General features: G+C 39.1%; 1 protein-coding gene and 1 long non-coding RNA gene across 9 annotated transcripts; both read right to left on the bottom strand.

The window, feature by feature from the left end:
* Positions 1 to 24,831: 24,831 nt before the first annotated feature.
* Usp15 (ubiquitin specific peptidase 15) lies at positions 24,832 to 124,473 on the bottom strand. Of its 8 annotated transcripts, XM_028869579.2 has the most exons (22): positions 124,281 to 124,473; positions 106,185 to 106,312; positions 96,454 to 96,584; positions 90,746 to 90,872; positions 87,191 to 87,336; positions 82,468 to 82,529; positions 71,034 to 71,120; positions 63,868 to 64,012; positions 43,895 to 44,068; positions 40,874 to 41,032; positions 40,572 to 40,796; positions 37,543 to 37,626; positions 37,358 to 37,452; positions 37,065 to 37,256; positions 35,059 to 35,174; positions 34,651 to 34,923; positions 34,187 to 34,257; positions 33,753 to 33,868; positions 33,173 to 33,322; positions 32,314 to 32,417; positions 30,043 to 30,131; positions 24,832 to 26,789 (listed from the first exon to the last, which is right to left on the bottom strand). In XM_028869579.2, exons 1-22 carry the CDS (start codon positions 124,367 to 124,369, stop codon positions 26,601 to 26,603), a joined length of 2,952 nt encoding a protein of 983 aa, XP_028725412.1. In that variant the 5' UTR covers positions 124,370 to 124,473; the 3' UTR covers positions 24,832 to 26,600. The 8 variants fall into 8 exon arrangements, 7 of the variants coding, with proteins under 7 accessions (XP_028725412.1, XP_028725413.1, XP_037052621.1 ...); XM_028869580.2 differs by lacking the exon at positions 71,034 to 71,120; XM_037196726.1 differs by lacking the exons at positions 71,034 to 71,120; positions 82,468 to 82,529; positions 90,746 to 90,872; ... (1 more) ...; positions 106,185 to 106,312; positions 124,281 to 124,473 and having other exon boundaries at positions 87,191 to 87,303.
* On the bottom strand, positions 100,077 to 102,585 carry LOC114693285. The gene is made up of 2 exons (XR_003734526.1): positions 101,101 to 102,585; positions 100,077 to 100,683 (listed from the first exon to the last, which is right to left on the bottom strand). It is a non-coding gene; the product is annotated as an uncharacterized LOC114693285 (long non-coding RNA).
* Positions 124,474 to 130,385: the final 5,912 nt, after the last annotated feature.

Raw genomic sequence — 130,385 nt, 5'->3', positions numbered from 1 at the left:
CTTACAGAGCATCGATTGGGGGGTCTTTTTATTTTTATTTATTTATTTTTTTTGTTTTTGTTTTTCGAGACTGGGTTTCTCTCTGTAGCTTGACACCTTTCCTGAATCTCACTCTGTAGACTAGGCTGGCCTCGAACTCACAGAGATCTGCCTGCCTCTGCCTCCCGAGCGCTGAGATTAAAGGCGCGTGCCACCACCGCCCGGCCGATTGGGGGGGTCATTTAACAAGCACATGGTCCTATATTTGAGAGGGCTTCCTTTCTTCCATAGGCCAAGGTCCATTAATCTACACCAGTGGGTCTCCACCTGTGGGTCATGACCCCTGGGGGGTCATGGGGGTCACATATCAGATATCCTACATATCAAGTATTTACAACTTATAATAGTAGCAAAATTACAGTTATGAGGTAGCAATAAAATAATTTTATGGTTGGGGGTCAGCACATCATGAAGAACCGTATTAAAGGGTTGAAGCGTTAGGAAGGTTGAGAACCACTGACCTAGACTCTAGAGCCTGCTAACTAGAGTTAGTGTATGTCCTAAATATTTTACCTCTTGTGAGATACTTGAGTTTTCTGTGAAGATGTGTATTGTCCTGAAACTTTCAGAAACAAAACTTGAATAGTTCTTTTATCAAATTCTAATTTTATGAGACTGCGAATAGGGTCATCTCTATAGCAAAGTAAACTCCCATTCTTTGAAGTTAGGGACCTTAACTCTTTGGCTAATACGTTTCCAAACACATGAGGAATTTCATTGAATTTTCTGGCTATACTATCCAAACATATTGAGCTTTTTTATTATTATTATTATAGTGTCGCCTTCAGTACATTCAAAGGCAAACAAATATCGTGAGTCAGGACATAGCATGGCAAAGTAAGCTTCTTTGAAGTCAAGGATAATAAATGAAGAAACTTCCCCTGAAGCCCATCTTGCAAATGTGTAGGGACTGAGGAGGGAGATGGCTCGGTGGTTCAGAGCACTGACTGATGTTCCAGAAGACCCGGGTTCGATTCCCAGGTTGTCTGGAGTCTGATCGTGCCAGGATGAAAAATAAATTAAAAAAAAAAAAAGAAAGAAAGAAAGAACAAATTTGTAGAGATTTGGGGCTACAGACACCTGGGAATAGTAAGTCTTGAAAATTCCTTGCAATGTGGGTTCTCGATGTAATGACGTGAACATCTGAACATAAAAACCCTGATTGTCTGCCTTCTCTTTTGCCAAAGACAAATATAACCGCAGAATTGTATTCTAATAATTTAAAGTCCATACAAGGCAAGTTTTGCACATCTTCTAGTCTCTGTTGGTGCCAAGCTACATTTCAGGAAAAATTAGCTTTCTCTATTTTTTTTTAATATTTAAAGATTTACATACTGTATTTTATCTGTGTGAGTGTTTTCCCTACATGTACGTATGTGCATCATGTCGGAAGAGAGCATCAGATCCCCTGGAATTGGAGTTGTGGATGGCTATGTGCCACCATGTGGGTGCTGGGAAGTGAACCCAGGTTCTATGGAAGAGCAGCAAGTGTTCTTAACTACTGAGCCATCTCTCCAGCCAGCTTTCTCGTCCTAAGACCCCCTGTCTGAAAGTGGCCCCAGTTAGGTAAGATGCCGCCCAAAAGTGAGTTCTCGGGAGTAAGTGTCTGATTGCCCATACTTATGCATTGTTGTCAGTTTTATATCTAAAAGAGTAATTAAAAGAAAGGAAGACTATGAAACCAGGCAGGCTAGCACACACCTTTCACCTTCCAGCAGCCAGGGAGCAGAGAGAGGCAGATGTCTATGAGTTTGAGGCCAGCCTGGTGTACACAGTGAACTTCAGGACAGCCAAGGCTACATAATGAGATGTGTCTCAAAAATAAAACAAAAAGGAGAAAGAAGGAATAAAAGAAAGAAAGCAAAACTCTAGGGTGCTAAATATGTTTTGACAAAAAATATAATGTGTTTGTGTGTGGGAGGTGTGTGCGTGGTGTGTGTGTATGTGCGTGCGTGCGCATGCTCACATGTGTGGGTAAATATGTGGCCCCATGAGCATGTGAATGGAGACCATATGAGGATGTTTGGTGACCTGCTCTGTCTCTCTCTCCACCTAATTCCCTTGAGTCAGGACCTCTCACGGAACCCAAAACTTGCCATTTTGGCTAGGCTGTCTGGCCAACTGGCTCCTGGAATCTTCTGGTCTCCCTCTCCCTGTAACCTGGGGTTACAGGCACAGCAGCCATGCCTGGCTTTTTAAGAGCAGATGCTTGGATTCAACCTCAGGTCCTCATTCTTGCTCAGAAAGCATTTTTGGCCCTTGAGGCATCTCTCCAGACCCCTCTGTATGTAATTTTGAGTCCCCAATTCTGAACTAGACTTAAGTGTCTGTGTGTGTGTGTGTGTGTGTGTGTGTGTGTGTGTGTGTGTGTGTATCACCAGACTCCACATTGCTGACTTCCTTCTTCCTGGGCACTCCCTGCCTGTATGACCTCATCCTGGTATTGGGTGGTTCCTTTTGCTCAGGTGGACAGATCCCTCCAGGCCCCAGAGCTCTGAGCACACAGACCGTGCACCAGTTCTTAACAAGGACAGTTCCTAATGACGCAGTGGCACATTCACAACAATTAGCCTCTCATGAAATGGGAATCCATGGAATCGGAACTCACCTCCTTCAGCGTTAGGTGTTCCTGGGCTCAAGGTGGAAACCAGGAGCACCACCTCTGAAGGAAATTGCCCTGTGGGTGCTGTGGATTTCTTGTTACTGTCATAAACAGGAATCATTACAGAGAACAAATATTATTCTCAGGAAATATTTGGTCCCATGACCAAAGAGAGGGAACACTTCTTTTATTATTTTCATTTCAGGAACATGCATACACAAAAACATATGCCTTAAAGGGCATGCTGATGCCGGGTGGTGGTGGTGCACACCTTTATTCCCAGCACTTGGGAGGCAGAGGCAGGCAGATCTCTGTGAGTTTGAGACCAGTGTGGTCTAGAGAGCGAGTTCCAGGACAGGCTCCAAAGCTACACAGAAAAACCCTGTCTCGAAAAAAACAGAAAAAAAAAAAAAAAAGCATACTGCTGATCCAAGAGAGAGTGAATAGTTTTGTCTCTGAAATGGAGGTCTGTCTACCATTAGAGTGCATCTGTAAGAAATATCAAAGCTGCCAGGCAGCGGTGGCCTTTAATCCCAGCACTCGGGAGGCAGAGCCAGGCGGATCTCTGTGAGTTCGAGGCCAGCCTGCCTAGTCTACAGAGTGAGATTCAGGACAGGCACCAAAAGTACACAGAGAAACCCTGTCTCAAAAAAAAAAAAAAAAAAAAAAAAAAAAAAAAGGAAAGAAAGAAGAAAAGAAAAGAAAAATACTAAAGCAACAAAGGAAATTTTCAGAGGTCCCCTTCCTCCAGACACTGTTTAATTACAAAATCCAAAAGTGGTGACAAAAGTCAGAATCTAAGCAAGGGTGAAGTTGGAGGCGGTCACTTTGCAAAAACAGTTTCTAGAAAAGGCGTGGCTAGCTTCTTTGTACATGAGACTGGGTGATTCACAAAAGGCAATCATTAGAAGGAACAAGGAGACTCAACAGGAAAGGTTTAGTATCCAGAGAAAGAAGACAGGAGAATTTATTTGCCTGGCAAAGAGTTGATCTTATCAATATATTGCCCTGGAGTCTATTCACCTCAGCAGAGTCTTGGGCAGTTAACTTGCAAGTAAGGAAGCCACTTAGGACATGATTTGATCAGGGCATACGATGGTGTCTTCTTAGACAAGCCATGTTTATTTAACCTGACCCAGACACAGGGTAGGGCAATGTCCTACTTAGGTTTCTATTGCAGTGATAAAAGACCATGACTAAAAGTAACTTGGGGAGGAAAGGATTTATGTCAGCTTACAGTCCTAGTCTGTTATGAGGGGAAGGCAGGGCAGGATCTCAAGACAGGAACCTGGAGGCAGGAGTTGATACAGAGGCCATGGAGGGGTGCTGCTTACTGGCTTGCTCACCATGGCTTGCTCAGCCTGCTTTCTTATAGGACGCAGGATCTCGTGTGTGTAGAGATGGCCAACTCACAGTGAGCTGAGCCCTCCCCACATCAAGCACTAATGAAGAAAATGTCCCACAGACTTGTCTCCAGGTCATCTGATGGAGGCATTTTCTCAGTTGGTGTTCCTCAGCCCAGGTAACTAAAACCGATGAGCACAAGACACTTGTGGGATGAGGAGTTCCCATTTTTATCCCCGACCACTGTGCATGTAATCACGTGGTGCTTCTCGTGGACAGCAAACAAAGGACCAATAAACCAGAACAAAGAGGCAAAGATATGAAGGCAGCATGCAAGTGGTACGTTTAGAGATGAGGTGTGGCAGTTCAGGAAATTGACCAGCAGTGCCTCCGTATCCCCACAGAGGTCACTTCTCCGTACAGGCCACCAAAGAGGGGTCACACTTACAGTAGACACAGTTCACAGTCACCAGCTCTGCAGCCTGGGAGTTCCTTTCAGAGATCTCTCTCTACACAGGTGAAGATGGTGTTCTTTTTGTTTGTTGGTTTTGCTTTTGAGCTGAAGACCAAACCCAAGGCTCTGCACTTGCTAGGCAAGCATCCCACCACCGAGCTAGGCTCCTACTCCGGGTATATTTCCTGATGAGTTCCGTGCAAGGCCCTGAGGAGAGGTGTGCATAACGTCATGAGGCATTATCAGCAAAAGCAGCCAGCTGAAGCAGCACACACATCCATTCACAAATAGATTTTTCAGGAAAATGTGACATAAATAGATACAAAGGAATATTATTATAGTCTTATAGAGAAGGAATTCTATCATGTGCTATATGTAACATGGCTGAAACTCAAAGACATGATGCTAATGCAGTGAGCCAGTATAAATGAAGCAAATATTACATGAGTGCACTTATGCGAGGTATAACTGAAGTGTTCACATTTATATAAACAGTGTAATGGTAACGGCCACAGAACAGAATGGGGTAGTGGGGGGAATTGGGAGTTACTGTCCAATGGGCATAGTGTTGCTGGAGGGCTTCTTTCCAGGTTCCCCAAGCCCCACAGTCCCACAATCCACTTATAAAATAATCACTCAGGGCTGGAGCGTTTAGGGTAGGGGGTGGGTATGCCAGCCAGGACGTCTCCATAACAGGTGAGAAGCTGGCAGACGACAGTGACCGCTTTGATACGTTAAATAGGCGCCTCAGAGAGCCATTTGTCCAGGTTCGGGGTTCCAGACCTAAACAGTTATCAGTAGTCAGTGAGATGTTGAACAGGTTTTGCTTTAACCACGTGACTCGAGTTTTTAAATTTATTAGACTTTTTTTTTTTTAAACAATAAAAATGATACTCAAGATTAGGAAGAAACAAAAAAGGAAAAACAGGAAATCGAATGTTCTCTCTATACCAGATCTTTTTATTTTAAGTAAACCTTTAAAAAAAATTTAAAAGAGGGCCTGGAGAGATGGCTCAGCAGTTAAGAGCACTGGCTGCTCTTCCAGAGGTCCTGAGTTCAATTCCCAGCAACCACATGGTGGCTCACAACCACCTGTAATGAGATCTGACGCCCTCTTCTGGCCTGTAGGCAAACATGCAGCCAGAACACTGTATACATAATACATACATAATACATACATACATACATACATACATACATACGTACGTACATAAATAAATAAATAAATATTTTTTAAAAATTTAAAAGAAAGCTTAAAATACACACATGGAAGCTGTGACATGCGACGAGTACTAGATAAAATATATACTCTGTGTAGAAAGTCGAAGTGAACTTTACGTAAAACAAATATCACGAGAAAGGAGAAATATTCGTTCCCTGAAAAAAAAAAAACATACAAGTTGTTTTGTCTGTCTGTCGTCTGTCTTTCTGTCTGTCTCTTGCTCTCTCCTTTCTTTTAAGACAGGGTGGTCTGGAATTTGCTATGCAGACCAGGCTAGCCTTGGACCCTGCTGTCCCCAGAGTACCAGCACACCGGATAAGACAACTTCTACACAAAGCTCGGAGCCGGGCTTCGCTTGGGCAATGCACGGCCTTGCTGGACAGTGGCGGAAGGCAGAGGGCAGCAGCTTGGAGAACAGGGTGACGTCCTTGGATCAGTCCTTCACTGTCACGCTGGACACTTCCTTATTTTGTCCACCGTCCCCAAGAGGTGGACTTTCCTGACTAGCCCAGGCCACCCTCAGCCTACTTTCTGCAAAGGCCTTAAGTAGAAGCCAGGATGTCCAGCCGGTGTTCGCTACCTTCCTTGAGAGGATGTTTCTCTCTTTCCCTATCCCCAGGTGAGACTATTTGATGAATATAAAACAACAACAAATGAACAAACAACTTTTTAGCTCCCTTTTTGGTTTCTTACAGATCTGAGGCAAGGCGGAGGACCTTCATGGGTGTTTCAGTTTCCCAGCTCTACGGGACAATACCAATAGTCTTTTTTTGTTTTTTTCTTCTATGCACCAGTAGCACAGTTTAAAAATGTGAAGATCCTACAGTAATCAAGTTAGGAGTCATTTCCTCTCTGCACTCTTTTTTTTTTTTTAAACATAACTCTTTATTGACTGGCAATTTCACATCATGCATCCCAATACTGTTCACCCCCCAGTCCCTCCATACCTGCCCCACATCCGTGCAGCATGCCCCTCAAAGTAATTAAAAACCAAACAAACAAAAAACCACCCCCACCCCTCCATTCCTCTGTGCACTCTAGAAAGCAGCAGTGTTAACGGTGAAGATTTTTATAACTGGGCATTACTGCCCCCTACTGGTTAGAGCTGAAGACAGCCAGATAATCATATAAAACAACATTTAAACTTTCTCAACTTAAAAAACAAAACAAGCCGGGCGGTGGTGGCACTCGGGAGGCAGAGGCAGGCAGATCTCTGTGAGTTCGAGGCCAGCCTGGTCTAAAAAAAAGACCCCTGTGTCCTCTGGTAGCCCCACTGGTCAATTTCCATTGCATTTTTTTTCAGGAGGCAGTTGAGCGGAGGAGAAGGGAGAGAGAACAAACAGGATACCTTGATTTTCTGCCCTCTCCTCTCCTCTGCTCCTCCCTTGGAGTAGATTCCTTAAGTGTCGATTCATTTCATTATATGGGAAAAATAGAAGGACGGGACTTTTACATTTGAAATAGAATCAGCCTAAGATAGTGTCCTGTACTCAGGAGGCATCCAGGAAATGGTTGTTAAGCCACCGGAAGGCAGGCAGAGACAGCTGTGAGGGGTCAGGAGGAAGCAGAAAAGAGAAGCTGAAGTTCCCACTTCTACTTGGGAGACGAGGTGCCAGGCACAGTCAACAGGCATCCAAGTCCATACAAGCTGACGTCGTCTGAAGGACTTGACAGATTGTACTGGCTGGTTTTGTGTGCCAACTTGACACAAGCTGGAGTCATCAGAGAGGAAGGAGCCTCAGCTGAGGAAATGCCTCCCTGAGATCCAGCTGTAAGGCATTTTCTCAATTAGTGATCAATGGGGGAGGGCCCAGCCTCCCCATGGTGGGTGGTGCCACCCCTGGGTTGTTGGTCCTGGGTTCTATAAGAAAGCAGACTGAACAAGCCATGAGGAGCAAGCCAGTAAGCAGCACCCCTCCATGGCTCTGCATCAGCTCCTGCCTCCAGTGTTCCTACCCTGCTTGAGTTCCTATCCTGACTTCCTTCAGTGATGAACAGTGATGTGGAAGTGTAAGCCAAATAAACCCTTTCCTCCACAACTTGATCAACTTTTTGATCATGGTGTTTCGCTGCAGCAATAGAAACCCCAAGATACATTAAAAAAATTTTTTTAACCTTAATTTTTATTTTATGGGTATGGGTGTTTGGCCAGCACATCTGTGTACCACTTGCGCGCTATTCTCATAGAAGCCAGAAGAGGGCACCAGATCCCCTGGGACTGGAGTCACCGAGGATTGTGAGCTGCGATGTGGGTGCTGGGACTTAGCACCAAGGTCCTCTAGAAGAGCACCCAGTGCTCTTAGGGACTGAGTCATGTCTCTAGTCCCTCATTACAGACATCCCTACGTGGTCCTACGCTAATACTACAAGGTTACACGCCTTTCTACATGTGGAGATTTGAGCTAGAAGAGATTCAATTAAGTTCCCCCAATGTTAAAACCTAAGTGGTGGGGGGCTGGTAGTTGGACCCAGAGAGTTCGGCTCCACAGCTGGAGCACGATATCTCTCCCCAAGCTGTAAAGGCTGAGAGAGGGGGAGTGGAGACGGGATAAACGGTAGCGGAAGCATTGTACAAGTCTTTCCACGGAAGTGGCCTGCTCGTGGGAACATTAATATGTCAGAGATGATGTCACTACTCAGAGACCCAACTTCACCCACTTGCTTCCCACACTCAGACAAAGGAACCCTGGGGGAGGTAAAGTACACAGGGCCGTTATACAGAGACAAAGGCTCTTACAGCTTAACAACCCGTTCTCTTTCCATCCAACTGCTTGTTGTGCTATAGAACATTCAAAAAACAAAACAAAACAAAACAAAACAAAAAAAAAAAAAAAAAAAAAAAACACGCTATTCGGGGATCTTCAGGGCATACGCCTTGTGACTCTGCCGTGGTGCTCATTCCAGTGTGAAAGCACGGATACAACCTTTCCTTTGTTTCCCCTTTAATATAAACGTTTCCCCAACCTCCAGATATACTGAAGAAAAGACGTCGCTAAAAAGCAGTGCTGTGGAAAGCATAGTAACCTTTGTTTAAACTCAGAAGTCACAGATCGTCTCGGAGGATTCTAAGGATCAGACTCAGCCAGCATTAGAGATGCCTTCGAATACTTTTTTTTTTTTCTTTTATTGAAAATAGATTTTTTTTCTCACATAATATATCCTGATTTTGATTCCTCCTTATTCTACCCCCTCCTAGTCCCTCCTCCCCTCCCCCAACATTCAGATCCACCCCTTTCCTGTCTCTCATTAGAAAACAAACAGGCTTCTAGGGGGTAATAATATAATATAATATAATATAATATAATATAATATAATATAATATAATATAATATAATATAATATAATATATAATAAAGCTAAAACAAAAACTAACACATCAGAATTGAGCAAAACAAACTGAAGGAAAAGAGCCCAAGAGACCCACTTGTCCTTATACACAGGAACACTGTAGTGGGGTGCTGGAGAGATGGCTCAGAGGTTAAGAGCAGTGGCTGCTCTTCCAGAGGTCCTGAGTTCAATTCCCAGCAACCACATGGTGGCTCACAACCGTCTGTAATGAGATCTGGTGCCCTCTTCTGGCCTGCAGTCATACATGCTGCATACATAATAAATCTTTTTAAAAAGCACTCAACAGTGAGTGACTTTAAAAAAAAACAAACAAACAACAGCAACAAAAAACACTGTAGCAGATGCCATAACACAGACACAAAAGACCCTGAAGAACAGTGTGTTTCCCTGGGAGACTCCCTTAGGGAAACCGGCTCTTCATTACAAGTGGTTACGTTTCTCTGACCATAGCTGAGCAAGGCACTGCTCTATGAGTATAACAGAGTGTCATTAGGAGTCATTTTATTGCTACTCTTTTGTTTGTTTAGAAGAGTAGTATTTGGGGGATCACGGAGAAAGAGTAGCAATAACAATGACAGGCATTCACATGGGGCCAGGGGAGGGGCTTGTTCACATCAGCTATGGGCAGAACTCAAGCCTGTGACACTGGGAAGAATGTTTTGGGGGAGACTGCTTCATGGAGGGTGATAATTAGCCTGGAGGCACCCAGGCTGGAAACTGTTCTGAACCTGCCAACAAATCATAAAAAGATCTGAAACAATCAGTTTCCAAGTAATTTAACCTCATGCCCAGAACAAAGCTCCAAGACACTTATAGAAATAGAGAAAAATATCCATCACTCATCAGGCTAAAATTCACAAGTCTGGCATCCAATAAGGATTGAATATATAATCACATATACACACAGTTGCAGAAAACAAGATCCAAGGTGGGAGAATGGCCACACTGTCAAAACTGATTTTGAACTGATATAGGCATCACGATTAGCAGGAAAAAATATATTAAAATAATAAAACCAAATCCTAAATATCCCAATATGAGAGACGCTGAGGATATGAGAGACACCTGAGGGCAAGAAAACTATAAAACACAAGATTTGAAAATGTAGTCTATGAGATTAGCACTAGATTAGAAGGCAGAAGGAGAATTTGGGAGCTTTAGCATAGTATTATAGAAATTGCTCAAAAAGAGCCTTTGGGAACATGAAAACATCCCAAGTGAACTGGGAGCGTCTGGGGATGTGTGTAAATGGATTCTTGCACAGAGAAAAGAAGGACGTGGATAAAATGAAAGAAATAAAAGCTGGACGTTTTCTAAACTCAATGAAGTTAATGATAAACCTACAGGTGAAGAGTGGAAACACCACAGAAAACACATGTAACTAAGGCCACACCAGAGTAGAACGTGCTCCATTTTTCAAAGCCAACATGATACAATGTTACTCTCTTTACTGTTTCCAGGCATTGCAAGTCAAACACCTTTGTGTATGTAGAACCTTTAGTACAATGTGTATTAGGGGTAATGAAAGAATACATGTTTGCATTATACCTAGTTTTTGGTGGACAATTTTGAGAAACATTTGAGTACTTCACCACGAAGTATAGTGCTTCCTGTAGGTTTTCCAAAATACCCTTTGTTTGGGCGGGAGCTCCACCTCAGGCCCTGGCACTCTGGCATCCTATACCCAAAGACTCTGGAATGTTCTGGTGGAAGATCCACCTCAACTCCCCTCCCCCATCTCTTTCCCCAAACCCACCCCTTCAAAGCCCGCCAAACACAGCTCCTCCCCCAGAGATGCTAAGGACCACTCCCATAGGGTATAAAAGCTGCATCCTAGAAAACAGACAGGTGGTTTTCTGGTCTCTTGTCCCTGTCTCCTCTCTGGGGGGCTTGAGAACTGCCAGGAACGCTTTACCCATTAAACGGAGGCTTTTCTAATTCTGTCTGATTTGGTCTGATTTGGATTGCTGCATCAGCAGAGAGGCTTATTGGCGTGCAAAAAACAAAAAAAAAAAAAAAAACAAAAAAACAAAAAAAAAAACTTATCACCCTTTATCGGATGTAGGAAAATAGTGCTGCTCTTGGTTCATTGAGTGCTTTATCACTAAAAGACTGATGTTGAACATATTCTTCCTACTGTGTGTAAAGTCTTTTGTAAATAAGTAAATGTAAAAAACTGGTTAAAAAAAGGAGTTATCCTAGAATTTTGAACTACCACTTTATTTTCCAGGAATAAAACTTAGCTTACCTTTTGCCCAGATATGTATTCACAGTTCCTGTACTTTTCACTTTTCTATGGCTATGAATTTCCCAAATGAAGATTCTTGGGGGCATTTGCCTTAGCATTTCTGTACCTTAGATGGACAATGGACAAATTCTGATTTTTTTAAATATGAAAATATTTTGAATTCTTTTAATTTTGAAGTTAGCTTCTTGCGTATAGAATCCTGTTTTTCTTTCTATCTAACCACCTAGGTTTTAGAACCCCAAAGGCTGTGCCATTCATTTGCTGTGCCATTCATTTTCTGGTGACCTTCCTCATTTCTAATGAGATGTCAGCAGTCACCTGGCTTCCTTGTAATGACCCCCCCCCCCATCTGTTTTTCAGCCTTCTTTTTTATGGTGCAGATTTTAATTATTATGTCTGTGTTTTTCTTTCTGTTTGTTTTACTTAGGGTCGGTTGGCTTTCTCTATCAGTTGATTGATTTTTTTTTTTTTTTAAAGAAATCAAATTAGGGCCTACTGGGGCAGTGGTGATGCATGCCTTTAATCCCAGCACTTGGGAGACAGAGGCAGGAGGATCTCCATGAGTTTGAGGCCAGCCTGGGCTACAGAGTGAGTTCCAGGATGGCCAGGGCCACACAGAGAAATCCTGTCTGGAAAAACAAAATAAAACAAAAGGATTAGGAAAAACTTCACCTATATTTCCTTAAATATATTTTGGTGTTGCTTTCTCTGTGTTTGGTTCTGTCTCAAGGTCATATCCATTCAGAAAAAAATATATAGTTGGTATGGTCACACCTCCCTACAATTCAGGCACCCAGGCTTGACAGATGTGTACTGAGTTTGAATCCATCCTGGGCTGCACAGAAAGTTCAAGAGCCATGACAACTAATGAGGATCCCTTATTGCTAAAAGCAAAACAAAGGTTTTATCTCCCAAACTATGGAAACAAAACCACTGTTGTTGAATATTATTTTTAAGGTGTGTTACTTTTGTTTATGTTGGATTTGTTTGATTCTGTGAAGCTGTGTTCCTGTGCCTGTCTAAAACACCCGATGGTCTAATTAAGAACTGAATGGCCAATAGCGAGGCAGGAGAAAGGATAGGCAGGGCTGACAGGTAGAGAGAATATATAGGAAGGAGAAGTTTGGGAAAAAGGAAGTAGCTAGAGAAGGAGAAAGATGCAAGGGGCCAGCCACCCAGCTACACAACCAGCAATGGAGTAAGAAAGAAAAGTGTACAAAAACAGAGAAAAGTAAAAGCCCAGAGGCTAAAGACAGATGGGTTAATTTAAAGCTAAGAAAAGAAGGCAAGAAACAAGCCAAGCTAAAGCCTGTCATTCATTATTAAGAATAAGTCTTCAAGTGTGATTTATTTTGGGAGCTGGGTGGCAGCCCCTCTCCCCCAAAGAGCAAAATCAAACAACAACATTTTAGCACCCAACGTGGGGCTGGAATTTTCATAGTGCCTGAGAAAGCGGTAAAAAAAGAGTTTTTTTTCTTGAGCTGCTAGCACATTAAGTAGGAACAAAAAAACTAGGTAAAAACACCTGCCACAGTGCAAGCACTGCGTTCTAGAACTCTAGGGCGGTTGAATGCTGTTCTCAGTCATGAACCTCTGACCGGGCTGTGAGTTTTAGGCCTGGCTTCCACAACCCGAGAAGCATGCAGAGCTAGCCAAGGGCTGTGCACAGAGGATCCAGGTGCAGCTTAGCAGTTTGAGGTTTGCTTGTGTGGTCAAAAAAGACTAGAGATACGTAGTAAAAGAGATCCAGATGGAAAAACCTCTAAATAGGTTCCAGTGTGTTTAATAATGTGTGTAGGCTTAGGAAAAGAAAAAGGGTATAGTCATAGAAAAAAAATTGAGTAGTTTAAAAATAAAGTCTTTAAAGAGAGAAGTAAAGTAATATAGAAAAGAATAAGCCACATAGATATGGGAAATAAACAGGAAGTCTGGATCCTGTATGTTTTGTGTTGATTTTGAATTTTTTGATTGTTGAGAAGACATGAGGTTGTGAACTAGACTGCTAAATTGAACCAATCTAGATACTTTAGAAATGCCTTACTTTAAAAAAGAAGTCAACAAATACATTTGTCAAATGGAAATAAAAAACACTTTGGAGTTTTGTTACCACAGGAGATGAGAGGATGTGAATTCCTTCAGGGTTAATATGGATCATGTTTGATCAGGCAAGAGCTCGATTCTTGACAGGTGATATCTATCAACAAAGATTACATCTGGTCTTCCTAGGAATTGGCCATTATCTCAAAATTTTCTCAGGGATCCCTAGAGATGCCTTTGCCCACAGCAGTTTAGAGAAAACTATGCCCATATTCCCAAGAATTGGGGGTGGGGGGTGTAGGTGGTCTTTGGTTATTTGATGGGTTATGGATGTTTGTTATCATTTAGGGAAATATAGTATATCGATACAAATTTAAAGTTATTTTTGTTATACTGTATATATGTTTCTACTTTTGTTTAAGGTATTGTATCTATGTAGTTCATTTAAAAATGTAAGGTAAAGTTCTAGTTTTTGAAAGTTATTATTATAAACTATATAGGATATTCAAGAAATAGGTCAGTAGTTAGTCATTTATAACAATCAAATTTATGGATATATTATGTATGTTTTCTAGGTTAAATAGATATATTTTAGACAGATGGTCTTCAAATACTTCAAAGACCTATAGAATATGGCATTTAAAATGTTTTGTTAACTTAATGACAATGAGACACATCTGCTCTTGTAATACCAATGTACTTCAGAGATGATGGGCATCGAAGAAACTTCTTAAGGAGTTTGCTTTCAATGTGACAAGGCTAGCCACTGGGCAAAGAAACTGTTCTTGCCTGGACTGGCTGAAAGTATGTTGTATAAACTGGATGTACAGGACTCACAGGAAAGTGACTGCTGAACTTTGCCAAAACAAGGTAGGATGGTCCTTCAGGGTTCCTGCTTCACAGGAACTGTCAGACATTCTGCAGGACACAAAGAAATGTGACTGACAAGCTTTGCCAATATAGGTGGGACTGTCTTTCAAAATTCCTACTTCATTGAAAAGTCTGCCAGATGCTATGGGCCTGTAGGCTGAAGATGGATGCCCCTATGATGCAGAAGGAACTTTGGGTGACTGTTCAGTCAGTCAGATGTCTCTATCATTGCTAAAGTTTTGGAAGTTGTTTTCAATGCACTTTTTATTTACTCAAATAATATTATCCTCCTGGGACCTTTGATAGAGTTGATGACTAGATATAGTTGCAATTTTCCTTAGATATGATAGAAAGTAATTTATGTATAAAATTTTGGATTTACTAAGATAGGATAGATTATGGAGTATTTTCTTTAAATGTACCAGACACAAATGAATTGGAATTCAGTACATTGTGAATGTAATCTTTATTTGATAATTGTTCTTATTGTATACAGTCTTACTATGTTAAAGTTAAAAATTTTCAATTTTTGTTTAGGAAAAAAAGGGGAGAAATGTTGGGGAATATTATTTTAAGGTGTGTTACTTTTGTTTACATTGCATTTGTTTAAATCTGTAAAGCTGTGTTACTTTGCCTGTCTAAAACATCTGATGGTCTAATAAAGAACTGAATGGCCATTAGCAAGGCAGGAGAAAAGATAGGCAGGGCTGGCAGGCAGAAAGAATTAATAGAAGGAGAAATCTGGGAGACAGAGATCTAGGAGCAAGAGAAGGAAGAGGACATCAGGGCCAGCCACCCAGCTACACAACAGGCCATGGAGTAAGAAACAAAGAAGGGAATTCAGGAAGAAAAGGAAAAGCCCAGAGGCAAAATGTAGACATGATAAGTTAAGAAAATCTGGCTAGAAACAAGCCAAGCTAAGGCCGGGCATTTATAATTAATAATAAGCCTCTGTGTGTGATTTATTTGGGAGCTGGGTGGCAGGCTCCTCAAAAGAGTAAAAATAACCAACAACCACTGTTATGTTTGGTTTTGAGTATATTATTTTTTGTGTGTACATGTGTGCGTGTACAGGCAGAGACCAAAGGTTGATGTTTGGTGTCTTCCTTAATTGCTCTCCACTTTAGAGACAAGGCCTCGACCTGGAGAATACTGGGTTGACCAGATGGCCAGCAAGTCCCAGGGCTCCTTTCTGCTTTCCTATTGAATTCAGTCCTCTTTCCTGTGTGGCAAACATCTTAACATATGAGCCATTTCCCCACTCCTTTGGATATTTGATTTTTAAGATACTCTTTTTCTTGCTATTGATCCCACCAACACATTTCTTTTGACTCCAGCTATTATATTTTTAGCTTTGCTATTTTAATTCATATCCTTCCTGAATTCTGTTTTACTCATCTTTCCCTTTAGATTATTTTAATGTATTTTTTTAAAATTTGAAAGTCTTTGTTAGATGTTAGCATTTTTTTGTTTCCTACTGACTATACATTATGATTTCTAGTCTATAATTCTACTAGCTGCAGTTCTTTTTATAACGTTTTTAGTTAAAATAGAATTATATCACTTTCCCTCCTCCCTTTCCCCCTTTAGTCCCTCTCAACTACCTTCCCCTGAACCCCTCTCATGCTCCCTCAAGTTGATAGCTTTGATAATTGTCACAAAATTATATTTGTGTATTTATATATATTTATATTGTTGCTGAGTCTTTTTTGGCTAATGCAGGACAGATCACTGCTCTGTACTGGACAATCAATAAGGCGGCTCATCCCTGGGGGGAGGCTAATCTTCCTACTCCCAGCAGTCATTCGTTGCCTGGAGTCCTTTGTCCAGGGTGGAATGCCAAAATTTTTTCCCCTTCCCCATCAACATGTCCATTGATACTGACATTGTTCCAGTCAGTTTATGCAGTCATTTCTAGGTGAGACTGTTTCACAGCAGAATTCTTGGTACTATGGCTTTTACACTCTTTTTTTTTCCTTGTCAATGATTTTCTCTGAGCCATAGATGCAAGAGCTGATGTAGATGTATCCATTGGTGCTGGGCTTCCCATGATCTATGCCCTCTTGAGTGTGTCCACTTGTGACTGTCTCTTCTGTGATGGCCTTCATTTGTTGTGGAGAGACTTCTTTGATGAGGGTTGGTAGCTATACTTATCCAGGAAAGGTGGCTCACAAACAACACTAATTTTATTTTTAATGTGTGGGCATGTTTTGCTTGCATGTATGACTGTGAACCACTTGTGTGCCTGGTGCATGAGTTAGTAATAAGGCATTGGATCCTAGTTGGAGTTCTAGACCACTGTGAGCAACCATGAGGGGCTTGGGAATCATTCCTGGGTCCTCTGGAATAGCAAGTGCTTTTTTTTTTTTTTTTTTTTTTTTTTTAAAGATTATAATTGAATTACATTTCTCCTTCCCATTTCCTCCCCCCAAACCTTAACATATACCTCCCCCCACTCTCCTTCAAATTCATGACTTCTTTTTCACTGTTATTGAATGCATATAGGTATATATTCCTAAATATAACCCGTTTAGTCCATATGATATTTGTATGTTTTCAGGACTGACCATTGGCACTGGACAACCAACTATTATGTTTTTCCCTGGAGAAGACCACATCCCCTTCTCTCAGCTTCCCTCAGTTGCCTATACTTCTTTGTGTAGGGCCGAGTCCTCATGAGCTTTTCTCCATCCACTTTGGCATGTCCGTTGGTGTCAGCTCATGTTTAGGCATCAGGAAGTTTGCTGTGAGATCGTCTCCTAGTAATAACAGAGGCAAGTGCTTTCTTAACATTCAACTTTCTCTTCAAACATTCTTTCCCCAAATAACACTAAATTCTATTCAATAGGGAGGTTAGTTACTAACTAGTTCCTCGATCTTTATTAAATAGACTGCTTTTCTTCTTAAGGTATAGGTATAGGCCCAATTTATGGTTTCTACTCTTAATGCTCAGTCATTTAGAAGTTTTGATGGAAAAGCCTGAGTTGTTTGTAAAGTTCCTGTTTGGTCAGACTTGAACTCCAAACTGTCTCCTTTGTACTGAACTGCTTCTGAAAATATTGAAGCTTAGCAATTAATATTTTCCCTGTAGTTTCTGCTCTGTGTAGAGTTTAGGAGTAAGCTAAGAACTTGGAGTTTGAAGGTAGACTTCGTGGCTCTGTACAATGGCACTATCATTTTCAAATTTCCTCCCTTGGTAATTGGCTACTTGGGCTCCCTAGACTATGAGACTCCTTATCATGAACCGGCACCTTCCACATAAACCCTCTGAACATGGAGTTTATTCTGATTGCCACTAAACATCTCAGTGCCTTCAGTTATTTCTTTTTTATATGTAGACACTTTGTCACAGTGATTTTGATAACAGGTTTTCGAGTGAGTTTTTCTTTAGTTTTACTTTTTTTGAGACAGGGTTTCATGCAGCTGAAGTTGGTCTGGAACTCATTCTACAGTCAAGGATCACGAACTCCTGATCCTTCTGCCTCCACCCCAAAGTGCTGGGATTACAGGCATGTATCACCTTCCTTGACAAATTTACTTTAAAAATAAATAACAATTTTTTAAAGACAAGGTTTCACTGAGTCATTCCAGCTGGCCTGAAACTTTGCTGTGTAGACCAGGCTGACATTAAACAGAGATCTGCTTGCATCTGCCTCCCAAGTGCCCAGATTAAAAGTAAAGGCTAGCATCATTGTATACCATATCTTTGTTCTTTTAAATTAGTGAATAAAAAACAATGGGCCACCACATCATTACTGTTACATGTATGGTACATATCTTCCCTCGAAAGACAGCTGAGGATGGAAACTGAAAAAGTGTAAGAGATTATGCATCGCTTGGAAAAGTGGCAAGAAAAATTAACTGTAGAGATATGAATTGACCAAAACATGTTTATTACATTTATTGGTATTACAAATGGCATCATACATTGTAATGCAGAATCTGTTTATACACTGTACATTCATCTATATTGTGAACGGTGCCACTGCAATGATAGTGTCAGAGACCAAGGATGCGGCAGAGGGTGAGCGCTCGCCTAATGTGTGAGGCCCTGGGTGAGAGCCATAGCACCGGAAAAGGTCCCGAACCCATGAATTTCATCAAGAGCTATGTGCTGGAGTTAAAAATCCCATTTTTTTTGTTGCCTTTCAAGTTCAAACTTCACGAGACAAAGCTTGTGGTTTTTGGGATAAAAGGGCATAATCTTGGCTCCAAGGACTGTTAATCTTTGACATTAGTCACAAAGAGAGTGTGGTCAAGGTTAATGTGACATACCTCTCCATTCTCATCCCAATTTCAAGATGCCACTTTGTAATTTGGGGGGGGGGGAGTGGACAGGACTTTGTTAAAGGAGGATTCTCCATTTTCTAAAAAACAAAGGTTTTTTTTCTCCAAGTATGCCAGCTCTTCTGGACATTGGCTCCAGGAACAGGTCATGAGTCTAACACTATGTGAAACACTCACATGAATAGAATAATAACTTGTGAAAAATCCAGAATTTGCAAAGAGAAGTATTAGAGTATCTGAACTGCAAATTATAAAGGACTTTCAATACAACTCGACAGACATTTCTCTGTCCACCTCGTGGGTACTAGGGATGGAATTCGGGTCATCAGGCTTCAGGCCAGGGCCTTTACTCATTAGCCATCTCACCAGTCCTGGATGACAATCTCCTTGTGTCATCTAAAAGTTTTCTAAGATCCTGTCTAGATGACTGACACAAACAAACCACAAACCAGAGAACAGAACCAAGTAATTGCCTCTCGCTCCTCTTTAGGCAACTATACTAGGCAGAGAAAATGTCTGGGGTATCCCTTCCTCAGATTAAAAGGCTATTCTTGTCTCTTTACAACCAGGGGTGTCTATTAGTCCTAGGGAAAGAGGGCCTCTACATAATTGGAAATTCGGGTTGCTCTCTGATAGGAGCAGACCATAGCAGCAATGTCTTCTTTATTGGAACAAAGAATTCCTTACAGTAAAAGTTCCCAGACAACCCATGAAACAAGAACCATTTAATAAGAGCCACTTACTACATGCTCTATTTTGAGTCCAACATACCCCTTCCTGAAAAATATACAAGCTTACACAGATAGCATTTGAGTACCAAAGCTGCAAATCCATAAAAATATAAACAAAATCCTAAACATTATTGTGTGAAAAGATTACAGATAGACACAGGGCTTCTGACTTTAGAAAAGCTAATTCAAGTGAAAATCAACATACATTTTTTTCCCATAAATGTACTGAATTTAAAATGTTACTGCATCTAGCATTTAAGCCCCCTCCCCCATACTGGGGACAGGGTATTCCTAATCATATACTATTTTTAGTGTATACTTAAAAGGGTATCTAGTTTAAACTTAAAACATATGCTCAGTAGTATAAGAAATATAAAAATCACAAGGACAATGATGCTTGAGAAACTGTGTGCTGGAGACCTAAGCAAGTACTCTACTGAGCTATATCCCCAGCCTGCATTTTCTATTTCCAAGGCAGGTCCTTACCAAAGTGCTCAGTCTGGCCTTGAACTCAGTCTGTAGTTCAGAAGACCCTTAAGTGTATGATCCTTCTGCCCCTGCCTTCTGAGATGGGAGGACAGGTCTGCCTCGAGAAAATGTCTCCTTTTAACAGTTGTGTACAGAAACACTATACCCTATATCACTATATTCTATCAGGTGTAGTGGGGAAGACAGACTCATGATTCATAGCCGGAGTGGCAACTGAGTCAACAGATGAAACACAGTTTGGGGTAGATGTGTCTTGAGGAAGAAGTATGAAAGTTCACCTGGTAGCAGATAAAACAAACCATGCCAACAGAACGCATGGGAAAGCCCTAGATGATAAAATGGTAGAATGCATCAGAGGGAAGGTAAGAAATTGGATGAGGGCAATTTTTATCTTTTTCCTCAAGCACCATTATAGCAGATGACATGGTTCAAGCAATAATTATCCTGTGTCTTCACTGTTTCCTTAGTAATAACACCCTTTGCACTCTTCATAAAGTTGAAGACCATCTAAATCTTGTGATCATTCTTAAGGAACTTCATTCATGCTGGGAGAGATGACTTAAGTGCATGGAGAATGTGGATTCCACACTAGTCCTCAACGACGGAACTGTACATCCTAAGAAAAATCATCAGTTGGCTAAGCGAACATTTTTCATAGGTAGAATTACTGTCTCCTAATTAACTTCTCAGTCTAAGTATTCTTTGATGGAGATTCTGACCTTGACCTACTTTATAAATCAAGAGAGAGGTGAGAGGTGCACAGAAGTGATAGGTCCAGAACTCCAGTGGTCTCCTGTGTCTAAACCACACTTACATGTCACGGGGTTTAATGACTAAGTTTATATATACTAGACTGGTTTACAGAGCACCTCAAAATTCTGATAAAGGTTATTTTGGTTGCTTCTGGGTATGTTCTTGGAAGAGATAAACACTAAAATGTTTGTTCTTAGAGTAATTGTCTTCCCCCTGTTGAGTCTTACCCCAACTGAGGGCCAGAATGGAACAAAGATGTTAACACTTTGCTAACTCCTGCTTGACTGCCCTGAGCTGGCTCCCTGGACTTCCCTGGTCTGGATTCAAATGGAAATGACTCTTCTTGATTTCAAGCTTGCCGGCTTTTAGGCATTTCTGGTTGTCAGGCCTTTGGAAGGTGACTGGAACTACCACCATTCTTGGGTCTAGCTTGACGATTGTGGATTTTAGAAAATCCCAGTTTCCTTCACACTAGCCAATTCCTTATTACTTTCTACATGCACATCCTATCGGTTTTGCTTCTCTGGAGACTCCTAACACAGGGGCTAAAAGAGATGAACCGAGATTGCACTGAAGCAGGGGTTGGGCTGAACCATACAATCCTAGTGAGCAGACCTCTCCAAAAATGGAGCTGCTTCTATTAAGAGCTGCCGTTGAGTAATGGTTATGCTACAATGGTTAGGGTTATGATGAAGTCTTAATGACAACGCGAGGACCTTATAAAAAGGGACACCAGTCTGTTTCCTAGTCTCTTGGCCACATGAATCGGATGAGGAACTTGCCATCACCAAGAAAATTTTAGAATACATGCATTTAAGTTTGTTGTGCTGTTCCCTGATTTACTTTTTTTTTTTTTTTTTTTTTGGTTTTTCGAGACAGAGTTTCTCTGTGTAGCTTTGCGCCTTTCCTGGGACTCACTTGGTAGCCCAGGCTGGCCTCGAACTCACAGAGATCCGCCTGGCTCTGCCTCCCGAGTGCTGGGATTAAAGGCGTGCGCCACCACCGCCCGGCTCCCCTGATTTACTTTTTAGTGTACATGGTCCTGACTGTGGCTAGCAACAAATCTGAATGAAGGTCATAGCAGTTGAAACTCACATTTTCCACCAAATTATATAGATGGAGTTATAAATTCCTGATGGGGGGGGGGAATTCAGCAAAATAAACACCAAACATAGGTATGCTCCCCCCTCCCAGAACAGTCAACCGCCAAAACAAAGTAAACATTTAAAATATCTGATTTTGTGCATATTAAAAAATGCACTCTTGGGACTGGCGAGATGGCTCAGCAGTTAACAGAGCACCTTCCACTTCCTGCTCTTTCCAAAGACCAGCTCATCAGTTCCCAGCACTCACGTTAGGCAGATCACAAGCACTTATAACTCCAGTTCCAGGGCACCAAACGCCCTCTTCTGGCCTCCATGGGCATCCTCACATGTGGCATACACTCACACACACACACACATGCAGATAGAAAATTATTTAAAAATGCAGTCTTATTTTTACAGTGTTATATTATTTCTATCATTTCCAAAGAGACAGTTGTATATTTTTAGCACCTTTGCAGAACTACATTAACAATAATTTGGGCAAGAACTTCAACAACAAACCAATACTAAGACCCATCTGACTGACTTTCCTCTCTACCAAAATATTATAACTCAATTTTATAATAATTCCCACAATACGGGGTCTTTCCCTTCAGCTCCTCTGGCTAGCTGCAGGTGCCCTAAAGCAGAGATGGGAATTACCATGATAAGATATAAGTGTATTTTTCAATGTTTATGATTATCAAAAATTAATCTTTGGACTATGTTTATTAGCCATTTCTTTAAAGACAAAAAGCTGAATATATCCAGTTTTATATGAACATGTCATCTAAACTATCCAGCAATTTCTGTAACTTATAGTAAATATGAATTAAATACACAAAGCATATACATACTGAATTAAAATGTCTCAAATCTAGAATGCTTAAGAAAAATATTTTTCTCATTAAAAAAAATTTGGGTATGAAACAATATATAACACTCATCTGTAACTGTAACACCATGGGTGTAAATATACTCATTTATTCTCTATCAAGCAGCACTTAAAACAACTATCTGAAAGCATCAGCATATTTTTAAGAAAAGCTACTTCAATCTTTAGACAAGTCAAATTATTCAGTAATAAAAAAAATCAATTTTGTTATAAAGTAAAAAATACGAAGACTGCCTTGTTCTTTGGCTTCAGAACTCCGTTTTCATTTGACCACTTTTCTGACCTTTCGGAGGACCTTAATGGGACACAGTATCTCCTCACACTACCACCTTAGCTAAGCTGGCAAGAGGATGTCCTCTTCATCTACAACTGTGTGCCAGAACAGGCAGGCAGGCAGGCAGGCGTGCAACAGCAGCCTGTAGGGCTCTGAAAAGAAGTAACACTGACTCAAAGCTAGCTGTGCACGGTGCCGACCCCATGAGTGACAATGGAGACTCCCGTCTGTGTCCTTCGGTAGGTGCACCCTGAAGAACATTCCCTCACTGTCTCTTACAGTCCCCTGGCTTCCTTCTCATCACACACCCTCACCTCACTTCAGCTCATAAAGAAGAGCACTGCCCTTGTGCAACACCTCGTTTGGTATGAGCTGATTTTCTTTATGCTGAAATCGACGTTTTGTATGGTTTTTAATACCTGGTTGTCTGGAAAGCAAGGGGAAACACAGAACTACCAAAATCAGATTTTTAGCAAAAGCAAGAATGACTTAAAGTGCCAGGCTGCAGCTTTTTCATAGAGATCGTTGAGTATGGATCCAGGGGCCAGTGAGAGGGCTCAGTGGGTAAAGGTACTTTCTGTGAAACCCTGATGACAAGAGACAGGTCTCTGAAGGGAGGATCGCGCGGCCGCCCCTCCCCCAACTCAGAAACCCCAGGAAGGTGAGAAGGCTCAGCAGGTAAAGGCACTTCCATCCATCTCGGGGGACCACTGGTAGGAGAAGAGAACACAGTCCTGCCCAAGCTGCCCTTCGCTCTCCTCCCACGTGCCATGACATGCGCACAAGCACTCTCCTTCCCAAACAGGATGAGGTGTAATAAGAGAATGACAGGGGAGACTTGACCAAATTCAGGGTTGAATTTGGGGCAATGGTTTAAGTTACATACCACATAATATTTAACATTTAATTAAAATAGTGAATAATGTAAATACGTTGGTAATGTTCATTTTGGAATGAAAAGTTAAGTATACCACCTTCTAACTAGAGGAGAAGACGACATTTTTTGGAAGCAAAACTAGCTAACACCACTTTCCATGCAGACAAAAGATCAGTAACTAGTACCACACTGTTCACAAAACTTCCCGATGGAAGACCAGATGGCCTCATCCAAGTTCCGTGGTGAGAAAGGCACTGTAACACAGTGAGGCGCGCGCGCATCTGAGGGCGTCTGAAAGCTGACTTACCACATAGTAACCGTGGCGACTCTGCAACACACACATGGGAGGTGAGGATGGTGACTGTCCCTACCACACAGCTCTTGTGGGATGAAATGTGATAATGCACACAAACACACTAATATCGTGACTGCTTTAGAATAAGCCCCTCGATAAACATTGGCTATTATTGTCATCGTTATTGTATAGGTGAAGAAACAGACTAAAAAGATTAAGCTCAAAGATTACTAACAGGCAAAGTTAGAAGTAGAATTTTCATCTAAATATATTCCTATTACCCTGTATTACCTATATGGATATCTCCTTTTAATTCTTTTTATGCTATGAAGTTTTTGTGGATGAAGCTATCATTTGAAAGATTCAATGGCATAGACGGCACTCTTGATTTAAAATTTTTCTTTTCAGTAGGAAAGAAATTGAGGCAAGCATTAACAGGATGTGGTCTTAGTCAGGGCATGGTGGTGCTCCTCTGTAATCCTAGCACTTGAGAGGCCCAGGCAGGAAGATCAAAGACTTGGAGCCTGGCATGGGATACAGGGTGAGATGAAGGCCAGCCTGAGACCCACTTGAAAAATAAACAAATGCATTACCAAGTCAATGAAGCAGATAAACAAAAGGAACCAGACTCTTCGGAGAATCAGGGTGGAGACTAATCTACGTTTACAAGAAGTTAACACTGACCTTAAAAACTTACAAAAAAAGAGAAAGGAAGGAAGGAAGGAAGGAAGGAAGGAAGGAAGGAAGGAAGGATAAACCAAGGGCAGAACAAACGAAGCTCGGAAGGCAGGCAGAAGGCAGTGCCGTTGGCTTCAGGAGTATGTACGGTACAACCCAGACCAAAGCTACCCAAGGCTAAAGCATCCTCCACAGGACTTGACTCACTCTGTACCTTGTGCTAACCATAACGTACTGTAAAGTCATTATGCAGAAAACGGAATTGACTTGAACGGTTCCAGAGTTAAGAAATAAAAGACTAAATAAGGCCTTCAATAGCTTTATTGAAATCTGTATAAATAAACATGCACATTTCAAATGTAAACTCAAGTGAACCCAAGTGCTGACAAAATATTAACCTCTGTCATGCAGGAGGTTAGTTTACATAAAAAAAAAAAAGGAAAAAAAGAAAAAAAAAAAAGGAAGAAAAGAAACAAAACAAAACAGCCAAAGCAGCTTTTAAAAGACCAGGATGAAAAACCAGCTTTAATATCAAGATATAAAGCAAAGCCATGATCAACATACCTTACTTATCCTGGTCAAATGCAATTTTTTCCTTTTTCTTTTAAAATGCTAACATAAATAAATAATTTACCAAAATGTGCACTCACAGAGTGAACTTTTATTTACAATACACAATTTATATCTATTGTATTTGATTAGTTCAAGTGAAGAACATTATACTTTTTGCTTTAATAACAGTGGGACACAAAGCGATTTCTCAGGTAGTCATATGTGAAATGTGCCCCAGCATTTCGTTTCCTATTAAAGGCAGTATTGTATGCCAATCAATGATACATTCCTTCAACTGGATCATAGGGAAAGAAAGCAGCCAATGAAAATGTCTCAAATGTTCACACGTGTATTTGGCATCCTGGATCCTTGAATGTGAGAAACTGAAATGAAACCCAAGGTTCGTACGCTTCCTATGCTGCACAGGTCTGACTGGGAACATGCAAATACCACCTCTCTTGGACAAGTTACCTTCTGAGAAAAGCTGTAAGGCTATGGTGAATTCCGCCGTCAGGAACACACAGAGAAAGTTAACAGACCTACCTCTATAGCCGAGTTATCAATGAGTTAAAGGCTAGTACATGAACAAAAATCCTCTCACCTAAGTCTGATGCAATTGTTACTACAGATACAGAATATTATTCAGCCTGTCCTTACATTACAGTAATTGGGAGAGCTAAAAAGTTGCTACATTACCAAAAATGGGGTAAAGAACCATGGACAGCAAAAAATTTGAATTTTGGACCAACAGTGGATTAAAGATAAACATTTTAAACCAAAACAAATTTGAAATTTTAAAGAACAGATTCCAATTGTAGTGAAAAATACTTACATGTAGATGAAAAATGACTTTTGATGGAGTATGGAATCTAGAACCTGTTCCCATGGTGAGTGAGGTAAATGTCATGTTTTGCATTTTAATGATACAACAAAAGGAAATTTTTCCAAGGTTATTTCTCATGGTATGATGGAATTTTTTTCTGTGAACAGGCCCACATTGATCCCCAGGGACAGATTTGAAGACTGGCGTTCCAAGGACGCACTGCAGCGTCTGCACCACACGGATGCTGCGGGGCGTGCCGGAGCAGTGGACAGCAGCCTGACATACACGAACTAGATTTCCCAAGAGCTGAGCGCAGCCACAGCTTTCCTGCAGTGTTATTAGAGCAAAATCAATGACCAACATCCACAAGTTTACATCTGTTACCAATTAGTCACATCCAAAAAAATTAAAGAAAACATAATTCGTCAAAACAGCAGCAAACTTAAAAGGGATTTATTTGTGATTTCCTATATATATTTAGCTTGTAAATACAAGACTGTAAATGTATTAAGAGACAATTTCTGTTAAAGTTTTCATTGTGTTTCACTTCAAGTACTGCACAAGTTAAAATCTGATAAAGGATTTACATTCGGTTATCTGAAACTCCTCATCTCAGACTTGGGTTTTAATGTGGTGGAGAATCCACTGCCATGGCCACCACCAGCAGGAAGGTCTCTCTATGGCTCCTGGGCTCGCGTTAGTTAGTGTGCATACAGTTTTCATTCTCTAGGTCATTGTCATTGTCATTGCTGTCGTCTTCGTCGTCACTTTCCAGGGGGACGCCCGTGGCGGCTGAAGCACCTTTCGTCTCTCGGTCCAGAGGGAAGAAGCCCGTCCCACGGAAAGTGTCCTGTCTCTGGTAGAAGAGGACGTACGCTGCTTTGGACTGCCAAACAAGCACAGATGTCAGCACCCAGAGACCATACTCGACACAGCACGCACAGGGGGTTAGCTAATAACCAATGGTAGTGACAAAAAATCAACAGAAAAACTACATATGACCACATGGAAGCTTATACAATTGGATAAATATAGTTGTTTCTATATTTAAAAAGAAGTATTTTCATTCTGTATAATTTGGACCAAGAGTTATATATAGCCCAAACACAAATTCCCTTCCTATAATATAAAATACAATTCTGGTTTCCTTTCTTTGAACTTTAAGGTGAATGTGTTTGTATCCAACACTGAGTGTCTCAGCTCAGGCTCGACCTCCAGTGCAACGTCCTCTACTACACCAACAACGTTTCCCTGATGATTAAAAAGGTTTTCCCAGGACCTATTGGGAGAACACTCATTGTTTTAAAAAGACATGACAGCACAAGAGGAAGATTGAGGAATAGAAAGGGGAAGAGTGGACGGAGGAGGGACAAGAAGAGGGGGGGGGGGAGGCCGACTGAAGCACAGCACGCACACATGACAACATCATCAAGAAACCCAGTCTTGGTACAATTAACACGTGCTGGTGAAAATCCCTCCCCACCCTGTTTTGAGACACAATTTACTTGTTTAGCCCTGGCTGTCCTGGAATTAGCTCTGTACACCAGGCTAGCCTTGAACTCTGCTTCCCAAGTACTAGGACTAAAGGTGTGCAGCCACTACTCCCAGCTTGAAAAAAATTTTTTTAAAAAGAATATTTTTCCATCAATTATAACAGTAGATTTTAAAATTTATTTTTAAATATTTTAGTTTGTATTAGGTTTAGTCTGCATGTATGTCTAAGCAACACTTAGAAGCTCAATGCCTGGAGAGCCAGAAGAGGGCACTGGATCCCCTGGAACTGGAGTTACAGACTTGTGAGCTACCATTTGTGTGCTCTGGGAATCGAACCCAGGGTTCACTGGAAGAGTAGCCAGTGCTCTTAACCACTGAGTCATATTTGTGGCTCTTGTATCATTAAAAAAAAAAAAAAAAAGATAGCCCAGGCTGCCAAAAATGAACATATGAGTCTATAGGAAATGAAAGCATTTCTGCAGAACAAAGGAAACTATCAGCCAAATAAACCGACAGCCTACAGAATGAGAGAAAAATCTTTGCTAGCTCTGTCTCAGACAGGCTTGAAATCCAGATAAATATATAAAGAACTACAAAAATTAAACACCCCCAAATCAAAAATGCCAATCAATAAATGGGCCAATCAAAAAAAAAACAGTTCTTAAAAGAAGAAACTCAAATAGCCAATAAACAGCTTTAAAAATATGAACCATGTTTAGCCACAAGAAAAGGCAAATTCAGAGTATCCATCCATTGTGGGAGCCCGTTCTTGGGTTCCTTGTGGCTTTACCCAGCAGGTCCGAATAGAGGATGATCAGGACCATGGGCCTGAGTACAGGTGTCTGAGATGGTCTGCACTTGGCTGTGCTGGGGGAGGAGGTCTTTTGCTCCACCCCTTGGCATCTCTATAAAAACCCTGGGCCAGAGACAGTCGGGGCCGTTGGAAGAGGTTCCAGGCCCTCTCGAGGCTATCCTTTATTTTCTATCTGTTTATCTCCGCAAGATTCTCTGCTATAAATCCTTCTATCTAATATTTCCTGCTGATTGCACTCAAGAAAACTCTGGGAAGCTGTGGGGGTGGTGGGTAAACACCCCACAATCCATCTATCTCAACCAGTCAGCATCAAGAAACTGCTGGTGTGCTGTTGAGGATGTAGGGAAAGTGGACCTTTATTAACTGCTGGGGCAGCATAAACCAGCACGGCCCTTTACGGAAATCAGTATGGGTTCTCAAAAAATTAAAACGAGAACTATCATATGACCCATCTACACCACTGCTGGGAACGTCTCAAGGGACCACAGATCCGATCAGAGATACTTGCACATCCAGATTGACTGCTGCGGTATTCACAGCAACAGGGAACCAGAAACAGCCTGTATGTTCATTAACAGATGACTGGATCGTGAAAATGAGGTATATACACACAATGGGATTTTATTCAGCAGTCAAGAATGAATACATTTTCAGGAAAATAAATGATTTAGAAAATATTATAATAAGTGTGATAACTTAGACTCAAAAAGATAAAAATCATGTTTTCTCAGAAGCAGACCCAAACTTTTTAATGTTTTATGTATGTACGTATGTATTTAATATCTTATGTATGCATGTATTTGTTCGTATGTATGTGTGTGAGTGTGAGAGTGGGTGGAGACAATGAAACCATGTAACAAACCATGTGAAAGGAACACGAAGCTCTGAGGAAAAGGGATGGGCCAAAAAACACATACGACGCGGAAGTGGAAAGGAGGCTATGGGGGTTGAGGGGACAAGGGAAATCATGGGGAGGAAAAGAAATCAACAAAAATTTGCTTGAAACTATCATAATGAAACCTAATATTCTGTGAGCTAACGACACAACGAAAGGTAGTCCAGGCTGACCTGGAACGTGCACCACAGCACAGGACGGTCTGGAACCCGTGATCTACCTGCCTGGATCTCTGAAATGCAAAGATCACAGACATGTGCCACCATACCAGACAGCTCTCTCTGGCTCAAAAAACATTTAAGTTTTGTCTGCATCAAAAACTGCTACCAAGAGAACTTCTACCCTCCTCTGTACACACCTCTCCCTCTCCACTGGGCCCACAGAGTGTGGCCACCTCCTCAACAGTCCTCAGCTCTGTCACCCCATCTGTCCACGGCATTCTAATGGAACCACTTTCCATGGGGCCGACAGCATCTCAGTCAACGGCGGCCTTTTCTAGTAACACTGGCCCATCTCTCAGGAGCATTAACACCTCAGAGTCTTCTCTCCAGTGATTTTGGTCTTCGGTGACACTGCTTCTCCTTAGGTCTACTCTCTTCAGGTTCCCTTCCTAAATTGTTTAAGACACACGTTCTACCTGAGCAATCTTCTATATACTGAAATCGGAATGCCTGCCTTTAGCTACAGCAACTGCTGGAGTGTAGAATAGTGTTCCAAGGGCTCTTTTTCTTTTCTATTTTTGAGACAGGTTTCTCTGTGTAGCCCTGACTGTCCCGGAACTGCCTCTGTAGACCAGGCTGGTCTCAAAAGGCATGCACCACCATGCCTGACCCTGCAACATGAGCTCATGTCCTGCTCCACGTTTTCCCTTCTGTTAAGTTTTTGTTACTCCCTAGGAGGCTGACCCATGACCTCAAACACTGAAGACATACTTACCACAATTTGTTCTTCGGATGCAGTGGAGACACTGCTGTCATCAAAATAGTACCATTTTCCATCATCTTTATTTTTTGCAAAAGCAGTATCTAGTGAAAAAATAGAATTACTCCTATGACTGGAATATCTTTGGCTTTGGGTGGATTCCTCAAAACTCTATGATCACCTACATAAAAATATCTGCTAAATGACACGAGTATCATCTGTATCAGGCCTAGTATACATTTACTTGATTTGACAAAGGCTTTTAGAATAATTTCTAGCAATTTAAATGCCTCAGAAACATTTTTTCTAAGCTGAAACTTGTGACTTTTTTCAGATGGGAAAATAACTTTTTTTTTAATTCACACACACACAAAAAAACCAACCTAATGATAATTACCATTTATATAGTGATTATGTGACAAGACACAGTGCTATGCATTGTATCCACATTAAGATATTATCATTATTCTTCTCATTGTAAAGCTATAAAACTAACGCTTCTAAAAGAATCATTTGTTAAGGGGGTGCTGCTGTTATGTAGCAGAGTTAGGACTTAAATTCAGGACTGCTTCTGACGCCTACATCCAGAATTTCTATTATTTATTTAAGTTTCCTATGACATTTTCTTTTCTGATAACTCTACTTAATCTGTAGTTTTTACACACTAGAGTTCTTTCTGTCTTTAACACACTATAGAATAAAAGAAAGATTAAAAAAATGCTACTTCTTTATCCCTTCCATGCTCTGTATAAACTACTAACTTAAAACCCCCGTGCGCTAACAGAACACTTCCCAACAATAGTTATTCACATACAATGGCTAATCATCTCCTTTAACGAGGAGCTGAAAACAGCGTGAACTCAATAGCTTCCTTTGCACATCCCCTCAGACACTTTTCCCCCTCCTTCCAACAACTAGGATTCACTACTAAACAGCTGTGATGTCTTTTGCTCTGTACTCTATCTAGGATCCACCACTCAACAGTACCATGTCTTTTGCTCTGTATTCCTTCATGAATCTGCATGAACTCAGCTCAGGGAAGTCTACTGCATGCGGTGAGTCTGCTAGCCTGAACTTAAGAGAACTACAGAGTAGTTGGATACTTACAGAAGAAACATTCTCAGTCCTAAAGAAAATATGTAACCTATGAGACTGAATAAATAATAAACTAATAAAAGCCTTTCAAGATATTAGCAAGATACACCTTTGGGGAGGATTATTCAAAAAGTAATAGTGAGAAAAGAATAATAACCCCAATAAAAATATAGCCTAAAAGTAACTATAAATAGCCTCAAATAAATTGGAATTTGGGTGAAATGAATATACTTTTACAGAAGCCAAAAAAAAATGTTCAAAATATTTATGTAAGAAAAAGAAAACTGATAGTCCAATAATGAAATAAAAAATTTTATGAGGTAAAGCCCATAGTTTCAACAGAGAATTCTAGTGTATCTGTTGGATAGTTACTCCCCATATTATTCTGATGATTTCAGGAAATAAAAAAAATTAATCTAGTTTATTTAATTACCATAAATTTGATTACAAAGTGAAATAATAATAAAAACTCACTTATGAATGAAAGTGTTAGCAATCTTAATCAGTTAATGAAATCAACTCTGCATTACATGTGACAAAAGGACATGTCACAGGAATGGAAATCCATCAGGTGAGAGTGTCAACTGTTACAGTCAACCTGAACTACAACCTGGCACACAGTTTTGTCAAGAATGTCACTTCAAAGGAAACCGTAGATAACAGACCATAATCAATGATACTTTTCAGTCTTAGATTAGTAGAAAGTTAGGTGTTAATTTAGGTGAAAAGATACAGTGCAATAAATCTAAATCACCAGTGGTAAAAGCAACAGATTAAATAGACATGAACTAACATGATTAAGTCTAAAGTCTCAAGAGGAAGAATTACTAAGATCAATAGTTAGTACCTATTGCCCAAGTTAACAAATTTGCACAGTTTAAAAGAACACAGCACCAGACACATTATAAGGAAAGAGAATGAAGAATGGGGTCGGGGGGTAAGCGCCCTGAACAGACAAGATGCTTCTTCCTGGGCCTTCAGGTGAAAAAGGGGATTAACTAATTCCTTTAGAACTGGGTTTTAAAATAAAAGTTATACAGCTGATTCACTGATTCATTCATTTATAAATACTGAACAACGATTACATGCAAGATACATCTGACATTTTATTTACTTTTAAAAAGTATTAACTATCTTACAGGAAAAAGTCTACAGATTGGAAAAAGATTAAAAGGTAAACTATCAACTTACAATGACCACCTCCCATCCCTCCATAGTGGTTGGAAACAGCAATCAAATTATAGCGGCAAGGGCCTGCGTTTGGATTAATTAGGAATTCTGACATATCCAAGTCACTGTTAAAAAGGAAATCAGATAAGTTATGCTTTCTTTAAAAGTGATGAAATATTTTTCTTTTAAAGCAATAAATTCTAGCGCCTTCTGTTAGTACTGACTCATATATATGCATACACACATAATCATTAATACAATCACACACACACACACACACACACACACACACACACACACACACCCCTCATACAAGAAATTACCCAGAGATAACCTATTAAACAAATTATACACGTATCCCTGAGATTTGAGTGTTTGGGAAATCCTTGTTTAGGGGTTGATAATTGGACACTGATTGCTTTTCTGATTAATGCTTTCATGCTATCACATTTAACTTACAGTGTGCCAGGGAAAAAATTAAAAGGAAAAGTGAAAAGCAACTTCCTTATCAACACTCAAGAACTAACATCTTGGAGAATCTACTGCTGGCACTTTCCTAAACAAGTAGCGTCTCTCCCTGTGCTCTAGGTGTGGCTCCCACCGTCACTGAAGAAGCACCTTATGCTGCAGAGGGAGATCATCTCCAGCCACACCTGGTCCAAACTCAGAGACCAATGGACTGTGGAGGTGCTTGTTTCCAGTGAATATAGTTACAACAAAACTGTGAAATAGCAATCCTAACAAATTATTACAACTGCTCAAAACTTCAAGGTTTAAACTGATCCAATTATATGTGACATTTACTAAGGTAAAATAAGAATATCATCACATCATTTGAAAAAAGAAGGTCCTATGCTTACTGAATACAGTTGAAACTTACTTGATGGGAAAATCAACTAAAGTATCTAACTTGTCTCTCATGTATCGACTATAAGAAAACCGCTTGAGATGGACCACAAGTACTGGAGGCAGGGACCATAAATCTAATTTCTTTGTGGCTTGCTGATGTTCTTTACAATTTGGACAATACCTATAAAGAAGAAGAAAATAAAGCTTGACAGAGGCACAAAACAAATGATTTGTATTAATGGAAACTACAAAATCAAAAATCAATGTCTAGTAAGTTCTACATTTTATCAGTGAGCAATTACCGTACACTTAATATATGTGAACATGAAAGCAATTCTGCATTCTTATCTCCTACATCTTTCAGATAAGCTTAACCATTATATATAAATATTCAAAGAAATGATGAAAGTGGTTATTAGAGAAAGGACAGTCCTGAGAGGAAAAGTCACCACTGTAATACTTTAGAAAAGCTGTTAGCATCCTCTTTAGACTGGAACTTACTATATAAAGACCTTGCTGAACTATCAAGGAAACTCAGTCAATACTTTGCCAACATGATCGGAGTAAACTCCTCAAGAAAAGGCACACAACCATTCAGTGTCTTCTCTTACCAGGGGTCTTCAGCACCGAGTTTTTCTTTTGTTGTAAAAAGCTCAATGCAGTCTTTCAATTTCACAAAGGGTTTTTTTGGAGGTTTATATTCCACACTTTCATGTTTTTCAAAATCCTAAAGAGAAGTATTTCTTGAGTTAAGAGAACAAGTTAAACAAAACTCATCTTAGTGACACATCTTAAGCATCCTGAAAACTCAGACTGTAGAAGGCTCAGCAGAAATGTCTAGAACAACTTGTCAAAGAACCTCTGTGGTTGAATCAGCACACAGAAAGCATGTTCAAAACCAACTCTTTACGTTAAAGTAAAAAGGGCCACCATCTTTTGTTGCTAACAGCTGAAACCACCTATTTGTAGAATCAGGGGGGAGGAGCGTGACAACTCAGTCACATAGAGCGCGCACAGCAAAGCCAAGAGGCAGGGAGGGGCTCACCTCAGCGGCATTCTCATCGAAGTACCTCCTTTTCAAATCAGGATCCCAGTCCAAAGCCAGGAAAGACCTTTCTAAGGTAGAAAAAATATTCTTTCCTTAAAAATGTTGTAAGCTTTAGTGTTAAAATAAACATATCTTAATGCCAACATATACACCAGAAAAAACCAGCAATCTCTCTACACCAGGGTTTTCTACTTGCACTAGGTGATCAGGGCAACACTGATAGCTGTTTCCAAGTCACTGAAATAATCCAAGAGTTAAAAAATAATGCAAAGTGTAAGCATAATAAACTAACCTCATTGTAGTAAAGATTACCACTTACTATAGGAAGACATTAAGGCTTAGATTCCTTAGAGATAAGTAACTGTATTTTTGATGACAGGCTAAATTTCATGGTCTTCACCTAAAACAGCACTTTGTTCTGCTCAAGTTCAGCGTTCAAGCTATTTCTCACAGGTACTCACCATCGAGCCGAAGCTGCCTATCGTCAAATCTTATCTGCCTGGTGTCATCTTTGATGTAGTTGATATCAGTATTGCCTAAATTGATGAACTGGAATGTAAACAGTCGCTTTTTGTGTCCCGTGAGTTGGCCTTTGCAAGTTTCTTCAGTGCACAATCCGTTTTCAGAGTCATTATCTCCTCCAACCGAATCTTCAGACTGACTGTTCTCATTCTCTGAAGGAAGCTCTTGGTCCTGACTGGACTCGTCGTCGGGTTCATCTGTCTCCATCTCACCTGGGTATTTAATAGAGATCTTTAAGTTAACCTGTACACCATTTCAAAAGTCTAAGTGTTGCTTTTCCATATCTACTCATGTGTTCTACTTTATTAATCCACATCTTAACCGAGAACATGACAAAAAAGTCTTACTTGGTGAGCCTTCTTCATGTATGCCATTTGGGCCGTTCCCATTAATATTCTGGTCCTCACAGCAACGCAGGGGCCCATCAGTTTCCTCGGTTTCAGTAGACATCTTGACATACCGGCTGCAGTAAAATCAGGTAATCAACAAGCTTGTAAAATTAAATTTCCATTTACTTAATAAAACGAACAATTTTAATTCAAACTCTAGATCTAACACTCATATAGTAAAGCTGGCTAATAATTTATATTTGGGTTGTTTTTAAATATAAAAAATTAAGTATTTACTTCTAGGCTTTTCCCCCCTTATACTTCTAGGGTTTTGCTTTTTTTTTTGGGGGGGGGGTCTTTTCAAGACAGGGTTTCTCTATGTAGTTTTGGTGGCTGTCCTGGATCTTGCTCTGTAAACCAGACTGGCCTCAAACTCACAGAGATCCACCTGACTCTGCCTCCCCAGTGCTGAAATTAAAGACGTACGCCGCCACCACCACCCGGCTAAGGTTTTGCTTTTTATTGTTGCTGTTTTGGAGACAGGGTCTCACTGTACATTTGCAGTTGACTTGGAACTCTCTATGTAGACCAACCTGGCTGGCATTGAACTAGCTCCCCTGTCTCTGCCTGTCTGTGCCACCACACCCGGCTATATGCTTTTTAATTACGTGTGTGTGTGTGTGTGTGTGTGTGTGTGTGCGCGTGTGTGCGTGTGTGTGGACACAGAGTCAATTCCATGTTTGCACTTTATGTGTGTGTGCATGCACATCATTATGTGTGGAGATAGAGGCCAGAGGACAAACTTGTAGCAACTGGTTCTCGTTGTTGGCCATGGTGGCAAGCATTCTTACCTACTGAATCATCTCATCATCTCTGGATTTTCCATGTTTTATATGTTAGAAGTACAGCACGGTAGATCATTTCTCAACTTAAAAGTAAGAATTTTATAAATGGTCCTCATTTACATGATGATATTATTGTTAGGAACACTCATAATTGTATAATGTGATCTTTATACATGGACCATGAAATTATAATGATTCGGTATACAGAAAATATAAAGTATGTCAGCTGTAAAGGGTAAGAGAAAGGCCTTCAATGGTATCCACCATTACCTTATTTACTTCAAGGCTTATACAAAAAGCAAAGATTGTGTGGGGCACTATCTCACAAAAGCTGTCATGAATGCTTATCTTTTTAAAGGAAATGAGTTCTTCATCTAGGCACACGCATAGAAAAGGACCATTTAACTTATCTATCTATCTATCTATCTATCTATCTATCTATCTATCTATCTATCTATTATCTATCTACCTACCTACCTACCTACCTACCTACCTACCTACCTACCTACCTATCTATGGTTTTTCAAGACAGGGTTTCTCTGTGTAGCTTTGGAGCCTGTCCTGGAGCTCACTCTGTAGCCCAGGCTGGCCTCGAACTCACAGAGATCCACCTGTCTCTGCCTCCCGAGTGCTGGGATTAAAGGTGTGTGCCACCACCGCCCGGCCCATTTAACATTATTATGATTTCTAGTTTGTACTTACATTACAGTTACTTGTCAACTAAAACTTCCAACTGTAAATTTTTGGTGTAAAACAGCTAAGAATTCATGTTTCTGGATTTGAAATAATCTCAGTTGTATATTTTATGTGACTAAGTCAGTGGATTAAATTGTAATTTTATTTTTACTTAATTATTTATTTGGGGGGTTTTGAGGCACTCATTTACATAGCCCAGTATGGCCTCAAATACGCTACGTAAGAGAGGCAGGAGCACAATTCGTGACTGTCCGGCCTCCGCATCAAGTGCTGGGACCAAGCGGAGTCCATGCAGTGGGGTCGCAGCCTGGACTGCAATCACAGCGTGTGTCACTGCCATGCCTGGCTGTCATCTGTTTTCTGTCTGTGAGCAACAGAGATGTGTGTAACACTCCGCTAGTGCCTTGAACAGTGACAGTCATTAGCTATTTTATATTTGAGTCTCGTGTTTATTTTGCATAGTTAAGCGTATTTGGCACTTACCACATTCTCAAGAGTAGGAGATTATAGAGTTTATCTTCAGTATTGTTTCGTGGTACAGCCATAAGAAAAGGCTGACCGAACAGCGAAGAGCCAGTATGGTGGGTGTAACTTGAGTGTCTGAATTTTTCTCTTAGGCAAACAGGAATAACCACATGTTCCGTGTCTTCTGTCCTGTTGATGTTAATTTCGAACCTACGAGGGTGGGAATGACCATAATAACCTCTAAGTTTTATGTTAGTTCTTTAGGTTTTTTACCCCCTCAACAATAGATTGCAAATGGATATTATACTTACACGTAAATGTCATCCCGCTCCATAATACTACTGAGGTTTTCATCCATGGCAAATATCCTGTGAAATCTATGATTGTATATGTCAGTGACTATCATCTAGAAGGAAATAAATGTCTATTAAGCTGGTTTTACAATACTGAGAAACTCAACCCCAATTTACGTACTTCAACCTCAGAAACATCTCACCTTCTCTGCAGGCACTCCCGACAGAGCCGACAATGCTGTACAAAGATCTAGTATATTTCCAATTTTGGGCACAATAACTTTGTACTAAAAAAAACAAACAAAAATTTGCAATGAATTTATGACATTGGAAAACACTGACTAGTTAGTTGAGTGTGGGCTTGTGATTGCTCCCCCACATTCAGGTGTCTCAGCACTTCTCCAATCTCGAAAGCTCCTGGGTGATAATGTCCAGCAGGATGACTTCCTAGCTATCCTGAGTCAGACCTGCCTGTAGCCCACTGCCCGAACCTGTCTTCACTTCTGGTATCTTACACTCCAACACATTACTTCACACCTCTTTTTGGTTTGGGTAGATTTCTAATCTTTGGATGGTTTTCTCTCTACTGTTATGATATCCACTCACCTTGACCCCACCTTATTACTTCAACCATCCTGCTACAAACTTCGTGTCTTTACCTCTTCATTCTATTTTTGTTGAACTGTGGTGGTTTGAATTAAGAAATGACCCCCATAGACTCATATTTTTGAATGCTTAGTCCTCAGAGAGTGGCACTATTTGAAAGGATTAGGAAGTGTGCCCTTGTTGGAGAAGCGTGTCACTGGGGGTGGGCTTTGAGGTTTCAACAGCCCAAGCCAGGCCTATTGTGTCTCGATTTCTGCTGCCTGGGGATCTGGATGCAGGACGCTCAGCTCCTTCTCCAGCACCATGTCTGCCTGCATGGCCGCCACGCTTCCTGCCTTGATGACAATGGACTAAACCTCTGAATTGTAAGCCAGCCTCAATGGAATGTTTTCCTTTAAAGAGTTGCCATGGTCATGGTGACTCTTCACAGCAATAGAAAGATATGAACTTTCTCATAGATGTTTGTATATGCTGAGATTTCTCAACTTCAGAGTTGGTGTGCTACAAATCAGAGTTCAAGTCAACAGACTCTTTATCATAACCCAAAAACAATTCTGTGTGTCACTTCCTTGTTGAGTCTACAGTAACTATTTGAAAATTTCACCATTCTTTAGCATTCTATTTCATCTCTCCTTTCACTACCCAAAGAACACTTTACCTAGAAAACTGAAGCTACTTTGAGTAGGAAAAGTCTGGTTTCCTGTCCTTTTATAGACTATGTGTCCAGAGATTGTTTTGTCCCTGTTTCTGAGACTGTGGGGAGACAGAAACCTTTCTTCCCATGAACACCTGAGTCTAGCACCTGGGTCGTAAACCCAGCCATTACCCCCTTCTTCATTCATCTTCACTTTGTGTAAGTACTGAAATATACACAAGTCTTAAAAATACCAAAAAAGCAAAACAAATAAAAAACCAAATCCCTAAAGCAAAACAGTCTTTTACTGCTTTTCCCTAACAATCCCTCACCTCCGAGAGCCCACTGCTAGCTTTAAAACCCAAGCACTTCTCTTTAAACTTGTAAATGTAATGAATATTGAGTATCTCCACCTAGAGTTTCCTCATGTACCTACCAGGTGTAACCCTGAACACAAGTGCAGGCTTGTCTCAATCCTTCCATCACTGTGAATGAAGGAGCTGGTAATTTTCAGAACATTGCATAGACACTGTTCTTACTAAGAGTAAAATAAACTCCACTTCGAGCATCAATGGTAAGACAACTTTGTTTATAGGATAGTTTTCATACAGATTTCATTTCTATCATGTACCAAGAAATCTGCGTTATCTGGCTAGAACCCTAACTTAGGAATTTATAGTAAACAATTTTTGAAAGTAGGAACCAAATCTGCTTTGTTTAGGGAAAAAAAGCATTGAGTGAGTAATAAAGATCTGGATACCCTTCTGCATTGGGTACAAGTCACATTCTGGAACTACAAGCTCCCTGCCTACAAAGAGCTCTTGGGCAGTTGAGAAAAGACGACAAAGGTCAAAATAAAATCTGTTAAATTCTGCAGTGGAGGAACAAAAAGGAGCTAATCTCACCAGAAAAGGTCAAATGTAAAAGGAATAATTGATTTAAAAACATAGAAAATGTAGCATTTTTCTCATAAAACACTGAGTAATCCAGTGATAGCACTAGGCAATGCAGATAATCAAGCCAACTGACATTAATGTGCACCACAGGAACTTTGTATAGAATAAGCAAAACATAATACTTTGTTAAAGCACTAGAACATCATTTAACCAAATATTTTTATAATTAAAAATTCATTTATTATTTGTGTACGTGTGCATGCTGTAACACCCGTGGCAGTCAGAGGAAAACCGGTGGGAGCGGGTTCTGTCCTGCTACCACGTGAGTCCTAGGGATTAAACTCACTCAGCTTTGTCAGGCTTGGCAGCAATTGCCTGAACCTGGCTGAGGCATCCCTGTTGGCCCTGAACCAAGTATTCTTACACTATGTTTTATTTCTCGTCAAAGTTGTTGAAATGCCTTAAGATTATTGGTATTTCAATGCATGATCACATCACAAATTATAAAATACATTATTAGCTCTATTTCTGGAGGCAATCAGGATAAAACCTAGAACATAAAAGATTTCAACAGGTGGGAGTCAGAGACAGCTCAGAGGTTAAAAGACGGGGCTGTTCCCATACACGAGCCAGGGCTCATTCCCAGCACCTACATGGTGGCTCATAACCATCTACATCTCCAGGTCCAGGGGAGCCAATGTCCTCTTCTGGCCTCCACGGTACCAAGAACACATGTGGTACACAGACACATATGCAGGCAAAAACACTTATATACATAAATGAATAAAAAAATTTCGAAAGAAAAAAATACAGACAATAGTACTTTTAAGTATTTAAGCAAATATCCCAAATAATAAAACAAACATCTTGGTTGTCTTTGATGTGAGAAAGAAATTTCAGAAATTTATTTTTCTATGATATCCTTCAACTTTCCCTAATTCTAAAAAGGTGTAACTTCCAGAGTATTCAGCTTATAAAATCTATCACACAATACTCTTTATGACTGAATTGTGCTGGAGAAACCGACCAGTTTTATCCTGGCCCCGTCACTAATGAAGAAAAAACAACAACAACAAAGAAAAAGGTCACGACTTACTTGCATAGGCCTCACAAGTGGATCCGTCCTCACTAAGTAAACTTCCAGGCTCCGCTCCTTTTTCATGGGCAATGGAAGTGTCAAGTAACAAAAAGGGTCAAAAGTCACCGAGATCTTAGCACACTCAGGACACACTAGAGTAGATTTGAAAAGGCCATGGAATATATCTACTATGATAGAATCATTTCTTTTCAAGTGGTTTTCCCAGGCTTCCTCAGCAACCACCTACAAGGAGAGGAAGACAGGTCACTGACGTGTGAGGAAGCCGTGGCAGTGAGGACAGCAGCGTCAAGTCCACTCACCTTGTCTGGCCTGCCGTCGGCATCTTTTAACTGAATATATGGTTTCTTCCTAATTCTATTCAAATCCTCATGGAGTCCATCTAATAGAAAAGCTAACAGTTCTTGGCAGTCTTGCTGTTGATATCCAGAGAACTGAGGTGCAAAACGTCCTACCTGTGTCTGTAAGACCGACAAAACAACAAAATCAGACAGCAGTCCTTAAAAAGCACACAGTTGTTCTCATTATTCATGAGTCCATACATGAGAAATTACCCATTTATTAAAAATTACTTATATTCCCCAAGTCAAATTTGTGACACATTTTAAAATCATTTGAAGACATGTTCCAGTAAAAAAATTGTTCCCAAGCCGGGCGGTGGTGGCGCACGCCTTTAATCCCAGCACTCGGGAGGCAGAGCCAGGCGGATCTCTGTGAGTTCGAGGCCAACCTGGGCTACCAAGTGAGCTCCAGGAAAGGCGCAAAGCTACGCAGAGAAACCCTGTCTCGAAAAACCAAAAAAAAAAAAAAAAAAAAAAAAAAAAATTGTTCCCTCTCTGAGGGGAAGAAAGCTATACTGCCTTTTAGTTTCAGCATCATTTTCTAATTGTTTTTTTCATAATGTTTTCTTCTTTACACTTTTGTGCTTTCCAGGTAGGCTATTTAGTGTATAGAACATTCCCCAGGGAGACTGCTAAGGGGTTGGCTAGAGGTCATAAACACAGGGAGTGGTAGTGTGCTTTATGGGGAAAACACAATTGGATAAATTTTAGTAAAAATGAGTTATAGTGTTGGTTATGAAATCAGTATTAATGTGTCAACCATACAAAATAGGGGCTTTTCAAACAGACATACATTTAAGACAAAGAATGCTTGGTGGATTCATGAAAATGTGACCAAAGTCTTAGTGGAATCAAACCCTGCACTTCCCCTAGGAATGTGCTTCTGTAGTTGTTAACTTAATTTGTGCTAACGTTATGGAAAATAACTTTTGTGAAAAATTAAAGGTGATTGTATTTATACAAAATAGGGGTAAACACAAATATGCTATACACACATACATACACACACACATATATGCAGATGTATAGATGTAGTTTGTTTTGCATTTCCAGTAAAGATGTGATAAATCTTTATCTTTATTCAACATGTGGATGCTCTAAAAATAGAACTGGGCATAGTGACAAGCTGGTGATCCCAGAACTTAGGAGGCTAATACAGGGAATGCTGGAGTCTAGGAATTTGAGACCAGTCTGGGCAATATAGAAAGAATCCATTGCAAAATAAAATAAAATGAAGAAAAAGTGCACATACAAACGACGTAAAGCACTCTCTCTAAATGCATTAATCATTGTGTGGCCTTGGACAGGCTTGTTATTAATCAGCATTTCACTGTTTATCTAAGGGGTTTGGGCATTATTTAGCTACAGGTCTTCCTATAATGACTGGCAGGCAGACAACAAGGGACAGGTTCTAATGGCAGCTATATTAATATGTAAACATTATACACACAGAAATATATCTCTAAAAGCATTCTGAAATAACTTTTTAAGTTTCAGGAAACACTGAGTTGAGAACCAAATAAAAGAAAATATGGAAAACCTTTATACACGACATTGTGAAACACTGGAGACGTAAAAGCTAGTAACATTTCACTGAGTCACTAAAGAGAAACTACAAATCTCTCATTTATCCATTGTAAAAAAGAGGACAAATCTGATGGCCAAAAGGCACATTACAGTTCTACAATTTTCCTTAATCTTCAGAGTAGTAGGATTTTAAATACGACTTAAGAGAAATACAATCTGAATCAGAGAATGAATCAGAGAACGAGAAAGGTCTGGCAATTAATAGGTGTGTATCTACAGGAAAGTTCAAGAGGAAGCAATCTAGCAAAATCAAACTGCTGAGGATTGGTTTGTCCGGACAAGTCTCCCAACATTTAGAATGTGAAAGAATAACCGCAGGAGCAGTTTGATTGCCTGCTTCACATTTTCACTTGGGTGTCTTAATTACATTTACTTATTGTTTGTACGCACACATGGAGGTCAAAGGACTCACTCATTTTTAATCACATACTTAGTTTCAAACCTTACCATTTTGTATATGGGTGTTTTGCCTGCATTGTCTTTGCACCATTTGCATGCAGGGCCTGTGGAGACCTGAAGAGGGCGTCAGACATCCCCCTCCCCGCCTGGGCCCCGGAAATGGTGTTACAGATGGAAGGCAGCTACCATGAGGGTGCTAGGAGCTAAACCCTGGTCCCACGGAAGAGTGGCTAGTGCTCTTAACTGCATGACCATGTTCTGACTCATTTTTTAAGAACTGGTAGATAATTAACAAAAGATTTTATAGCAGATGTTCTAGGGATGCCACTTACCTATGAAGACTATGGCTTACAATAACTTAGGGCAAGATCTAAGAAGGAACTAGCTCACACACAAACACCCGAGAGTAAGAACTACTGAAAAGAACAATCTGCATGGCCACAGGATAAACTAGGTCACTTAGACTTAGTGGCATAGTGGCATGCCTGAAGGAAGTTCTTTACATCACGTCAAATATCCATGGTTTCCAAAAACATTCTAACCATTTTCAACTACATTAAAGTCGTTTTTGTCCCCTTATTATTCCTTCCCTCTACTGACAGCCTTCTTCATAAAGACTTAGTTTTGACTGTGTGTGCAGGCGTGAGTTTGCACATGAGTGCGAAGGCCAGTGGAGGTCACAAGAAGGCATCAGACCCTCTCCAGCTTGAGTTGCAGGGGCATTTCTGAGCCACCTGATGATGGTGCTGGCAACTCAGGTCCTCTGGAAAGGTAGACAGTGCTCTTCATGTCTGAGCCACCCCTCTCCAGCCCATCTCTACAGATTAAGAAAACAAAAACCAAACAAAAAGCCCTAATCACCCATTCTGTTCTATGCCCTGAAGTTTTATATCCCATGGATGGGATGCACTGTCTTTAGGAGATCGGGGGACACTGTAATGGGATCCCTCCCCGGAACAAGAGTGTGCTTGATGAAAGTAAGTTTACCGTACTAACCTTAAATGCTCTAGGAGTGACGTAGCTAAACTTTCCAGACCACATCTGCTTGATCAGTTCAGCATAGGATTTAGCTATTTCCCCTCTCATTCCTAAGGGATTGTCAAAATTCAGTTCTTCTTGGTACTTATCATTGAGGAAATATTCAGTAAGTGGAGGGGTGTTGCTCAAACACTGCAAGGAACAAAACAGATTTTAAAGTCAAAGTAACCACACAAATACTTTAAAAATGTTAAAATGAAGAGTGAAACAAATTGATTTACTATAACATATACAGAAAAATATAAATGGTTTTCTTGCACTGAGTAAATGTCAAACACTCAAATGAGGCACTCATTATTCATTTCCCAAACTTTCAATCAATTACTTATAATAAATAAAAAACTGTTGGCTGCTGCAAAATCTGCATTAATTTTAACCACAGCAAACTACCTGTTAACTGGGAGAGAAGTTCAGAGTTTTCTTTCCTTCTTTTACTTGATTGGTAGAAATTATGGATTGTCTAATCATCCCAGGCACCTGCAAATTAGCCTGAGTAGGTAAAAACTGTGATAGCGTGCAAGCAAAAAAAAAAAAAAAAAAAAAAATTAACTTAAAGGAGGTACAGACGGTTCATGGTATCCATGGACTCAAATCAATTGCAGATAGAAAAATACTTGGGAAAAAAATTACATTCACGCTGAACTAAAGTTTTTTGGTCATTATTCTTTAGCTGGTACAATGTAAAGGTATTACAAGCAAGCTAGAGATGATTTCAAATGTACAGGAGGAGACACACAGGTTATGTGGTAATTGTAAGCCATCCTGTGGATTTTCGGACCAATACCTCACGGATACCACAACAACAACTGTGCTTACTGCTTCTGCAGTCAATGCCTTATCATAACGGGGCTGTTTTTAAACCTGTCATCTGGCTGGCAGCAGTGTTCAGAACGGGTAGTACTGACCAGGAAAGCCTAAGACGACAAATTTTAGGCAAACCCTGGGTATGTTCTTTTGACAGCTCTTAACACAATAACAATCCAATTTTCTTTTATGAAAAAATAAAAAGCTACACCAAAGTTCTCTAATTCTTTATTATTTGAATTAATTCCTGATTAAAAAAATTTAAAAAGATGGCAGAAACACATTTTTCCACATTTTACCTTATGATGGAATAACTTTAAATCGATGATGTATATAATCTGATCTCAGTAGGAGCCATGTTACTTTATTAATGTTTTGAATATGCAGTGCATCATACACATATAATCATGTAAGTTATACAAATATAAATACATATCTGTTTATGCAGGCATGTATTTGTCTTAGAGTCACACGATAAAGTGCTATATGAGAAACCAGTTGCTTGTATATAACTTAAAAAAACATTTTGTTCAGCATCTCAATTAATATTCATGGAAATGAAAGTTTTGGAGAGCTGGTATGCAATTAAGTTGCATTAAGTTAAATAGGCTTTGTAGCTATTAACGGTTAGCTTGCTGGGTTCACACAGATAATTGAAATTATGACCACAGTCTACAGTCTGGTCAAAACACCAAAATAAGCATATTCTTTTACTTAGTTCTTGGAAGTACATTATGATATTTATTTTTCAGTCTCAACTATATCAACTTATGTTTACTAAGTAATCATAATTATCTATAAAATCTGAGTGTAGTCTAAACTGGTAGTCTAGCCCCAGCCCTCAGGACGAACTTGGAAATGTGTTAGTATCCCGGCCGGCATTGATTGTTATGATTCTCCCCTCCTTCCTGAGGTCATCTGAGTGCTTGAGAATAAGTGTAGATACTATAGCTGAGCTCCACCCTGCTCTTACTGTACTGATTCTGAGACAAGATCTTAAGTTGCCCAGGCTGGCCTTGAACTCATTCTGTATCACAAACAGGCCTTGAGCTTATCATCTCTTGCCTTGGTCTCTAGACCAATTAGATTCCAGGACTATTACTAGGTCCAGAAGTTACTATATGACTTAGGCTGGGCTCTGTAGGTCTTTACAGTCCTTTACATTTACTTCCAGAATAGAAATCTTCATAGCAGAGAGAAATCCATAGGTAGTTTATAATGTGGAAGGTCACTAAGGGACAAGGCACTTCCTATTTATTCCTAAGTCCTTTTATTTTGAGTTCTATTTTCTTCTTTTGCATGACATTTCACTTGTAACTACACACCCAGCACTGGAGGAAGGGTCAGGCAATACAGAACGTATCAGAACTCAGATGCCATCACCTAGCAGTATGCTCTGACTTGCCACAAGTAGGAACAACACTAAACAGACAATTAGGCAAAGGGGCAGGTACAACAATAAATAATAACTAGCACTTAGTTTCCAAATCTTCATATTTGATTTGGTCTATCAATTTGGGTTATATTAATTAATTAATAAAGTCTATTATTATACTCATACAAACAACCAAATAGCTAAAAATAAGTGGTGCAAAACATGAATAATTTCTGAACTTTATTTTCACTAAATATTCATGTGTACTGTTAACTTGCAAGACTTTCCAAATACAACTGAAAAAAAAATTAACTCTCTACCAGTGATCTTTTAAATATGTGTTTAATCATGTTGCTGAATTGCTATAAAACCTTCAATAACTCCTTCCACTCATACAAGAACCCCAATTCTTAGAGGAAACCTTTCATCCATGTCCCTCTGACAATGCCTGCACTTCTCTGTTCACTGACAGGCTCTTGACTTCCATGCTTCCTCTCGCTGCCTAACGTACACAACTTCACCTATCTGAAAACCCCTCTTCTTGCCTTAGGTGCTCCACCCTCGGAATCCGACTCGGGAATCCTGCCTAGGATGTGCTCTCAGGTCCTCCGCAATGTCTCCTGCTGTGCTTGCATACTGCTCAGGGTTCACTTTCATTACAGCACTGGTTTATGATACATTGTAATATTTGCTAGTCTATGTCACATGGGCTCCATGACAGCCTTCATATTGCCAATCTTTAGCATTGAATGTATCACTTGGCACTCGTCAATACACAATACATACATATGCTTAATAAAAATGTTCTGCCTGTATTTACTAATGTATGTATTCTCTCAGTTTTTATTCTTTTCTCTCATTACTTACCATAGAATGCTTAATTAACTTTTGTCTAATGAAATCTTAGCACATGTGGTAAATACATATTTGCTTATAACGAGCGACTTCAGAAGTAACCCCCAAACCCAAGGATGAAAGCAATAGTATGTATTGAATGCATTCTACCTTTATGTCTGATTTTCTCTTGGCTTTGCAGTGAACCTGCTCTGAATTTCTAGACTAGCTCTTATTTTCACAGGGGCACATGCCAGTTTGAACTGATTATGCTTCAGTATTGCCACAGCATAATGAAATACAAATACTTTAAACAAATGGGGGCATGGACTACTTATGGGGATGTCATAACCAATATTTAAATTTAAACATTCCGTCTAATGTATTGAATTATATAATGTATTAGGGAACTTTCAAGTTGTATTTCTTTAACAATTTGTAAAAGCACATGAATATAGAGATCTGGTAGCTAATCAACTGTTTTACTAATATACAAATCCCAATGGCTGAAATTCTAAGTGATGTCAGAATTGTCTCCTAATCTTGAAAGTATTGGTACATTAGAAGTTATGTTCTTGAAATAATGTATGGACCAGTTCCTGTGACTTTTGGTACAGATTTCAAGATAAAATTAGAATAATAAAGTCAGGCATCCAAGTGTCTGCATGTTGCAGGTGTCATTCTATCCATGCTCAACACCATCATTTGGGAGAAAAGAAGCCAGTTTCTTAAATCTGGGTGTGTTGCTGTTTGATGGAAATTATCGCATCATTTAGTGTTTTCATCTTAAAATGAGAAACATCCTTGGTGACTGAAACTGGATGCTCAGACTGGCTGCCATTCAACATCACATTCTCAAGAACAACTCCTTTTAAAATATATTTATATGCATGTTTCTCCATATTTAAAGTAGGACATTGCCCTTTTAGACTCAAAGATACTTTGAATGATACAATATGGACTAAAAGTCTAACGCATTGTATGTAGACTAAATGGTTCCTTGACTGTAAAATTAGGCAAAACGACCCTAATTTCTTAACATATATGGTTGTTGTCAGCAAAACCGAAACATACATGAGCATGTTATAAGAAAAACCAAATGCATAAACAGTAGTAGACAATGTATTACTTTTGGCCATTTCTGATAAGCTACCATTCTCTGTTAATTTACTGAAGTTAACTACCTGACACTGTCAAACATCAAAATCAAGAAAATTAGATCTTCTAATTATCTATAGTAAAATGGGGCCCAAGTATGAGGAAATGTATTGATATTAAGATACACATGTATATAAGTTTTTTTGAGATATGGTTCTATTATATACCCAAAACTGAATATAAGATCCTGATCCTCCTCCCTTCGCTTTTCCAGTACTGGAAAACAACATACAGATCTTAAGCCATGTCTTGTATTAATTATAATTAGGCTTAGAGGTGTTCCTCAAATGGAGAAATTTTTTGAAGATCATATTAAAGATAAAGTAATACCATGCTTGATAATGTTATTATGAAACTACTATCATGTACAAATCATCTATACTAATTAACAACAAAGCAATAACTAGACAAAAGAGGTTCTTAAAAGCATCTTCAACTCTTAATGCAAAAGAGAAAAAGCAACTTACGTTAATGAATAGGTAAGGTACTTGATAAAAAGGCTAATATTTCTCTATTTAAATATTTAAAAACCAATCCCATGCAAGCTAACAGTGTACAAAATTGGCAAGGACAACAGAAATTGAAGGATGAATCATCACATTTCGTATCTGGTGTGTATGGTAATCTTCTTGCATTTACTAATTTAGCTTTCATGACAGAATGATTAGAGACAAGGTTGAGTAAACAAGCTTCTATAGGAAGTTACTGATTGCGGAGAAATGGTAAGAAAGGTGATGGACCACAGCTACGACAGCATGCACAAAACTTAGGCAAGCAAAAGCCACACCAAATTCCAGCATGAAGGAAGGAGGTGGCAGTACCTCCCACCCTAGCCAAGGAGCCAGTGACAACGGATACTGCCGGGAAGGGAGAGGCAGTTTTTGATAAGTTGGTTATACTCCATGGCAGGCTACCTACCCATCCAGCAATGTAAGGGCAACACAGATTGGACTGAATGAGTTAAAAAAAACAAAGGACACAAAGGTGGGTGGATCTGGAAAGAGTTGGAGGATTAGAGTGAGCATGATCAAAACACTACAAATTTCCCAAAGAACTAATTAAAAATAAGTATGTGGGTGAGCAAACAAATGACTTAGTGAGAAGTGACTGCTCAGTATCTGTTTCTCAAAGGGGCTGTGTGTACTTGCATATTTCATATTGAAAACTGCAAATATTACTATTATTGAATTTAAATTAGAAGTCTTAATATATATCCCTAGTTTAATGTACTGAATGAACCTTTACATGTACTCCTTGGAGTGTTCTTTCTCTGACATGCATTGTTCCACCTTGGTCTATCAAGGGGAATTAGTAATTATTCCTTCCTCTGGTCTAACGTTGCACTTTCACTTCACTCACAGAGTCAATGTGTTAGTCACCACTGTACCCCAGGATCTAGACAATGACAGCCTATCAGGTAGAGACCAGAAACAGTCCTGAAAGAGACTCAGAACATCGGGAGATGAAGGACTCCAAAGGACACTTAACTTGCACCTGGTTATAATACTTATCCAAAAGCTATAGAAGATCAAAAAGTTCTTGTTTTGGGGTGCAGGGAGGTTGGTTTTGATTCAGGGTTTCTCTGAATAGACCTGGCTGTCCTGGAACTCGCTTTGTAGACCAAGCTGGCCTTGAACTCAGAGATCTGCCTGCCTCTGTCTCCCCAGTGCTGGGATTAAAGGTGTGCGCCACTACCGCCTAGCTCAAGAAGTCCTCTTAATCCTTAAAGAGGCATTATGTAAGCTTCCTAAGGAAGGAAAATGAAGACTGTCAAAGCCTCAATACCCACCAAACTTCATCTACATAAGCTAAAACTATTTCTCTAAATCTTTACCCAGGAACCGAGCAAGAATTCTACTGGAATTCTAATTACTCAAATGTCTAAATACCTACTGGGCATTCTGCTATTTGGTTCAATGTAAATAGACCTTTATCCACTGCAACCCTCAATAACAGTATAATAAAGAAATACAGAAAACTTCAAGTATTTTATAAAGAATTATCTTTAAGAAAAAACCTGCTTTTAAGTGTCCATAGCCCAATATCCTAAAAACTAGAATACCATGTAAAATGTTTTGTTACTTAAATGGTGGAAAACATTGCACCTAATTTTTGTTTCTATACACATATGCTTTCACAGTTTACAGTAGTCTTTGAAAGTACAAGATTTAATCTTTCACTAAGTATGTTCTGGCCAGTGAGATTGATGTCGCCTGAATTCTCTGACAAAACTTTTAGTAATGTATGTTGAGTCTTAACTATAAACTTCTATTATTTATTTTTATTATTATTATTTACTTTTGGTTAAACTGAAGAACTCAAAGTCTTACTATACAACCAAAACCAAGTCTGAAATCAACATATGAATAATTAATAGCCATCCCATCACTTGTAATGAATCTGGAATTTCCCCAGTACCTGGAAAATAGTCAAAGTAATCCCCTTCAAAAAGAGGAAGTTGTCTTTTGTAAGCTGAGTATGAACCACTCCCTCTCTGCTCAGCTGCTCCAGTAGCCCAATTCTCAAGTGATCATGTATGCTCACTACTTTAGTAAACCGGTAACTAGAACAGGAAAGAAAACACACTTAAGTTTTCATTACCTAAAGCTTTTGAGTTTTGTAACTCATTCCGTAACTGATCAAAATGAATGTTACTCAACACTTTTTAAAGAACAGCTACTCCTTCAAACTGAAACTAAAAACCCAATCCACTAAGGGACTGTTATTTTCTTAGGATTTTAAAAATAAAACCTCAAGTTATCTATGTTTACAATCATTTTCAAATATTCTCAAGTAACTTTTTTCTGAATTTTAAGTTAGGTGAATGAAGACTTTTTCAATTTTTATGTCAATTGTTGTCTTATTTGTTGTGAAAACATTACGAGCATTTTGAATGGTAAGCATTTGATCAGAAGCAGCATTCTACTCTTAGCAAGACAACCAGCTCTAGCTCTTCACGCTAACTGAGAAGCCTAAGGCAAGCAGTCATGGGATGAGCTACACACACAGGGCTTTGTCAAGGTGATTAAAAAAACGAGTCTTTTAATCATTTGACACTTTGATCTTTCTAAAAGTTCTTCTAGAAAAGTAAGATCTCAACACCCTTGAGATGAATTCTTAGGATCTCTAAAAACTTTTGTGAAGCAAATACAATTATGGCTCTTTTAGCTTTATATTTCTATTTTCCAAGCTTTTTTTAAAAAAGAACTAATTTAGACAAATAAAAGTAGATACACTTTCCTTCGTTTGTTTCTTGCTATGATTCCCCCCTTTCAGCAGTCAGTAAGGTGAGCACTACCTTGACTGACAACGCCGGGATCTCACATAAAGCAGATCCCCCTCCTTTGCCCCCGCACTTCTCTCTCCTCCATCTTTTTAAGATGGGGTCTGGCTATGACTCAGGCTGGACTTGATGTCAGTCTTTCTGCCTCAGTCCCCCGAATGACTGCAGAGTCTGCCCCACATCTATAAGTAATGCATAGTCAAAGGTAGGGGTTTTGGGATGGGCAAGGATGCTGTTTGCATGCTATCATAGTTAGCCTAACTACTAGGGTTATGCTGGATAAAATGAAACTTCACTCAATGTCTCACTGTTATTCCTTCATGGCATTTCTTTATGTTGCATCAAATCCAATAAAGAATGATTATCAAAGTTCCAGAAGTGTGACAACTGATGACATACATTTTGTTGGGTAGCAAAGAAATATTAATCCCTTTTCTCCTTTTTCATCTATAAGATTGAGAAAGGAAAAACCTAAATTTATCAAAAATATTACCTATAGTAAAATAAAGTATATAATTACCTTATAGATTACTTATAGTAAGTACATCCTTTAACTATAGATGTCACTATTTTAAAAACCTATCATTATGATTCTCATATTGAACAGCACAAGAAATGGACTAGAGGATTCTTTTGATATGGATATGTACAAGTCTGTGATAACTTACACTATCAACAAGGCCATAAGGCTATTATCTTACAGACTTTAGGTATGGAGTATTTTAATGAGGTTTCAATGCTACTAGACTTTCACAGCAATTAGCTAATTAAAAACATTTTTAGCGACAAGCTATTCATGAGTGATTTATGCTTACACATTTCATGAAAAACAACATGGTTCAAATAATTTTAAGAAAGTATAAGTTCTATCTATTTCCATAGCTGACTGTTTCAATTTTAATGTGAAATGACCTCTTAATCCATTAATTAAAACTGAGACACAATAAAATAAATGTCAATTTTTTTTTTTGGTAAGCAAGATAAAGGATTTAAGAAAATGGTTTATCTTAATTTTTTTATTTATTCCTTCTCCATAATGTTCAGTATAGAAACATTTTCAGATAAATGAACATTGAGAATTGTATGATTTGCTGTTTTAGCTTTCTTTCAAAGGCATGGTCTGGGAAAATGTAAGTTTAATTTATTACACCCTTTAAGAGAAACAATCAAGTCATATACTTCCCTGTATCATAACTATCATTACAATAGTTATTGTAGTAACTACCATTACAATAGGCCCGTACTGACAACAAACAGAAACCGGAGCATCACGTGACAGCCTGAGCTATGAAGCATCAGATTATTTTTGTATGAAAAAAATTTAAGCAATCGTTCCACAAGCATTTGTTATGGAAAACCACTATTTCAAGAGAACTGTAATGACAGGACTGATGATGATGGAGGAGTTACATTCAGACGATTCACTGTAAAACCAGGAGGGCGATTTTCTGCGATACTGATACAGTGCTGGTCCAGCCTGTCATGTTGTGGTCAAGAAGGCAGTCCAATCCACTTGCAATCACATTGGTTACATTTGTGGGGCACAAACTGTAATGTTTATGTAATATTTCGTGTTCATAGCTTTCATTTTTCAACTGTAAGAAGTTAACTGTCGTATGCTGCAGTTCTATTTAAATCACTGTGCTCTTTTGTAGTTCCTTTGTAGCTCTGGAAGTACTGCTAATCAGGTACAAATCAAGTACACATATGGCAAATGATTGTTTTCTAATGCAGTATTACTCAAGTCAATTCTGTGGAGGGGTCAATTGAAAAAAAAAAAAAAAGCTGCCTTCCAAATCATTAAAGACTGGCACTTTTGCCAGACAAAATGAAAAAAAAATTAAAAACACCATACAAAAGCCGGGCGTTGGTGGCGCACGCCTTTAATCCCAGCACTCGGGAGGCAGAGCCAGGCGGATCTCTGTGAGTTCGAGGCCAACCTGGGCTACCAAGTGAGCTCCAGGAAAGGCGCAAAGCTACACAGAGAAACCCTGTCTCGAAAAAAACAAAAAAAAAAAAAAAAAAAAAAAAAAAAAAAAAAAAAACACCATACAAAAATCAAACATGGTTATTCCAGAACTATAAAATTACTCTATCAAATTGACACAAAAAACTTTGATCACTTACAGTTTCAAAACCTTTCCATCACTGACCAGCCCATGACATCAGAGAAATCATAAACTGTGAAAAACACTGTGCTAGCATTATTATCATCATCATCATCATCATCATCATCATCATCATCTGGTGCCATAGTAAATACTGAAGATATACAAGAAAAGCAAGGACAGCCTCTGCTTTCACAATGGTCACTGTACATCAGCTCGGAGAAAGGGACAGAAGGAAGGGGAAGTGTTAACACTATATACAAAGAAATCGGACACACCAGAAATTCTAAGAACTGACAGTCCTTTAGACTGATCTGGCCAAAGAGATAAGCTGGTTACAATTTAGTTTTATCCTTAGGTGTCAAAAAAAATTGACCATATAATAATCCTATTTGCTTCTTCAAACAATGAATACTGGATGGCCTGGAAGATGATAAAAGATGCAAGAGAGATGACTTTCACATATATTTTGGTGGTTCACACCATAAAAGCAACTGAATACTGAAATAATATGTATGTAGAGGAAATGACCAATGTAAGTGCTATGTAAGATGTAGTCAACAAGACTTAGGATGCTAAGTCTCAGACTTTGACTTAGGTCAGTGGGTGAATCGTTCTATCTGCCACAAAGTACAAGAAAGTACACTGTGATGGTGTGTAGCAACAATCCCAGCATCCAGAAGACAGGCAGGAGGACTGCTGTGAGCTCAGGGTCATCTTGGTCAGCCACAACAACAACAACCAACCAATCAAAATCAGGATTAGACTTAATAGACATGCTGAGTTGGAGTCATTTGTAAGCTACCTTGGCACCAATATTCATTGAACAACAGTATGTCAAAGTTGAAACTCAGGAGGGAGAATTATGCTTTGGACAGATTTGGGATTTGTTAGTATATAAATAGATACTAAAATCTGAAACGTAAAGGGGTTATAAAGAACCTAGCAAATACGAAGAGTGATCTTATAAAAGGCAATTTCTGTGAAGTAGTATACTGAATAGCATTTGCTGACACAGACTGTTCATGCTCTTTATCGCAGGTCACAGATGAAGTTTCTTTATTCAAGGTGATACAATTAAAAAGTGGCAGAGCTACTGTTTGAATGCAGGCAGTATGGCCGAAACCCACGTGTTTACCCATCATACTCAGCAGACAGCCCCCAGTGCAGCGAGGACGGCAGAAACAGCAGTGCCAGAGTGGGCAGCTGCAGTCTGTTCTTCTCAGGGTCGTGGGCCTTCCCATCCCTGTCCCCATTTAGGACATTTAAAAGACCCGTATATAAGCTGAAGAGAACAGTGACGGTAGGGAGGAGTTCAAGAACAGGACAAAGGAAACAGAGTCTGGGAAAGGATGCGGGCTCCAGGAAGAGCCGGTGGTAGAACCCTGACAGCATGTGTACTACTGTTTTTAGTACGGCATCCAGTGATAACACTCTAAGTATAAAAGGAATCTGGAATTACATTTGATTTCTCTCAGAAGGCTTTTCCTATGAAGTAATCGTGTTTTCTTTGAAAAACAAACACTGAAATAATTCTCCTGACAAAACATATAGTATTTAGGAAAGCTCTTAGCAATTATCCCCTTCTGTTATATCAATGTTATATAACTGAGGCAATCAAATCAAGTATACATAAACTCGGTATATAACTAAGGTACTTTAAATGACCATTGTATATTACACTAAATATTTTATGTGACTTTTTTTAAAGAGCATTTCAACATGTGAGAAAGCACGAAGGGGGTTCTAATATGTACTTATTGAGTGTATGAATGGTGTGCTTTTGCTGTGGTGAGGTAGATTTCTGATACAGAGATTTCTATGGAGAAAAAAAAAGGGGATAAGACATGAGGTATAATGTTTGTAACTCTGGTAATTTCCTGATACGGTATCACAGGATGGGCAACCTGAAACATGATGAATAGTAATGTTCTCTACAAATAAAAGTAAAAGCTAATTCAAAAGGAGACATCTGCTAGAGTGTGGTAGAACACTGGTCTACCATGTGCATGGCACTGAATTCTACCTCCAGCACCCAAGGCAGCAAAAAAAAAAAAAAAAAAAAAAAAAAAAAAAAAGTAATAAAATAGCCACTTCTTAGTAAAGCCCCACAAATTTTCTGATGGCTTTCTTTTCTTTGTACTCAAAATATTATATACATCATGTATTCTGATACATCTTAGGTATTCATAATTCTATTATATTCAATAGACCATGAGCTTCCAGAGACAGGCATTGTCTTTTTAAACTCTGTATCATCATGTCTGGAATAGATACTTAATGGATATTTGTTCAAGCAGATAAAGTAACTAGTAAAATAATTTATTTTTCTCAGTTGAACTTTGCTCATTTTTCTCTAGATGAATTTAGTAAACTTGTTTCATGTACCATATAAGTAAACATTGCATGGAAAAAACTCAAGTGAACATATTAATGTTATTCTAAATTTGTGTGGCTTGATCCCGAATAAGCCCCCAGTCACACCCTTCTAATCCTCTGAGAATGACGTAATGCTGCATTTTGGAGATAAAAAGAATTCATTACAAAACCTAGAAAATATGTGCATCCACAGTTCTTTTTTTCTCCTACCAAACCTAAGTGTCTTTCCTCTATAAAAACCCTGGAGGACTTTTGAAGATGGACTCTTTCGATGCACCAGCTTCCAGGATTTCAATACCATCTGCACTGTATTTCCTTCTTCCATTTTAGGCTTCTGACCTACACTCAAACAAGACTATTTGGCTAGTTATGGTCATTTACCTGTATGCTTCATAAAGCATGAAACAAACATACCTAGAATTAATTTATAATCTCCTCCTCATGCAAATGTAGTCCTACATTTATTTCTTTTCCACGTCTATGATTCTGTCAATGTTAATATTCGTTACTATAACGTACAAGACAGAAACTAGAGGCACTTAGGACTCCTTTTATCCTTCCTTAATTTTAGGATTTTCTATATGGGAGATGCTATTCCAGGTATAGGGACTGAGTGGTAACTAACAGTGACTGCATTCATAAAACTGTTATTTGTTCACGTGTATGTGTGTGTGTGATAGGAACAGGCAGAGACAGCTGAACAAAAACCCCTCAAATACAAACAGCACATCAGCTGCTCATGAGCTGTATGCAGAAGCTGAGGAAAGCAGTTATTATTTTCTACAGGGTACTCGGGAAAGGCCTTCTTTCTGGCTGTTAGAACTAGCTAAGTCAGAGGGCAAAGATGCAGACAGACACTTAAGAAGATCACAGACACAGAAGCAGAACTAGTTTTGGTGCAGTGAATCATCCAGACAAAGTAAACTTGAGGAGAAATGGTGGGATATAACCCTGACATCAGGCCTAGATGACATGGGACTTCGGATGATTTTAAGGAGGAACTATGTTGTGTGTGTGTGTGTGTATATGTGTGGAGGCCCGAGGTCAACACTGGATGTCTTCACCAGTTCCTTTCTACCTTACATTTGAGACAGCAGCTCACTGAACTTGGAGCTCACTGATTTGGCCAAACCACCTCTGGGCTCCTCTCCCCTGTTCCCCAGCACTGGATTACACGCCTGGCATTTGACTTGGGTGCTGGGAAAGTCAAACTCCAGTCCTCCAGCTTGTACGGCAGGCACTTTACTCAAGGAACCGCCTTCCCTGTGCCAGTGCTTAGCCAAACGAAAGGCAGCATCAAAGGTCAACGAGATGGGAAAGAGTTTCGTGAGGTGTGAAAGGGAACTCTCTACCTCATAGGTAGGACTGAGGGTAGAAACAGAAAACAGCTAAGAGAAGAGACTTGGAAGTCTGGAACACATTCACAGGTTAATTCTACTTGATCTGCCTTTGACATTTTTATTTTTTTTAAATATATTTTTGTTCTCGCCAAATCCTTCACTTATTATTCCACAGCACTCCTTTCGTTCCTAAACATGGTGCATTTTAGGGACTTTATACATGGTTTTATTCCATCTAACTATGATTTTTTGGTTATAGCTCAAACATGAATGCCTGAGTAGCATGGCACTCAGGATAAATTAAGAGCTATCCTTTTTTTCTCCTCATGATTCTTATTATAATTTATGATAGACTTTAATACTGATCTCCCGTACTAGACTATAAACCTGACAGAACAAAAGTGTTTTGTTTTTTTGTATATAGAAAAACTATATACAAAAGTACAATAACTATATACAATATATACAAGTAATAAATACCTAAACAATGTCTAGTTCATTTGTATTTGACAAATTCAGAGAAAATAATTCCATTATCTATCCTATTGTATCTACTTCACTTTCTATCCTAATTAATCTTCAACTATAACTAACTAATCTTCAACTCCCTCAGAGACCCAAGAAGGAAATAATATTAGCTAACAAAAATAAAAACAGGAAGTACATGCAAGCAACTTCCAAAAAATTGTGAGTTGACAGAAATAGCCAGCTGCTTGAACAGTCATCTGAGGTTTCTCCGCAGTGTTGGGGCATCATCTTCAGCCTATAGACAGCCTATCTGACAGACTCATTTGTGAAGTAGAATGTACACAAGTTCAACAGTTCAACCTCACATTGGGTGAGAGCAGTCCATGTACCAGAAACACCTGAATTCCAGTAGTGTCATGTCATGATTCAGGATTTTAAATTCTGGAAATTGTTGATGTTTTTTTAATTCAGCTGTCCATTCTTCTTGTCCATTCATAGTATAATTAGTACCTATCAGAGTAAAACCTACTCAACAGGACTTTTGTAGAGTAAATTGATAAATGACATCATAGATGTAGCTTACCTGAAATAATTATTGAGTATGAAATAATTACTGAGTTTGGTAACATATAATATTTGGAAGATAATGGTCAGAATAACTTTGGTTTTTGAAAAATTATACCAAAAATTGATTTTAATTATATATTTGACAAACATATACAGTCATTTTCAGGCTATTTTAAGACCCTAATGAGTACTATGATTTCATATATGCAATTATGTAAATCTGAAATGTTAATTTTGTCATCAATGGGATAAAAATACCACTGATATGAAAAGAATAAAATTCCAAGGGAGTGTGTGGAGTATTTTGATCATGCTTATGATCAAATGATTATGTGTAGATATAACTTTCAAGGAAACTGCTCTAATGACTTAATAAGAGTGCTATATTATGGAATTATTGTGCATTTTACAGAACTTTCATGTGTCACAGATATGTTTGTAATGGTTATACAATCACATGAATACCTTTAATGCCACTGAACTTTATACTTCATTGGTATGTATAATTTGACATAACAAGATGAAAGGTGCTAACAAAATTTCCTGTTAACTCATTAGTATAATTTAAAAAGTTATTTTTTATTTCATGTGCAAAAGCATTTTGCTTGCAAGTATACATGTGCACTGTGTGGGCCTTGTGCCCGTGGAGGAGAAGTGGGTGCCGGGTCCCTAAACTAAGGACGACTGTGCGTCTCCATTTGGGTCCTGGGACCAAACCCAGCTCTTTTGAAGGAGTAGTAAGTGCACTTAACTGCTTAGGCATTTCTCCAGTTTCTGATTATAGCACACTTTTGAAAACAAACAGGTTATTCAGAATATTCTGACTAACAACTCAGTTCACTCCCTTATTTATGTATCTCAGTCATGTAAACTTCCCTGTCTCTATTTCCTTGGTAGTCAGAGATTCTTAGGCCTAACCGACTGACTTAGTTTATAAGTCACTGTAAAAAAGTGATTCATATTATTTAGTAAATGGTTTCTACGTACATAAAGAATACTGACCTCAGCTGATTATGTGTAAAGAGCACAATCACAAACTATTTCTTGTTATAAACAAAAAAGAAAGATGGTCTCAAGAACAAAGAGAGGGGAGAGGGAGAGAGGCAGGTGATTAAAAGAAAAAAACTGTCAACAAGCATAGCCTGAATTGTACTTTAAATGCATCCAGTTAAAAGAAATTGGCAAAAGACAAAGTATGATGGACTTAGTGCAGTTTTCATCCTTCGAGAATTTACCAATCTAAATGTACTACATTTTATAGTGATTATTTGAGAATACCAACACAATGAGAACACAGGGCTGGGTGGCAGAGGGGCAGGAAGATCCGGAGAGCAGAGAACGCTGGAATCTGCTGAGGTCATGTCTCCCAGAAATGACAGGGAAGCTTTCTCCATGACACCTCAACAACACAGCTGCTTAAATATGATGTGAACAATGACCAATGGACACGCTAGCATGGCAGGGGAAATTTCACGGGACCCCACTCCTAGAAAAAGAGTTACAAGCTATTAAGGAATGAGGAAAGTGGGAAAATAGCCTTCTTATTCAAGGATGGGCTCCCAACTGGTTGGCCCTGAAATCTACACAAACAAGTAAGACTGGATGGATTGAGCAGGTTGTATGTACATACCTGCTTACACACACACACACAATTCACGAACAGTAGCAGAGACACAGGCTATACTTTCAGAGGGAATGGGGGTTGCAACATGGGAGGAGTAGGGAGGAAGAAAGGGGAGAAATGATATAACTATAATTTATTTTAGAAGAAAAGGGAGTTGGGCAGTGGCAGCACACACTTTTAATCCCAGCACTTGGGAGCAGACCCAGGCGGATCTCTGTGGGTTTGAAGCCAGTCTAGTCTGAGATCCAGGAAAGAGAATCTAAGCCTGAAACTTAACTGAAAATTGTGTTGATGTTGGAATGCGTTTGGTAAAAGTATTTAGCTTAAATGACATTTCTTTTTTTTTTTTTTTTTTTTGGTTTTTTTTCGAGACAGGGTTTCTCTGTGTAGCTTTGCGCCTTTCCTGGAACTCGCTTTGGAGACCAGGCTGGCCTCAAACTCACAGAGATCCACCTGCCTCTGCCTCCCGAGTGCTGGGATTAAAGGCGTGCGCCACCACCGACACCACCGCCCGGCTAAATGACATTTCTATAATTAAGCAAATGAGTTCTATTAACAGAGGAAAGGCTGGAACCAGCTTTTGTTCATTTGATTTTTATAGGTACAAATTCTCTAGTTCCCAATATAGAAAACAGAATGGGGGCTGATGGGACGGCTGAGCAAGTGAAAGTACCTGCCGCCAAGCCTGAAGACTTCAGTTTGATTCCTGGAATCCATACGGTTGAAGGAGAGAACTGACTCTGACATTCTCTCATCTTCACACGTGTGCTCACACGCACGCACGCACGCACGCACAATTAATGTGAAAAAATTTAGAGGCAAATTACATTAAAGTAATTCAAAAAAAATCAAGATACTTCAGCCTAATTATGCTGATAAACTGCTGTTAATAGAGATGTAACCATTATGGTATCAATAAATACACACCAGTTCTTAAATATGGATACCAAAACCTGTGGATGCTCCAATCTTTTATATAAAATGGTATTTTTCATGTAACTATGCATTCTCTTGTATACTTTGTAATTTTCCATTCTTATATTACTTATACTCAGCGATACAATGCAAATGCTGGTTAGCTGTTACACTGCATGCCCATGGGTACAGAGGACGGACTAGACTTGGAAATCAGTGCTGATCATGTTGGCTGGTGTAATGCACAAAGTCTGTATTTTAGAATCTGATGCACTCATTTGTGATTCCTTAAAATAATGTCTCTACGAGCTATAACCATGGATCACTGTCATATTATGACATGAGTTAAGAACAGACCAAACATTTAAGTCTGTATCAGTTAATAAAAACACTGATTCTAGAGTAGTTTTCCATTAACAGAAAGAGTGAAGAACAGACAGTTATCCTCTTTTTCCTCAGCTGAGGTGAAGCCATGTCTTCATGACAAGAAACCCATTAGTAAAGCCACACGCTGTGGGACACCCCGTTAGAACCATTTTTTCTCCAGTTGTAAATATTAAATTCTCACAACTATACTGCAGATCCAGTGCTTCCTAAGATCACCTGTCTGGGATGCCAGGTTCTCCTTCCTCACCATCCTGTCTCTAAAAGAGCAGACTTCTCTTTTGCTCCAATGCAAAGATAGGACAAAGTGAAAACACTCCCACTCAGTGTCTAGAGGGGATGCCTCCGATGCAAAGGGCTGTCCCTGGCTAACAGCTGCTTTCCAGGTTTTGTAGAAGGGCCCGAGTCACTGAACTTAGTAATTTGGAGCAGACTGTTGTTTGGCATTGGTGATCAAGTGTGTCCCTGCTAAAGATAACCCATTCTCATAACAAAGTGTAATTTTCACACACTTCTTCTGTAGGATATTAAAATTCATCATTAGTAGGAATGTTAAAATGTTTGGAAGCTCATGAGTGGGCTTCAATTTTACAATGAAAAAAAAAAAAAAACAAAAAACAAAACAAAAAGCTGAGGAACTCTGAAAAGGACACACTGAAGGCCTACCTTCGAGATTCTGCCTTCATATTAAAAAATAAAATACAGTAATTGGGGCTGGAGACATGGTTCAGTGAAATCACTGGCCGCTCTTCCAGTCCTAAGGGATATGATGCCTTTTTCTAGTGGGCACCAGGCAGGCACATGATACACAGACATACAAGCAGGCAAAACACCAATACTCATGAGAATAAAGAAAATAACATGATCCCCCCCCCCACCGCTTTTTAGCTTATTTTAGAGAGCTTTGTTTTGGAGAAAGTATAGTTTTCAATTAAAATGTGATACAAGTATGAAATAATATCCACCATTCACACAGTTGTTACTGAAATTATCATCGAAGATCTTTATGATCACTATTGAAAGATTACAAACTATCATCTTCATGGTCAGACTGAACTATGTTAAAAGAAACAATCGAGGTTTACCAATTAATTGCTATCAGGTGAACAGAAGAAGAACTAAATCAACCCAGTTCTAGCTGACCAAGGCAGCCATCCTCAGATTTAGTTTGCAGGTGCAAAGGCTTGCCTCTCGGCCTAGCACTCGCTCACGCACAGGACTCAGGAAGAGTTTCCTAAGCCTGAAGTCAGCCTCTGCTTGACAGACAGACAACTTCTCGAATGGCTCCACTAAGTCAGCCACTGACTATATTCCCTGATCCCTGGTCTAGAGAGTTCAGCTGAACTTAACTGGCCAAGAAGCTAACCCCCCCCCCCGCCCCCAAAAAAAGGTTAAGTTATGATTCAGTTGGATCAATGACAAGGTACTTTATAGACACTTAAAATACTAGGTGGCAAAGTGTCGTCATTTCCTCTCAAAGACTTGTATTTTCACCAGTCCATATGTTGTACTTATCTTTGGATAAGTTACCTCCTGTGTAGAGGAGATTGAATTTTAAAACAGGAACAAAAAATAATAGATTCAAAATTAATAATTCACAGAAAATACAAAATGTCATTAAGTTAAAATATCAAGAATAGTCTCCCCATTCTTTGGGCTTTTAAAACACAAAAATTTTATTTATAAAAAGAGAATTAGCCGGGCGGTGGTGGCGCACGCCTTTAATCCCAGCACTCGGGAGGCAGAGGCAGGCGGATCTCTGTGAGTTGGAGGCCAGCCTGGGCTACCAAGTGAGTTCCAGGAAAGGCGCAAAGCTACATAGAGAAACCCTGTCTCGAAAAAAAACAAAACAAAAAAAAAAAACAAAAAAAAAAGAGAGAGAGAATTAAGTGCCAGCAGGTGATGGCACATGCCTTTAACTCCAGCACTAGGGAGGCAGAGGCAAGCAGTCCTCCATGGGTTCGGGGACAGCTTAGTCTACAGAGTGAGGTTCAGGACACCCATGGCTACACAGTGAAACCCTGCCTCAAAAAAACCAACCAACCAACCAACCAACCAAAAACAGGAATGAAGTAACCTGCTCTAATTTATATATATGATAGTTACTTCAATATATACTTCATTACTTCAGATTAAAGACATATTTAACAAATATGAAGAATAATAAACAGAACGTAAGAGAAAGAAAAGTAAAGTTCCATGGAAAGAAATGGACAAGGAGGCAGTAATCATCTCTTTCTCATACACCCAAGCCAAAAGTTCTTGATGAGAAAGGAGTTAAAACATGTATGGAAAAGGAAGAATGAGTTTCTCTATTTTTAAATGTCAAGCCTTCATTAAAGTTTTAAGAATGTATCCTTTAAAGCAACAGAACTCTACTGATTAAAGGAGAGAGGCCACTATCTGCTTCTACTTTGGGAATTTAAATTTCCTGCTTGGAATTGTATGTCTTGCATGAAGTACCATTCAGTCTGACTACAGCAATGAACCATGCTACCTAACTGGGAGGCAGGATATCATCCTACTATGAGCAGCATGAGCCACAGGGGCACGCTTAAATAGCCCATGAATTACAAACTGTCAAAACATGTAATGTTCTTACCTATGAAAACAATAAAGACAGAACAACTCTACTCTTTTTGTAGAATGAATCCCATGAAACGCGAGTTTCATTCTGTTAGGAAAGACCTACCTGAATAGCTGAATTCATGAAACACGTATTTCCCAAGTTACTTAAGCCACAGAGGCCTGGCTGTTCATTGTTTCTTCCAGGTTCTGAATAATCATAGTTCTTATAAGCAGTGTATGATGGGAGACAGTAATTTGAGTTTTTCACACTGGAAGAAAAAATTATAAAAATGTAGCCAATTATATCACAATAAAGAGCACTTTAAGCACATGCATGAAATATGTGGTTAGTCATTAAGTATATTTTACTGAACACTCCACCGGTACATTTTGAGATACCACTTTCAAAGTAACCTCTTTACTAATTAAGGCATTCTTTATCCAAGCAACAAAGCACCATATCAAGAGCCACATCACTCACTAAAACCCACTGTCCTGTAGTTCTACCCTGGATTAACGGGAGCAGTGTCATGGCTTGCTCCACTCTGCAGTGCTCCATCAAAATTAAAACATTCAGATTTTAAACACCACCCGCAGCAATAAATCATCTCATTAATGTCTCTTTAAGTTTGTCTTCTATGGTAGGAGTGAGAGCTTCAGGACCCAGAGAATTGGGCTTTAGTTACAGGTGAACACTGCGAGGCCCAAGGCCACTGTGATATCACTGTTGAGATGCGCTCAAGATTCTATTTACAGCTTCTAAGCTAGACTAGCAAAATCCAGTACTGAAATGCAGAGAACGGCCGCTCATCAGGAATCAGAAAGGAGCGTGTGCTAAGAGATCCAAGCAGTACCACTTGCCTTTTCTTCTAGCTGCTGCAATATTGCACTTTAACTTTTTAAACTAAAAAAAAAAAAAAAAAAAAAAATGACCAGTATAATAAATGTTAAAAAAACCTCTATAATCTATAATTTAGGAAATCAGAATAATTTTAGAATTTAAGAAGTTAATAAGTTAAATCTGTTATTTTTATATAAGTTTATGAGGAAGATGAATTCTTAATTTTTATAGGGTAGCTATTTTATAAGAATATTTATAAGAGTACTTTGGAAACAGTTAAAAAAATCATATTTTCAGTCCTTTTTATTCATTAGGATGAACCTGGATGCAAATCAAGGTCATGGGATAAAAGTAAATGATGGTATAAAATAAAATGTAGTTTTACAAATAAACACAATAAATCAGTAACTCAAATAATACTGATTGGCTATAACTGATTCCTGATATTTAATTTCCCCATAATTTCAAATATTCCATTTTGTTATTCTATACATTACACTCCCACTAGATTAGAATGGTTTACATAACTACAGCATTGCTTATTCTACAAAGGTTTTTAGTAAACATATGCACACCATACCAAACAGACAACAGGAAACATAAAACAGCCCAAGAGTAGACACAACTGTTAGGGAGCTTGTCAGACATCAAGAGGCCCAGGGGTCATCAAGGACAGACCCTTTTACTCAAGGTCAGCCTCTGCAGCACTTTCATGGTAATACATTATTATATTCTTGTCTTTAGGTTTAGGAACACCACTTAGAGCTTGGCTGAGGCACATTATAGGAAAGTTTCTTCCTTGTAAAGGATAGCTATTTTTATTTAAAATCTTTTTCTTTACTTATTTTGAAATCGACTTTGTTAGTGAATTTGGTCAACAGAATGTGATCTGAATTTTATCTCTGTCCCTGAGTGGAGACAACATTCTGAACAATGGTTCTCAACCCATGGGTCATGATCCCTTTGACAAACCTCTATTTCCAAAAAATATTTACATTACGATCCATAACAGTAGCAAAATTACAGGCATGAAATAGCAATGAAAATAATTTTAGGGTTGGGGGGTCAATACACCATGAGGAACTGTGTTACAGGCTAGCATGTAATGGAAGGGTGACAGCCATTGTGTAATGAAGGCTACAGGATTACAGAAGTCATTGCCCCCTTCCTACCCCTTAAAGAGCAAGGCCATGCCTCAGGAAAGCTATTGTGTCTGAAGACGTGCTGACATGATTCTCTTCTCTAAGCAGACAGTCCTATGGACACCGGAGGACATGCTTTGATGCGGTTGCTTATAGATCTTCACGGCCAAGCCTGTCCGCTCTCCTGACCTGTCATATTCTCTCTCTCTTTTGGTACTATCCTAACTCCTAAGCACATCTGCGCCAGCAGTCAGGAAACCTCATTTTTTCTGGAAGGACTCCATACCTCTTACAGCTCATTTGCAGACTGACCTCTAACTCAGACAAGCACATTTCTCCCCTTATCCAGTTCCATCCCCACAGCTGAAGCTGAGACTTTCAGCTTGGTTACCCTCTTGTTTTCTCTTCCACTCTAATACAATCCCATAAAACTCGCCTTTAGATTTCTCATAAGTGTGTTTGATCAGACTATGACTATTTTTAGCGCTTAAAAAAAAGTACACCCCCCTCTTAGCAACAACAAAAATACCAACTCCCTGACTTTCCAAAAAAGAATCCACTCTAAGATTAAATGAAAATATCAAGGCCCAGAGAAATAGAACCTTGATGAAATAAAACTCACAAACACTGGACTTAGGGTTTTTACTTTGAATTTAATTACAAATAGATAAACAGAATTCAAGTTTCTTTTTTAAATTACTAGCCATCTAACTTATATTTTCTTTTGTTTTATAGTCCTAGTAAGTAAAAACTTACCAGGTACCTGTTAGGAATTTAATGTATCATCATTCAGAATGTAATTAAAATCAAGATCTCCTATACAGTTTTTTTTTTTTTTTTTTTTTTTTTTTGTTTTTTGTTTTTTGTCTTTCGAGACAGGGTTTCTCTGTGTAGCTTTGCGCCTTTCCTGGGACTCACTTGGTAGCCCAGGCTGGCCTCGAACTCAGAGAGATCCGCCTGGCTCTGCCTCCCGAGTGCTGGGATTAAAGGCGTGCGCCACCACCGCCCGGCTCCTCCTATACAGTTTTTAAAAGGCCTGTATTTCTTAGACATTTCTACACATTATAGAGTAGAAAAAACAGATACACCCTGGCTGTGAAATTTAAGTAGCCAGAGCAAAAGATCAAAGTACCCTTACTACATACTCATGAGTGCTCATGTGCATGCATGTACACACACACACACACACACATGCACGCACACCAATTAAAGCAAATTTTTTTTTTTTTTTTTTTTTTTTTTTGGTTTTTTGAGACAGGATTTCTCTGTGTAGCTTTGCGCCCTTCCTGGAACTCACTTGGTAGCCCAGGCTGGCCTCGAACTCACAAAGATCCGCCTGGCTCTGCCTCCCAAGTGCTGGGATTAAAGGCGTGCGCCACCACCACCCGGCTCCAATTAAAGCAAATTTACATGCTTATCTCTGAAATATATATTCAGCTGTCTTTCCTTACATGTAACATAAATAGATACTGGAGTGTTTTTAATTCATTAGAACAAACATGAAGGAAAACCAAGGTCTTATGCTAAAAGTAAAACAGATTGTTTCAAAACGCACTAGACTTTTTACTTACTCTGAAATGGGAAAACCTTATCTGCAAAGCAGTTTTCTGGTTGTTTAAAAAAACCTGAATCTCTTCAGGTGTCTACACTTTGGTTTAAATGCAGGATCAGTATAATGCTTACCCAAAGACTAAGACAGTCTACATGCACAATGCTGATCCGTATTATGTATTTGAACTGCACAGAGGACTTGTCCTGGTCAGTAGAGAAGCTAGCAGCTGTCTGCACACCCAACAGAATACTTGCAGACTTGAAAAGCTTTCCTAGGCCCCATGGAAGCTTCTGCTTCTCTTTTTTGCTAACGATTGGAAGGTAGCCATCATCTTTAAATACTATTTGGAAAGATTAAGTTTACAGAAGCATTAGTAGGAATTTTAATACTGTACTGAGTTAATACTGTATTGTAAATCCTCTTTAATGGTGATATGTGAAAATAGAAAGTTTTGTACATCTGACTTTTTAACTTTCCGATTGACTTTCCAATTAGTATTGGTGTCTGACATCATAAACATATATTTAATCACGCTCACTTCACAGTTAACAAAAACGTGTTCACCTTGCTCACTCAGCAAAAACAGATGGCAAGTTCTAGAAGATCACAAAGTCTACGGTTATTGCTATGACTTAATCTCATACAAGGTATCATTTTAATTTCAAAAGAAACTGACAAATTAACAAAACACCTACTTTGATAAGGAATGTTAAAACCTAGATCATTAAAATAGCTTTAATAGCGACATTAGTAATATTATCAAATACAATAAGGCAGAAAAATAAAGGCAATGAAACCATTAACAGTTAAAAATTAGCATATTTAAAAAATGTTCATTAATTGTAATTGAGGCAAAAATATTTTATGACCTAAGAAGTAACATTACTGTACAGGGTAAATGAACAGTATTCTAAAAACAGACTTCACAGTTTTTTTGTTTTTTGTTTTTCTTTTTTTTTGGTTTTTCGAGACAGGGTTTCTCTGTGTAGCTTTGCGCTCTTCCTGGAACTCACTTGGTAGCCCAGGCTGGCCTCGAACTCACAGAGATCCGCCTGGCTCTGCCTCCCGAGTGCTGGGATTAAAGGCGTGCGCCACCACCGCCCGGCCACAGTTTTTTTAAATAAAAACATTTTATTAAACTTAAATTGTGAGTGTACTTTATCACAGTTACAATAAATAGTGAAGTATCAGTTTATAATAATTTTAGTCTTGGATTATAAATATGTTTCATATAATCCTGTGTATCTTCTGTTCTTAATATATAATTAAGTCTGCAGTATAATCACAAATTTTAATAGACGATTTAATTCTGTAGACCACGCCCACATACATGAAGTTTGATACTCCATTCCCTAGAGAGGTCTCTATCTTGTTGGCCGACTTGTAGTGAAACTCTACTATTTCTGTCTAGTCTTTGCCTACTACTGATTTCCACAAGTCAAATGAAACTGAAGAAACAAACCTTATGTCAAATAATTACTTAAATATATTAATTCAAGTTTTAAAAATTGAAACAAAACAAAGCTCCCTAAATTACTTCTGTTCATTACTCAGAAAGGGAAGTCATACATACATAGGACTTACTTTCAAGCTCACAAATGCTCACAGCAGTTCCTCAGGAGGGAGTTCCTACCGTAAGTCCCTAAAATAATCTCCAGTTTCCCTCAGGAGTTTCTCTTTTCAGTGGTTGAGACTAGAGCACACTATGATTTTTTTTTTTTTTTATATGAAGGGAGAAAATAAGACAAAAACAGGGAAACAAGAAACCACATATACCAACACAATGACTCCAGTCAAAATACAGTCTATAGTCAATACTAGTTAGACATGTTAAAAATGCTTTAAAAATGAATATAAGGGCATAAGTTTTATAGTAGATGTGGGAGCCATCTGCATGCAACTGGTACAAACATAAAATTTGATCCCCTACAAAAAGTAATTTTGATGAATGAAAATACATGTAAAATAAAAACTGGGTTATAAAATATTTCTTTCTTGAGAAGCTCTTCCTGCTGTTATATATTTTTATGTGGAAGAGAAAGAAATTTAACATCTGGATAGTCACACCTTCATGCTTTACTATTATACTACAGTGTAATACTGACATATAGTATATATATAATTCTTATGAATTATGAAATGAAGATATGTTTTAAGCTTGCTTGATCTGAATCGGGAAACTTATTACTAAAGAAATGTGTCACTATTACAGCTACTCAGAAGAAAGCCTTACACGAATAGATATCGTAGTTTAATTTTTTTATGGTTGTAGCTTACAAAACTAATTAGTGGGGAGCTTGACATGTATGATATTTATACTCAATTCCTTTCATTACCCAGTTATATTATTTAGTCTTCTGTTTGAGGAAATCTCTAACCTTTATGAATTTGATATCTATCTTTTTTTTAAAAAGTGTTTTTATTTTTCTTAATTTCTTTACCTTCTTTTAAATGCTTGATAATAATCTTGGATTGAAAGTTCTAAAGAAAAACCATCCAGAAAGCTAGACAATCTTTTGGATGGCATTTCTTGAATAACTGAAACATTTTTCACTGCTTAGAATGCTTTGTGATGACATCAAATTCTTTTACATAGAAAGACATTCTGGGCTGTCTGATTGTATGTGTACTCTTGGATGAAACTGTGCCGTTTACAGTTTCTATTTTTGTAGTGTGTTACAGAACTAACCTTTCTCATCATTTTTCCCTTTAAAATGATCTTAGCTATTATCATCATTTTAAATCTAGATGTGTCAGGGTCACTTTACCAAGTTCCTACAAAACATGAGGATTTTAACAAGGAAATTAAACTCATAAATGTAATTACTCATAAATGTAATTATGATTTATGATTATTTAAAAAACTGCTTTAGTGTTTTCAAATTTATGAATTTATAGATTAGATGCCATTTGTGAAGTGCACTAATGTGTAAGCCATCTGAACAGTGAAAGTAACACATAACCACAAGGTACATATCATACCCATTAATAAAGATGGATAACATATTTGGATAAAAGTTCTCATATACTGGTTGAGCAAATTACAATGAAAATGGTTTTCTTTTTACTTTTTCACTAAGATAAAAATGGCTCGTTTTGCCAGTGAGATAGTTCAGCAGGGAAAATGCTTGGCACATAAGCCTGGTGACTGATTTCACCCTGAAACCCACTGCAGGTGGCAGGGTGAGCAGACCCCACAGGAGTGAGACTGTCCAGGCAGCACACCCACAGTCAGATGTTACAGGAAGGGCCGAGCTGACTTTCCGCTTCTTAAAAAAGCAGTTAAGCACGTATTTTCACAAACTACATAATTTTAAATATCATGCATTATGGAGAAAAGAAACCATTAAGAAAAATTGCTTTTTTTGTAGGATCTGCTCTCCAGCTAAGAATCACTGACACATGGGTGGGACAATTTATTATGGGTGACTCTCAGACAAAGATGACACAGGAGATTTATGTTCATCCTATCAACTTGAGTTGTAACAAAGTCCTATGAAAATGTCAATAATTAGAATCTGAATTTTAGAATATAAAATTCTGAAAGCTCTATTTCTCGGCCAGCTATTATATACTATCCTGTATTAAATCAAGTAGTTTTTAAAATGTGTTTTATTTCTAGTGAAGTGATTCTTGGAAGAACTGACCAGTGATTTAAGAGAAAGCACATTTTGATTCATGAAGACTTTTACCCTAAATTTGCAACCTTAACAGGGCCAACCAGTCAGAGAAAGAGTTTAAGATGCAGTGCTTACTTTCTGCTGTTGATGTTGTTATAATTATTTGACAGAGATGAAGGAGAGATCTTTGGTAAAGCTGAAAAATTGGATGCACCTGGGGACCTTTAAAAATATGAAAATGTCAAATTAGATAAAAAATGAAGAATTACGAAATTATGAAATAAAGAAAAGAAACAGATGACAATGTTTGTAATAAATGAATGCTGGAAAACAGGTTTTATGGTCAAAATAATTATACATATTTGGTTTTCAATTTTCCATATATTTTTCCTTTGAAGTACAATAGTACCCAAGGGAACTTTTTCAAACAATATTTATGAAATTATAAAACTTGCTATTATTCTTATAAATCCACTAACTCAATATATTCACTTCTTTCTCAGGGTACCAATGACTAGTATCTCACAATCACTTTCTGTACTTTTAGTGGAGTGGGGCTCCTTCGCTCCTTAGTAGGCCCCAGGACACTGTAGTTACCCACAGCACTGACACAGGGCTGGAGGAAGTGAACCATTCATCAATCTTGAAGTCAGTGGGGAAAGAAGAACAAAAGCAAAGTCCAAACATAATCCCAAAATACAGTATTTGGCCAAAAGTGTCTCTGGAAAAACTGAAGACCATATATATATGACTATATGATACACACTTCATTAATTCAGAATCTTTCACGGTGGGGAAATTTCTACCATGCCTGGCTTTTAGATAGTAAATGTATGTTAAAGGAGGACAGAAAGATCAATAAATCTATTACAAAGAAATAAAGTACATAAAGGTGAGACAAAGATTCACTTTTCTCGAGTTCTGTAAGCATTACATTTCTGATGGACTATCTAGCTGGGGGCTGGGAAAGCTGTGCCGTGCCAACTCAGTCACAGTAAACTAAATGAGGCCCAAAGTGATGCATGGGCTTTTAAAAATTAATCTCCTCCACTTGGGTGCTAACGAACAGTGACTTGGTCAACAGGCAGGACAATATAATCTACAAAATTTACTTCAAGTAATTTGTATTTAATCTTTATATACACACATGAAATAAGTGCTGGACAATAAAACTTCTTAAATATAAGAAAAATTAGACTTCTAAAGTTCAAATGTTAAAAAACATTCTAGTAAGAACTGCCTTTCTTTATGAAAAAGGTTCTTTCTGCTACTGAAAACTGCATATTGATGGGTTCCTGAAGTCAGATACCTTCCCAACAGGAGCCTCTTCACAGGACTGTACTGTACTAAGCTAAAATAGAAATATAATCAGCTAAGTTTTAAGAGCACATACAGTCAAGGACACACTTGAAAGCTTGAATGCTGCTAGTACTTTCCAAACATTAATAAAGAACCATTTTCTTTTGACAATTACAGTCCATTTGTTTTTGAGATGAGGTCCCAATACAGAGCCTCCACTAGGCGGCCCTCGAGCTCAGAGACCCGCCTGTCTCTGCCTCCCAAGTTCTGAGTTGAAGGGACAGTACATCCCACTATACTGGCCACTATAAGAATTTTTAAATAGGGGGAAAATCTAATAGGGTTAGAATTTGAGTTGCAGCAATGAGTTGAATATATTAATTTCTCAAAACTTGATTCTGCACAATTTTCCAGAAATCCCTTCTATTTTACTTTCAGTTAAAGTATGAAAATAAAAATATACTTCATTTAATCAAGCAGAGACATATGTTTACACATGTATTTCCTAACTGTCTAGAGCTTTTACTATTGAAGAGTAACTGAACTTACAGGTTATATTAAAAAAGGAAAAAATATCATAGAGTTAATTTGCATTTTCACAGTAATTTCTATGAAGTTCACTCAACGGCTCAGTCTGCATTAAACAAGTCTTATGTGCTTCATTTTTAGGGCGTCTGAGAGTATAAGAAGACACAGTTCCTGATCTAAGCAGGTCTGCAGTCTAGTGGGGAAGAATGACATCGGCACTAAGTGCTTCAACACTTCTAATACAGAATTCTCTAAGTGGGACAGCAAGTAGCTTAAAAGATGATATGCAGTAAGAGGTATATGTAGGAGTTACCAATATTTAAGGTACAAAGAACAGTATATGCAAATGTGTGGGCCTGTAGAAACAATTGTGTTTGGAGAATGAACAGTCAATTGACCCTGGCTGAAACAGGAGGTATACAGTGGTAAGAAGAGACTGTAGTAAGATATGTATGATAATAAACAGCCTTTTGTATCCTATGAAGGAATCAGAATTTCACCCAACTGATGGAACATATTGCAGATTTTAATAAGGGCCATCGACACAGATTTATATGCCAGTAAGATTACTTACTGGAGGAGAGAAATACAGTAATGAACAGATTAGGAAACTATCAAGCTGACAAAGGGGGGAATTCAATAAAGGGTGAAACTAAGAAAGTGGACTCAACAAGGGCGACACGTTTGTATTTAAGAAGCAGGTCAAAAAATATTGTCCATGGATTCAGGGAACCAAGGACAGAGACCCTTTTGTGGCATCTGTGAGGTTAAAATTATTTTCTTAATACTGAGACAGTATTAAAATGTCATTTGGTAGCTTTTTCTGGATATTCACAGTCAGCGTTAGGTCAAACCACTGGCACATGTACATGGATCAAAGAGCAACTACTACAATCTCAGAGTGAAAACAATTTCACCTAAGAACATCATCTTGACAAAGCGCACCAAAACTGTACTAAACCCTGACTCTTAAAACCCTTCAAAATTTATTTTTAATGACGCCTAGGCATGTGCACGAGACTGCAGGTGCCGTGGAGGGAAGCAGAAGTCAAGCATGTCGGCTCCCTGGACACTGGAGTGACAAGAAGCTGGGGGAGGATGGAAGAGGGAGGACGGAAGAGGGAGGAGCTGGGAACCCAGTCCGGGTGTGGAGGAGATCATGTGCACTCCCAACTACGTCTGCAGCACACTCCGCTTCTTAGAAATACTGCCTGTCCAACCAGAAGGCCGCAGACAGCAGATGCGCTCCACTCGGAAGTCAAAACGCTAATCTGAACTGCAAGTGTCACTTGCCACTCGGCATCTCTCTCTGATTTGTGTTAAAGAACTGAATGACTTGTAGCTCCTGAGCTGTGAAGACCTAGGAGACACTTGCTGAAGAACAGGTAGAAGAAGTCTGACAAGTGAAAATATTACCAATGGTGACAAAATCTGAACTTCCAAGTAAAATCTCTGTGAATGCTGTTGACTTTCTAACCACAATGTTAAGTTCAGACTTTTCTCAAAAAAATGATTTTTTTTAAAATGTGAGTTTACAAGAAAGTTACATTATGAAACATATCAGTGTTCTGAAGGTCTGTATAACTCAGTGAATATTTTTCAATTGGCCATTCATTATGGACAGTTAAATAGAGATTTTAGTGTAAGGCTACAAGTCATTGATATTCTTCGGATCTCCATTTTGCAATCAATCTTTTGAAACAAATATCCCGTGTCAAGTTTTGATTCATCTGAAGTTCCTTCCAACTACCTGCCTATTCAAAGCTGAATTCTCCCATGCACTTCATCCATCCGTCATAGCGGAAGTCTGACAGTAGCTGTCAGCACTTAACCAGACAGTCTGAGTACATTAGGCACACTTCAGGTTAGGTGCCATGCCCAGCAGTAGATGGCCAACACAAATTGAACATAATGGTATTTTTGTAGACTTTTTTTTGGCCTCATTTGGCTTTTTTTTTTTTTTTTTTGGTCTTATTGATCTTTTGCTTGTATATTATTTTTTCTATTTTAAATGTTTCTGTGGTTTTATGTATGTTTTTCTTTTGTTTGCCTAGCAAAAGTATTTTAATGCTACTTGGTGAAGGCCTTCATTTTTAAAAGTTAACTTTATAAACATGTTACTGATGTTAAAATATAATTGTTAAATACTATTACTCATAAATATTTTACATTTCAATGTATTACGATAAACTGATAAAACCCATATAAAAAGAAGTTCTTTGAGCCAGGCAGTGGCCTTTAATCCCAGTACCTGAGAGGCAGAGGCAGGTGGATCTCTGTGAGGCCAGCCTGATCTATAGAGTAAGTTCCAGGACAGCCAGGGCTACACAGAGAAACCCTGCCTCAGAGTGGGTGGCTAGAAACTCTGAAGACTAACAGGATACTAACAGCACTGCTTAGGAAACACCTTTGACAGGTGGTATCTGTGAGATGTGCTAGTCAGATGAGAAAAGTGACTGAGGAATTGCGAGCCTGGAATGGAGCCTGGTAAAACCAATACAAGAAATGTATATGTTTAAGTATGCAAAACAGAGAACAAATATCTGGTTCAAACTGATGTGGTGTCATGTATGATATTCAGGAAGAACAGGAATTTAGATGAAATTAGAAGTCTTAATACAGATGTCTATTAACATCGGCTTATGTTAAGAGAAAGCTGATACTAATACAGCATCTGTGAACCGTTTCCCGACTCTGGGTGCCTGTTATGGATGAAAGAAGGTCTTTGTATTCCGAGGATTACTGATACATTTAAGACTTAAGTACAGCTGCTGCACAGCCTTGGCGAAGCCAGGGAGAATCTCACACATTACAAGTGAATGGTTCTCCTCAGGGAAATAGGGACTTTATGAAATTGTGAACGGTACCAAGGACAGTTGTGGAAAAAGCTACCTGTCTAGAAAGCAGGCAGGGGGTGATGGTAGTACACCAAAACAAGAAAACAAAAAAAGAAAAAAAAAAAAAAAAACTCAAAGAGGCATTGGAGGAAATCAAGGTTTATTCTCTAATGTGGTGGATTTTCTTATGTTCATGAGAAAATGACATTAGAAAGGAAACAAATTAGTACCTACTACATGCATAGGAAAAAGGAATTAATGAAAAGTCTAGGATGCATTGCTACAAAAACATAGGTAAATGTTTTCCTTAAATACCAAGGGAATTAGAGCAAGAGCGATGCTTGCAGACACCAGATAAGGAACTACTGATAAATGAACACAGTCATGTCTTCTGACTTAACTTCTGAACCATACTTCACATAGCTCATCCTAGCTAAGATTAAGAGTTAATGCCACATTATTTATAAGTCAACTAGTTTACTGAAGGTGACCAGTGACACTTAGTTCTCACTTACGATCTAATTTGAAAATTACACTCTTCGTTTTCTAATGGCTTTCTACAGAAGAAGAGAAAGGGAATGTTTGGAATACTACATATGGACTGACTCGAGATCAGACCACTTACCTAGCAGTAAACTAACTTCGGTCAGTGCAGACTAGGCATAATATAAGGCAGCGCGTTCTTCTCTTTGAAAAGTCAGATTGGTAAGATGTCAATTTAGCTTAAGTGGCTTGAATAAACCTTATTCAACACTCCAGTGTTTGTAGAGTCTGAATTTTATGTCCGATGTGATATTTCAATTAAATGTGTATAGTTCAGTACCAAGCTGACCTTCCTCATGCGGAAAATATAACTTATCAACTTGTTCTTGTTGAATTAACTAAATAGTTAACATACATTAAAATCTAACACCACAATGTTCTACAGCTAAAATGTAGCTAACTTTGCCAAAGCAAAACAGTCATCCTAACTTTATGAAATCTAATGACAAAGTTAGCCAAACAAAAAATAACACCAATCATAAACTCTCTATATTTCTACCAATTATTCTAAAACAAGTTCTTAAAGGAAAACTTGAATCTCTTCAAGTATTAAATGTTTTTACTTTGTGATTACTTCTATTCAGAAACATTTTTTGCTGTGTGTCTCCTACTAGCCAAGAAGGGGTAGTAGGTACTCAAAAGAGTTTAAGATAATTTATTACCCAAATCCACAGTTCTTATCATGCTCAAACTCTGGCTTCTTTTATAAGTTATTTCCAGCACATTTTTGGTTTGGTTGTTCCCTCATCTTACATATTAGAAGTCTGAGCAAAAGCCATTCCATAGCTGCTTCTTTATAAGAACTATGTGAATAAGCAAAGTGTAACAAATGTAGAGATCCCAGTACAATTTAATTGTTAAAATAAAATGGGTACATTATTGTGTGATAAGTTTACTAATAGGTCCTTAATTTTAACCCAGTTAAGTCTATGCCCTAGTTCTTTATCTATTTATTCTTTTGGCTCTATAATGGTGTTTTTTCTCTAAAAATGTTCAAAGAAGTGCTTGAGACAGCTGTTGTAGAAAAACAGAAACAATTACCAGTCACTTACATGCTTAATATATATCCTCCCAAAAAAGTGATAGGCGATTGTATTACTCAGAATATTTCTTCTTTCCTTGCAGAATTCTGTAAAAATACTACAACACTGGTTGTAGTAAGTTTATTATGTGATTAAGTTTATGCTTTGTAGTTTTAGTTGTCAATTTATAAGAGCATCACACAGCGCAGGAAACAATGCAAGAGTAAGAATTATTGGCATGGAATGATGGCTCAGCTGTTAAAAACACTTGCTAGTCTTGCAGGACCTGGGCTCAGTTCCTAACATCTACATGAGGGTTCACAACCATGCATAACTTTCTTTCCATGGGGATCTAGTGCTTTCCTTTGCCCTCTGCAGGTACCAGGCGCACTCGTGATGCATACATGAACATGCAGGCAAAGCAGTCACAACATAAAAGAATTACTGGCATTATCTATCTTTCAGTCACACATATCAACCGGTTGATGATAAATTCCTCTGGTGTTTACTTTTTACTTGTCCATGGAAACATAGAACCATCAACGGCTTTCAGCCTCTTTCCACCAAGTATCTTCTCACATGTCCTTTTATCAGTATTATTTAGTAATAATGAAAATGAATGAATTCAATTCTGTTATTTTCACAAAAGGCAATTTTTACTATTCCAGAAAACCAATTTAGTTTTCTTGTTATGTAACTGCAATTATTTCAAAATGCTTTAAATTACTTCACCTAAATGAAACAGAAAAAAATACAATCGTGCAATATAGTCAGAAACCAGTGCGCTCACAACCCAGAGCTGCAGCTCAGTTAATAAATAATTAACTTCCATTGTGTTGTTGTTGTTAAGTAAGAGTTAACTTATTGGTGTAGTTTTCTTTAGGAACCCAAGGCTTCCACAATTATTTTACTTTAACATTTCTTATTTTAAGGTAACACAGACTTGGCTATCCATGCATTTCCAATCATTTAAGATCACTAATGCGCTTGTCTTTGCAAAGCAGAGAAAGTAACAATATAAAATTTAGAGACGAAAACCTTTTAGAGGTAAAACTGGAAAAGACTGTTTTGTGAAGTGTAAGAAATTGGATACTCAAAACTGGATTATACATGCAAGTTCTAAAGCAACTAATATGCATAGAACATTTTAAATATATATACTGTGTGTGTATAAGTTAAAACATCAAATTATATGTTGGTATTTAGCAGGAAAATTTAATTGAATAGCTTTTGAGTGGTTCTTAGATTTTCAGATTTCTAACAGATTTTAGGTTGCTTTCCATACTAATTAAAATATATTTAAATGTTTTAAGTAAAATTATATTTACTCCTTAATATTTATAAAATTTAACATTTCTTTAAGTGGTCCCTAAAATTTATGGTTTAACATAAATGTTAATGGTTTCCATATGTATGGTGGTATTCTATTTGTACTGAAATGTGATTTTAATTGTATGTTAATAAATAAAGTTGCCTGGGGGTCAGAGCTATTAGAGCCATAGAAAGAACATGGCGGTGGTGGCACACGCCTTTAATCCCATAGATCTCTGTGTGTTCAGGGATACAGCCAGCATTGGAGACATATGCCTTTAAGACCTAGGGGGCTGTACATTCAGACAGTGACGAGGCAGTCACGTGTTTGAGTTTACAACCAATGAGAAGGCAGAACAAAAAGACTATGAAAAGACGTACACACAGGAAGTAGCTTTTTTTTTTCGGAGAGCTAGGACTACCGCAGGAGGAAGGGTGAGATTTTAGCTCTGACCTCTTGGCTTTCTCTTTTACATTGGTTCTGTGTTTCTTATTTAATAAGACGGTTGGTTACATCTACACATATGATCAAAATGGGCCTAGGAAAACTGGCCTACAGGCAAACCTGCATTGCATTCATGACTGATGTAGGCAGGCCCGGTTTACTGGGGACAAAGCCACCCCTGAGCAGGTGGTCACAGACAGCATAAGAGAGAAGGCTTAACAAGCCTTGCCAGGCATGTCGGAGAACAGCATCTCTCCATGGCTTCTGTTCCAGCTCTTGCCTCCTGGTTCCTTTTTTGAGTTCCTCCTCAAGTTGCTTTTGGCCATGGTGTCTTACCAGACCAAGAAAGCCCTAAGCCACCCCTAAAGAACCCCAGACTGTAAACCAAACCACAGCAAATCAAACCCGACTGCTCATCTGTGTTGTAAACTAAACTCTCACAGTTATACAAGTGTGTTGAAAGCAGTCTTTGGAAGTAAGGAGACCCATCCTGTCTTAGATAGGCATGTTTGTTCAAACATCCTCTAAAACACCCTGTCATGGGTCAGGCTGGCCCTCTGCCTCTGTTACAACGAAAAAGGAGAAAGGCACACAGCTAAGGGTAGTGAAAACATTGCACTTCTGAAAATAACTGAAAGGAAAACATTTCCAACAGGGGTGACAATTACAGCCTGGTGTAAAGATGCCTGTGGCAGGAATGAGAACCGGGAAGCTCATCCAGAGATGGTCAGCCCTGTCCGAAAACCTCTCTATAGCGAACTCCAGTAGACTGGTTCAGAACAACTGGTTGCCCTACTCATTTCTGCTGGATGTCATTATGTCCAATTTGATGATGTTACTTACCTGCTAATCTTCTACTCTTGCCCGCTACAGGTCTAATAAATGCATTCATCTAAATCCATTATATTATTATATTGCAGATTATTCTCCAGAAAGAACAATATCCAGATGTTCAAACAACCTAACTGCCAGGTGGTAACACACTACCATGTACCACAGAGTTAGACATGTCTTTCTCACCTCACTCGTTTGTCACAGGCCATTGCCTTTTGTTTTGTTCTGGCTAGTGTGACATTAGGTCTTTTACTTAGCATTGTACTAATTCTCAGTTAAACAAATTTAGGCACCCTTATTTACATTTATGCTGTTTTATTTTCTACAGTTTAGTATTAGTATATACCAGAGCTCACAGATGTATAGCTCATAAAATAAATATAAGCTTTTTGCTTTCTATAAAAAAAACTTTACTGCAATATAATTATACCTCTGTGCTAACAATGTTAAGGCTGCTGCTTGCATGCCACATCAGCACAGCTGCAGATCACCTGATCCACAAAACTGAAGGTCTCTATCAGTTATCCTACTAAGAAAAGATCACTGACCCCTAGGCACAGAAAAGGTCTATAGCCAATCTGCTCAGTTTCCACAGCTTTCAGCAGTTTGTTGATCTAGATTTTTTGTTGAGATTATCATGTATCATGTAATTACAACATTTTCCCCTTCTAGCCTTCACATATACTGCTCCATTTTCCTTCAAACTCATGGCCTCATCTTCCACTATTTCATATGTATGTGTGTACATATATGTGTGTATGTATATGTATATACATGTATTCCATATGTCATTTTTTAAATGTATGTTTTCAGGGCAGATCATTTAGCACTGAACAACCATTTGGTGGGTTCTTCCCATTTAGATTTTGATGTAGATCATCTGATCATTAGTGTTACAAGGCCCTTTCATATTATGTCTCAATAGTGAATTTATCTTCTGTCTTAATTGAAGTATGTTTAAATTTTACAAAGAAATAAAAGTTGTTTACTGCTGATTTTAGCCACATAGGCTTTCTTAAACTAGGAAATTTTTCTTTTATCATTATCTTTCTAGGATTCTTTTCATATATAAGTGAAAATATCAAATGTTTTATATTTGGTAAAATGTCATTTGACCATATAAGATACATCTGGTGTATGTTTTACACTGAATGATAATGTAAACTTCTTTTGCTGGCAACCTTACTAAACTGGTGAATACTCTGGCTGTACTTCCATGTTTTACACCTTCATTGACCAAGTTAGTAGTTCAGTATGGTGTATTAGGTATTTTAGCTATCTGAACAATTTAAAATGATTAAGGGGAAAACTAATCTGGACTGAATGTGGTCTATAACATGTAGTCCCAACTCATTAGGAAGCTGAGACAAGAGCATTACCTGAACTGAGGTTTTCAAGGCCAGCTTAGGCAATACCTTGTTTTCAAAAAAAAGAAGGTACAGGAATTCTATACAATTCTATACAGAAAAGACTTCTCGTACTTTAGAGCTCGTGATATTTGAATATGGAATTCAGTCAATTTTACTTCAAAAATTGTTTCACAATTCAGTAAGTGTAAAGCAATCTAAACATAAGTGAGAAAAACAAAAGCAGTGGCTTTGCTCAAACACTAAAGTGAATATTCACAAGAAGTCTACAATTTCCAAGTCTGTACCTGTTAAGAGATCCATGATTCAACTCACATGCTTTTACTTCTTCCCACAAAAATACTGGCTTTACTCTAAATTCTATCCGTATGTCCAACTAAGCAGGGCACTAAGCAATACCTACCACTAGGTAATTACTATATTTAGGCACCAACTCACAAGAAAGTAGACAAAAAACACAGTAAAAAAAACTTCACATTCAATCAAAAATGCACTTTCTTCCTTAGGAAGAAAATTTCTAAGCAAGTAGAAAGCCTGTTTGCTTTTACAAATTTGCCATGTCCACTCAATTATTACAAATCATTATTCTGAAATTTTTCAAAATTCAGATCTACAAATCCATCAGAGAACCTGAAAATCTGAGTTACAGAAAATTAAATTTCCCTCCAACTTATGTGGCATCAACCAAATGTGAGTAGGTATGAAGCTATCTATAATTCTCATTTATCTCACTTATTTAGCACAAGTATTTGCAGAAGGAACCTTGGTGTGATATAAAGGGTCTCTTTAGGCTATGGAAATATTACAACTATAGACACATGTATGACTTCTCAGAGATTTGAAGTTTATGTATTGTGATATAAACAGGTTTAAGTGTTTCTGATAATGCAGTGTAGATCTTGTAATTTTGAAGAAGATCCTCAACTCTTTCTTCCTTCATCATCAAAAGCAACTCTTAATACTCCAGATGCTATGTCTACTTAGTCACTTAAATTCTGAGACATTTGTATAATGGAAACACTACTCTTACACCAGACTATCTTTCATACAAGAAGCATTTCATTAATAGGTGTACTTCAAAAACATCACAAAAATACTTCAAGAAAACGAAACAAAATGCTTAAGGAGCTGACTATATTAAACAACGCAACATTTATTTACACTATCACTTATTCCAAAAGCAGTTTGACTTTGAAGGTTTTAAATTTGTACTATATGAATCTAAGTGTAAACTCAGAAAACTTCTCCAAGAATAAAGTAGAAAAGATAAAGGATATATGTATTCTTGCAACATACAGTTCCGTTTTGCTCTAGTTTTGGACTTCAGTATCCAAAGTGTCCAAGTGTCAACATCATGCAACAGAGCACAAGAGAAGCACTTACTTAGGAGCAGAAGGACCCCTTGGCCACGTCCCGTCTTCATTTTTTTGTTCTATCACTAACACCTGCAAACACGACACAATACAGGGCGTTTGTCCACAGCTATGAAGTCAGACAGCTTTAGGAGATAGGCTGGTAAGGAACTAAAGTAACTGATCATTTAAGGACAAAACAGACAAAATCGGTCTGAAATACGCCAGTAGTGACAGTGAAGAAAAGGAAATAAAAAATCAGTTTCTGCAACTTTAATAACATGTAAGTAAGCCAAACAATAGACTATAAGTTGTTTCAGTTAAAAGTGTATGTTTTAAACTGTATTTACACTTAGAACATCTGTTAACTGCACAATCCTATGTTACATCAGTGGCTCTGATGTAATATTAACTATTAATATGCAAATATTACTGAGAAACAGTGGCAAAAAAATTCCAAACTACAGATTACTTGTAATTTGTTTAGGGCTTTGAAATCTCTTTTAGAACTAGTTTTTTTTATTACATTTATGGATTTCTCTGCAGTGTGTATGGGTGCCTGTTTGTGTAGGCACCCATGATACATGGGCCGGCCTGTGCCTGATGCCCTCATGGAGAGGAGAGAGCACTTGGCGAGGTCACATCTCTCCTTCCACGGTGTGCATGGACCTCAGCCAGACTTGCGGCAAGCGCCTTGACCCACTGAGCCATCTTGCCAGCCTTAAATTATGAAATCGCTTAGTACATAACTGATAGTCACATTTATAAGAATCCAATAATCAAATTATAGTAGCTCAAGTCCCCTGCTGCAGCATGTTTTACATAGACAAAAATCATCTAGGTTAATAAAAAGTCCATGCCAAGACAAAGCTATACTTTAAAAAACATCCCCAACTCCTTCCCCTTTTATGTTCCAGATTAATAAAAAGACCTTTCTTCTAGTTTCTGTTCAAGATGAGTCATGTAAGAAAGAAAATTTAATTTTAAAATACTTATTAAAGGAATTTGTGATATTATGAATAAGAAATTAAAAATATAAATTTTCACTTTAAAACTACAATGTAAGACAACATGAACTGAAATACAGCGCACCACAAAGGAATACATTCTATGTATTTAGTTTATATACTTTTTCTTCTAGTTGCAATTCTGTACGCTACTCTACACCCTCACAGCAATAGTCCTTGAAGGACTATATGCTTCCAGACCACTTATAAATTGGCTTTTTGACCCTAGTCACACAGACTGCAACAGATAAACTGTAATGGATAAAATATAAAATGTGAAATGTAATTGATATTGAAATACTCATTCCAAGAATTCACATAACTTGCTGGCAGAGCACTCGTGTTAACTAACCACTGAAGGTGCCCTTGGCTAGTGTATCTCCTGCACTCAGAAAAGCTGGCTGAGGTGTGTCAGTCTCAAAGAGTGAAGGGTACCAAGCCCCTCCCACCCGGACCCACTGGATGTTCTCCTCACCTACCAGTTTATCCATTATCTCAATGTTCTAATTATCATCTCCAGATGGAAATATATAGTTTTAAAGATTTACTAAGTATAACTGGAGTGAGTCACAGCTTGAAAGATTCTCTTTACTACAACTTGCAACTACAATGATACATAAACTATATCTGCATATACATAAATAGTATGGTCATTTGGAGGAGTTAAATCGGGTTTAAAACAAGGAATTTCAGCTATAAAAACTCTCAAAGTTATGTATTATCTTTAGTGATAACATTTTAATATCTAGTAGCATTTTACTTAAAATCCCATATTTTACAGCCACAGATAGTATTAATAAGCCACAGAAAGTTATAAAATTCACTCCTTTTACTTAAATCATTTTCTTTATTCCAGTCATTTTCTGAGTAATGTTTTGCTTATTGTTAAAATTTGGGAAAAATTCAAAATTTAAATTATACACACATCAAAGGGAAATGGAAAATTCACCAGTATGGGGAGGTAGGTAAACACTTTTGTACTATACTCCTCTCTTACTTTTTAAAATTCTCTTTATTTTTAGTAATGTACAGTTTTATGTCTATGTACTGGTACGTGCATGTGAGTCCAGGAACGCCCGAAGAGGCACTGAATCCTCTGGAACTGGAGTTACAGGCGATTCTGGGACACTCGTGGGTGCTGAGAACCAAACGCAGGTCCTCTGCAAGAGCAGCAAGCGCTCTTAAGCACTGGGCCACCTCTCCAATTCCGTTCTCACTTTCTAATTAGGGCACTTTAAGAAACAGGAAAAGTGGGGCGGGGAGAAGAGTGTGCTCTGGGTTAGGGAGAAGGCTCAGTAATTAAGCTTGCTTGTTGTGCTGAGTTCACATGCTCACTATGCAGTAAAAAGGCCGGCCATGGCCACACCTGCCTGTGACCCCGCACTGGGGTCAGGCAGTTAGGCAGTTAGGCGAGGAGCAGGGAACTTCAAACAGCGGGCTTGGGTTCAGTGAGCAGCCTATCGAGGGAGTGCGGTAGGAAGCTGACACGGATATTCTCCTCATCTCTCTATACATATACAACACACACAAGTTTTTTATTTGAAAATTTCTTTGAAACCCACCTCCTCCCAAATGAACAAGTCCTCACAAATATTTAATCTTATTAAACTAGCTTAATTCTCTCATCCAAGTCTCATCTTCAGTTTGATAAGTGTGTGTCATCAAGAACAACAAATTCTTTAACTTTCTAAGATGACATTTTCTGTATGTCTGGGGAAAATAATATCCATTTCATGAGGCCACTAAAATGTTGAATGAATTAACTCATAACGACTTCAAATTACACTCCTCCTGCAAGCACCGGCAGACAGCAACCGGGGCCCAGGTGTGTCTCCGGTGACAAGGGGCTCATTAGCTGTGAAGGAGATTAACCAGGTCTCATGTGATCTTCAATCAGGCAACGTTCCTACTATGTATTCTCAACTTTGTAGTTTCACTTAAGAATGGCTAAACTAAGTTTGAAAATCATTGCTTTGAAGTTTTTGAGATTCTGGAGGGAATTATTATATGGCTAATGCCACCATTTTCTCCTTTCTTTAAAAGATTTTAATGTATGTGCACAGGTGAATTATTCTTCAGCAGTGATTCACCTTGCTCTCAGAGGTGGGCAGTGGGGGGTGGTGTTCCTCACTGGAACCTGGGCTGGCCCACCTAGGAATCCCTGAACTTGCCTCTCTCCACCACTGCAGTGCTGGTCACAGTATTCTGGGGATCAAACTGAGGTTCTTAGGCTTGCAGAGCAAGTACCTGGCACATGGGACTAGTTCCCCAGATCAATTTGCCTTTGACAGCCTAGTGTAATACTTGATATATAGCAGATATTTACTAACAATTTATCTGAGTTTTTAAAATAACTATCATATTATTGATGTTAATAGTAATTTTCAAATAAACTGGCATAACAAAGTCATCTACATATTGAATCACCAGTCGCTGTGTTAGGTACTAGTAATTAAAATAAAAAAACAAAACACAAACTTTAATCAAAATATGAACCTCAGTATAATATAGTCTCAGTATATTTTTAAAGGATACTAATAAATCAATACAGAAATTAGGGGAGAAATTCTTCTTAAATTAAGATCAATGGACACTGAGAAAAATAAGGACAGGTGAAGTGGTGTTATGGCATTTGGGCTGAAATTTGAAGGGTAAATTAATGTGATTTGATGCAACTATATAACTGGATGAGATGGCTAATATGAACACTTGAATGGTTAAAACAGCGATGCAGGGATGTGAGAAGAAAGGTACACTGGGTAGATGAATAATGCATTCCAAAGCATACTGTAGGAAGACTATGGCAACCAAAAGACAAGGGTCGTCTAAACATAGATACCTGTATGCTGGCTAAGGGTTCTGGACTTCATAATCCCTAGGCAGTTGGGAAAGGTTTCTGAGAGGCAAAGGACCAGGTTCACATTTTAGAATAACCACTCTAGTAAAGTTAAGACTATGCGAATATGTAAGAAGCTGGAGGCAGCAGGCTGGCTGATCAGGAAAACGAGGGCTGGGAGAGAACAGACGTGAACTCTAATTATCCATCCTTATTCCTCACTGTATTTAGTGGCTTTAGACTGCACCAAAGGGGAGATCGAACTGGGAGCCGACAGGCCCACCAGGGATAGATGGACAGACTGAGGTTCCCTTAGCCTACAGCCGTCAGACCCACTTTCCCTGGAACGCACTGTCTCCACTGCTTCATGTGTCATCTGTGGCTGCTTTTACACCGTGACAACGGAGAGACAAAACCATTATTTGATCCTTTATAGGAAGTCTGCTGATCTACCTTACAACATGAACTGTTTGCGAAGTAGTGTTTCCAAGCTCAATTAAAACAAAACAAAACAAAACAAAAAACTAGAAATTACAGTTATTGACCAGTGAGGATAGAGAAGAGTTAGCAAGAGGTAGCCAGAGATAGACCCATCATGTACTACATAGCATTCAGAAAGTTTTTTAATCAAAAAGCTGCATTGAAAATAAACATTCCTGTTGGGCTGGAGAGATGGCTCAGCAGTTAGAACATCTGTTGCTCTTGCAGAGGACCTAGGTTCAGTTCCCAGCACCCAAATTAGGTGGCTTACAACCACCTGTAACCCCAGTTTCTTTCTAAGGGATCCAATGCCCTCTTCTGGTCTCCATGAGCACCAGGCATGTACATGGTACAGACATACTCACAGGTACTCACACATACACATAAAATATAAATAAATAAATCTTAAAAGAAATTATTGCTAAAAATACCTGTCCTTGATATAAGCCAGCATCCTGAATGGTGCTATCTGGTTTATTCAGCGGCTCAAATGTATTACTCATATACTTGTTCCACAATCTAGTCTCCTTTTCATCTGGAATATTGAAGATTTTTCTTATTTCCTTTTCAATTGTATCTAAGATTTAAAAAGGGAAGATATGTAAATACAATATATTTAAAAAATAGATATATTAGTTACAAAGTACTAAATGCTTATCAGACTACATTATAAATTTATAAAGTACAAAATAAAATGTAAAATATACAAAAATAAAAACATAAATTTATAAAAATAAGGATAAAATAGCAAAAACAGAAAAACAAATACATAAGAAATAATAATAAAAAAGCTTTGTCATAAGGCCAGCTATGTGTTTTTAAAGGGGAAATGGTAATTTTAACACTGACAGATGCTTATTTGAGAAATTTAAGACTGCAAAAGGTGCTAGAAACTAAAATATAAGACATCAACAATAAGAAATATTCATATTCATAATGCAATCAGTTTATAAATATCATAATTCAAGAATGAGAACATATTCCCAAGACATGCTAAGAGATTATGTGCAGGATGGCAAAAACAAATCCAAACATCCCATCTTTTCCTTACAGATTTCTTTTTAAATAAAGACGCCTGTTACATTTATGTAGTGTGTGTTTATTTGTGTGTGAGGAGGTATGTGCAGGCATGGGTATCATCATCAGAGGAATGAGTTGGTTTCCACCGCGTGAGCTCCAGGGACGGAAGTGAGATTGTCAGGCATGGGCGCAGGTACAGCTTTACCTGCTGAGCCGTACTGCCGGCCTAATACATCCACAGTTTTCACCTGAGCAACTCTAAGAGGAGGCAGTAATTACTGAGATGGGAAGAATGTGAAGTAGGCTTTATGAGCAAGGGAAGAGAGTTTAACTTTATAATTAAGATTCTTATGAGACATAAGTGAAGATATAAGGTGGCTGAAACTGGAATTAAGAGTGTTGGGTTGAACAATAATAAAATATTTTAAGCCATGAAATTAATCCAAAAAAAAAAAAAAAAAAGAGGGGGCCCAAGGGAGAGGAGGCCAAGCATGGAGATACCAATGTTTTCAGATCCAGGCTATGGTGGTGTTTCTAGACTGGTGGGTTAAGAAGTAGGCAATGAGGAGCTCACCAGAGACCACGGAGAAAGAGTGGAGAGAGTTAGCACTGGTGCAGTGTGCCCAAGAGAAAGAATGCAGCTGAGGCCAGAAAGCACGTGCTACCCGCGATGGAGGTACAGCTAAGGGGACGGCAGTCACCCCCTCCACACTTCCCCTCCACACTCCTTAGCCTGCTGCCCTGCCTATCTGACTAATCTAGTCTAGAAAACCAAACAAGAAACCAGCAGCAAGATAACGGAGGTGAAAGACGGCCATGGGAGCAGGGGCTGGAATCGTGTATCGTCAAAACCACTGGAGACAGATTTCACGGACTAAGCATTTCTTTTTCCACATGTCACTCAGACCTTATTACTTCAGGAAGGAAACAACCATTTTTAAATATAAATAACAAAAAATTATGAAAAACATTTCTGGTAGGAATATTTACTTAAGAATGTCAACCAATTTTATTAATTTTTATTAAGAAAGCATTTTTAGAAGCCTTAGGAGAAATGATGTCCTTAGTGGTTGAATTTTCTCTCTTACTGGAACACACTCGGTGCCCAATTACAGCGTTTAGAGAGTAAACCAGCCAAAGCCAAGTATTTCGGCTCCAATATTCTAGACTATCTCAAACTCTCTACTGCTATCATTTTACTATCATGTGGGTAGTACGAGCTGAAAAAAATTATTTTATTAATTTAGTAACAACACAAAAATGTGAATCAATTTCCTAATTCTGGGTAGACAATTTAATAAGAGCTTTTAAAAAAGTCAGTTTCAATCAAGTTTCTTTAAAGACCAAAAGGATAACACACACACACACAACACACAGCCATCTTTTGCTTATTATCCTAATTCCAAGCAGTTTGAAAAAGCATCCAGTTAACAATAAGAAGTTTCAAGTTACCCAAAATTCAGTTCACTTACTATATTAAGACATATATTCAATGCCTGCACCCTTAAAAAGTATTAGGATATCTAAAGTATATGGGTTAAAAATCTATGTCAGATCAAACTTTCTGAAACAGATAATTCTGATTAAATTACATTTATCCCCTTTAAATTTTTATTTAGTACTTAATGTAAAAACTTCCTAATGGTTGTTTTCAATGCAGAAATTAAAATCAGTTGCTGATTTCCTGAGCTTTATAAGTAAAATAATTATCTAAAAAAGGTTCTGATGGACTCAGTTTTTCTATAACATTTCTGTTAAAATGAAAATTTATAACTTGCTAGAGATTTTATAATTATTAATTATACTAACATGTAGTTATTTATATTCCAACTGGCTATGGATCTTTATAGAGTCAAAAGGTGATTATGTAGGTTGCTCAGAGAGAAGCTTCCAACAGCCTTACCCAGCCATGATCTGCCTTTGACTGCAACAATGTAAGGATACCTAGCAGGCAGTTTCAGGGAGCCAATAGCCATGCGATTTGATTTAAGGCCCGCTTGGCAGAGGAAACTCAGGCTTGGTACCGTAAACCTGGCTAAGATGCTGTGACAGGAGAGGTCACAGATCCCACAGGATGACTGACTACTACTATTTCACGAACCTTGTCTAGTTGCCCTCTAAAAACTCGGCTTATCACCATGGTTACAATGCAGCTATCACCCCTCACTTACTTTCAATCAGTGTTCTTAGTGACTAGCTCAAATTAGGAACACTTACACAGTGCAGAACTTCACAATTTACTAATCTCTCTGGCATGCTGAGTTCTGCATGTTATGTTTCTCTATTATTTGTTGGTATTTTCCAACAAGATGACTATTATTACTATCTTTTAAATAAATACTTTATGTGCAGATAAATGTGTTCATATTTGTTAACACTGTGTATTATAAAGGTACCAGAAGATAGGCTAATGGGGGTGAATATGTCATTATATCTCACACATGTATGAACATTTCATAATTAAACCTATTGGCACATATAATTAATATGTACTAACTCAAATTTTAATGTGTTCAAGTCACTGTCACTATTTATACAAAGCTATAGAGAACTGCGTCCACTGGTAGCCGAGACTGTCTTTCAAGCTTACCCATGAATAAACTCCTCAATATGCTCTAGCAACACCAAGCCTACTGCCTTAGCTACTTACCTGGAATAAAGGAAATACCAGTTGACTTTTTTCTCCATACTTGACCAATTTTTATTTAACATGGTCCACTTAAAGTTCTACTTAAATTTATATTTTGTTGTTACAAACATGGCATGCAATTTTTCAAATGCTAATTTTAAATTTTGATTTTCTTAAATTAAAAGTGGGACAAACATTGAACTCATTTAATAAAGTAAGAAACAAGCCAGTCAGCTCTAAGCTGAGCTTCTACAGTGCTGATGACTAAGCCCCAAGCAGGTTGGCAGCACAGCCCACTGGAGCCAACAGTCAAGCACCCTGGACAGGCTCGCATTACCTATTGTGTCCGCTTTGCTGAATCTCCGAGTTACCACGTTGTTCATGTTTCCATTTTCACAGAGCTTCAGTTCTGTGAGATAGACTTCTACTTTGCAGTGCTTCACAAACATACCCTGCTCTACCACCTTCAAGACAAAAACCAAACCAATTAGTAGGAATTCTATCAATGGAGTTCTTTCTCATAGTGATACATATCTTTAACAAGGCTTCAGAAAAACTATAGATACCCAATGAAATAAGATTAGCTATTTTAAACAATTCAAACCATTAACAGTTTAGAAAGGCATTCTACTAATTTGTGATTATTTTGGTATGCAATAACCAATAAGTTTACCGGTTTAATTTTCTCTATATGATTTTCACATACAGCTCTAAATAAAGATATAGATAGATGCCTACCTTTTTAACAGTGCTCTGACACCGAAAACTTACAAAGCTTTGTGTAACTGTATCTACAAGGTCTGTTATTACTATTTATGTTAAAATATGTCTTTTAAAATGACCGCTCCGTCCCTGTAATGGATACCTTCATTTCATTCTAAAATGACTTTGTCTGACCTTTAAATGGGTTCTTAGTAATTCTATGCAGCACACAAGCAAAATAAAGAAAAGCAGTCAAGCATGCAAGTAATAAAGCATAGGACAGTAAAATATTTACACACTAGGTTCACCTTTTAAATAAATGTATTCCTTTTGCTCCTCTAAAGGTTAACTGTAGGATTTCAGTCATGAACACTGTTTCTGAAAATAGCAATTGGCCTGATATGTGATACATTAGACAGATATGGCAAAAGGGAGGCTCCAAAGGCTTACATGAACCAGCAGGCTCCTATCAAAGTCAACACAAGAATCACCAGCGCCTCTTTCACTTTCAGGAAAAACTGTTTCAACCCAGGGCTTTCAAATAGTTTATCTTGAGTTTCCTGTATAATCCAGCATGACTTGACTTTTTCAGCTATGTTCTTTCTCTTAATCATGTTTGTTACAAATCTTTATAACGGTTTTACAGACTCTATGTCTCACATTTCAATAGCTTAACTCATAGTGCAAAACTTTTAAGTTCTACATAAGATGCTTTAGTCCTCTTAACACAGAGTTATGTTGTTTAAGAATGAAACAATATACTGAGTTCCTACAAGATTTTCTTGTAGCTATTTGATAATAAAAAACTAGGAATCAAATATTCTTACCAACAGAAACTTTGGGACTGGGACTCATATCGGAGTGAAATCTTAAGCTACTATACACTGCAATCCTATTTAGCTCCACTAATGTCCACATTACAGTATTTCTTCATTAAAATTACATCTCCTTTTCTTAACCTGAGAAAACTGATTGGAATTTATTGTAAAGGTCCTCCTAAGAATGACTTGACCCGCCGGGCGGTGGTGGCGCACGCCTTTAATCCCAGCACTCGGGAGGCAGAGGCAGGCGGATCTCTGTGAGTTCGAGGCCAGCCTGGTCTCCAAAGCGAGTTCCAGGAAAGGCGCAAAGCTACACAGAGAAACCCTGTCTCGAAAAACCAAAAAAAAAAAAAAAAAAAAAAAAGAATGACTTGACCCATTCCCTGTTCTTTAGTTTTTGTAGAAATGGAAAAAATTTCACTATGTAACTGAAGCTAGCCCATCTCCACCTCCCAAATATTGAATATTGAGATCAAGGGCACATGTCAGCAGGAAGCATGTCTGGCTTAACTATTTTTTCAGTGGTATTTTTATTATCATTTAGTTTGAATTTTGATCTTTATCTCTTCTCTGGTTTCCATTATTTAAAATTATACTATTATAAATAGGTAGGGGATCAAGTGTCTCTGTTACGAATTTCTACCTTAATCCCACTAGGGACAGGAAACACACAGGATAACTTCCATCAGTTGTCATTTTGGGAGTATGTCTGATGACCTAGGACTTGATCAGTTTATCCGTGAATATTATTAAGATAATGACATCCTTAATTACTAACAGGTCTTGTAAACTATTTCGGAGAGACACATCCCCGACTGTGCCATGGCGATGTTATGGTCATGTTTTAAGCCTCGCTGTATTAAGTATTCTGTCTTTAGTTTATTATCTTTATATACAGACTACAGGCAATACAAGTAGATACTAGGCACCACTTTGTCAAATCACCACATTCATGATACTTTTTTTATCTTTCAGTTTATAGTAGAGACATTTGCAACAAAGACCATATTCCTACAGTTTCCAAGGTTTTCCTCCGTTTCCTTTAAGTCTTCAGTGGTACCCTCCTCACACCCCAAATTCTCCTCAGTCTGCTCATGGTCTTTTAGGCTTTTATTGATACTCATGTTTCATACCTTCTGATCACTGTACAGCCAAAGCCACCACAGTTCCTGTTAGTTAATACTACAGCATCCAGGTACCTAAACTAGTATGAACAACCTACTGATACATGATGAATTATCTTAAGACTTCACTAACTACAAACATCTCACATCATCTCTGAGGGTCAAAAATCTGTGAGCAACTTATCTGGGTTGAGATTTCTCATGAAGTTCCTGTCAAGCTTTGGGCTATGGCTTCAGTTATCTAAAGACTCATTTAGAACTGACAGTCCACTTTACTAGCTGGGTGGGCCTCTTCTTAGAGTACACACAATGTCCTTGACATGTGCAATTCAGTTCCCCATGACAGAGACACCTGAGACATACACTCCAAGATCTTCCCTAACCTAATCTTAAAATATGTCCCACCAGGTGTAGGAGAACACACCAGTATTCTCAAACTAAGGGATTAGCATCAGAAAATACACAGGAGGATAAAGAACTTAGGTCTTCCTATTTTCTTCTCCTTTTTGAAGGATCCTTCCTTTGGTCATAGAATTCTGGATTGGCAGTTATTTTCTTGTAGTGTACTGAAAATAGTAAACTTCTTCCTGTCTTCCAGTGTTTCTGCTGGGAAATCATTTCCTTGACTTACTCTTTTTTGAGGACAATGTATCTTTTTGTCTAACAGTGCTGGGGAATATCTTTTTCTCTTGTTAACTTTTGATTATGTGTTTGTATTACTTCAGTCTGAGAATCGGTGTTTCCTGACTCTATAATTTGGCATTTTCTCGTTTGGGAACAACTCTGCTATTCCCTCTTCAGGCATTAGTTCTACCTGCTCCACTCCCTGTCTCTCCTAAGACTCTAATGATAGGTACTTACGCTGCATCCAGTCACTATAACACACACAACTTCACTTTTCAAAGACATTCTGTTCCTTAGTATAAATTCTACATTGCATATTTTCTACTAACATCAATTGGCCTAAAAATTCACCTTTCAGCTCTCTTTACCATTACACTCAAATGTAATGTATATTATTTATATTATTAGTTTTAGAAGCATCGGTGTCTTGTTTAATAGTTTTGCACTACTTTCCAGTTATTTATTTTTTGAGCATACTAAGTCTACTGTCACCATTAACTGTTCTTATGAGTCTATCTCTGTTGTTCGAACCTTAGATGGTCTTTTACTATAAAACCCGGAGCCAGATATTGGGGTGAAAGCTAAAAGATCAGAGAAGCAGAGCAAGCTACAGCCACCACGTATTACCTTACCAACTCCATGAATCCTCTGAGTCCTCACGCAAAAACGCAAAAGGGTCTCAGCTGAACTGCTTTAGTTCCTGTTTCCTCACACCTTATAGACCTTTCTCCACCCTGCTGTCACTTCCTGGGATTAAAGGCATGTGTGCTTCCCAGTCCTGGGATTAAAGGTGTGTGCCACCAGGCCTGAGTCTGTTCCCAGTGTGGCTTTGAATTCACAGAGATCCAGACGAATCTCTACCTCCAGAGTGATAGGATTAAGTGTGTGTGCCACCACTGCCTGACCTCTCTGTCTAATCTAGGGGCTGGCTCTGTCCTCCGATCCCCAGGAAAGTGTGTTAGGGTACATAGTGTATCACCACATAAATATGCTACTTTTCCAGTTTGGCTCACTGCATATCTTGCTTATTTATTTCCCTGTTTTCTGGTTAGCTTGTTTTTATGGCTCAGTGCCTAACAATAAAGTTAGTTGAAAAGTTTAAAACTCTAGTCCCCAGAACATGGTTACTTTTATATCTGTATCACAGATCCTTTAATATAACCAGAGATTGATACAGTTCAGAGCTGGATATCAGACTCTGTAAGAACAGTTACTGTGTTTATTTCTTGAAGCACCGTTTCTCTCTATCGGTAATTTAGGGCAGAGGAAAATGCAATTTCTTAGACTTACTGTTTTCATTTAGAGGAAAGATGCATCTCTAATAAGGATTCCAGGCAATTTTATGTATATTAAAGTTTGAAAATTACTTTACATGTTGAAAGATTTACATTCACATTATTAAGAACAAATGTATGACCTAACAGGCTTCTCAAATTTTTCTTTATAAGTATGTGGACTTTCCATGATTCTTTTTCTTTTCACTTTAATTTCTTTAGTTTTTGAAAACCAAACTTCAGTAAGTCCTTTTAAAAAGACTAAAAATTTTTAAAAGGCAACGAATTTGTTGGCGGATCTAGTACCATACTGAAACTTGTAGCATGCACTGTGCTCCGAGTTTAAGGAAGAAAACGCAATACACATTCAAATTTTCCTTTAAGAAGGGAGTTTTGGGGGCTGGAGAGGTGGCTCAGAGGTTAAGAGCACTGCTTGCTCTTCCAAAGGTCCTGAGTTCAATTCCCAGCAACCACATGGTGGCTCACAACCATCTGTAATGAGATCTGGTGCCCTCTTCTGGCCTGCAGAGATACGTGTAGACAGAACACTATGCATAATAAATAAATTAATTAAAAAAAAAAAAGGGAGTTTTGGGGTTAAGACAGGGTAACAGGGTGAATACATTCACAATACAATGCATATCCATTCCTATGAAATTATGAAAACAATTTAAAGGAAGAAGTGTTTTTCAAACACTGAAGCTGTTCTTACAGTTCCATTTCACAGGTAAAGTCGATCTTTAACAAGTCAGAGCACTCAATTTCCAAGAATGACAAAACAAACAGTCCTACGTTCCCATTACACAAATCAAAATAAATTATTCAATAGACATTTAAATTCAGCTTATTTACCTTGAAATTTGGTATTCTACTACAGTACTGCCCATTTTAGTTCCAAAAAATGTTCATTTTTAGCAGGGCGGTGGTGATGCACGCCTTTAATCCCAGCACTTGGGAGGCCAAAGCAGGATCTCTGTGAGTTCAAGGCCAGCCTGGTCTACAGAATGAGATCCAGGACAGGCTCCAAAGTTACACAGAGAAACCCTGCCTCAAAACACCAAAAAAATTAAAAAAAGTTTATTTTTAGTATTTCTAGACTATAATTATAAAATTAAAGAAAAAGGTTTGAAAAATTTACATTTTCATTTTTAAAGTATTTTATGTTGCAAAAAAACATTTCATCAACATTTAGTTCATTTTTAAAATTGTCGTAGGAAAAAAAGCAGTGTGCCATATAGAAAACTGGCCCCTTCTTTTTGTCCTGTCTTCAACTGTAAAATAAAGATATTAATTCTGTGTTAACCAGTAATCATAGGTACTGTCCTAGGAATGGTGGGAACGCAGTTAAGTTTCTGTTCATGTTATCAGCTATTGGTATCCAGTGCATAGAATGTTTTCCTGGCTTTTCTCCTAAGATATGTTAAGAAGGCTTCAGAATACATCAAATTACCAATGTGAGCTACTTAAAATATATGTATACTCAGTTACTCTCAAATATACCTTTCTTGCTATTGGCTCTTGGCCTTCCATCAGTGTGTACCAGCTGACGAGTTTATTCCAGCCCTCGGTTGGCAACAGTATATAATCCAACTCATCAATAAGGTGCTCCTTAAGTGACTGGGCATCGCCATCTACAAAGGGAAAAATAAACTTAGTACAGAACAGGAACAGTACACATCTCTGAATACATGGTTTCACATACTACAAACTACTGAAACTCACAAAGGTGATCTGAAGTATTTACAATAATAAATCCTGAAAAAGAAAAAACAAAACAAAACTCCAAGAACATTCAAATCAATATACTTAAAAATAAGCTGTTGCCTGAAAAAGTTTCAAGGTGCTACTAGTCAACCAGTAGTGTTAAAATGCATAATTTTTCTTTGGTTCCTAAAATACTAATACATTAATATTAGCTAAGACACCAACAGAAGAAGTTCTTCAAATATTTTGAGTATCAGTGATTCACTCACACAACAGTGGGGGGTACCAAACAGTAAGTGTAGAAAATTCCTGAGTAAGTCAACAGCTCTTTTCTTATTTCTTTTTTGTGACAGGGTCTCATGAAGAGGCCCAGGCTGGCCTAGGGTTTGCAGTTCTCCTGTCTTAAGTCTCCTAAGTGTTAGTACAGGCATGCTATTAGCTGGTATCAAAGAGCGACCTGCTATGCACTAAATCAACAACCTATCAAATGACTCCAATATACATAAGCTTGGAAACCATGACAAAATTTTTAAGTTGTACTGTAAAGCATCTACACTATTCCAGAAGACCCACAATCGGGATTCATTCCCAAATTTGAAATGGTGGTTGTGTAGACGTAATTTTAATTCTGAAATGCTTTAAAATATCTAAGCTAAACTCAGAACTCTTGTATAATTCAGGGCAGAGACCTAGGAATAATTTCCTTTGTTAAAGCAATGTCACTGTCCCATTGTGGGACTTATTTATTAATTAGTCATTTGAGATTCCAAAGTATGGAAAGAGAACTAGCTCAACGAGTTATAACTAACCTAAGGGGGATTTTCTTGACCTGAGTTGATTTTAATCATCAAAGGAAGGAACATTGTTCTCTGTGGCATTTCTATGATGAGAATGTTCTATTCTTGCAGGAAAAAAGCTCAAGAGGGTAATAGAATTATTATTCTTTTAGAATTCACCTGTGGGTTTCTGAACTTCAAGAAAGCTCTGTTTTATATAGAAACAAAAAATGAAAAAGTCAGAATTTTATATGATCTTTGATAGTAGAAGTGAAGCAAGTACTAGCTAAACATGATGACATGCATCATGCATGCATGGTCTACGCACACCCGTGTCATGGCACACCTACAGAGAAGCACAACTGTGCTTCTCTCCTTCCATCACACGAGTCTTCAGGCCTAGAGACAAGTACCTTTACCTGCTGAGCCATCTTACCAGCCCTGAGGACTAACCTTAAACACAGGCTTTTAAACTGTGGTTGTAAAGTGTAAATTGTCAGCAAATACAATTTGGAATATGTTTTCTGAAACTGTGAAACTGAAGAAATTTACATATACTAAGTAAGCAAAATGTACTATGAGACATCACACAGCAGATAACTATGGCAGATACACTATTGTGAATTCTCTAACCAACCTTTCAAGACAGATGTCTTTGTATAAGAATATATCCAGAGGGACTGGAGAGATGGCTAGTGGTTAAGGGCACTGGCTGCTCTTCAGAGGTCCTGAGTTCAATTCCCAGCAACCACATGGTGGCTCACAACCATCTATAGTGGGATTTGATGCCCTCTGCTGGATTAAAGGTGTATACATGCAGATAGAGTGCTCACATACATAGAATAAATAAATCTTTAAAATAAAAAATTAAACAAGAGTATATCAAAGCCAGTGAGTAACCTGCCCTGGGTAATCATATAAAATTAAAGGCAATATGGAGCATTTTATTCTAGAAAACCATGCTATTAGCTGGGTATGGTGGTGGTGCACACCTTTAATCCCAGCACTTGGAAGGTAGAAATGGAGGTCATCAGCTCTATTATATGTTCTGTTCAAAGGCCATCCTGAGCTAGGGAGAAGAAAGGGGAGGGACAAAATCCTTGCTTTTTTATTATAGGTTTATTTTTTCAGAGTCACCTTAAGAAGTAGGTAGCCCCATTTTCTTTAGTAAATAGACCAAGAGATGGTAAGTTGCTCAAGGTTCTATATAGAGAAATTTGCAGAGACTGAATTCAAACATGAATGTTGTTTATTCTAACTCCATATATTTTGCCATGTAACACAATCTAGCCTGAAGATCTTGGGAAAATTCTAAAATCAAGACTTACATGTTATTTTTTTACAATAGCTGAGTTTAGGTATATAGTTTGATCATGTGACAGAATTCACATAATACTATACTTGGTAGACAGAATAAAATGACCACTTTATCTTTTTGTATGTGGAGAACACCTTCAAATTAAAGAGAAGGGATTTGTTTTTGATTTATCACTTCTGTATCTAACAATATATAATTGCTGAACAATAAACTGTAAATTATAAATTATACAAACTGGTAATTTTTAAAACAGATGGGTAAATTTATTAGGCTAGTATACTTGTAGAGATTCCAACAGTTGTCAGTCATGGGCTAACAGCAAAAACCACATCCTTTTTTTTTGGGGGGGGGGTGAGATAGGGTTTCTCTGTGTAGCCTTGGCTGTCCTGGAACTGTGTAGACCAGGCTGGCCTTGAACTCACAGAGATCCACCTGCCTCTGCCTCCTGAGTGCTGGGACTAAAGGTACATGACCACTACCACCCAGTTTAACTAAAACCACATCCTTTTATAGGACAGAACACCCTGTAATCACAAATTTTAAGTCTGAATTGTGCATATTTATGCAGACAGTCCTGCTTGTCCCCTGAATGATTAGCTAGAATGTAGGTTTATTTCTACTTGCCTTTTGATCTTTATAGTCCTATCTCACATTTGTCAAGCATGGCCTAAATGACATTCATGAGCTCACTCAGGCCTTTCAAAAAATGGCTGAAGAGCAAAAACAGCTGACCAGTCCGAAGAGCACCTCTGGTCTGAATGCACAATTAATTTTGTTCTCAAGGATAGGTAGTAGTAGAAGCAGAAGATTCACTACTAGATTCCTCATCATTGTGTACAAGGTCATTTCCTAGTGTACAATCTTTTTGTACAATATAAAATGTGACAAACACAGTACCTATCTGTTCCAGCCGCTAGGACTGTTTAAGACTATCCTGTTCCTCCTTTCAGGTTTCTCGATCTTCCACCCTCAGCTTTTTCTCTACAGCTCCTGGTTCTCTTTTGCTGCAGGGACTTCCAGAGTCCTGCGGTAGTGCTGGTGCAAAGGAGAATGTGTCCCACGCCACGAAATATGTGGGCAAAGAGGGGTAAGTTCTGTCCTATTTACCAACTGTGAAATTACCACTCCTAGCAAAAGGATACTACATCTATCACCCTAAAGTTCCCTCGCGGCTCTCTGTAATTTCTTCTCTCTGCTTGTCTGGATTCTACTATTATGGTAATCATTACCTATGTTTTACAACTAATTTATATTTCCTAGAATTAATTTTCTATAATTGTACATAAAATAATATGCCCGCCTTTTGTTTGGCTTTATTTATACTATTTTGAGATCTACAGATACTTTATCTATCAGCAATTTATTCATTTTTAAGTGCTAAGTAGGCTTCATTATATGAATACACTGTCATTTGCTTATCCATTCAGAGATGTTCACAGGCATTTGGGTTGCAGATAAGTTTTTCTATTAAAAACAATATATGAATATTACCATGGAACTTTTCTTATGGGTAAATGCTTTCATTTTTCTTAGGTAAATACCCAGCATAGTATGACTGTGTACTATGGCTAATAGATGTCCAATTTAAATCTATTTGCTCTTCATCCTTGACAGCGAGTGTCAGGAGTGATTCTTTTATATCTTAATTAAATTATACATGCATAACGGCACCATATTATGGTTCTGTATGTCAAACTCAGGACTGCATGTTCTACCACTGTGGATCCCTGGTCACCTGTCACTGTGACTTTAATTTTCATTTTTTAAAGACTTCTAATTACGTGTATATGTGTGTCTGTGCCACGAGGCATCCAATGCCCATAAAGTAGAAGTTGCAGGCAGTTGTGAGTTGACCTTGTTGGTGCTGGGAACTGAACCTAGATCCTTTATAAGAGAAGCACACCCTTTCGACTGCTGAGCTATCTCTCCAGCCTCTAATTGTGGTGGTATTCTAATTGTACTGAAATGTGATTTTGATTGTATGTTAATAAATAAAGTTGCCAGGGGGTCAGAGCTATTAGAGCCATAGACAGAGTGTGGCGGTGGTGGCACACGCCTTTAATCCCATAGATCTCTGTGTGTTCAGGGATACAGCCAGCATTGGAGACATATGCCTTTAAGACCTAGGGGGCTGTACATTCAGACAGTGACGAGGCAGTCACGTGTTTGGGTTTACAACCAATGAGAAGGCAGAATGACTGGAAAATCGACTTACACACACAGGAAATAGCTCTCTTTCGGGAAGCTGGGACAGGAGGAGGAAGGGTGAGATTTTAGCTCTGAGCTCTGACCTCTTGGCTTTCTCTTTTACATTGTTTCTTATTTAATAAGACGGTTGGTTACATCAACATCTAATCTCTTCATTTCTTTCATACTTATAAAGCTGAACATTTATATCTATTCTTTTGGAAAACTATGAGTATGCACAAACTGTAGGGGCATATTCATGTGTGTGTCATTACATGGTTACATGTGCATGTATGTAGAAGGGGGGTTTGACTGGGCGCTTTTACTCGGGAGCTGACCACCTGATTTTAAGACAGGGTGCCTCACTGCTCCTGAGACTTACCATGTAGACTAGGCTGGCTGGCATAGGAATTACAAGAGGATATCACAAGTCTGGCTGTTTATATGAGGATGAACCTCAAGTCTTGATCCCGTGCAGTAACAACTTCACTGTACTTCCCCAACCCCTCTATTGGTAAAGTAAAGATTTATTCAGTTTTTTTGCCTACTTTTTCACTGGGCTTAATGTTTTCTTAAAAGTAGGTTTTATTCTTCTGTGGTAAAAGAATATACTTTTTATGATTTGAGACAAGTTTTATGATTCAGAATATGGTCCATTTAGGTAAATGCTATCCATACACACCCATCAGACTGGCTACAAATTCTGAGAGTTTAATTTTTTGTGGGTGTGTCTTTTCTGTCTTTCACATGTAAATTATCAATTGCAAGGACTCTTTTTTTTTTTTTTTTTAAACTTTTTAACCTTATGCAGGATCCATCAATCTCTTCCTCTAATTCCCAACTTACACACCACAGGTCGGAGGCATACTCTACTCCTGTTCCTTCCTTCTGCAGAGAACATCATGGTCTGAGCCTTCCCTCATGTACAGCCACTGCCTCTTTCATTTTTAATTCCCTGTCTAACTAAGCTGGCCCCAGTGGCATCCCGAGTGAGACACAGCAGAAAGCAGCCCTTCACACCGGCACATGGGAACGGGCTCACTCCGTTCCTCTACTGTGGGGAACAAGCATTCTGTCCTGAAATACCTCCTAATACTGCAGGGCTGCGGCAACTATTGCAAGCTCCTTACTGCCTTTCCTTGTTCTTCACTTCCAGGCATCCAAACACACCAGTTCAGACATATAACCCAGTCACTTGGCTGTTACCAACAAGCCAGGATGCTGGGAGGTGCCTCACTCCTCACTAGCCTTCCTGGCAGAGAAGCCTGAGGTTTTTACTTCTCTTAATCTCACAAAGTATTTTGAGTACAGCAGTCAACCACGTATTTTCCTGTTAAAAAGCTCTGAGATATCAGAACTATCGAGGTCCATGTGAGGTAAAACACCAGCAAGTTGGCTATGTGTGGCACTTAGAGGCTAACTGCTATGGATGATTGATTGATAAAGTGCTGATTGGCCAGTAGCCAGGCAGGAAGTAAGGGCAGGCCAAGGAGAGAGGAGAATTCTGGGAAGTGGAAGGTTGAGGCACAGAGACACTGCCAGCCACCGGGATGAGAAGCATGATGTTAAGATACCGATAAGCCACGAGCCAAGTGGCAAGGTATAGATTTATAGAAATGGGTTAATTTAAAATATAAGAACTAGATAGCAAGAAGCCTGCCACAGCCATACAGTTTATAAATAATATAAGTCTCTGTGTGTTTGCTTGGGTCCCTGCGGCTGCGGGACTTGAGGGTGAGAGAGATTTGTCCTGAACATGGGCCTAGAAGGACCAGGAAAACTTCAGCTACAAATGGTGCCCAATGGCTCTTGAGTTTCCACCTGAAACCTGAAAATACTTAATAACCAATTCTAAAAGGAGGTGGAAACATGTCTCATGTGGGTGGCCAGATGCCGCAACATGTCAGCTTCAGCTACTCTATGATGGGTTGGCATGTGGGCTTGACCTATTCCCGCTGAGTTACACAGAGGTTTCTGTAAGCAGCGCAACATGGTGCATGGTGGATTTAGCCTTTGTTAGTTAAAAAAAACCAAAAAAACAAAAAAACAAAAAACCTGCTTTGATAGAAGCACAGACCCAGTGCTTCTGAGAGTTGATGGCTCCCAGAGCTGGCAGTAAACGTACCACCGTCATGTTGGGAAGCTGAGGTGGGCACAGAACGCTGCAGTTTAAAGCAACAGATTCACAATACAACAGATTCAGATGCAATGGTTTACAATGTATGTAAAAATGTATGTAGACTTGGAGGAGAGAGAGAAAAGAAATATATACAATTATATAAAGAAATAGTTTTTAAAAATAAAGTCTTTAAAGAGACAGTAAAAGTAATATTTTAAAAAGCTACATAAAGATGGAAATTATACAGAAAATCTGGATTGTGTTGTCTTTGATATTTTAACTGCAGAAAGACATTTGATTGTAAAAACTGTTGGGTTAAGCCAATATGTGTATTTTAAAGATACCTTGACTTGAAAATTTGGATCTAAAGATATGTTACTTTGGAAAGGAGGCTCTGCTTTTGATTCCACAGAAAGCAAGAGGCTATGAATTTGTTCCAGATTAAGATATATCAGGTTGGACCAGCCAAGACCCCCTGAAAGGTCTCTGATGACACCGTTGCCCAGATGATCCAACATCCAGAACGGTTTCAAGACAATTGGCTCAGACAATACAGCCTCACGGACTACTCCATAATCCTAAAATTTTCTTTGTGTCCCCATAAGATACAGTGCCCTCATCCAGCAGGAAGTAGTATGAGAAGCTATGGCCAAATTCCCAAATATTCCAAGCTGGCTTTGGAGATGGAATTGGCTCACTCCTTCTCCAAACCCAAGCATATTGCCCCCCTCCCCCGAAAAAAAAAAAGGTTGACAGATTTCTTTTTCTGTCTCATATCAGAAGAGCCTTCTGGTGTGGGACAGAACAAAACCAATATTTTAATTTAAAGCAGGTTGATTATAAATGCGATCTCTTTCTAAAGAAGAAAATGGAATATAGATATGACAGGATAAATAGGCTAAATAGTAACAGCTTATTTAAAAATGTTTTACATTGCTATGGATTTTAGTTTATTGATACAAGTTTAACTTAATTTTGTTATACTATATATATTTCTACTCTCGTTTGAGGTACTATATGTAACTCATTCAGACTGTCATGGATAATTAAGAAATACAGATTAATAATTAGTCTTCTATGATAATCAAACTTATAGTCATGTTAAGTTTTCTAGGTATACATAGATACAATTCTATTAGGTAGGTAATCTTCAAACACTTCAAAGACCTACAGAATATGGCATTTAAAATGTTATAAAAATTTAGACTTTCTGGACAGTGAGATATGTCTGCTCCTGGCAGCACCAATTTACTTCAGAGAGGAGGATGGGCATCGAAGATACTCTATATGGAGTTTATCTTCTTCTTGGCAAAAATAGCCATTTGGGCAAGAAACTGTTCTTGCCTGGACTGCTTGATCGACTGGACTTGCAGGACCCATAGGAAGGTGACCACTGAACTTTGCTTGACGAAATGGTCCTTCAGGTTCCTGCTTCGCAGAGGAAACTGCCAGACATTCTACAGGATACAGAGAGAAATGACTGAGAGATTCTAGGCCTGTGGGCTGAAGACAGATGCCCCAACTTTACAGAGGAACTTTGGATGACTGTCCAGGCAGGCAGCTGTCTCTGTTGTTTCCAGAGTTTTGGAAGTTGCTTACAATGCTCTCCCTGTTTTCTTATGTAATATTATATCCTTCTGAGGTCTTTGATGTAGCTGAAGACTAGGATAGTTATAATTTCCTTAGTTATGATAAAAGATAAGTTAGATATGAAACCTTAGACTCACATATATAGGATGGAATATTTTCTTTAATTTTGCCAAATATAAATAGATTAGACATTGTAACTATAATTCTTGCTTGATAATTGTTTTGTTATATGTAATTTTACTATGTTAAAGTTAAAACCTTCCTTTTGGAAAAAAAGAAAGGGGCAAGTGCTGGGATGATTAATTGATAAATAAAGTGCTGATTGGCCAGTAGCCAGGAAGGAAGTATAGGCCGGACAAGGAGAGAAGAGAATTCTGGGAAGTGGAAGGCTGAGGCACAGAGATGCTGCCAGCTGCCACCACAATGAGAAGTATGATGTAAGATACCAGTAAGCCAGGAGCCACGTGGCAAGGTATAGATTTATAGAAATGGGTTAATTTAAGATATAAGAACTAGATAGCAAGAAGCCTGCCACGGCCATACAGTTTATAAATAATATAAGCGTCTGTGTGTTTATTTGAGTCTGAGTGGCTGCCAGCCTGGGCGGGACTGGAGATAACTCGAGCTATAGCTAACCACACTGAAATGTGGGAAGTTAAATATACATTCCTTATTGTCTTTCACTTAAATGGAGATATTTTATGGTTATATAATTGTTCCAAACAATAAGTTGAAATATATTATTGTGGTGGTGGTTGTGTGCACACACAGTGTGGGTGCATGTCCCAGTGTGGATCACAAATGGAGGTTAGACTGACAGTACAATCAATCATCTCTTTCTACTTTATGTAGGTTCCTGGAATCAAACTACAAATGATGTACTGAGTCCTTTTCGTACTCGTCGGGTTTTAGTTATTTCAGGTCTATGGATGTAGTCCCTGATTCCAGTTTGACCATAAGTGGGAGTGCTGGTACTTAAGATTTATTTTCTTTAAATAAAGTAAGAGGCAGAGAAGCACAGGCAAGTAGTGAGGGTTGTAGGACAGTACAAAAGTCAAGAATGTGAGCGTATATTGGCGATAACTAACTTTGAAAATAAGTCACGTGTCCATTAGGAAAACAATGTGTGCTATAGCATTTCCCCCAAACAGTAAAATAGTGCTTTATAATTTACTTTCTTCCTTTTTTTTTTTTTTAACTTTCTTCATTCTAACCTTTAAATCCTTAATCAAGATCACAGCATAAATACAAAAGAGAAATGTGACATATATGTAACTAATTACAGAATGATCTGCAAAGTAGTATCTTTTTCTTTTCCTTTTCTGAAAGTCTCCCTAGGTATCTAGGGCTGACTTAAAAGTAGTGATTCTCTTGACTCGGCCTCTTGTCCATGGTACAGACGTGCACTACTTAGGACACCACGCTTGCAATGAATTTCTAACTATCCATTTATTACATTAACATTCCCCATGTTACACCCATGGACAGTCACTCATTAAATTTAACACATTTACAACCTGACTGAAGAAAATAATACCTTTGAGAAGTCCAGAGTTATCGATGGGTCCGGGATAGACATTTTGATCTCCCATCTGGTATTTATCCCAACTGTCAAAGCCAACATATTTTTTCCACTGTTTGAACCAGCGACTATCTACTAGATACCTAGAAAGGAAGAGAAACCAGTTAGTTAAAACACCTGGAAATACAAGACTAACAACAGACCAATCTCCTTTTTTTACTTCACTTTGTATTAGAGAACATGTCCCCTTCAAAAAAAACCATTAAGAACAAGAATAGTTTGAAATTACAGCCACACTGTCACTAGTACTTGGAAGAAATGACTTCATTTGTACAAAAGATTTTCATTGTTAAATAAGTAGTACTGACATACAAATGGAAAAACAATCCCCGTAGCACTTGACAAAAGCATTCAAATGATAAAAATTCAAGAAAACCCTTGTCACTTGAGCAAAAAACAAACAAACAAACAAAAAAAACCCAAAAAACCCAACAACATAAAAATCAATAAAAAATTTAAGGTACAATGTGATAAGACAAAAGTATAAAAATGGCTCTACTAGAAAGCTACAGACACAATGTACACTTTAGTGGTTTTTGAAAGAAAGGAAAACTTATCATTAAGGGTTCTAAAAGTTGATTGTACTAGTTACAATCAAACTTAAAAACAGTAGTTTATCACCCCCTGTTTCAGCACTACATTCGGGACTGACTTCACAACAGTCTTACACAGTCTCTGGACATCATTCTAGCATGTAACCAGCTTCACCTGCAAGAAAACCAACAGCAGAGGCTGAGGAGACGCTTACAGCTCTGTGTGTAACGCACATTTTCAGGGATCACCATTCTAACATTTTTGGGCTTACCACATAAAGCACTAGAGAAATAAAAAAAAACCCACAGTTATGTCTGAAAATAGCTAAAGCAAAGGCACCAACCTAACAAAACCTTCTAATTCTTAAAGAATATTCATGAGCAATTTCCTTCCCTAAAAGTGGATATAAAGAAGTCTGCAATGCCCCAACCCCACTGCCAGTTATGCAACGCAAAGCTCACACTGAGAACTTTCTGAGGTAGTAATTCTTAAGTAAACCCACTTTCCAAAATGTTACTTAATTTAAGATCATATAGCATAATACATTTTCATCCTATTTTTCCATTCAAAATATGGTCCTTCCATATCCTCCCCAGCTAAATTTGTTTTTAAAAGCCAATAAATATATACAAACGAAAAAAAAAAAAATCACTCAAATTTTGGACTTTTCCTCCATTGCAATTTAAGATACTAAAACATGCGACTTGCTTTCTCTGCAGATAAATGTCACACCAAGAGACATTTTCCCTATTTCATTCATTTATGTATTTATCATTGTCCCAATTCTATAGAGTTTTAATTACCTTAATCGTGATACTGTTTAGAACATTTCCTTCAGCTTATTGCTCTAACTGCCTCAGCTACATGTGGCCATTTGTGTTTTCAAAAGAATTTTAAATAAACTTATCAGATTACACACACAAATGAAGATTATGATTGGAATTGCACTGAACTTAACAGAACAATTGGGGGAACTGTGGATTTAGTCTTCTGATCCACAGGGATGGAATTTTTCTCAATTACTCAGGTACTATTTAATGTGTTTTAATAAATGTTAACAAAGTATTTTCACTATTAAATAAGTAGTTACTATTTGAGGTCAAGTACTGACATAAAAAATAGGAACATAATTCCTGTAGCACTTTACATAATACATTTAAATGATAACAATTCATGAAAATCCTTGTCAATCGAGCAAAAACTGAAAACCCCATAGAGACTTTCAGTTTCTCTACCCAGGCATGGTGGCTCCTGTTTGTACTCCCAGCATCCAGGAGACGCAGGCAGGACTGAGTCTGAGGTCAGCCTGGATTTGAGACATACCACGCTACCTCCAAACCAAACATGATCAGTTTCCAAGCAATTATAGTTACTGCATAGAAATGAACAGTTTTATTATTTTTAATTGATACACAGAACCCCTGTCTGTGTTTACGGGGTACCATGTGATGTGCCATACATGTACACAGTGCAATGTTTAAATCAGCAAAAACATGCTTCCCTCAGTATTTATCATCTCTTTACAGTAAAAAGATTCAAAGTGTTCTTGTAGCTTTTTGAAATATACACTACATAATCACTATCTACAGCACCATAGTGCAACACCAGAACTTAGTCCAACAACTTAGTGCCCACTGATCAAACTCTCCCTAGCCTCTATACACATCTCCCAACTGCTCAAACTCTTCTACTCCGCATTTGAGTAATTCACGTTTTGAACCTGCCATATTTTACTAATGTCATGTCTACTACTGCAGGATTTTTATCCTTTTGTAAAAGGGAAAACAGCATCCCACTCTGTACCTGCATTACATTTTCTTTATCCAATCATTGGTTGATGATGGGATACTGAGGCTGTTTACAAGAAATGATTTTTAAAAAAAAGCAAAAAAACTCCTATCTACTGGCTGAGTCCTTAATAGTTTTATTTTGTTGGAAATGTCCTTGAACTTTTCCTTTTCTCTCAAATCTACAGCCCAGTCTGACCTGGATCTCACGGATCCTCCAGCACCAGACTCAGGAGTGCCGGGGTTACTGGCGTACGCTGCCCCATACTGGGCTCCTCTTGATTTTTTCAGCATAAAAAAGTTACAAAGTTGCTGTAGATCATTTTCTAATTCAGTTTTCACTTCTCTTATCCAATCACTGACTAGGACTGGCTAGGGTAGAAGATGAAAGAGACTTCTTTCTTTTTGGAGACAAGGTCTCATTGTGCAATCCTGGTATACTTGCAACTAGGTATGAAGACAAGGCTGGCATCGAACTTCCAGAGACCTGCCTGCCTCTGCCTCCCTGTGCCACCACATCTGGCCAGAAAGAAACACTCTTGTTTTTAATACAACCATCTAAATTTCTACCATTTGATAAAATAATTCACTATAGTTTTTGATAAATGTTAGAGAAACTACCTTCTATTTAACATGTTTTTTTTTAAATCATGATTAAATATTGAATGTGCCGAGTTTTTCTTTTATTAAACAAAATAGGGTAACTTTTCCATTATTTTTCAAAGGTTCGTTTTGTGAGGGTGGGGATGGTCTGTTCCTGGACATTTGGTAGTAGTACTTACATCCAAGTTTCTTTGAGAGTCAACATTTGTTTTGATCCTCAGTTAATTTTCTTAAATAATTTTGGCTTTTACCTTTATCATGGAGACACAGATAACCCAACTAATTGTCTTAAATATCTAATAGAATTAAAAGCAGAAATGTGAACTTGAAATGCCATTAATACTATAATTTAAAATGTCCTACCTTAAAATGTAGAATTTATGGAACAGTATCAACTGTCTATATAATGATACTGTAAGAAACTTTGCCTTTGATATTCAACTGCTAGCTTCTCTTGAAAAAGTTTCTGCTCCTGTTATAGGCTCCTGTGTTTTATTTACAGAATTGTATAGAGATGTCTTGGGAACTTGAACATGCTGGGATGCAATTGTAATGTTAGGTGAATCCTAATGACAAGAACACCATCTCCTGCCTATTGGGATGGTGTTATTCAAAGAGTTGGAGAGGATGTGGAGAAAAAGCAACTCTTGAGCTTTTGGGAGGAATGCAAAATGGTGCATTGTTGTGGGAAACAGTACGGAAGTTCTTCAAAATAATAGAAAAAGAGTAACTACATGTGGTCCGGCAACCCACTCCCTGAGACACATATCAAGATGCTGAAGACACATATGCACTTCCATGTTCACTGCAGCATCACTTTAAGACACAGAAACAACCTAAATGTCCACAGACAGAGGAGCGGGTACAGAAGACAGAAGGAAATCCTGCTATATGTACTAACACAGAAGAACCAGGAGGGCTTGTGCTAAATGAAACAAAGCAGTTTCTACTTACATGAGGTATGTAAAACATTCACAGTAACGGGGAGTAGACAGCAGATGTCGGGGACACGAGAGGAGAAATAACTTGCTGCTCGGTGCCTGTAGAGTCTCAGTTATATATGAGGACTGTTCAGATGAGCTGTACAGTTAACAACACTGTACTGTGGGGCAGATTTCTTGTCAAGAGTTCTTATCACAGCCATGAGATCGTGAAGTGGGTAGACATACACTACCACGCCTGACAACCTGAGTTCCATCCCTGGTACACATAGTACAAGAAGAGAACTAATCCTCTATTTTGTACTGACTTCCACTTGAGTGCTGTGGGATGCCCACATACCACTCCAAGTCAATAATGAATGTAATAAATGCTTCTTAAAAAGTTCTTACTACCATATAAAAGTAATAGATGAGGGTCTAATCTGAATACAATGCAAACTGCATTGTACACTTAAGCAGTGTTTTATATATAAAACAGCAGACCTGGAAAATGAATGCCTCTTAAGTCTGGTGTTCTAAAAGTAAGAGATGTGAAAACAAAGAAAACTACTTGCCTGTACTTAGCCTACAGAAATGTACAAGCACACACAGCTCACACATCTACCTTAATTTACTATGTGTTATAAACCATACACTTCTCACCTGCTATTAAAATCTCCTGGTACATGCTGGAAAATCCACCCAGCACCAATTTATAGTAACCCACACGCTCTAATACTTCTCAATTCCACCTATAAGCAATTCTCATCTTTCACAATAAAGTTTCATATTTATTTTGGCATTTATATATTTCTTAACCACTTACATTAAAACTGTGCTATCCCTTTTACAAGGCTTTTTTTAAAGTATCACTGACAGAGTTCTGAGTCTTGTACCCTAATTTCAATTCTGTATGTCTCATAATTTTAAAATCTTTATTACTGAGTGTGTATGGGTATTTTGCCTTCATTTACATCTGTGTAACACATGCATGCAGTACCTAAGGAAAATGCCAGATCCACTGGAACTGGAGTTACAGACGTGTGTGAGCTGCTGCTACACGGTTCCTGGGAATCGAACCTGAGTCCTCTGGAAGAGCAGCTAGTGCTCTTAGCTGCTGCATCATTTCTCCAGCCCCATCCCTTGTCATTTTTAACTGTGATCGTTTGCATAGCAAGGTGGTTCATAGAAACACAAGCTGTGTTACAGCAGAGCCGGTATAAAAATTATAGATGGATGGGAGAATATAAGTGAGGGGCTGGGAATACAGCTAAGAGTTACAGCCCCTGCCTGATACACCCCTGGGTTCACCTGTGTGTGTGTGTGTGTGTGTGTGTGTGTGTGTGTGTGTGTGTGTGTGTGTGTGCGCGCGCGCAAGGGAACAATTTTCAGGAGTTGATTCTCCCCCTTTCCTGTGGGATCCCAGGATGGAACTCAGGACATCAAGCTTGGGTAGCAAGTGCTTTTATATGAGAAGCCATCTTGCGGGCCCCAGAACCTTCTGTTTAACAAAAGACTCCCCTAAATAAATGGATCAGATACAGACCGGGGAAGATATTTATTTTGCATTTAAGTGAAAAAAAGGAAAAGAAAAATAGGTAAGAACAGGAAATTGGAATGCGTTTCTACACTCGATAAGATAGATACTCAACATGGTAAAGGGGGTGTAGTAGAATATTATTGTAAGGTGTGTTACTTCTGTTTATGTTGCATTTGTTGAACTCTGTGAAGCCGTGTTACTGTGCCTGTCTAAAACACCCGATGGTCTAATAAAGATTGGAACGGCCAATAGCAAGGCAGGAGAAAGGAAAGGTGGGGCTGGCAGGCAGACAGAATCTATAGAGGGAGAAATCTAAGAAGGAGCAAGGAGCCAGAGGAGGAGGAGAACATCAGGGACCAGCCACCCAGCCACACAACCAGCAAGCCACGGACTAAGAGTAAGATTTACAGAAGTAAGAGAATGGGAAACGCCCAGAGGCAAAGGTAGATGGGATAAGTTAAGTAAAGCTGGCTAGAAATAAGTCAAACTAAGGCCAGGCATTTATAATTAAGTATAAGCCTCGGTGTGTGATTTATTTGGGAGCTGGGTGGTAAGCCCCCAAAAGAGTAAGGGGGGGATGCAAATTAACACCACAAAGAAACATTTTTATTTCAATGAAACTGAACAAACAAGCAAATATACACAGATGTCAGTGTTAAACACGAAGACCATGTACAGTACACTAAGAATGTTTATGCTGCTAGCAGGGAGCTTGCAGGAATAAGAAAGAACCCTAGCTTCAGAAAATAATTGGACAATATATATTAAAGATGAAGATGTATCCCATAATCATCGACAGGGAGACTTAATTTCTACTCTACAAAGACTCTTGCTCATATTTACAAGAATAAACTGGAAAAATATTAATGGCAATATAACATGATGAAAATTCTGATAGGCACCATTCATATGGAAATATTACATAAAATGTAAACAAAAACAAACAAGTGTACATGTAATATGAATAAATCTCTTATATTTTTGGTTGTGAGCCTAGCCTTTAACAGCTGAGCCATCTCTCCAGCCCAAATAAATCTCAAAATTACAATGATGTATGAAAAAGGCCACAAAAGGATACTTTCCATATAACACATATTAAGGTAATGTATATATGCACATACAGTACAATCATAGAAAAATTTAAGACATGCTACAAATACTGTTACAGAAGCCCATGGATACAGAGTAAAAGTATGAAGGTGATTACAAAGCTTAACTTTGGAATGGTAGCTGATTTAGCAAGGGGAGGGAGCAGGATTATGGAGACAGGTTGATTCACCTGTATCTGTAGGAGGTATACACAGGCAATTCTTTCTCCAGTAGACAGCTTCACTAGATACTTTATAAAAAGCTGGAAGTGCTGACACCTGTCCCAACTTCATTCTTCCTTACACATGTGGACAATGTAACTCTTTAAACTCCAGGCCAATTGTTTGACTCCTGTCTTTGGACCTAACACTCCTGTTGGAGACTTTCCCAACAGACAGCTTCTTCTCTTATTTTTCCTTCTGGTTTTTCAACCAGCATATAAATAGAGGTTTCTCTTCCTCTTCTGTCACTCCCAACTTGAATGCTGGTTTTTAGCCTGCCCCCATCCAAGTGCCAGTGCCACCAAGACCCACTCTCTGCATCTCTCACTGCGTGCCCTCCGGATCCTGAAACTCACTCTAGTGACCAACACCTACCTGCAAAGCAGGGCTAGCTCTCAGTTCTTGTTATTTCCAATTAACAAGCCATGCCAACTAGAATTTTCCATAGAAACCTCAACCCCAAGTTACCAACCTTCACATCTACATTTACTAATTTTTATTATCATTTAAATAAACCATTTCACCAGTAATTTAAGCTAGAAGCCCAGCTCCATAATATGTAAGCAGTAACCAAGCACCTTTAGGACATAACTGGCCATTTGTAGCTCTCCTCTTTATTATCATAAAGTACCACATTTGTGTGCCTCACCACTTCCACCATTTTTAGTGGCACACGTCACTGAAATAGCTGTTTGATCTCTCTCTCTGCTTCATATTTTTCTCACATTGTTCTTCATTCTACAACTGGACTTTTCAAGTTTTTTTGTATTAAGGGAGGGGTATGGTAGAACTACTGAGCAGATAAGGAAGCCAGAAAACACTTGTGAGAACTGGTTCTCATTTCATCATGCGGGTCCCAGGGATATAACTCAGGTTGTCAAGTGTGGTGTAAAGCACCCATACTTGCTGAGCCATCTTAGTGGTCCTGCTGCAAGTCTGTTAAAAACCAAAATTATGGCCAGGCGGTGGTGGCGCACGCCTTTAATCCCAGCACTCGGGAGGCAGAGCCAGGTGGATCTCTGTGAGTTCGAGGCCAGCCTGGGCTACCAGAGTGAGTTCCAGTAAAGGCACCAAAGCTACACAGAGAAACCCTGTCTCGAAAAATAAAAACAGAAAAAAAAAAAAAAAAGAAAGAAAGAAAAAAAAAATCAAATCATGAGTTCACTCCTTTTTACTTACTTCTTACTTTTTTTGGAAGACAAGTTCTCATGTACCCCAGCTTGACTTAAACTTTCTATATATCCAGGATGCCTTTGAACCTCTAATCCTCATGTCTTCCTAAGTGATAGAATTAAAGAGTACCTCATCATACCTGGCTTATGCAGTGCTGAAGAATCAGAATCAGGACCTTGCGCATGTTGGGCACGGGCTCTACCAACTGGATTACAGCCGTAGCCCACTCTTTTAAAGTAAGATTATACTTATAAGTAATTAAGCCTTTATTTGACAGTTGTCAGCATAAATCTATACAAATCAAAAACTACTAAACACACATCCACAACTGCTCTAGTTTCCTAAATCCTCCTCTGGGGTTTCCCCATATTTCTGCGGACCTCTGTTACACTTGGACTACTGCTAAGTCACTTACTGGTCCCTATAAAGCTTTTTAAATTTGCTTCTGAATATGTATGAAAATACTAAAGACAACTAAAATTCTCCAATCTCACCTCCTCATACTCCCACAAAAACAAATCTGAGGATTTTACTGTTGTTGTTGTTACTGTAGCATTATTGTATTTGAAGACTATCTTAAAACTGACTACACCCCAGAGCCACTGCTAATTACTGTTCAGACCACAACACTATACAGCTTTCTTGGGGCATGCAAAATATTTAGTATCACAGAACTTGTGTGTATGGTGGTCAGGAACTGGCTCTCCCTTTCCACTATGGGGTCCTGGGAGTTAAACTTAGAGGTAGGTCACTTTTATTACTCTTAATAACAGAACTTTTTTTTTTTTTAACTGATGGAGCATTTCAGGTACATCCAATCCTCCCAACAAGCTCCGTGGGCGTGTGAAGAATGTGCATGCACAGTAAGTAGTACTTTATTATAAATCAAGTATGTTGTTTTTTTGAACTCAGACTTCCCGTGTTTTAGTAAAACCAAAGACAACTCTGAAGTAGTTCTCCAGTAAATCAGTGGCCTGGTTTACTGCTCTTCCCATCTTTGAGATTTCAGGCGTTTCTAAACCTACTTTCTGATATGAATCTTAACTCCACCAGTGAGAAAGAACTAATTTTTATGACCTATTTTTAAACCTAAGCTAAGACAAATAAGGAGCTCAAGAAGGAGGCCAAGTGTGGTTGTTCTTCTGTTCGTCCAGAAAGTCAGCACACACACACTGACACCTCAACCACGAGGACACAATTAAAAGGATGCCACAACTCTAGCTGCCATGAGAGTTTGGATGAGCATGAAAACAAGAAACAGTAATTGGTAATGTTTGTCCTTTACTGTAAAAATTCCCTGATCTAACTTTGTATAATAACTTTTTTCTATTGAAGAAGAACTAAGGACAGAGGGAAGTATGGAGGGAAGGGAAGGAATAAACAAAAGAGTACTAAGAAATATTAGGATAGCCCCGAAATAAAAAAAATCCTTACAACCAACCTCTCTTAAAAAAATTACATCATGTGCAGGCACCCAATATAGTCTTGAGGATAACTCTCTGAATACTCTTGCCCTGAATTTAGCATTTATTATTCCATAAATGTTTGGTTTTTTTTTTTTAACATTACAGTATTTCCAAACCAAATATACATTCTATTGAATGTTTGCAAACTTTAAGTGTGGATAACTGCTTTTCACTAGAGGAAGTAGTGTGGTTTAAGCATCCTTTCAGGATGTCACTCACTTTCCAGTTGCTGAGGGTGTTGTAGTATTTGTTCGACATTATTAGATAGAAACAATGAAAACGTCTTTTTGATAGTCAGCACATCTATCTACTTACCTACCTGTCATCTATCAATCATCTATGTGTCTATCTCTCTATCATCTATGTCTATCAATCATTTCTCTCTATCATCTATCAGTCATCCATAATCTATCAATCATCAATCTATCCATCCATCCATCCATCCATCCTCCCCTCTCTCTAGTCATCTATCTGTCTGTCTATCCACACAGTGCACGAATGTCACAATGTGCACATGGTGGCAGAAAGGCAACCTCCAGGAACTGGCTCTCTTCCCACCATGTGGGTCATGAGATTCAAACTTAGGTCACTAGGGTCAGCTCCATTATTTGTTTAGCCAGCTTCCTGGCCCTTATATAGGTTAGTTACACAGTAAATAGTGTTTGTACCTTTAGGTCATACAAGGTTAAAATTCAGGAGAGAAATCTGAGTAAAAAGACATACAACATTCCCTGTGTGATTACTATCTGCTGTCTCTAAGAAATACATGGGAAAAGATGGGGGGGGGAGGTCCGCGAACAAGATTATTAACGAGAATAAAGAAATACTGACATACACTTAAAATATCACATCATTTCAATATACCACATTGAAGCAGGAAGGACAAACAACTAAAACAAAGTTGCTGAAGGAGTTTGGGCAGAAGTGGGAGGTGACTGCTAACTATGTGGATTTTCTTTTGGGATGATGAAACTATTCTAAAGTTAATTTTGATGTATATACTCAGAGGAATGCCCACTCTTAGTGGGAATACTGTGTAGTACATAAATTATATCAAAATAAAGCTCAAAGTGTAGAGGGATTATACAGCTATATTAAGAAATGTCTTTACAAGGATCAAATTTGAGTTCTTGAAATAAGTATCAATCAAGGAAAGGGCAGGATGGCCCAACAGTTACAGGTGTTTGCCACCAAACCTGAAGACCCGAGTTTGATCCCCGGACCCACAGAAGCAGACTCCAGCAAGTTGTTTCTGACCTCCACTCTCCACATTTGCACCCGGACACACATGCCCCCACACACTCACACAATAAATACATATGATGAAATGTTTAGAAAAGAATCAGGAAGATGATTGAAACAAACAAAGTGTAGCCTAAAGTCCAATAATACAGGAAAGAGTAAATAACTTACAAGAAATGGCAAACCCACCCGCATCAAGTCAGGAGGTATAAGGCACAGACTGGGAGGGCAGAAACTTCTACAGGTTCCCCATACGGACAACAGTTGAAAATGGTGTTAACTAACATGACAAACAACATTGGCCCCTCTTGACTTGAAGACTGTTCAAGTGTCTACTTTGAAAGAGTCACTCACAGGAAAGTATACAGCTAGAGTCTTCTGGGGCTAGACTGCTTAGGTTAGAATCCCCCCAAACACTTATTCAGAATACGACTGTGTACACTTGACTCCAGTTTCTCTATAAAAACAATGCTACTCATTTCATACATGTAAGAAAGCTCTTAATACACAAGCAATATTTTTGTAAACCACAGCCACAGATTTATATATCCTCTTAGAATTTCAAAGTTCTACCTTAAATTTATTCAATATGAATAAAATTTTTCTATCTTTATCAAGTAAATCTCTTGACTAATCTGTTACTTTGTCAAGCTGCAAAAACAGATCTCGGCAGTAATAGAAAAAACACAAATCATCAAATAAATTATCTTTTGCCACAATAAAGGACCCCGTTGTTCTTTTTTCATGCAATTAATAAATTTTGTCTCGATTATCCCCAGGCTTTGATTGAACTACCTCTATACCTTAGAATCGTCTGGCCTCAAAGACACTCTTGGGGTGTCTGTGAGAGCCTTTTTGTGGGTACTTCTGCTAAACCATTTTCTACAGCAGTGGAGAATGCCCCCCCGCCCCCCGAAGCCCGTCGAGCTCAGAGGGTGGAAGGGGCAGTTGGTATTCTCAGCTCTCCTGCTGAAGAAGAGGAATCGGTCCAGCTCTCTTTCTGTCTGCAAAGTGATAAGGGACGGTGTAGGAGGCTGCAGGATAATTCCCGTGGTGTAAAAATTCCTCATGTGGGCATGAGGAGCTGTGCTCAAGTCCCCGAACTCTCCGGGAGATAGCAGGCCGAGACAGGGGAATCCCTGGACGCTCACAGGCTAGCCAGCCTGGTATGCAGAGCCAAACACCATAGAAATCCCATTTTAAGTGGAAGGCGAGGACCAACAGCCATGTTGTTCTCTGAACTCACATGCACTCATGGCCCGCACGTGCCTGCAATTCACTCTCCTGAGTCAAAAATAAACCAATCTATGTAGAATCGCAGCGATGGAAGGCATTACAGACAGTAATCAAATACAAATTACTCCTAAAAGTGTTTTCTACTTTATTTCACAATCTGAATTATTAAAGAGCAATTCTTGATGCCTTCCTTACATACTATAATGTGTATTAAAAACTGAGGCCAGTTACTAGTTTTACTAGAAACCTACTTGAGGTTTCTTTAGTATTAATTTTTTTTTGGGGGGGGGAGGTTTGAACTAGATGATAGAATTGAAAGAAATTCAAATTTAAAGATGTAGTCATCTCCTCATCTAAAGACTAGATAAGAAAGTCTAAAGAAATAACTTCAGGGAAATAAATGAGAGACAGATTGTGACTTAAACGGTAACCCAGAGAATGAGAGAGGGGACAAGCTGGAACGACACGACTCAAGGGAAAACAAAAACAAGAACCAAAAAGCCGAGCAACCTGAAAATGTTTATCTGAGAACTACGAAGAAAGGACAACAGCCACTGTGTGAATTATATCCAAGTAGTAACAGCATCAAGTTACAAATGCTTCCTATGATTTTAGAATTATAACCAGGTATTTAAACAAGCTCAGAAATCCAATGGCATTAAGGGTGTGTACTTGGAGGGCGCGCGCGCACACACACACACACACACACACACACACACACACACACACACACACACGGTGTTTAGAACAGTGGCTGGCACAGACTAAGCAAGTCAATAAACGCTCATTTGCAGTGGCATTGTCATGCGAACCACTGGCAAGCCAATGAGTTCCTCTCCAATTCCTCACCTACAGGAAAGAAATATCAATATGTTTGCTAGTACTTATTTTAAGGGTCGGCCTGTATTAGTTAGTTGTCTTAGGAAACTCCTCTTCCTTCTCTGCCCACACACCCAACAGTTTAGACTTACCTTCCAACAATATGACTGATATGCCTCGTAATAGTGATTCTCCAGGGGAGAAAAGAACCGTGTTAAACTCATGATGGAACAGGCATACGCAATGACATGACAGCACAACCGACTGTTCAGTAGCAGTGAAGCCATGAGGCTTGTCCGATTTTTACGACACTCATGAAGTGTCAACATGGCTACACACCTTCCTTTCTCTTAAAAAATGTTTTTTGACTTTACAAATTCATTAAAACAGTACCTACAATTTTTTTCAGTAGGTAAACATGAATCATAAACTATATGTTTTTAAAATGCTAGACTGTTCGTAAGAACTTCATGTGTCTGTGGCAATACACAAATGCTTTTAAAATACGGATAGAATCCTAAGATACCCTACACTACAAGACCTCATTACCATGTTTGTTCTGATATTTCTGTAAAACAGTGAGAATGGGCCTTATTACTCTAAATTTATGATTACTGATCATTAAAATTCAAAAGCCTATAGAGTAATGATCATAGATAATCTTGTCCAGAGTGTTCAATCAAAATGACCATTGCTCTATATATCTGGTTATCTGCCTATTGGTCTGTAGTCATCATTTAACTTCCAGAAGCAAGATGCTAAGATTTCCTACACACTCCATCACATATAAACGGAACAACCACAAGAGACAAGTGTGGGATAAAATGCTAGAATTCTGTTGCTAAATATAAAATGGGATCTCTAAAGAGGAAAAGAAGTCTCTTTTTCTCCTTAAATTAGAACTATTTTAAATGAATCTTTAAAAGAAAGAGGCAGTTTAGTACAGTGATTTAAGGGCATGAACCTCAGCTCCAAACTACTTATGGTCAAATTCCAGTGGTCATGTGAAGGTTTCTGAGTTTAGGGTTCCTATTTTGTCAAATGTGCACAGCAGAGGCAGTTCCTTGAATTTTAGCAATGAATAGTTAAGTCAACATACACTTGGAACAGCACCTGGGCAGTTCGTGTTTTGAAATGTAAAACCGTAGGCTATGGCTCCACAAGCTGATTTTTTTATTATACTTATACAAGCAAGAATAATAACCGTCACAAACCACTTTGTAAAAAAATTGTATAATTTGGAGGGAACAGAAGCCTGGATGTCATGAAATAATTAAATCAGTGAATACCTCTAGATTTTGGCCAAAAAGGCCTCATTAGCCCTGACCCACTAGCAAGCTTGTAATGAAGAGTTAAACGAAGTCAACTTGCTTCTCTACTATTTTAAGCATCTAAAGGAAGACTATGCTTTAATGTGATTACTTTCTATTTAATTTTTACCAATATGCCAATATCTCCAAAGTTTTGCTTTCTATTTCCTGTAAGTGACACAACCTATGCCCCACTTGGTGGCAAACGCCAAACTTCTTTTGTAAGTATACACTTGGGAATGTATGTCAACGGTGTCTTTTTTGCTAACTGAGCACATTTCTTTGAATGACTGTCAGATCACCTTGTAAGCGTCAAAGTCCCATAAACCTAAACAATCCCAGAAAGCCCCAAAGGTTCCTAGGTAGGACAACAGGGAGGGGAGGGAAGCTCTCAACGGGGACCAGCGTCTCCGGTCCAAACCTCACTGATCAGATCCTTTGAAAGCGTACTGAAACAAAACTACGACATACTAAATGACGACACACCAAGTTACTTAAACCTACTAGGCTTACACAAACAAGCAACACGACTAATCCAGTTAACTACACATTACTAATAAACAACACAGCTCATTTGGTTAACTTTCCATTACTAATAAACACAACATGGCTAATCTGGTTAACTACACATTACTAATGAACACAACACAGAAATTACTGAAAATGACTAGCAGATACAGTTCAGTAAAACTTTACACATCTATTCATAACAGGCTCATTTTGAAAGAAAATCTCAAAAAGGAACATTTTACAACCCATAACTTTCTTTGTACTTCATTCAACTACCATTCCTTAGGTTCCTAAAGAGCTTATAAGTAATTAAGCACTTTTCTTTTAATCTTACCAGGAATCCTGCCCCCACGTGTATCTTAAAGGTGTCTTTAATTTATCCTAAGTTAAACTTTAGTTTTTCAATTCTTTTTCTGTATTCCTAAATTCTAATTTAACTTTGTTCATGGTCTTCTGAATGTCTTGTCAGAACTGAAACAGAGATTAACATATATGAGCCAACTGTCCTATCCCTTATGTAGATGACTGTCACTTTGCTATCTTTTTACAGGTATAACCCAGTATCAATGTTAATCAACTTATTACAAATCTAGTACCAATTATAAAAAATGTTTCTTTTCATCTCAGACTTGTGTATTCCATTTGCTGTAAAAATCACTCACTTTACAAATAAACAAACTGGTAGTCAGGCAGAATCAAATCTTCTTATTTGCCTTGGTATTTGAGTCAGTCACCATTAGAAGAAGCGCCCATTCGCAAAATGCTCAAGAGCTAATTGCTGAAATTTAACACATCCGACTATAATTTCAAAAATCTGTACTAAGTTCAAGATTATGGTAAGCCTATCCTTTTTTTTCTTAGTAGCACAATCAGCAATCAGTTTTTCACAGATGATCATATGCAAGTGCCCAAACAACGTTTGGTAATGGCCAATCTGAACGTTGTTTTTTTTTTTTTCAAGTATTAAAAGAAAATTATTAAGTTTCAAAACAAGGCCAACAACTAAATTATCATTAAACGTTCCTATCAATTTAGAACTTATAAGTCCATTATCAAATTGTACTTTCCAAATTACTCTCCTTAACACTCTAAACTATACTTTTGTTCCACAGTTTCTTGGGGGGGGGGATCACCTCCCAATTTACACATGAACTGATTCATGCCTCAAAATGGTTTCTGCAAATTCCTACTATCATGTGCATGCGCTTTTCCTCCATTTACGCCAATGGTTCTCAACCTGTGGGTCGGGACCCCCAGAGCAGCCCGACCTTAGGTTGATCACCTAAGACTATCATAACAAGTAGTAAAATTACAGTTATGAAGTAGCAGCAAAAATAATTTTATGGCTGGGGGTCACCACAACATGGGGAACTGTATTAAAGGGTGGAAATGTTAGGAAGGTTGAGAACCACTGATTTACACAAAAGAGAAAATTAACAGGAAGGTGAAACTTCCACATTTAGCTGCTGCCCAAAAACTGGCCTTCAGTTTCCTTTTCGAAATGAAAGCACTGTAATAACTCAATATGAACTTAACTTCTACGTTTTAACACAGCTTACAGTAACTGTGTCAAGAAGTAAAAATACACTCGCTTAAAAAGTTGCCAACTTTATAAAATGTTTAATGTCCGCAATACACTTATTTCTTAAAACATACTGCAGCGTCAACACCAATTATACAGGATATTACTCAGCACACAGAAACATTAAAGAGAAAAATATCTACACTTTAAATATGTAGATTTCTATTTTGTAGATTGCCACATTTGTATTTGTATGAAGCAATGAATGAGTAAATTTGTTTTTGAAAAAAATGTTCTTCAATATACGAGAGAACATGCTTGAATTTATCTTTAAGACTCCACAGGCCAAGTAAAACACAGATGTCCTAGGGAATACCCGCTTTCTACACGGTAATAAACGTGGTAGAAACATTAGCATAGAAGCAATAATGACGTCAGCCACGGAAAGCTCGCACCATTTGCTGTAAAGCAACAAGTGTCTCAAACCATTAAGGGTCTTAATTACAGAAACTCTATGCAGCCTTGCAAACTAAGATCAGAGTACGCAAATTCGGGTCTCCAAACTGTCACCTATTCGCTTACTTGAAAATGCTTTCAATCCCACAGCATTGGTTAGTAATGGACTGATGGGAGAAAACAAACAACAACAAAAAAAAGATTACTAAAACGTAAGTATTTCTTGAGTACCAGATATTTCAGAAAATGTAACTGAATCAATATAGAACAAACACAATACAATTGTTACTGTCCACTTAACAGGTGGGTACGGAGGAGGTGCACCGGCTAAAATGAATTTGCTTCAAAGTCACAGTGCAAGGTTAAAAAAAAAAAAAAAAAGTGGAACTGTGAAATAAATCAGATCTAAGTCTCTTTCCACTAAGCCACACTGGAGTACCTGAACACACACTTGGGGGAAGCTATAAACCACCGGTACGGCGACAGAGGGAAGGGAAAGTAACTTTAAAAAATAAATAAATGAATGAAAACAAACAGGCACACTGCCCTTCCCCTACAACAGTCCTTTTCCCTTCATATGACATCTCCACGTTATTTAAATTATTCAACTGCTCTGGCTTGGCAAGTATTAACATTCCTACATGCTTCCTCAAGTCTGAATACTAGCAAGCTTCTTAGGACTTATCTACTTTTTTTTCTTTTTTTTTTGCAGGCCTACGCTCTGCCCCCCCAAACCAGGGCGAAGGGCTGCACTTCTCAACAGAAACGCTGCCGGCTCCTATCAAGCCCAGGACCACGTGGTGTGTGGCTCTCCTAAACCCAAGGTCCCTTACAACGCTCCCTTCCCTTGGACAAGGAAGTGGAAATGAGGGGTGGGGTGGGGTGAGGGGGGGGGTCCTCCTCGTGAAGTGGGATCCCTGACACGGACCACCTGTGTGGGTCCCCGCCGCCGCCGCCGACATCCCGAAGCCCCGAAGTCCCGGAAAGACTCCAAGAACCCCAAGCATGGGGAACTTGGAGGTGGGGGGGGGAAGATAGGGGCTGGGGTGGGGTGGGGTGAGGGGACCGACAATGCCGGCCAAAGGAAGACACGGGAGAAGAGCGGCCCAGAGAGGTGGTGGAGCGGCGGGACCGGGATCTGTCAAAGGACGAAATAAAATAATAATAAAAATAAAAACCCAACCACCACCCAGCGGCGGACTCAACGCCGAACGCCTGCACCCGATCTCCTGCGAAGGCCCGAGGTGGGAGCGGCTCGGCCAGAGGAGGGAGGAGGAGGACCGGGAAGCCGCACAGAGCCACGGCCGCCGCCGCTTCCGCACAGCGCCCGGCGCGCACCGCCCCACCGCCGAGCCCCGGCCCTCCGCGAGCCCCGGTCTCAACCTTTTGCCTTCCTCCTCCCCGCCCCAAAATAAAAAAAAAATCTGCTGCCCCGGGGCGGCCACCACCACCACCGCCGCCGCCACCGCGGCCGCCACCACCACCACCGCCGCCGCCGCCGGACCTGTCCGCACCTGTCACCCCACCAGCCGGAGAGACACCACCACCAGCCCCGCGGCTCCCGCCCCAGGCCCTCTCCGGCCCGCCCCGGGCCTCCGCGGCCTCCGCGGCCCGGCCCCTTACCAGGTGTCCCCCTTCCGGAGCGAGGTTTTGAGCAGCGTCGCGATGTCAGAGCGCTGGGTGTCCAGATCCGCCGCTCCGCCTTCCGCCATCTTCTTCCACTCGGCGGCAGCGGAGGCGGCAGCGACGGCGGCGGCGGCACGCCCCGGAGCATTGTGGGAACGGCGTCCGCGGCCCCGCCCCGCCGGCTAGGCCCGTACCAAATGGGACGCGAGGGCGGGGGGCGCGGGGGGCGGGGCGGAGCGAGAGAGGGGGGCGTGGCTCGGGCGCCCGGAGAGCGCCGACTGGCCGCGCCTGCGTACTGCGGGGCCGCTCCGTGTTCCCCCCTCCGGCTCGCCCCTGCGTCGCCCCGCCCACCTTCCCCGGTGTGGTCGCCGCCGCCGCCGCCGCCGGCGCCAGCGGCGCCTGCACCGACGCCCCGGACCTCTTGTGTGTTTGCACGGTTCTCGCCGGGGCGCGGCACGGCGCTTTCTCTCCCCGGCCAGGCTCTCTCCTTGCCCGGTCGGCCCCTCTCTCTTGCCTCCGCCGCCTCCAAACCCAGTTTTGCGGGTTCCCTGCCCGCTGGAGGGCGGGGCCGCCCGGCTGAGAGATGGCCGGAGGGCGCGCAGTTGGGGGACTTGGGGGGGCTTTTCCTCTCCAGCCGCAGAGCCCAAGCCCACTCTCACTTGACTGTTGGCACAAAGACCGCTCTGAAACACCTAAGGTTTGGACGCAGTGCCCTTCCCAGGTGCCTCCCTGTCTCCACCCCCACCCCCCGCCCCCCGTTCTTGCTGCCGGTAGGGACCTTTCCTACCTTTTTCGTACCTTTCTTAGGCTCTTTGTGACGCCTCCCGTGTGTGGCGCGCGCAAACACACAAACACACGCGCTCGCGCGCGGCCACACACACACACACACACACCCCGTAGCTGCAGTGCAAAACATGTCCCAGTTTCTAGGTGAACGGACAGTGAAAGATGTATTGAATAAGGCCAGGTATGGAAGAGATTGTTTTTAAAAGTGTGAAAAACCTTATCCGTGCCAAATTAGCATTTCCTTCGTTTAATTTTCATGGGTGTATATTCCCGAAGTTAGACTAGGTAATATAAACTGCCTTTGAAGCCAACAATTACAAACGGGGAAATTGAGCCTCTTTAAAAAAAAATCAAATACCGAGGTCACACGGCAACTGGGAAGGCAAGGTTATCACTCAGGTTCCAGATTCGAAGTACTCTCCTTCCATGGAAAGACAATCAAGATATAAAGTCCGTAAGAGCTTAAACATTTCTTTCCTATAATTTGTGTATATGCATGTGCGTTTTCTTTGCTGTACTGGTGTCTACTACCATCCTATCAAATATCAAGAGACACGTTTCAAAATTAATTGTGGCAAAACTGCTGTTTCCAAGAAGGAAGACAGCCAGCCACCCCCCCAGTATAGCGAGCGGTATGTGATAAGTTAAAAGATGGGCAATAGTCTCTCCATTTTTAATGCCTCCTAGTTGGTGGGAATGCCGAGGAGATGGGCGTGGCTGCGTTAGCAGGAAGTTCTGAACGCTTCCACGTGAGAGTGGGATTGAGCTGTTTAGGGTTTGTCAGTTTGTCACAAACTAAAGTCACTTGGGAAGAGGGGAACCTTAATTAAAGAATTGCCTCCACCTGAGCATCATGTCAATGAGGCATTTCCTTCTTTAATGATGGATGTGGCAAGCCCCCTGTGGGCAGGTGATCCTGAGTTGTGTAAGAAAACAAGCGGAGCCCTTCAGTGGTGGCGCACTAAAAACCGGAGGCTGAGGCAGGCGGATCTCTGTGAGTTCGAGGCCAGCCTGGTCTACAGAGTGAGATCGAGGACAGGCACTAAAACTACACCGAGAACCCTGTCTCGAAAAACCAAAGAAAGAAAAAGAAAAGAAAACAAGCTGAACGAAGCCATAAAAGCAAGCATGCAAGTAAGCAGCCATGGTCCATGGTCTCTGCCTCAGTTTTTAAAGTCTCTAGGTTACTGTCTTGAGTTCCCAGTTTGACTAACCCCAGGGTGAGCCACCCAAACCCTTTCCTCCCCAAATTGCTTTTGTTCGTTGTTGGTTTTGCAGAAAGCAAACTGGGCCAGGAAGTGTCTGTCAGTGTCATGTTTTGGGTGAGTCGGGGTTGTGACTGCTTGTGCCTCCCGCGCAGGACTTTTTTGGTGTTACTTCAACCTCCATGAGAGTCTAAAAGTAATTTCCGTCTACTGCCATTTCTTATGTTATTTGTGACCACTCCCGATTATGAAACCGAGTTTTTCTAACTATGGACATTCTCAAGGACTCCTCCCCCGCCCCTCCCCCGCCTTTCCCACTTCACCACTCCGTGAAGTGGAACAAAGTTCCCAAAGAGAGGCAACATGATATGCAAAGAATATGCTGTATCCACAGACACATGACTTCAGACCTCTAGGTGCCAATACTTAATCTGTCGTTTATTTATTGTATTTAAAATTTGTATTGCGTTTATTTTCTGTTCATGAGTTGAGCGTGTGCATGTGCAGCAGCCTGTCATGGAGATCACAGGTCAGCTTGCAGGAGTCAGTTCTCTCCACTCTGTGGGTTGCAAGGGATCAAACTCAGGTAGCCATGGTTATACCTGCTGAGCCAAATTGCCAGCCAAGGTTTTTTTTTTTTTTTAAAAAAAAAACAAAACAAAAAACAGAGGGGAATCTCATGTATCCCAGGTTGGCCCTATAACAGGGGATAACTCAGAACTTCTCAGGTCCTTCTGCTCCCCAGTGCTGAGATCAAGCTCAGGACTTCCTGCTTGCTATCTATGCACTCCACCAGCTGGGTTCCATCTCTGGCCCCCCATTAAGGAATTTTTTTTTCTAATGGAGGTTAAAAGAAGCAATGTGGGTAGCCCGTCAATAAATGTTAGTAGGAAGAGGTATGCTGATGGCAGGATAAATTGTATACTCAGTGTATGTATCATATCTCAATAAAGCTATCCTTAACAAAGCGTTCAGGACTTTAAAGGTAAAACTCTGTGGTCTGCTATTTTATGAGCACAACAGAACCAAGGAGTCATGAATTATTCACACCCTCTCTTCTAGTGTCTCTACAGACAGAATTGTGGAGACCTAAGCCACGCAGAAAAAATAACGAAGCTCCCCCCCAAATCAAACAAACAAGACCCCTAATAATGTTCACCGACACTGTGCCCTGGGGAGTGGGCCCTTGATAAGGATGGATCCGTTCACATTATACAGCAGGCATACGAGATCGTCTCGGGGATCTAACTAGTTGGCATCACAGTCAAGAAGTGGTTATAATGATGTCTTATTTAATAAGCACGTGAAATATCATCATTGTTCTCTGTCTTGGCCCCACTCCTCTGAGAGTAGGGGGGTGTCTCTCTGAATCTAGAATTTGCCTTATTTCAGCTAGATTAGTGCCAGAGATCCATTTCTAAAAATTAAAATCGTTTCTTGAATAAAAAGGCAAAAACAACTTCATGATGTTAAAGTCACAGAGATTTTGACTGTCAGTGAGGGATTGCTACTGTTTGTGGAGAATTACTGTCCTCACTGTTGCTTCCTTGAGTTGACTTCTTCTCATTTGAGTGTGTACGTGCATGTCTGTTGGAGTGTGTGTGTGTGTGTGTGTGTGTGTGTGTGCAAACAGAGGCCAGAAGAGGGCGCCAGTGTCTTCTGTCACTCCACGCATTTATTTGAGGCAGGGTCTCTCCCTGAATCTGAGACTCGCGTTTTTTGGGTAGGCTGGAGTCCCGGTAATCCTCCTGTCCTTGCCCCTCTTGGAGCAGGCAGGCGGGCATTCTGGGCATGTGCCCGTTGATTGCACTTGGGTCCTCCTCACTGAGCAGCAAGCACTCCCTCTTGTTACTTCCTTAGTCTTGCTTCCCTGTTCCTCATCGTTAAGAAACCTAGGGACATGAGTAGGGGAAGGAGTAATGTTGGGCACTTTAGAAGTAAGGCTTAGTATGAGTAAAGTGGCTCGTACATAAAACGTGCCGGTTTTGAATCTGAACTATGACTAGGGAGGATTTCTTTGATCTCCTAAGTGCTCTCTTCTCCCACTGATGTTAGAACGTTCCCTTGCTCAACTTTGAGAGATTCATGTACTGAACAAGTAAGAGACAGGGCTTCATGTATAACTCCTCCAGAAGAGACTAAGGTTTACAAACAAGGTATCAGTTTAGCAAAAACAATGGTGGTAGGTTCCCCTCCAGGGCCTATGCTCTCCTCTGCTGGTCCTCGGCCAGGTTTATCTTAGTAGGAGTGAGTTCTGTGCTGTGGAGCTGGCATCCCATCTAATCAGAAAGTGCTTGGTTACTCCCAGAATTGGCACACTACTATCCCACCCGTGGGTATATCTTGCCAGCCAGGTAACTTTGGTGGCTCCTAGGGTCTATAGCTGGGTAGGAACACTGATGACTGCCCCCCATCCCCCAGCTGCTTGTATCACATTCCCCAGCTAGCCTGCAGGCACTGAGAAACTTCCAGCACTGATCTAGCGTGATTTCTCAGTGTCCTGCGACCCAAGGGCCCTCTGGCATGAGCCGGTAATGTTACAGTGGCCTCTGGGGCTACCCGACCAAAACTTCTAGGGAGGGATCCTATATACCTTGGACTGGAATTTCCATTTCATAATCTTTTGCTTCTGGTAGGAGTGTTAATCCATGCATTCGGGTTTTGTACCCCTGTGAAACTGTCACAGTTTAGAAAAGAAAACCCCAAGCCCACGGTGTCTGGTGAGCTGTGTCCAGTCTGGGGTGAACAGAGAAAGACCATAAAGTGCTGTGTTTATTAATAAAATGGAATGGAAGTCAGAACCGGTTCTAAGGTTAGATGTGCCAGCTGTACAGTTTTGTAGCACTGGCCCCATGAGCCCCAGGGAGAATCTACCTGATGGCTCACGTTTCCCTTCTCCTCGGCTCTCCTATGGGTTGTCCCCTCCTGTAACCCCACCACCCACCCGTTCTTATTCATCTTTCAGGGTTTTTTTTCTTTCTGTTATATAATTGTGTTCTTCCCCCTCTCCCCACTGGCTCCATGAACAGCTAAAAGGCAGCGAAAAGACGGAGGAGTAACACAAACATCAGAATAGCGTGTAGTAAAATGCCTAATCTGCTAATGATATTTCGAAACTTGGAGTGCGAAGAGAAATTTTAAGTGCCACGGTGCAGCTTTTAAAGCTTAAGAAACATGTTAGGTTCTGATAAAGAGGAAGAAAAAGTAGTGAGACAAATAGAGGACGTCTTACAGAAAGCCAGAGAGCGCTTGGATTTTGAGTCTGGCTTGGTGCCACCGACTAACCAGTACTCTTGCCAACTTATTTAATCTCCGTGAGCATCCGCCTTCTCGTGGCAGCCTAAGGTGATTAAACAGTATTGGATAAAACGCAAGTGCTTGCCGAGTTCAGATATGCCTAATGTGAATGGGCGAAGCCAATCTGCAGTGGGGTAATAAGGAGTTTGGGGGACTCCATTGAGCTCTGCACCCCAGCTAAAGGCATTAACATGAGCGGAACCAGAACACACAAAATTTTACCTCTGGCTCTAGAAGACCAGGAGTGTTTAATTTGGACGCGAGCGTGAGGGCTACAGATGATTAATATTGGCTGCTGCTTGTACCCTCCTTTCCAGAGGCACACACAGAGTGCTTTGAAAGGTCACACCATACCTAAAGGTAGGCAGCGCGCTTCCCTGTGTATCTCACTGTATGATGAGAAAACTAGGCTGATTTCAGTCAACGACTCAGATCTAGTCCAATAGGTTTAGGATCAATCGCAACAGAACTCTGATAGAGAGTATAGTCTCTGGGTTCTTGATATTTTTTAAAGTGAAATATTTGTGTATGGCAGGAAACTTTTCCAAAAAAGGAATAACTTATACTATCCAACCAAGAGTGATATAAACCAAACCAAAGCTAGTATTAGGGGAAAAAATTGTTATGTTTTTTAAAAATGTATTTGTTTTTATTTATGTGTGAGTGTTTTGTCTGTCTGTCTGTCTGTCTGTCTGTGCACCATATGCATGCCTGGTGCCTGTGAATGTCGGAAGAGGGTGTTGTGTCCTTTGGACTGAGGTCACAGATGGGCATGAGTGCCGGGAACTGAGCTTGGGTCCTCTCTAAGTGCAGC

This window comes from Peromyscus leucopus, chromosome 18 (genome assembly GCF_004664715.2).
Source record: "Peromyscus leucopus breed LL Stock chromosome 18, UCI_PerLeu_2.1, whole genome shotgun sequence".
Classification (NCBI taxonomy): domain Eukaryota; kingdom Metazoa; phylum Chordata; class Mammalia; order Rodentia; family Cricetidae; genus Peromyscus; species Peromyscus leucopus.
Note: the sequence above shows the minus strand (reverse complement) of the source record. Positions and strands in the feature narration are given on the sequence as shown.

What these genes read in the sequence shown, in the direction of transcription:
- Usp15 (XM_028869579.2), bottom strand. Translation starts at nt 124,369, where the DNA reads ATGGCGGAAGGCGGAGCGGCGGATCTGGACACCCAGCGCTCTGACATC. An exon ending in GAGCGGGATGACATTTACGT is followed by an intron (nt 37,257 to 37,357) that starts GTAAGTATAATA and finishes CCACCCTCGTAG; the next exon opens with GTTCGAAATTAACATCAACA. An exon ending in TTAGTTGATTTTCCCATCAA is followed by an intron (nt 32,418 to 33,172) that starts GTAAGTTTCAAC and finishes CCTTTTTAACAG; the next exon opens with TGACTTGGATATGTCAGAAT.